The sequence below is a fragment of the Aptenodytes patagonicus genome, chromosome 1 (assembly GCF_965638725.1).
Source record: "Aptenodytes patagonicus chromosome 1, bAptPat1.pri.cur, whole genome shotgun sequence".
In the NCBI taxonomy this organism is placed as follows: domain Eukaryota; kingdom Metazoa; phylum Chordata; class Aves; order Sphenisciformes; family Spheniscidae; genus Aptenodytes; species Aptenodytes patagonicus.
This window is the reverse complement of record NC_134949.1, coordinates 71,988,945-72,112,034: the sequence shown is the minus strand read 5'-3', so window position 1 is coordinate 72,112,034 and position 123,090 is coordinate 71,988,945. Positions and strand designations below refer to the sequence as shown.

Below are 123,090 nucleotides of genomic sequence, written 5' to 3'. Positions count from 1 at the left end.
GTTGGTGAAATGGACACAGCTGTATTAACAGTCTTTGCAAATTGCTTTGAGATCTACCAAAAATACATTAGAAACTATATACCAGTAATAAGTCCAAAAGTATGTCATGAAACATTGATGCTGAGGCATCTAGTCTTTTATTTGGCAGAAGCACTGTGAGATTTATAATTCCTAAAGGATGATATACAGAAAATTACTAGTAGGAGAACTGGAGACTAGAATTTATTTACACCAAAATTACTAATTGTAGCCCAGTTGCAGGGGGTGAAGCGAGTTAGGAAAAGAAGATTGGGAAAGGGTAGAGGCAGTTGGAAATGGGTGGAAAAATTATTAGTAAAATGCATTCCACTTTAAAGATCTAAACAGTGTTAAACACTCCCAAAATTGGCTGACTTGGGTATTGTGAGCGATGCTAATCTAGCACTTAACATTTTATTTTTTTTTTTTAAAGTCATATTACTAAAAAGAGTGAGGATAGAAGTGGCATCTTTATGTGATAAGGAAACATATTGAACCCAAAAACTAAAGGAGCACTTTGATATCAAGATGTTCGTATTGGAAGTGGTAGTCAAGCCAGAATGCTTGCTAGATATGAGGAATACTGTACCACAGAAGAAAATACATTAAAGGAATATAAAGCACTGAAGTGACACAGAGGGTAGTTTGTGAGCTGAAACTATGAAAGAGCTGGTAAAGGAGATCATCTCTCCACTGTTAACCATATTTAATGCTGTAACTTTGGGTTGGGCATTGCAGGAGGGGGAGGAAAACGTAGTAAATACATCAAAGAAGTAGGAAGGAAGGCAGTCAGGAGCTGTTAGTTTGATCTCGCTAGTATTTAAGGTTTGGGGTTTTTTAAAATTAAAAGAGAATATTTAAAGTCATGAGATAAAAGCAAAATTGAATAAAATGCAACACAGATGTATCAAAGGTAGATTTACCAGACTACCTTAATGTCTGTGTGTAATGAGAATTCATTTTCTAAACAAAACATAGTAGAGATGATCTTCCTTGATTTCAGTAAAGCATTTGACCCATGTCCCATGGGAAATAACTTGTGAAGATGGAGATCAGGGTCAGCAGAAGAGCTACAAGGTGGCTGAGGGACCTGTTAAAGCCCAGATGGCAACAGATATTGTAGAAAGGGGAGGTACCCATCTGGAAGCGAGTTTTTTGTGGAACTTGCATCTTCCTTCGTGGTAAAAGAGAACGTGATGCTAGGATGCACTGGTGGAGATGGAATAAGTAAGTATGTCTTCATACAAGTTCATCTGAAATGGTCATCCATGTCAAACGTGCTTTCTGACTAGTGCGGGATGTCATGCCTTGATGGCAGAGCTGAGTGTACAACTCCCTGTTTGCCCTGTAAGAAGTGGTGTGGGGGGAAAAAAAGGCTGCCTGCTTGCCTTGCCCTGGCTCTTGCCCTGCCAGCAAGGGACAGCCTCTTTCTCCAAAAGTGACTGCATAATCTGGGCTGGTGCTGGGCCGGTGAGAGGGAGAGGCAGCGAAAGTCTAAAGGACCTGGTCTCCAAGGGCACCGGAGAGTGAGAGGCAGACTAATTTCGACATATTTGAGTAAATCTGTCCATCCCACCTGACAGTTATTTGCTTGTAAGGTATTATTTTCTAAATGGTATTTGTATTGCAATAAACCCAGCTTTAAGCCACCGAAACTGCTAGTTTCTTTCCATAAAGAAAAAGTGAGAAATTCCTGAATACTTGACTTGACCTTTGTCTTGGCACAGAAAAGCTGCAAAGATGCTGGTTGGAGTCTGCTGACAAGAGGTATGTGGTCGCTGTCAATGCATTTGAGAGTTACACACAAAAGAAGAACTATGTAATAAAAGGGTAAAATCTAAGATTGGAGCCGGTGAGTATAACTGGGCTGGAGACACTTTTAACACTTAATGATAATTATATAATTTTTTTTTTTTTTTAACTGCAAAAATAACAGCAGTTTGGATCTATTTATATCAAGAACAGGAGAACAAGAAACCTAACTTTCTTTTAATATAAAGTGTTTCCTCTGGTGCATGCTCAGGCTGAATGACCTCAAACTTCCTAAGACCTTCCCCGCCCCGCTCCCCCCCCCCCCCCCCCCCCCCCCCCCCCCGAAATCAAAATGTGAGAATAGATGACAGCAGAAAACAAAATGCAGCTATTGCAGTTTAATTGTCTGATGAAGATCATTCTGCAGGAAAAAGAGGATTCGTTAATTCCCTGGACAGGACCTCTCTGTCTTGCAATGATGCAAGAAAGGCTTTCAGCAATGGAGAAGGAAGCAGCTGGGCAGCCTTCATAAAGAGGTACTCTGGAAGACATGGGTTAGAATGGGCTTTGGGAGGAACAATTGACTACTGAAAACTCTCTGCCTTCTTCACATGGACTAGAGGAAGGCTTTTTCTATCAGATTTAGTTAAGAATTTGGACTTTTGAATGGCTGGCAAAAGAAAAGGGGTACTGATTGCTGGATTTTGACTTATTTCAGCTGGTGGTGCAGAGGCAGCTATATGCAAGTCTATCAATCATGCTCGCTGTTATGACAGAGCAATTTAGCAGGTATACCCAACACACAGGGATGCTTCTTGAACTGCAGCATCTGGGACTCCATACGAAGCTGATGAAATCCTTTGTACTTTCAGAGCACTGCCTAAATTTTATAAATCTTGTACCAGCACACAGTGAAATGAGTATAAAGGACTCTGTAGATTCAGTCTTGACTTTGAAAGAAGCTGCTTTTGTGCTGTCTACCAGCTCTGGTTATAACTATTTGAGTAAGTGCTGTGCTCAACGGAGGTCATTACTAACCTTGAATAGCCATATGTATTGCTGATTACTGTTGGTACAGTTTGGGGGGTTTTTTTAAGGGTTAAAAGTGTTTTATACTGTACTCATGTATGCACATGCAAAAAATACAAGTTCCGTCCCAGACAGTTCATTGAGCACCTCAGTTAAGTCTAAATGCATGGGACACCATTTTGAGGGAGGGAGGGTGAAGAAAGCTCACTGGAGAGGATTGAGATCTCCATCTGTTAAGTTTGCACTGATGATAAAACACATGCTCCCAGTTGGAACAAGATGCATTAAAAGAGCAATTTCACTTCTACTGCCTAGCAACAATGTCATTGAGCACCTGCAATAGTTTAAACATTAAGCATAATTGGCTTTGCTTGACATAAATCTGTAGTTTTGTAAATAAGAGCAGTTGAGTTTCCATGTAATAACAATTAGCTATAAGGAATGCTTTGTTTGCTGAAGCCTGCAGCTTTGCAGAGGAAAGAGGGAGTTGTTAAGACTCAGCAGTAGTAGTCAGAAGGTAGAACCCAGATCAGACATTACATAGGCTTTGAGTGTCCTTGTGCAGGTTTATTTAATCTGTTTCAGTCAGGTTCCCTTGGTATGAAAGGAAGAATAACATTCAGAAGTCTTTTTTTTTTTTTTTTTTTTTTGTAAAGAACCCTGAGTGTGTCTGATTAAAATACCTTGGAGGTAATTTTACAGCATTAAACTGAGCTGTCCGGGTCGGTGCTGGATTTCTTTTCCCTTCTTTTAGTTGGAGCTACTATTGCATCTTGAAAGGTCTTGTAAATTTTCTAGAATCACTTGCTTTCTGCCAATGATGGAAGAAAGAGGCATGTGACACACTTGATATGAAAATCAGTCTTGTTCAGCTTCTGTGGGAACTCTGGGTTGGAAAGATGAGGTAGGAGAATGCCTTCCTTGTGGCCCTAGAGCAGAGCTGCAGAGCAGAACTAAAGCTTTTGGACTTCATCTTGGTATCTGTTTGCTGTAACATGCACTAGATTTGCCTTGGCAAGGGCAAATACAGCTACCTTCCAGGGCATGTTTTGAAAGTCTGCTTTTATTTAGTCTTTAAAAAAAAATAAAATCAAAAATTCACAAGTCTCCTCATCATGCGTCTCTTCTGAATAGAATAAAAATGATCTTTTCCTTTTTATCTACCTGGTCTCTAGAAAGTCTCACCATAGAAGTAATATTCTGTTGGTGTAGTACTTTAAATTATTCTAGTTTCAGTCTCTGCCTGTAACCGTAAGTATAGATTTCCTTGATTCAGAGAAGGTTGACATCTGAACCTTATGCAGTCTACTAGTACTGGTGCTGACTCCTTAAAGTTAGTTAATCAGTTCTAATACTCAGTGGTAGTAAGACTGAAAGGAACTGCTCTGACAATGATTTTTCAGTGTTTTGAAGATACTTCATCTCTGCAGAGTACTGGATAATGCACCCTAAGACTACCAAATTGTAGATACCGTCTACACATTTTGTTGGGGGATACATGCTCTCAAAAAGAAAATTAACAGAAACTTATTTTAAAATATTGTATGACCAGTGTCTTTTCCTACTTTTTTGTTTGTTTGTTTGTTTTGCTGGTGGAGTGTTGTTTGTTTGTTTTGTTTTGGGGTTGGTTTTTTGTTAGTTCCCCCCCCCCCCCCCCCCCAAGATTAAATAAAAAATGTGGAGTAGATATATCTACGGTTTGGCTGGGGGGTAGTCCACCACCTTTCCAAACACCAGGATTTTGTGTAGAGCTAAAATATGCTCATTCCAATTATCTAATACACTTCTGAAAAAAAGCACGTCTAGAAAATATTAAAGATATTAACTTTACATTTTGTGGGTTAGGCTTCTTTCCTATTAATATGGGAAACTCCTGTTCAAGTGCTTGCTCTATCACATCTGGAACAGCTTAGCTTAGAACAGAGGTTTTGAAACTGACTCTTGTATACCCAGCAGAGTGTGCTGACCAGATGGAGACTGAATGTAGGTGTGTATATTTTCTGGATACTCCTTTTATTATTTAAATATATATACATAATTTTTCCTTTCAGATCAGAAGAAATGTTTTGAAATCTGAAACACAACCAACAAACAAAAAAACCCAACCACTGGGGGGGGGAACCAACAAAAAAAACCTTAAAGCAGTTGACGTTTATCCTACCTGCTTTGTAGCCTGGTAAAAAGCATCTTTTGAAACCAGATCCTGAATGCTTTCATTGTCATGTCATGTGAACTTCAGAAGCAAGATCGCTGATGAGGTTGGGGATAATAGTAGTTATAGTAGCACTTAGTAAAAAGACACAGCAAGTTCTCTGAGGTGTGTTTTTCAGATGGTCAATGAATACGGTATGAAGATACTGTCTATTTAGCTGGCAGAAAGAGGCAATCTTTGATAGCAAGCAAAACCGTAAATTCAAAACAAATGTTGAATAGTAAACCAAAGGTTGCAAGAGGATGCCGCTTGAAAGCAAATCCAGCATTACGTGCAATTCTTAATTTCTTTACCTTGGCTCATAAAGTTTCCCTATTGTCTTGAAATTGTTCCTTTTTAAAATGTTCAGGTGAAAAACCTGAGAGATTTTAATATCGTGCTGACAGATGATAACCCCCTCAACAAGCTTTGTCACTGTTTGTGAAGAGCTGTCATTTAGTGGAAACGCTCTTTAAGCTTAAGCTGTTTGTAAACTAAACTTTAATAGTGAGAATATTGTGTAAAACCTTAAGCAGCAAAAAGTTCTGCCTTACGTGTTCTCTGAAAAAGAGCTAGGGAATGTCTGTGACTTAAGGGAGAAACTTCATTGCAGAGATCCAAGTACAGAAATTATGCAGGTCTTGCGAAAATAAGCAAATAGTTTCAACGAGAGAGAGCAGCAAACTGTACCAAGAGGGGAGGAAGGTGATTATTACCTATTTGAAAATGGTGTTGCTTCATTATGGAAGAGGTTTCGATTGCTGCTCCTTGCTTCCTTGCTGGGGTGGGAAATTCATGTTTATGAGAATATGTGAGAGTGGATGAAGGTCTCGTCTGTTAGATTGCACAGATGTTAAAAAGACTAAATACAGTGGCAGTGAGGGCACACCTAAAGTACATATTTCCTGTATTTTAAAAAAATTGACCAGGAAGAGGAGGGCAAATACTACTCTTGTAGTTCTGGCTGAAATAATTGAAGGATATAACTTAGTAAATCCAGTTCTTCTTTTCTTTTCAGTTCCAATGTGAATTACCAGTCAATTGATTCTTGCCTTTGCAAAGTTTGTTCATCTGATTAATGGCTAAAGTGGACTATTCTCTGCTCAGTTATTTAAAATCACAGTCCCTGCTGTAGCGAGGGTTAACTAAATCATAGTGATTTTGTTTTTGTTCTCTCCCCCAGTTAGCATTTTCAAGCTACCTTCCTATGCGCTCAGTGATTGTTACGCCTACCTTTCGACATTTTTTTAGAAAATAATATTTTCACTTTCTTCAAGCCTTTTTAAGATGCAGTGAATTCCAAATAATCACTTGCACAGATGCTCATAAATGCTTTTTTTTTTTTGAGATACTTGTGCAGTTCCGACACAGGCTCAGGCATGTAGATCCTTCAGAAATGCTCAGAGAGAGTGGCCCAATTTAAATTATCTATTGAATGCTGAAACACAAATTGCACATGAAATCCCCAAGCTTCAAGGGTCTCTGGCAGGTCACATCCTACCAGTCACTCAAACATTTAGTCAGTGCTACCCCCATGCACCTATGAAACTGAGGCTGTTTGACACCTCTGAGAATATTTCTCATGTTAGATCTGTTGTAAATGAGCACATGGTCCAGAATAATTAATGGTAACACTTCAGTCCTTTTTTGACAGAGTTGTGTTTCTTATGCAGTTTGTGCTGGTCTGTCTATTTAACTGCAATCAGCCATGCCTGAAAGACAGGAAAGAACAAGACGGACAAGTGTGTCAGTGAGTGAACCTCTTTTCTGTAATTAGAAATGCACAGGGAATAAATTATTCTCTAATTCAAGCTGTCCAGCTCACACTAATAATAACAACCCAAGAAGCAATCTGTTTATAAAAATTAAAACTGAATTTGTGAGACTCCTTAGTGCAAGACGGGATTTACTGTGTAGTCTTGTTCTAGTTTATCATGCTTAAAGGGCTCTATCAAGGCATTATGAGTGTTTCAGGCTGGACTACACAGCAATTTCATGCATGCATTTTCTATCACACAAGATTAGCTAAAACTTAATCAGAGATAACTGTAGCAACTCTGGGCCACATTCTTCTCTGTTAAATTAACGGCTGATAAGGAACAAACGCCATAGAATAAAGGTATGAGCAAACCTGGCCTAAGCCATTTTTTTTTCTTCTGTGGGCACCTTTTAATACTTCTCCATTCAATTGTCTTCCAGCTTGCATGGGCAAAACCTTTTCTGTGGAGGCACTGGGGAGGACCCTAGCAATGACTCGATAGTTTTTGTTTTGTTTACCTAAGTATAATTCCTATGAGTCTGGTAATTCTTTGTAAACACTAATGGGAATTAGCTGTATCTCTAATGGCTAAAGATTTAATTTAAATTACTCCATAGTGGGCCTTACAATTTTCAAACCACGATAATATTAAAATTGGAGTAATTGGACTGATTCTGAAGGGTCTATCTTACTATCACAGCCGTAAGACTATAGGCTAAACTCTTCCTTCTCTGGGTTCTAGGGCAAAGAGAGTGGATGGGATCTTGAACCTTTGGGCCCCAAAATGTTTGGCTGAATTGATTTTAACTGTTTCTTGATACTTTTTTTTTCTATTTCTTTTTCCTAAACTTACATAGGCCTTAATTATGGTTAAGTTCTAATTGTAGCACCTGGTTAAGATGCAAAAAGCTGAGTGCTGGAGAGTGCAGAGCACTCTTACTTGACTTCAGCTTGGAGTCAAGTGGAGATGGAATGTCTTGAGAGCGGAGGAGGTGCCAGAGAACTAGCTTTCCAACAACGAGTCTGAAAATGAGAGTGCACAGACTCCATTTTAAACCTGAGAAAGTAATCAGGTCTCAGGATTAGATATGTTACTTATCCTCCTTTAGAGCCAAAAGCTATAAAGAAACTGCTCAGAACTTGAACAGCTGTCATAAAGCATCCCTGACATTTTTAAGCAATCTCGGATCTTTGGATGAAGAGTCATGATAGTAACTTTTATTTTCAGAAGGCTGAAACGTACACAATGAATTCTCTCTGTCAGACAACATGCTGCAGAAGAGAGTGTTGACTACGAGAAATCAGCCTAACAGGTAACCATTTTTTATTATTATTGTGAAATCTCAGCAAATCACTTTATCCATTTTATTCTTCATACAAAACATATGTATTATGGTCAGTTGCTGATCTGAAAGTATAGATGAGATCCGGGGGAGGGAACAAAAGCTATCTAGGTTTTCTGGCACGTTTGTGTATATACATCACTTCAAACCGAGTAGAACAAGCTTGAAGAGTCACTGGCCAGTAATTCAGAGTACCTAATTAATTTAATTGCAAACCATGAAATTCTCAAATTAATTTATTATTCAAATATATTCATGCACTTCCCTCCCCCAGGGCTCTCCCCCTAAAAAAACCCCTGCCTTTTCAGTGCAGCTCTGTTTTGTGAACATCTGAAATCCGAACAAAAGAATATCCACAGTGTGTCAGACCAGTCATCCTTCTAATGGTGTGTGAGGGGGAAAAAATACAGAACGAAACATGAAACCCTTCTGGTAAACCCTTCCAGGCATCCAGGCTGAAGGAGTTATCCTTAGTTCTGTGTTTCTGTTTGTCCCAATAGCTTATGTAACTATCAGAATACTAATAATAACTAAATGTAATACTAATTGCCAGTTTAGCATGTTCTAGTTAAATGTGTGATTTAGGTACTTGTTTTCAGTTTATATTTATTTTTAGTCTCTCTCTGCTAGTGCTTGTGCTCTTGCAGGTTTTTTTATGCCTTGTTTTTTGACGTCCAAGGTGAAGTCAGCCGTGGCCCAGACCCCTCACTGATCAGGCTTTTACAAGTGGTAGGAAGGGGAGAAAGGATGGAGGAGAGACAATAAACTCATAAATCACATTCACAGAGTGCAAACTCTTCAAATATTATTTTGTATGAGCAGCTGCTGCCCTTCCCATAGCTTTGTAGTTCAACATCTAACGTCAGTGAGCTGTGCTAATAAAAGGAGGTGGGGACAGAGGAGGGATCTGGTGCTTTTTGTGGTGTAACCTCTCATTACAAGTGTGAAATAAGTCATGAGCTATCAGAGCTTGAGCTTTCTAAGTCTGCAAAATAGACACATGGTTGATCTGAAATTTGCTTTTGAATCTATTAGTAGGAAATTCCTTCCATTAAAATATAGGATGATCTCTTTCCTTTTTATCATAGTAAGCAAGGCACGCGGTCCTTCCTTGATGGCAGAATGGGGTCTGGCTTTTTGTCACGTGACAAAATAAATAAAAATGAGTTGATGCTAACACCTCGGCTTCCTACACCTTCACGTGAACTTAAACCTCTCATATGACCTGACCTCAAAAGAAGGATGTGTAGAAGCAGTCTTCCTGGTGTATTTTGGGGTTTGTTTTTGTTTTCCTTTTCCTTCTCCAGCTTTCATCCCACCAGCGCCCTCAAAGCTTTGATATGAAGAGCACCCCATGGCGTTACAGATATTCTCTTGTTATCTCGGCTCTTCTGGATGCTTTTGACTGGCAGCTGCTCGGTGGTCTTATGCCGGCATCCATGCTCCTGCTCACCTTTCCTCTCACCTCTTATGGCACGAGGGTCTTTTCCATTTGCTCCATTGCACCCCATGCTCTAATCCAGGCTTCCTGCACATCTCCTCAGAAGTAACTCTGCTTTCCCAGCTCCCTCTGAGGATCTGTCAACCAGCCTGGCTCGGTGTTGCATTATTAAGCATCGAGTAGACACCAAGCAAACTTGGTGGAAAGTGTATTCAAAGAGTGTTTTTCTCAAAGCGTGTGTGATCTGCTGTTCCCCTGCTCTTCAGTTTGCTCCCGTACCTGCAGGCGTGCGTGTGTGTCTGCGTGCGTTGGGGATTTGATTATTGTGGGAAACATCGCTAGCTGTGTCCTTGCACACTCCCTGCTCTTTGTCAGATTGCTGGTTTTGTAACTGCCAGGTAGATGGTGTCTGTGCTGCATTTGAGGAACAGTGGGGACATCCAGTGGTCACATGGGTTATAATTAATTACTCCCGATCCTGTCAGTAAGATCAAATTTCCAAGCTTTCTTGTTTTCTCAGTGTTTGACTTGTTTTTCATCATAGCTCATTATGCTGCAAAGTGCCTGACAGAAGGTTGGGATGACTTCTTTCTCTCGTCTTTTTCTTTTTGTTCCCCCCTATGTGATGTTGTTTCATATCTATCAACAACTGAAATCAGAAAATTGAGTCTCTCTCAGAAGAATATCTGGGGATATCTTTTAATTGCTTTTCAAATGAAGAATTTGGAAGAAAGAGTAAGGAAAATGTTAGCTCTTATTTTGAATGCATAACACTGGGATAACTGGTAAATAAATGTTACTGCTAGAGGTAACAGATTTTTTTTTTTTTTAATTGATGACAAATAATCAGAACTTAAACTTTGTATACAACTTTTTCAAATTACCTCATGCATAATTCACGTGTACCTTGGTTCTTCTGGAGTCTGTAATGAGACTGAGAGGAGCCGCCTCTTTCCCTTTTCTGAATCAGGCGGTGATCAGATTCAGTCACTGCTCATCAGGGGAGCAGAGTCTCCCATTTTTCTGACTGAGTGGGCTTTTCTGGAATAATTCTGAATGGGATAGATTTTAAAATAAACTAATAAAAACAGACCTGTTCTGTGGTTGTCATAATATAAAATAACAACATCAGTGAATTCCAGACCTGTACATCAGAGGATGGAAGATGTTTCTTGCCCTGCCCTGTTTAATGATGGCTTGTTGTATGAACGTGCAGAGGAGTCAACTGTCCTTTGCCCACTTGGTAACTCCAGAAATGGCACTAGCTGATCTTCTAATTAGTAGCATCAGAACAGCAAAATGTCTATCTGCTATGCATCAGTATAGCCAACTTTGCTCCCTAGTTTTGTTCAGAAATATGAAAAAAGAATATGAACCCTCCAGGGATTGAGAGAGCACATAAAAATCTAACTTGATTTCTTTTTTTCTCCTAAAGAAAAAAAAAATTAATTTATGATAATTTATGTAATATTACTGTATTCCTCTTAGTCCATCTGATACTGGAAACACTGCCTCTTTTTTGTTGTTAAACTACTAATTAATTTAAACAGTATGATTGTTCCTCTGCTGTTTTTTGTTTCCACATTGAGATAAAATTTGTGGAAGCCATGGGAGGAATTCTATTAAATGTCACTGGCCTAATCATAAAATGTCTTTAAAATTTTTATAATCCTTTATGGAGTGCTATTGGATAATTCCTCCTGGAAAGGATCTAGCTCTGTAATAAAGCCTTTTGAAGGAACATTGCAAGATTGGTACAGCTCTCAGCAACTCTTTTCCCCAGGTTTGCATGTGGTACCTTGGTGGCAGTGACCAGTAGAAATGCCTTAAACATTTGGAAAAAATATGATGCACAAATGAAGCAAGAGAGAAGTAATGGATTTTAAACATTACCTTGATGAAAGAGTATGACAGTTTCAACACGGAAAATTCTTATAAAGGAAAAACATTTATATATATTTAAATATAAAATGCATTTTTCATCTGAGCAAGTTATACCGAATTATCTCCACTTCATTTGTAAAATGATAACTGGCTTTTTTCAGTGTATCATGGCTGTTACATTTCAACAAATCCTTCATTTTGCCTGGGTGATGGAGATGGTGGGAATGCCAGACTGGAAAAGTTATGATGTTCTCCCATTGTTTTGTTCTTCTTTGGTATTTTCCCATGCAAATTCATCTTCAATCCCTGCTTCAAAAATTTGGATAAACATCATAAGGTAAATAATGGTTGTGACTGAATTTATGTCAGAAGTGAGCATTTACATACTCTAATTCCTAAAAACAAGTTTCTCTTTAGGCCAGCCCTGTGCCTTTTATTGTCTGGTGGAAATCTTCCGAATACTGAATTGTTCTTACTGATACCAAGCTTTGAAACAAACTAATTTCAAAGGGCTGAACAAATGTTATGTACATGGTTTTTACATGTTGCTGACAATGCAGTATTGACCGTTCTTATTTCCTCAAAATAAAACGGAATTCTAGGACATTTGAGGGGGCGCTCAGGAAAACGCAGGGCTGTACATCCTGTGTAGCAGGTCATTAATCAGCTCAGTAGCAGAGCTGAGACTACACGGCAGCTCACCTGTTTCCTCCTCCACTTCTTTCTGGAGGGAGCTGCTGCTTCTACTTAATGTCTCCAAACAACCTACAGTAATACGCATTTGAAGTCCTGCCAAAGGAAAGTGTAACAGCGTTTGACAGTAGTGGATATTGTGAAAGATAGGGGGCTTTTTTTTGTTTGTTTGTTTCTTCGTTTCTTGAGATGAGCCTTTCCGTTTTTGCTTGAAGTTTTGCTTGATTAATGCGTTCATTAAAGAGGAGTGACGGTAATGATTAAACAAAAACATCTTTAAAATGCAGAGTTCATTTCAACCCATTTGGTTTTGTTGCACACAAATTGGATTGGCATTGCATCCTGCACAGCAGGTACTCCACTTGAAATCAAAGACAGATGCTTTTATAGGATTAGAAACGATATCTTGAGGGGCGGAGGAAGAGATTGAGGTTGGGGGGTTTTCTTGCTTTTTCTTGTACTTTTTAGTAATAATGGTAAATGAATAATGATAATACTGCTGTTTTGTCTGCCTTGAGTACTAATAATATTGTTTGCTTACAATTAAAAAGAAATAAAAGCTCCATTGTATCTTGAATTGTTATCAAATCAAGAATACTTAATTGAGATTCTTTCCATCATAAATAGCTAATGGCACCTGAGTCTGTTTGAATTTTAATGCTAGATATCTCTGAATGAAAATATTTGACTGCTGAGTCATGCCAGGCAGCCACATTTTTTTTTTTTTTTTTTTTAATTATCTGGCAGTGTACATGTCTCTTAAGAGCTTCCCAAGTCGCTTAACTTAGTCTCTGCTCAACTAGAAACCTGGTGAGGGAGTTGCAGCTTGCAGGGGATTGTAGTTGGTTATAATAAATGCAATTGAAGCCTGTCTCTTGAATGGGGCAACTCAAAGACCGAGTTGTGTGCAGAACTGCTGAAGGTGCTGATATTCTTCAAATGCACTGCAGCCAGTTGACTAAGGAAGCAAAGAGGGGGACAGGTCTAGGGTCACTTCTATGACTCTGTCAGGACCTTCCAGTTACAATGCCCATTTTGGCTGCCCTCTAAGAGGTGTGATCTACAAGAGTCATGAGCACCCTGTGAAAATCGAGTTTGGGTGAAATATCATCTTGAGCACCCAGATCCCATTTGTCAGCAAACTACAAGCCAGCATTTCCCGCAAAACATTTGGAGATTGTTTGACATGAAAAATGATCATATCATCACATTGGCTTTGGGGGTCCTGAGTTGGAGTATCTTCCTAGTAATCTGCTGTGCCTAATCATCCAGTGTTTCTGCACATTATAGCCTTTCTGATAGTGGCTACTGTAGCTTGCACTGTTCACTACTTTACACGTAACCATTCCATTCCACATTTGTGGCTTTACAAAATATTTCTTATTTAATCTCTTTCTAAAGATGTAATTCAAAGAGCTTCTCCTGCCTCTTGACACTTGAAGCATCAAAAAAATTGGGTTTTCCCACTGAAAATGGGATTTTTTTTTTTTTTTTCAAGTACTGTATTATCTTTAGTCAAATCTTAGCCTGACCTGTACAGAAGAGAGTTGAAGGGAGGAGCAGCTTGCTGAGAATATTCACTTTTTTTTAGTGTCGCTGTTAATTTCCTTACTGTGTCCAAAGATTCAGATTACGTTCGGAGTTCACTTCTCTGTGTATTGTTCAAACACAACAGATGGAGTGTCTCTAACCCCAGGAACTTGTTGGTGCTTTTCAAAACAATGAAGGAAAGAATACTGAGAAACAAGAGAGAAATATCACGTATTCCAAGCAATTAAAATTTTTCTTCACCTAATGTCTTTTGATAACATCGTTTCATGTGGTTTGAGTTTCATCTCAGCTGCTGGTGAATAATATCAGTTCTAGATCATGAGAATCATGACTGCAGTGGACTCTTGTTCAGGGTTTAATACCTGGTTTTGTTTTGCTGCCTGGTTTGACTTAAAGTCTTTTGTGAGGGTCTGAGTGCGCCCAGTATGGTTTGCATGAATGTGTGGCATGACCTATAGGATTTTTCAACCATAAAATCCTAAAATTGCCATAAGGGTTTTGTTTATTGTTATTGGGTTTTTTTTACATTTCCTACATTTTACCTGTAATGTATATGGTTTACAGAAGCTAAGAACTACATTGAGATTTTGATGATCATACCATAGGTTAGGTGTGGCATTTTGTCATTCATTACTTTTACTGCTGCAGAAAAATACTAAAGTCCAGGAATGTGCAAATTATAATTATTGCCCCAGACTCCTACCTGACTTTACTTTCAAAACTGATCTCTACTGCAGATCTAACCACGTATTTTTCTCCTACTTAAAGCCTTTTCAAGGTTTGCCTAGCACTAAATTTCTTTATCTGTGTTCAGTATGAATTCCTAGACTGGTATAGTCAATTCTTGATGGGGTTGTTTTGGTTTGGTTTGGTTTTCAGAATAAAGGATCTTAACCTATACAGTTCACATAGCCTGGACCAAGGGAATAAATCAGTAAGCTTCTGTGGCACATTTTTTTTCTTGTCCTACTTAAGAAATAAACTTTGCCATTTAACTATATGCAGGGCAATAACTCTCTCTTTCATAGTGACTCTCATTCCAGTCTTAAATCAACCTACAGATTCCAGAGGTAGATGCTCATTCCTGAAAATGAACAGACAGCTGGAAAGCAAAAATGTAGGTCAGGATTTGTAGAGGTATTTTTTCTAATCCTAATATTTTTGCGTAAGAGTCATTTTGCTTTTTTCTGCCCCCATTATTAATATATAAGCTCTTTAAATGGCTGAGACTTTCAAGAAGAACTCGGTAATGAATGTTTGCTTTCCATTGAACTTTTGAGAGAGATTTATGATGCATTCTTTTAAATTCACGAACAGAAAAACAGTTTGCTTACTCAAGAACAGTATCCCCATTAAAGAAAGATGTGGTGTTTATCATTCAGCAATCAACTTAATTGCCTTCCATTATGAAATTGGCTTGGATTTTTGGGTTTCTGCCACAACAGTTTTTAATAGCACAAATGAATTTTTCATAGAATGAAAATAAGTTCAAAAATCATGAATTCAAAGATACATTTTTCCACTGTGCATTCTTCTGTACTCCTGCTGGAAATCATTGAGTCATATGTTGTTATTGCTTGTCAGAAGACCCATCCAGATGGGAAGTCCTTCTAGTTTATATTAGCAGAGGCTGTAGGAAGCCAGAAATAGGGAAGCGGAGGCAACCCTGCGATCTTCCAAAATTGAATACAAGAGGCGTGATCAACCTCACACGAGCACTTGAGAAGTTTTACTTCTGCCTGACTTCAGTAGGAGCTCAGGTATCTGTATAGTCATGCTACTGCGAGCCTCGAATTCTCTATCCTGATCCACAAAACTTTTTCATGCTTATTTTCTTCATCGTAGGGGGGGGAGTATACAACAGGTCAGGCAGTTGCCTTCCTCTCATCTTGGGAATGATGGCCACTTCAGATCCACAACTGAGAAATGACACACTGTTTGCGTGTGTGGTTGTAGGAATGCAGGTAGACGGACAGAATTGGGGGAGTTTCTTTCTCAGAAGTGCTTTCCTCCTTTCCCCTCGTTCTTTCTGCTTCCCTCTGCTTGAGAACTGTGTGGTTCCTCTTAGGTTGGTCTGAGCCCTTACTAACTACAAGATTAAATCTGAGAGGGCAGCAGAAGCAGTATGGGGGCTTTCCTAAAGGCACTGCTTAGCGAGGTGTGTCACTAAGTATCTGAAAAAACCCCTTTACTTTTACGAACTTTGAAGGGTTTTTTGAATGCAAAACGTGTAGCTCTTTCAACATGTCTGATAGTAAAGCAGTAGAATCTCTTTCCTCATAGATATCTGCTTGTATAGAGGGTTTTGCACATTGGAAGGAAATCTACATTAGTTTATGCCAATTTAACTGTGACCAGTTGATGTTTGATTGTATCATAGCTATTTCATTTTAAAAAATAATTGAAAAGCACCCCTTAACTTTCTGCACTAGAAAACAAATTTTGGTTAACTGTTGTATTTTGCTATAGGATCTGGTATTCATAAACAGCATTTCACTACATATTTCACATATTGTTTTCTCTTTTCTCAGTCTTTCTCCACTCCTGCGGTCTGAATATTAACAAATCACTAAAGTTAATTTTTAGAGAGATTCAGGAGACTTTCTAAAAAGAAACATTTTGAGGATGATGTAGGGTTAAAAAAAACCCAACACAGTTTTGCAGTGCTGCTTCTGCTTTGTGAGCATTGATTTCCTGGTTGGATTTGTTGATTTGATTTTTTTTTTTTTTTTTTTAACTAGGTAATTTATTGTGCAATTTTTTTAAATACCACTGATTTTCATGGCTATGTTATTGTAAGACTATTGCAGAGGATGTATCTCTCCAGGTATTTAAAAACTATTACTTAATTCTAGGTAAAATTTTAAATTCCTCATATCTCCCATGTAAAATGCAGTAATGAAAGCAAATGTTGCTATTGAATTTCATCTTCTTTATTCCAGAAGAAGAAAAAAAATTGAAATCTTTACTGGGATAAAGTTTTAAGGGTTTTTGCTGGATATTCTCTTTTGGGAGGGGGAAGTTGTCATGAGAAAGAAGAAAATAGATGCAAATATAATTGTATAGAATTTTAAAAAAAAAAAGTTAAAATAGAACTTTGTAGGTTATGCTGAAAATGATCAAAATCTGTATTTGTCTAAATTTCTCTAAAAATTAATTCTGAAGCTAAAGTACTTTAGGAATCTTATAATCTAAGAAAACCAGACTGGTATCCGACACACATTAGTAAATGCTGACTTCTTCCAGTGGTAACTGCTGTGTGTGCTTGTAGCTGTCAGGAGATCATGTGGATGTGTTGTCTGATAATAGCTCTATTTTTTACTTACCTGTCAAATTTGAAAGGATGTATTGATGGTGCGCATGGTTTAAAAGGGATGGATGTGGATGTATGCAGTATGTGTCTGACAAGGAAAGTTGGAAATGTATGAGTTAATTGTATATTGTTTTGTAGTAGGGTAAATTTTTAATCACATTGCATATGTACTTTTTTGGTGAAGGAAGTAATTGATATTTGGGACACAGAGGGATATAAATATTTTATTCAATCTCCTAAAAATAAAAGGAGTCATGTGGGTTCTTTCATGAACTTATATGTTTATAAGGTTTAAGATGAAGGAATTTATTCATGAATGTCGAGAAGCAAAGATACCATCAGCAACAACAGCTGCCTAAATCAGTTGAGACAGTAGCGACTTACATAGTTCTGTTTTAGATCTGCTTTTACTTTTGAGGGAAGGGAGCTTGTAAACACTTGCATGTTTGAAAATAAGTAAAAATCTCTGTAGGTGGTGACACACCTCCTTTCTCTTCATCTACTAAATCCCATCACCAATTCCTGCATTCCCATCCCTCTTTGGCACTGATGGTGTGGTACAGAGTTACCGATATGAGCTGCAAGAAAAGTCTGGATATTTTAGAAGGAACTCATTTTCTGAGACACTAATTGGTCTTTCCTTGACAGAGCAAAAGTGGCTCAAACCAACTGCATCGTACGTGGTGTTCTTTTCCTTAAAACAAAACAACATCCACCGAGGCTTTTCGTAGACTGAAAAACCTTGTTATGCTGAAACCACGAGTGGAGCTTCTGAGCACTAATGTGACAGTAGCGTTATGTACTTAATGTGGCTGTTGGTTGTTCTTAAGGCTTTGTATTCAGGTATTCAAAAACAATAAAACATCAAAATGACACAGTAGTATTTTATTTAGTCATGCAGCTGAGGGATGTGTGCCGAGTTAGATGCAAGTGGTGAGTATTAGTGACGCTGCTGAACATTTTAGGTTCCAAATTCCCCTCGTTTGTATCCCAAATTTTCCTATGAAACTTCCTGTGGCGTTTCCTAAGGCCCCCTTTTTTCTCTTTTTTTTCCTCTTTTCTTTTTTCTCTTTTCTTTTTTTCTCTTTTCTTTTTTCTCTTTTCTTTTTTTCTCTTTTCTTTTTTTCCTCTTTTTTTCTCTTTTCTTTTTCTTCTCTCTTTTCTTTTTCTTCTCTCTTTTCTTTTTCTTCTCTCTTTTCTCTTTTCTTTTTTTTCTCTTTTTTTTTTTATTTTAATGACAACAGAAATATGAAGGGAGTATAGGAATTACAGTATTTGCCTGTGTTCAGACTGACTGTGCAAACCGCGCAGTTAAGCATTACTGTTGCTAGCCCTGCTGTAATGTACCAGATTACCTGGGCAGAGAGCTTTGTACCCACCACCAGGCTCTGATTTGGGACAAATGTGATTAGAGGAAGAAGCTGAAATAGTGTAGCAAAAGAAAAATTTACTGCATTTCCCCCTTTCTTTAAAAATTAGCTATTAATAATCCCCACCTATGCATGTGCAAACACAGTCGGACACAGCCCCGGTCTGTCCCAGGAGCAGGAGTGAGGGCGGGAGAGGAAAGGTAGGACGGGTGCAGATGCGCTGGGGAGGTGTGAGCATCGTATTGAATGTTGTTAGCAAGGGATTGTCAGCCCTGACAGAGCCCGTCCTCTGTCCTCAAATCCTGCCTAGTTAAACAGATGATAAATCAAGAGTTGTTTTGAAAAGCCTACCAAAAGCAAGTCTAATAGGTTCACTAAATCTGTTCAGTGCACTGCATTGTCCCCTCCCTGTTTATCCAACTCTGATAATGCTATCATCAGTCCCTCATGAAAATATTTGGCTTAAAATCTGTGAGGTAGCATCAGTTGTTTGGTTTTGTGGTTGTTTGGGTTTTTCCCCCCTCTCTTTACTGCTTGCTACCATTTGAGCACAGCACATTGTTTAAAAAGCCTCTGAAAATATAGATTGGGTGATCTGTCTCTTTTAGACCATTCAGTGATGAAATTTCTACTGTACTACTTTATTGTGACATTACCTGACTAGATAAAGCCATTTTCTGTCTGAGGAGGGAGAGAAGCTGGCAGTGTCTACATAAATCGTGTTACTCATTTCATGCCGAGACAGGGGTTCCCAAAGGGAGATCCTCTGGGACATGTCCCTCCTCAACAGAAAAACAAACAGAGGCACAGCCTGTTTCTGAATGATGGGGCTGATCAGTTTTATAATGTTGCTGTTATTACAATAAACATTTGTGGTCCAACTATTGCAGTTTAGTTTAACAGATATCCCAATAGCTATTAAAAAGTAAAGCGTATATGAAAGAAATACACCCTCCTCCTGCTCCCTCCTTTCCCCAAAGCACTTGGCATCGCCCTTGGACTCCAATTCCAGGGGGAATGACTGGATATCTTAAAATAATAAAATGTGGGATTGTTCATGCCAAAATTACTACTTTTTCTGGCCCATTTGAATACTATTGTCCAATATTAGTGTGGCAGCTGTCAGATCCATTTGTGAAAGCACCAGTTTTTGCTAGCTCTTTATTTTGTGAGCTGTTCACCCATGTGAGCACTAATGTGCTTCCTAAAAAGAAGGTAAAATTCTTACCCTTGTTTTGCAGATGGAGGACTGCAGTCGTTAGAGATAGATAACTGAATAGGGGAGCTGGACAGGATTTCTGGCAAAAACTATTTTTTGTCAGGAAACGTTGATTCATTAAAGCTCTTTTGCAGAAGCATATGCTTTGTTGAAACTCCTGGCACGAAGTTTTCCTGAAGTCTGGAACAGAATTTAAAGACAGAATTTCTGCGCTGGTAGAAAAGTGAATGCGGACCTTCCTCCATCGCTGTGCGGGGGCCTGGGTCACCCAGCGGGGCTGTTTGTCTCCGGCTGGAGTGGCTACGCCCTCCACAACAGTGCTGAACGGGGCTGGCTCCTCACTGCAGAGCACCCGCCGGACACCAGCGATGCAAAAGCCACTCTTACAAGCGCTTGCTGCTCACTCCAGCAGGGAAACCAGTCTCCGAGCCCCAGTGCCGCGCTTCAGAGCAGAGCTGTGGGCCAGCCTCGCTGAGGCTGCGGTGCTGCCATGCAGTTGTAGGTGCGGTGTTGCCTGGAGTTGCCTTTTGCTGTTCTCTCCAGGTGCTGCGGTCTGAGACCTCTCTGTGCGGCAGGGAGAGGAGAAGGGGCCGATTTTCCAGAGCCTGCTTTGTAAGACCTGTGGTCTGTCCCTCACCTACAGGCTGTCCAGGGCTTGGTCACTAGGCAAATACCTGGAATAACTTTGGGAACAAATGCAAAGCAGTATAAAACAGTGTAAAGCTGTACAGACTGAAGAGCTAGAAGTCAGAAGAATTAGTTTGTACTTGACAGAGAAAACACTTTGTTCTGTCCTATTGGTAGTTACTGGGAAGCAACTACTGACAGCATCCTAGAAATCGATAACTCTGTGTATGCACAGTATTTCTGGTGAGGCCATATGGACATCCTTACTGCTCCTCTGAGCCTCTAGAAAGAGCCTATTACTCTTCTGATGGAGTCCTTGATCTGCAATGAACAGCCACAATTCTAAGAATAATATTCTGCATTTTTTTTAGTACCCGCTACACAACTCAAAACTCCTTTACAGAGCCTGCATGAAACAACCTGATGTGCCTGAGCAGTGGGTAGGATAGTCAGTCTTTTTACAAGTGGGGGAACTGGAGATCTGAAAGACTAGGTGATGTGCCCATGGTCACACGGGAGACTGAGAACAGAAGTCTCGGCTCCTTCACCATGCAGAGCGCACTCACCTGTGCTTAGCATTGCACTTCAGGTCTCCTGATGCTCTGTTCCCTACCTTGCCCACATTACCACATCCCCACCTAGAGGCTCAGTACTCTAGGAAGAAATTAAAATGAAAAAAAAAAAAAAGCTACTTTTTATATCATAGCTGGTTTGGGATTTTTTTAAACACAGACTTTTTTTTTCTTTTTTTTTTGTGTGTGTGTGTGCACCCACTTTGTTTTCCAGCTCTATCCAAAATACCCAGGGCTATGTAGTCAGCTGATTAGTGTCTTCTGGGGTCTTTTCTCCTTTGATAAAATGCTGCTGGCTGTTCTGTACCTGCTACTTTATATCCTTCCCCCTCTCATATATAACTACCTCTATCATATGGAAAGGATCAAACAGTTTTGATTTTTCCCAATGATACTGAGAAATGCAATATTTATCACAGGTTACTCACAGAGAAGAAGAAAGGAGAATCTAAGAGTGTTCCCTTCAGCTGTAGTTCTGTCAAGGCACGGTGTATGTCCCAGTCCACCCGTGTTTTGCTCAGTGTATTAGTTCTGCTCACTACGAGGTGTAATGCAGCAAGACTGATAAAGCTGGTTGCCCACTGGTCATGCGAAGGAGGAAAAACAACCAAAACTGGTTGTTAGTTATCCCCACTAAAGTGCTAAACAAATCTCTCGGCGGCTAAACTCCCTTCCCTTTTTATTACTTACTGTACCTTCTAAATCAAATATTTAATAACCGAAAACAGCTTTGCGCACTGACTGATCTTGCAAACATGGGACAAATTCACTGCAGCTGGCTAGTAGCCAATTGCTTATTCGGGCTGCTAAAGGAAATCAGCCTGGTGGAAAGACAAACTATGTGATGATTTTTCTTCCCCCCCGCCTTACTTCCCAGGAACAAACTGCTAACATCACTACTTTGTCTGCCATATTTACCTTTCATGAAAAGGAACGTGTCTGAATGAGGTCACCGCTACTCTTCAAAAGAGGACTTTATTTTTATCATGCCTGTGTCAAAAACAGAGCTTTAGTGGTTTGAAATTGCAGGAGCAGACACAGATATTGTTTCAATTAGCATATCAGGTCCGTCACCTGGTGAAATGAAAAGATCCTTTAAGTGTCTGCTTCTGTGATTGCCGCCTGATCATCTCTTACCGGCTTCTGGCTTCGTGTTAATCTGTGGGGGTCCTCAACAGTCCGGCTGCAGCAAGCTGAAGCCCTTGGATGTTGAGGGATGACAGGATGCAAAGAACAAAACTAAACTCACACTTGCTTTCTCTTTCTCTGGAAGCGCCGCTGGTAAACTTGAAATATCTTTGCATCATTCGAGGCTTTGCATTTGGTTGCTATAATGAAGGTGATGTGCTGGCCCTTGTCTAATAAATATCCCTGGGGAGCACGGAATGACAGCGCAGCTACACTCATTCACTGAAAGGGAAGCGATAGAACAAGCAGGGATCGCGGGCATTTCAGAGTAACTCTACAAGGAGTTGTTCATGGATACTATTCCCCCCCTGCCCCTGCTAACACCAGAGTCACCTGCTGCAAGCACACACATTGCAACAAATGCACGCAGCAGGCTGGGTATTCTCAGTGAGTCAGTTTTCAGTGACACATTTTGTGTCTGAGGATCCATGCCTCATGTGCCCTGAAGTTTTGCTCAGCGACTCTGCGCTGATGCTCGCGTCAGCTGTGGTTGCACTGATTTCGCTGGATATTACCAAAAGGACTTCAAATCTTATTGATGCGTTGTGTAATTATCTTTGTTCTCTCTCTAGGGCTAATTTAAGGGGGTATACAGCAATACATACCTCACAGCAGCACTTTCACCCAGCCTGAAGCAGCAGCCAGCTCCTGGGTGTGTGTTTTGTTTCCCCCCAGCGTGTGTGGGTTGCTCACTCTCCTCCATCAGGCGCCGGTGGCTTGGTAAGTCCCACAACGCAGCGTCCTGGAGGGCACCGGGGAGCCATCTTGGGCGCTAGCGCTTCTGCTGCACTTTGGGCTTTTTAACTAGTTCTCTGAATCTGTATGTCTATGCAGCAAGTCGTGGTCTCGCGAGTACGGGTTTGCTGGATTGCAGTACGGAGCTCCTCGGTCGGGGGGACCAGGCTGTGCGGTGGGGGCAGCACAGGCAGCAGCAACCTGCTCCGTGGGTCGAGGCCATCTCCATGTCCTTCAGCTGTGAGTGCACTTAGAGCAGGGGGGTTCACCGCCAGAAGAGGACAGGGTCCTTAAAATGTGTTCCTGAAGTTACAGGTGACCGGTTCTTGTCAGGCTAAGCATATTTTTTTTCAAAGGCTAAAAACTGTAATCACATCTGGGTCTTCTGACCCATCCTCTTGTGAATTATTGCTAATATTTTCCTTTTTTCATTTTTATACCTTTAGATAGTTCAGGATGGATATCCTCTGTCTTTAATCACTTTGCCAAGCTGGAAATATTTATATATTAAAAAAATCTACATTTTATATTTGTGACAGGATGCACAAGCATTACTGAGCAAGCAGCAACTGCCAGAACTCACAAATCTCTGTGTTTGTTTTACATCCACCAAGCAGGGACAATATATTTTATAGCATGCATTAACAAGATGGTCATCTGGGACTACTCATTTAGATAACAAAATAGCCACCAAGTTACTGTTGCCTTTTTTTTTTTTTAATTCTTTTTTAATGTGTATTAACTATTGTCTTGAAAGACCCCTGAATACATAGCAAGAGTGGAGTAGGGAAAGGCAAGAAATCTGTAGAAAGCTGCTCACAGTCTGGCTGTAATAGGTGAAACAGAGGCTACTCCATTAAAGGACACTTTAAGATTTATGTAATATTGTTCTGCCCTTTAGCAATTAATGACTTTGTAAAACTATTTGATGCGATACTATCCCTGGCTTCATCACAGGCTTGTCTATCCATGAAAGCTAACTTGACTGATGAAGACATAGATATAAATCACGATAGCTAGTTTGAATTTTCCCATGTACAAATGGTCGTCTTCGCTATGAAGAATATATTCCTACGTAATTTAATCTAGGATACGAGAAAAATTGAAGAACCTCTTTCGCGCCGCAAGCACCCATGCGGAGGACACTGTGTGATTTGGCAAGGAGAGTCGACCTTTTTTGTTAGCTGAATCCTCTGCATGTTTCTCACAACTTCCCAGGCTTCACTTCCAGGTGATCAAGGTCTTTCTGCGTACAGGGTGCTGGCTGGGGGACAGCACACCTGAATCTCAATAGCTTCTTCATCTGAGGGAGCCGTTACAAATACCCACCATTTACTCAGTTACTGGTTAACTGGGACAGGATGGATGCAGCCTACGTCCCGGTTCCTGCCCTATCCGCTGAAGGATGTTTGTCTTGCTGCAGGTGACTGATGAATGAGGATGTGATGGGTGTCGTGTTATTGTGTGCCTTTCCTGGGTGAGAGCTTATTTATTCTTCTCTGCAATTCTGAGGTTTCAGATCTCTTTCCACTCTGTGCCAAGGCATCTGCCAGTGACTGAAAAAAATGTTTTGAGGAAAAACTTGGACTCAAAAGTGAGTCCAGAGTAGTCTTGTGTTTACACCCCTTGGACACTTACCTAGAAGTGCAGTTTCAGATCTTTGTTTGCCTGCTCCAGACTAGATATTTCATTCCAGATACATATTGAAATTGGAGCATTCTTACACAAACTTTTCTGCTTGCCGTGAAGCGGTGCTTTGTAAAAAAAAAAAAAAAAAAAAAAAAAGAAAATAACCAATTCCTTGTATTATATATTGTAATGAATTTCTTGTGTCTGGGAACAGGCCTTGTATACAGCTAAGCCAGGTATCATCTCTAGGTTCAATGCACCGCTCACAGGAATGCTTATTTACTTGCCATATGCTGTTAGTTATTCTGAAATTGCATTTTCTTTTGTAAGTTTTTGGTTTGGTTTTTAATTTGCCTTAAACTGGTCCTGATTTTCCAGATAGTGCTCTCTGACAATAGAAAGCACCAAGTACAGGATCTCTGGGACCCCTTTACTTGTTATTCCTAATGTTTTGGATAGAAGGATTTAGGCTGAAGCAGAGACAGCCTAATTGTTGTAGTTAGGAAGTAACTGTACGCATGAAAAATGAATTGGCCCTTGAGTTTTTTAGTCTCAGCCAATCTTTAGGCATACCACATTATAAGACTACAAGATTTATTCTTTCAAACTTCTTTTTCTCTGAATATATTTATTAAAAGACCAAGCTATGTCCAATTCGCACCTGACCGACCCCAGGGAATTAATCTCATTTGCTGTCTGTAAATATGGGGGTGCAGTTTGCCTGGAGGCTGGGGGAGAGGGGCAGGCAGACGGTGTGATGAGAGGGCTCTTGCTCGTGTAGCACCCCGTAAGTGAGGAGAAACACTTTAGTTGGGTGTCAAAACCAGATCAGAGAAAGCAAGCCTTTCCCACTAATTGGTTTCTAAGCGTTACTCATTCCTCTTGTCACCAGATTCACTCACACCTCTCGGAGCACAGAGCGCTGCAGCGCTCCTGAATATGGCTTCGTCGGGTTTCTTCGCACACTGTCACGGTCTGCAGTGTCTGGCAGCTGCCGTAACCTTCGGAGCACCACACACCCTTAATACAGTTGCAGGAGGATGCATGCCACGTCTGCGAGGGAACCACGGCTCCTGGGGGAGTGGGTGGCTCGGGGGACGCTGAGCCTTGCACCCCTGCAGCAGAGGGTTGTTCAGGAGAGCAGGGAGCCAAGCTGGGTCCTCCCGTCTGCTCCCAGCAGACAGCGCTCTATCAAAGCTTGCCATTTCTGGTACCTTTATTACCAGGAGAGCTGGCCATGGCGACTTGGGCTGTGAGTTCCCGGTCAGTGGCACTGCCACTGCAGTCACGGCGAGCAGGGCTGACCCTGCACCCTACACTGGCACGCTATGTCTCATGTGTGGGAGATGCAGTGGGTGAGGGACCCGATCCAGCTGAAAAACAACTTTGGGACATGGTGGGAAATAGTTGTTTTAAAACCAAACCAGCTCCCCGACCTGGCCAGCTGCGCAGCCACACAGACAGCTATTATGGGTACGGCACGAGGCAGGAGATACAGAGTGACCAGGTAGCAGTCCCGCTCGCTTGCCTCCCTCCCACCGGCACAGCAGGGCTAGCTCAGGAAAAATTCTCGAGCATCGTTCTCTCTGCATTCAGGAGGCAGCCAGGCTGGTGTCCTCCCGGGAGGGGATGGGAGAGGGAGGGGAAGAGTGACAGATCGGCAAAAGGAGCATTATACCTCTGACAGCTTATGGATGTATGGGAAACAAGGTTGGCAAAAGGCAGCGTTAGGTGCTCCCGCTGCCAGCTAATGGTGTCCGGTCATGTGGGTTAGTCTAACAAAGACAGATAGTAATGGATTAGCTGTACCAGAGCAAATGTTTTATTGGCAAGTAACCATTTACAACCTACTGTGCTCTTCCACCCAGAGTTTTCATACTAAATTTCCTGACAAACCACTGTCCTAGCACCACCTAGTGTCCAGCCTTGCAATTCAGACGTCGTTAACGTGGGAACACAGCCAGTGGGGGGGGGGCAGGGAAGGAAAATAAAATTCAGTAGGGTCTTTTTGGTTTTTTAAGCTACCACAGGCTCCTACAGCAGCTTCAGAAAAATTTACAGTTGCAACAGCTCAACGACTGCTTTTATTTCCAAATCCTGCCATCTCCTTAGGAAGATCATCTTCTCTCAGATGTCTGAAATCTCTCAGTGTAGAAATGGGTGGCAAGAAGGAACCGCGCTTTCTTGGTAGGGATGTTGAAATCCTCACTTTCGGTAGGAGTATCTTGGCTGAATGAATGAGGAGCACAGAGGTATATAGAAGAGACTTAATGAAAAATGCATGTTCTTAAATGTCGATGGCAAGGCAAGACAGTAGTTAAAATTCTGCTGCTTAAGAGCGCTGGATTATTTCCAAGAGGTTGAAGCGATGGAGAGCAGAGTGTGCCACAAAGAACAGCAAAATGTGTGTGTGCCTGGCGGTAGGAGCTGGCGTGTAAAGCTACAGAAATTATTGCAAAGTGTCCTATTTCTCATGAAGTCAGACACACAGCAGGAATGTTGGCACTCCCGATTCCAGTCTCCAAGCGGCATGTATCATTATAGCTTATTGCCAAACACCGAGTTTATTAGCATTATAGAGCCAGGAGCGTGCATTTGTGTCCCTTCTGTCACATTACATCTATGGGGTTAAGTCTTGCAGTTTGTAAAGTGGAGCAGACTAATTATCATACATAAGAAATTACTAAAGTCTGAGTGTCATGTGTCTCCTGGGAAGGACAGCGCATGAGATAACAATGAGGGAAAAAATTGCTTTGGGGAAAACTTTCCCAAATTTTCGGTAGTTGTCTATGGTGTGCTTCCCCCTCGCACCTAACATTAGTCCCAGACAGCAGAAATACTTTTGATCGATGCATCTCAAGATCCATTGCATGTGTGTGGCTGTCAACACCAAAGCTGTCTGCTTATGCTCTCAGCTGTGGACAGCCCTAGCTGCTCATACGATGGTTCATCAAAGCCACCAAGACCCTTGGTACGTCCCAGGTCAGTGCTCTGAGGATCGCGCCGTCTTCACTGGAGGACTCCTTGGCAATGTCCACCTTCACTTCTAAAGGGAAGCCCTGCTGGTTGCCAAAACCTATTAATTCATACCAGTTTGCCCAGAGCTCGCCATTCCCCAGCCCCTGTCCTGCAGTGAGAGGGAAACGTGTCGCAGGAGACACCAGCAGGGTTTGCCAAACGCTTGGAGCTCATGTTTTAAACAATTGCCGCTTTAAAATGGAGGAGCAGAATAAATCATTAGAAGAAGCAGAATTAACTTCTGAAAGGACCCTTCTTTGATAATGATATACATTGGAGAGGAAGAGAAAGAGTCACATGAATAACGTGTATGTGCCCCTTACAAAGACATGGGCTTTCTGACGGGGGGTTACCCGAACCCCCAGCAGCTGCTGAGCGCCCCTGTGCTAGCTGACGTGAAGACACTCCATCTGAAGTTTGTCACTTCACAAGCGAGATGATTGTTAAGATTTCGGGTAGGGATTTTTCCTAGCAGATGTTTTTCTTCACTTACCATTTGTTTTAATTATTCCTGATGTTTTGCCTATCAAATTGCAGACTTCTTCAAAGGAAAAGGAATAAGCAGTTGTCATAACAACAAAGCTCTTCATTACCACAGGAGCCTTTGACAGCTTTATTTAAAACATTAAAAAAAAATTAAAAGAAAAATCCAACCAATTATTTTTATCAGTCTGATTCATGTTCTTCTTAAACAGATTACAGTGTGTTCTCTAGCAGTTACACTGTGAAGGGAGTATGGCATGAATATTTATTATAATGTAAACTTCGGGAGAAAAATCAAAAAGTGAGTTTGTTGTCTTTATGAGCTTCCTGTGGCAATAGCTTGCCTTGACTTTTAGTTAGAGTATATGATGTGAAATTTAAAGGTGGAATTTTTCTTTTTTTCTCACATATGTGAAGCAAAATGATCATTGTATGAAATAAAAATACCGAGATAGATAGTCATTCGTATGTTCTAGACGATTGTGTCTTCCATTTTTCAAGCCAAAAAGAGGATATTAGCCTCCTGAAGATAAAGAAGGAGTCATTTGTTTGCTAAGAGGATGAGGCCCTTTGCAAAGTTTAGAACTGACTCCTGGTTTTAATTTTCAGTTCTCTGAAGCTGAAGGAGAAGGGGGAAAGGTGATCAGCTATTGCTGTGCCACCTTACAGAAAAGAAAGCTGCAGGGAGGCGTTGCTTATTGCTTCCCCAGGCTCCCAAGAAGTAACCAGTTAACTGGGAGGTGCGACTTGCTGGGGCAAGAGGAGGCTGATCCGCAGGCAGAGCGCTGCCGGGCCAAAGGAGAGCCAAAGCTTCCGTGTATTTTTTCACACAAAAGAGGTAAATAGCTCCCACTACCTCCTGTTTAACTTGCACACTCAAATTTGAAAGATGCTTTTCTTGATTTCACATTCTAATTTTTAGTATGAAATAAAGGCTAAATGCCTTTCATCTGTTCGAGGCATTTATGGTATCCTTAGCAAAAGGATTTTTTTTACGGCAAAGTGAAGGATAATACTGGAATTGTAAAACTCGTATCCCTTAAAATAAGTTACATTTGTCCTCAGTTTGAGCAGAGATGTTTCTTGCTGGGCGTAATCAACAACTTAATTCTCTCCCTAAGCCAAGGAAAGAATGAATATCTGCAGAGACCTATCATTCTGTCTTCCATCCGTAAAGGAATATAAAAAGCAGCTGTTGCATTTATCTTAAGAAGATGATAGCTGTAAATTGCCTTGTCTCACAGGCATTTCTCCTGCAGATGTCCATAATTCCTCTGTCACGACAATGACCATGAAAAAGCAAGGAAAATCTGAAATATATAAGGCCAGACTCCGTTCCCACAAGAATAGATTACTTAACCTCAGGGATGAGAATACATTACATAAACTCAGAGATGAGTTGGGACCCTAGTATCCAACAGTTTTTGGGCAGAGATGTTTTTATTTACTTTTTGAGAAGGACTAGCCACATACAGAAGAACTTGTTTTATTTCCGAGAGGAGGTGATGGGGTGCTTGGTGTATTAGTTTCCTTATAGTCTACTTCATCTACCCACAAGCTGGGTTTGACGGCTTCACTCTGATGGGAAATATGGCTGAGGCTGTCCTGTTACATGAGATGGTGTAGGGAGTTATTATTTAATTATGACAGCTACACACATACAAGACATTGCATTAGGAAACACACATACACCATCTGCTAGATACCATGATTTAGCTGTAGGCGTACAAGACCAGAGTCTTATGAGCATTAACTTTATTCTAGGAGACTATAAATGCGGGTCTCCTTGCACAGCACTGCCGAGGGAGGCATTCAGGGGAAGAACATTCCTCGACGATATAGTCATTACTGTTTCAGCAAGACGTTAATTTTTACAATAAATAAGCTTAATCCTTTTATGCAGATCGTTTTAGAAAATAAACAGGCCATTTTTATGAGCTACTTAGAACTGGGGCTGGGCTGGGATTTGTGGTAAGATCCTGCATACGCTACAAATTGTAAGCAATTTTTAATTCCTGGGGAACTACTGCAGATCATTATTTGTTGTTGTTTTTTAAATAGCTTATAAATGCAACATTTTTGTGTGTTTCAAAGCATTTAGAAAGCAGAAACATTGCCTGGTGGAACTAAATTGCTGATTACTAAAGAAAGAAGATGACTGTAATCCGTGCGCTGAGCTTGTAGTTTTAACGCACCACCTTTCTTTGATTGCTTCTAGAGAACTTGTATGGAAAACAGGGCATGTGGGAGCTGGCAGGGGAGAGCCTGACCACTGGCCTTGGAAGCATGAACTCCCTTGGGCTTCAGTCTGGTCTCCTCTGCTAGCCACCCTTGTAGCTTCAGCAGAGGTTAGCAAACAGCAGGCAATTCAATTCTGGTACCTTTAACCACCGACCTCACTTGTAGAAAGTAAGTAATAATGCAATTTTGGGCTCCTGAGAATATGGCTATCCTGCCTTACATGGGCTGTGAATAGTAATGTATAATGAATGTATGATTCTGATGTGAACTTCAATTAATGATGTTTGCTGGAGAAATAATGTGGTTGTTATCTTGAGAATAACAGAGATGTTGTCTTTTTGATGAGGTATTAAAGAAAGAAACAATATTACTAGCCATAGTTAGTCATTTAATGTCTTATGAGGAAATCGTGAGAGGGTACTGATTTTGCCTTCTGGCCAGCCCTGAGAAGAATGCATTTACATGACAGTCTCTGTTTTGACACTGGATATGATATCATGTCCTGGCCAGGAGGTTTCACAGGTTTGGTGAGATTCTGTGAAGGAGCTGAACCATTCCAGCCCAAAACAGCTTGGCTTTCAGAAGTGAAATAAGGCCTGTGGTTTGGGCTGCTGCTGTTGACCTTGTGCGACATGGGCTCAGTTCAATGATTTGCCATGCGTTTGCCCGTGAGCCTGGACAAAGCTGTGTAGCCTGAGCCTCCATTCCTCTCTTGTAAACAAGCTGATCTCATTTTCTTAGGAAATCTCATTTTCTCTTTAACTGCGAAAATGATGCTCGGGCACTGTGGAAAAGCGGATCACTTAATTAGGTTAGTTTTGGCTGCATGCAGCCACACGGTTGTGTTGCTCCATCCCAGAAGCATCCTTATTTCAACAGCTACAAGTTTACATAAAATACTTCCATTCCCCGTGGCACAAAAGTTTCAGAAGGATTGCGTTCCTCTTCTCGCTATCCACTGAGCCAAGCAGTTGTGTCTCACAATTACAGAAAGAAAAAAAATAATAGCGAGTCTGGCTTTATTAGTGGAACCTAAGGGACCTGCTGTGGCTTCTGACCCCCACCTTTCCCCTCCAGCTAATACTCCTTCTGCAGGATATGGATCCAGCGTTACATCAGGCAGCAGCCCTGGTTTGCCTGTCTAGCCTAGATACACCACCACCTAACACAAACACAAACATCAGCTAAGGAGCCGTGTTAACAACCCAAGGGCTTGGATAAACTGGCAGCAAACTGAAGCAGTTTGCATGCCTACTGACCCCAGGGACGTACCCGGTACGTGCTGAATGAACAACACTCCCTCCACACCCTTGTGCAGAGTGACCCAGGCTTCTTTAAACTGTGCAATTTTCCAAAACACTTACTTATTTTAAATCATTTGGTTTTCAACAAATCAAATTCTAGGCAAAAGAACAAGCGCGTGAAAACATCAGTAGTTTTGTTTGATAAGGTAGGTAGAGGGGTTTTGTGTTGGTTGTTTTTTTTTTTTAAAGAGCATTTTATAATGTAAATATAACCTGGGTGAGAAAGAGAAAAAATGTTTTCATCATGAACGCGACTGTAATTCCCAATTAAACAATGCCTAATAAATGTTGGTATTGTTCAGTCGCTGTGGAGGCCACCACTAACATCACACAGTGCGTAGGCCCCCAAAGCTCTTGTTTGTTTCTAAAGCGATCAGGTCACACCACTCAGTTCCCCCCAATTTATTTAAAACTGTTACTTTATTTCAAGTGCTAATTATCTCTCACAACAAACAGAGCCTTGTCAGCTGCAATTACTGGCATTACAATAGATTATCAACAGAAAAGTGTGTCTTGAAGCAAGAAGTGTTGCCTTGGTTACCAACCCAAAATGCTCCTGGATTGCATCTGTAACCACAATTTCCTGATTATACCTGAAATACTTCATGAGTGAGGCCCTTCTTTTCCTCCTAAATTAGTACAGGGCATCATGAGCCAAATGTTACCCTACAGAATTGTGATTTAAATCAACAGACGGTGCAAGTTTGGAGCTAGTGGTGGATTCCTAAAGGCGAAAGGAAGGGTTTAAATTTTGCATAAATAGAGGGGGATGTATTTTGCTTTTGGAGTTAGCATATACAGGAATAATCCCTCTGTCTTCACAAGTGTTATGCCTGACTCATAAATGAGAATAGGCTCTTGTCCAGTAAACCGAAGCAGGTGTGTTTCATAAGGCTGTCCTCCTTCCTACCAAACACTCTGAGGCGTACGAAGAGCTGGCACTGGCTAGGGAGCCTTGGACTGGTTGTAAATGTGTTTTCAGGATAGTTGTGAGAGAGGGTTTTGATTTGACTTGGCAGAAGGATAAATGTCAGCCGTGAAGGAAGCGTGAGTTCAGGCGAGAAGTTGGGAGGTTGGATACGTCTCTCATCCTGTGTCACACAGCCAAAAGTTAAATGCCTCCGATTGCCTAAGAAACGTGTGCTTGTCTTTCATTCCTCGTACGATTGCTTAAAATAAGAGGGAATTGAAGCCAGTGGAGATACAGTGCCGAAACTTAGTGACCTTGTCAGTTGAACAAGGTTTCAGGCGTGCTCAGGGAGGTGTATCAGCCTCTAAAAGGGAAGATAGAAAAAGGACCAGGATGCCTAAGTGGTACTGCCATTAAATGTAGTCAAGTATATCCTAAACTGCAGTCCTAAAAAGCATCATTTATTTGGACCCCCAGCTTGTGCCTCATAATCTTTTATGGGCAGTTTTCTCCTTATAGGCTTTCCAAAAACCTCACAATCCACTTTAGTGCACAGAGAGCAGCTTCCTAGTCTTGAAGTGGCTGAACAGCTCGTTGCCTATCGTTATGCCTAAGCCTCATCAAGATCTTCAAACAATATATTCGTACATTTGCTTCTCCCAGAGGAGTCTGAAAATTTTGGGAATGCCTACCAGATTGGGTGAAATGTGGTGGAAGCCTCTGCTTTCATTTAAGTTCTGTCTTAAACTGGAGCTTTTCTGATCCTGTACCGTGGCTTGGTGTTAGGCAGTTTGGTCAGGAAGGACTCGTCCTGGGTCAGTTACCTCCCCTTCTTCTCATCTCCCTTTGTGGGCCCGTATTGCCAGGATGGGGGCTGCATTTTCCAGCCTCCCTGTGGGAGCCGTGCCATGGCGCAGGAGGGACTCAGCAATAATTTGGGCCAGAGGGAGCGAGGGAAACCGTAACCAGCTGTGTGGTTATGGTGTTTAGTTTAAAAGAGGGAGTCCTGAGTTCCGGTCCCAGCTCTTTCTGTATTTTACCTGTGTAAAATCCATGTAATGTAAAATAGATCACTTTCTAGGAGTGTGCAGTGGGACCAAAGACTCTTGCTCTCAGAGGAAAGCTGTCAATAATAATCTGAAGAGCCGTGGTCCCTCTTGCTTAGGCACACTCTTTCTCCTCTCTCTCTGGCGCAATTAGTACTGAAGCTCTTTGGCTTTTCAGAAGAGGACGCAAGTGCAGGCTCCCACCTTCACTCATGGCTGTGTTACGGCACACAGGCATGCACCCGCGCACCCATATAGTCACGGTGTCAGTAGTAGGCTGTTGCCTGGTGGTTAGGGTAGGACGCGTGGATCTGAGTCCTCTTACACGGAGAAAAGACTCACGCCTGGATGTGCTGGATCTCAGTTAAGTGCTGTAACGCTGCAAACCCCACAGGCGGTGGTGGCAAGCGAGGATGAGCCCCCGCTTGCCTCTTTGAGGCATGAAGCAGAGTTAGCAGAGCATGGAGGGCAGTGCACTGCGTGGAGGGCAGTGCTCCCCTGTATTGCTGTCCCTCTGTCACCTAGCTCTTGGTTAGCTGCTTATCTAGGGCACTGCTGGTTTTCTGTGGATGGTACTTTGGTACCTGTCGCTCTCCTGGTCATCTTACAGGGAGGACAGGCATGTAAGTATCAGGGAGTTGGGAATCTGAGTTACACAGCCTACGAGACACTGCGTGCAGCTTCTTGCTCCCACAGTAGCCACACAAGCCAGGGAAATTAGTCCTGTTTTGCTTAAATCCATTTTTGCATATGTACCTTAATTTCTTAACACAGGTCTGGCACTGCCTTACATAGCTGATTTATTCTGTGTTTATAAGTAAGGTCTCACCTGCTGAAATGAGTATTGAAAAATAACGCTTCATGTTTGTACTCCACTTAGTACTGCAGCGCCAACACAATTCAAGGAGAGCGAACGTTGTCCAGGTCCCCCTTGTGTGCCGTCCGCAGAAGCCATTTGGGATGCTCTGGGCGTGTTGCGCTTGGTTGATGGGATTGTGCAGCCATTGCCGGGAGCCGGGATGGCCGGCAGAGCTCTGGTGGTCACACAAACACCCGGGACTGGGACTGGGAAGGCAAAGCTCAGCTGCTGGTCCAAGCCAGGTGAGGAGCCGTCATCATCAAGGGGCTGTTTATTGGCTCTGGCTGACATTACAGAAATTATTTGTGCTATCTGGCACTTCCTTTGGTAACATCAGCAGAAATCAGAGGCTACATAGAGGGCAAGGCTATGCAGCTTCACGAGGCCATCTGGGTCTCCTTTCTCAAACTCCACAGGTTTGGGGGGCTCAGAGAAGGGGTGTGATTTCTCAGGAGGGCCGGATCAGTGGGACTGCTGAGAATAGTAAATCATCATGGAAGGCAATGGAAATATCGCCTTCGAACCAATCAAAAACTACTTTGAGGCACAAGTTTTTATTTCAGCTTTGGAATCACTAGCTAGGAATAAATAACAGGGTTTGGGGGTGTTCTGCAGATCATTGGGGAGCATACTCTGGAGTCCCCTCTTCGTTCATGTTTTTCATCCCCTCGATTTTTACAGCATGAGCACTGATCTGTACTCACGGCGTGAGTAACTGGTTTCTGTTTATCCAAAACCAAATGTAAATATTTCCATAAAGATAAAATTTTAATGTAGGGCTTTATGACAAAGGCTGTTATTTCCAGGCTGCCATTAACAAATCCATGCTGCTGTGGTTTAAATGGAAAATTTTAGAGCTGATTATAAAATGTTGAAATCAGACACAGCTATGAGGACTTGATAATACCTGAACTGGAGAGAGAAGGTCCTGTCAGGGATAAAAAAGCAGAGTGAAGGACTGGAAACCAAATATAAAAGTGCACAGCCAGTGTCCAGCATGGCAGCACCGTCAGAAGAACATCATTATCGGTAGCGTAATAAGGCTCTTCCCCAGCACAAGTTTCTTTGGGTTAGACCAGGAAATGAATGGTACTGTAATATAGCTCCTTCACAGATAAGTTTTGGCTGCTTCAAAACTTAATTAATTAATTCTAAATAAATAGATGTTTACATAAAAACAGACTGCTTTAAGGGGAAGTAACTAGGGCAGAGGGGGAGTGCTGGGGAGGAACAGTAGCACAGAGAGAAATCTGGGCAGCCAGAGGGGGACAGGTTTACGGTTAGTCCATTATGCTCTTACTAAAATTAGATTCTTCCCATTTTTTCCTAACTTGGGCTTTTGCATTGTTTTTGATAACACCCCTCTGATATCCTAAATACGTGCTTGGGAAGTAATATAGATTAATTTCTACCAGCCCTTGGTATTTTCTGTGCCTGGCAGTGCTCCACACCGCAGAGGAGGAGGATAGCTGACCTCTGCATGTGGTTTACAGGACTGCTCGCAGATGAAGTGGGCATAAGCAGGTTTGTGTGATTGTTTAGATGTGGTATTTGAGTGGCCTCTAATGCATTTTGTCTGCGTGTAGCCAGCCCTGGAATATGTCTAAAAGGCTCCCCTACTAGAGTGCAACAGGTTTTGACAACCACTGGTGCTCAAAGGAAGAGCAAATGTGTGATTTAGACCATTGTTAGGGACTTTTTTTTGCAAAGAGAGTTGTCACATTGCAAAATTGTGAAGCTGCATATAATCAGATGCTGACTGCAAAATATGTTAGTCATGCTCTCCTATTATTTAACAATGTAAGTATGGCTATTTACCAATCCTAGATTGCCAAACCACAGAGGAGCAAAACTACATGAAAAACTTAGCATGTCTAAAACAAAAATTTGTTCTATCTGAGGCTATGTTATTATTTTTTAAAATTTTATTAATAAATAAATTTATTGTGCATTGTTTGCCTTAGAGGTGAGTGGTTCTGAAACTCTATTTCTTGTTTCCATGTAACCATGCTTCAGTGAATTTTGAAGTTTTAACAAGAGTTAGGGGTCAGTTTCCTTAGGCAAGTTGAAGAAATTATTTCTGATGATTTTGTTAGTAGCTGCGGTGTGGTCTTCTTGTAATCATACACCTAGCACCTAGAATGAGGTGGGGAAATTAATCTGCGGTGCACCTTTAAAATAAATGGATAAATAAACCCCAAAGAAATGAAAAGAAAACCACACTTCAGACTGATTCTAGAACTGCTTTTGTTTTCTGCCAACAATGGAAGTTTAAATGAAGAAGAGAGCGAGCGAGAGACACCGGAAAAATAAAAATAACCCTATTCCAATGGATAGTTTTCCTGTCATAGACTAAAATTAACAACATAGCACTGTGCAAACACAGAACAAACGGAGCTACTTTGCCCCATAGCCTTTGCAATAGGAAAAATGCAATTAAAAAATGCAGCCAGGTCCTTTAATTTTCTTATTTTATTACCCCTCTCTGAATGTCCTTTATTTGTAATGCTTGCTTCTGCATTCCTTACAACCCCCAAATTCCTCAGCTCCAGGATTTGGGGGCATATGAGAGCTGTCAGATCAGGCCTTCGCTCTACTTCCTACGGAATATGCTTCCCTTCTCAGATGGGGAGCTCCTCCAGAATAGAAATAACTAATGATAGTGTGACTACTTGAAAGCCACATAGAGGGAGGGAGGAAAGAGATGCTATTCACTTCGGCAGTACAAATAAAGCGAGAGCTTTCTTTCTACAGGCATGTGTGGGAAGGGCAACAACAGAGCAATTACATGGTGGGTGGGAAAGGGGATTTTGTCACTCTGGCAGTGCTGACAGACAGAAATAAACTGCTTCTAGGGGGATAGCAGGGTAAGAACTTGCACATCAAGAGCATAAGCAGAATTAAAATGGGCCCTGAAGGGGATTTATTGAGGGCCGTTTTTTTTTCCTTTAAAGTGCCTAAGGCCCCTACTATTTCATTGTGTGCAAGCCAAGAATCAGGAGCGGGGAGAGAGAGTGAGCAAGTTACATCCAAACTAGTAAGAAACAGTTCTGACTGTGAGAATATGATTGCAACCCTTATGCAGCTGTTACAGATTTGGGGCAATGGCACGTTCAGCGAGTAGGGCCGGTAAGGGAAGGAGTTGTGGTCAAGGCAGCAGCATGGAAGAAACCCTCTCCACTTTTCAAACCAATAATGGAGTCCCTTTCCTCTTTTTTGTGCGTAAAACAACGCCACGTATTGGCCATGGTGTCCAGAGACGTATAATACTGCCTTAGGGCACACGACACCTTGCCAGGATGAGGCAGTAAATGATTTGAACTGATCTGAATTTAGACGCATGGGCACTTGAATTCCCTCTATCTGTAACAGACATTTTCAGCGGATGCGATTGTGCTACTCTTACTTTTTCTTGGTTTCCCTGGAATTCCATATTACTCACATGAAGGCAAAAGGCAAAGTCTGTTCCAGTTTGACTGGGAGGGGTGAACAAAGCATAGCGGTTCTGTACCCACAACTGCAGGGTGCTGTTGGCCTTCTGCGGGAAATAAGTAATATTACTAACATGGGTTACAGTAACAATGGATTGTTGATATACACATTCTGGTCATGGAGATGGTTTTGCTTCTTTTTCATGTTTTTTCTCTCAAAAAGAAAACAACTAGTGATGTCCACCAATGTAGATTGACACGGACAGTCGCAATGCAACCGTTCTGAATTGGAAATAGCAGATTGCTGCAAAAGAAATGTAAGACATATGATATATGGAATACATAGGAATATGTTCATGCACCACAGGTTCATTCCACCTATCTCTAGCCCTTATGCCCATCTCAGGGGGAGTCTTCTGATATGGTGAATCCATCAACTTCCCTCTCCCTTTCCTTTCCAGATGAAGTGATGGAGGGGATGTCAACCTTCTCTTCCAGTGCTGAGTGCTGCGAAGGGCTGGGTAGTGGAGTTTCCCTTCACACATAAAACACGTACTGCTATTTCACGGACCCTAGGTTTCACCCGAGATGCCAACAACCAAATTTGAGCGGCTCATCGTTTAGCGGTGCCAAGACGGGGCAATTCATTACACTCATTTGGTGCAACGTTGCTTGTAACAGCAGTCTGTGCTGCCATGCAGTGCGCTCGGCTAAAAGAGAGTAAGCCTGCCTTCAGCAAGACAGCCTAGAGATTTTTCAGATGGCAGATGATTGGTGATGTCACATAAAATTGACAGCTCTTCAGACAAAAGGAAGAAGCTTGACTTAATGAGTGCTATGGGTGGGTGTATAAGCAAAGACTTTTCTTAAGAATTATCATTACCTGGGAAAGGCAATTTTCAGCTGAATTGACATTCCAGTAATTAAGAGCCAACATAGAGAGTCTTGGTCATTATAACTATTTAAATTTCCAAATTGCTTAGTTTGGAATTTCTTATGGTTGAACTGCTACTGACAGCTCCATCACTTTCTATTCTCAGCCAGCTTGATTGGCAAATTGATGAGGTCTGTACTGCGCAGCCACAGTTCCATCTTGGTGCCAAAAATCACTACCTGGAGCAGAATAACGAGTAGCAACTATAGTCAGATCAAATCACAATGAATCCAAGTTTTATGTTCACTTCTTGATAGTGTTAAAGGGGTCACTGGGTGGCAGATTCTTGAAAACCATGGTGTAGGGTGTTGTAGTATTTCAGTTACTTAAATTTACCTTATCAGTGTATGCTTTCTATCAGATTAGTTGGAATCAACATTGCTGGGCTAAAACAATTAATATTTTTCTGGCTTTTTTCCTCTGCGTTGACATTCTTGGTTGGACAATGCTTTTCAAATGGCGAATGCTATTTTGTGGTTCTAGGAACTTTTTTCAGAGAGATAGGTAAAAGAAACATCTGGACCTTCTGAGGAGGTTGCATTATGTCTTGAAGCAACTTCCCTAATTTTGAAAGAAGTGAACCATTATATCTTCTATCTGCCAGTTGTTTTAATTCTCTTGTCATACAGAAGTCAAAGAGACTGGGAGAGAGAAACCATATTTTCATTTTAACAATTTAGAAGACTTCTTGCAGAATAATGCACAAATGAAGGCACTGGCTCTCTGTTACCTTTAGCATGTTGGCCTCCTTTTTCCCCCTGTAAAAATGTATTAGTTTATCATGTACTTTGTTCTACTGACTTAGAGAGAGAATTTTTTTTTTTAGTCCCTCTTCCTCTATACTGTCACTTTTGATTCACAGTTGCTAAGCGTTGCAAAAGCTCACCAGAGGGACACTCTCATAGTGTGATTTGCAAACTTTGAAATAACACCCACCAGCAGAAGCACCATATGCTATGAAGTTGCACAGTAAACTGACAGCAGTATTTCATTTATAATTTGAATTTCCAAAAATGTCAGCATTTTTCACATCAACAAATGCCTCTCAGCTTGCAGTGCATGACTCTTTCCTCTGAGTGGACATGAAATTATGCTAATTCTGCTTAAATTTCTACAGACTTTATTAATGACAGCCACATTAAAATCAATTCATTTTTATTATGGTTACTTGTGGTATTGAGACAAAATAAATCTGTGAATTTTCTGAATGTGTAGCTAAGTCACTGGGCTTATATACTATACAAATGTGTGTGTAGTTTACAGCATGTGGACTTTGTGGCTCTCTGTAACATTGATAATCCAGTGCACCCTTTTTGATAATAAAATGAAGTACCAAGGAATATTTTTTTAATCAATCAAAGGCAAACTTCACATAAAACACAAGCTGTTCCCTTTGTGGTTAATTTTCATCCAGCTGCACTTAAGTACAACAGAGCCAGCAGAGAAAACTACTTGGCAACACTTCCTAATTAGGGGACGTTAATTACAGCTAAATACTATACAATTTCTATGTTATAAGAGTTCATCTAAATCAATGTTATTATGGTACTAAAGGAATTAATAATGATTTCATACTTAGAAGCTGTTGCCAAACTACCCATTAGTTCAGAGTTTAAAATGACTTTACAATGAAATCTCTAAATCTGCATTACATAAAACACTGGAGCATTCACAGACAATCACACATGGCACTTCTATTGTGTATTAATAACTGCGCCTGATGGCATCCCATTTTCATGGTGGAGTGTTGATGGGGTGGGCGAGAGAGGGAAGAAAAGGCCCCGCGAGACAAGGCACACATCCTTACAAACTGTGAAAGTGAGATCTCTCTCCGAGAATGGAGATCCGCTGGGAGATCTGATGCGGATTTCATGGGGCGGGGGACAGGCAGACCCACTAACAAAACCACAGGTACTTTGTACACGAGCAGTTCAGATTCTAATGCCGAAATACCAAACTGGGGGTGTGTAGGGTTGTGCGGTGGGATCACAGCCCCTCGGTTCACTGAGGAACATGGCTGGCTCCCAGGCCACCGTTTCAGACATGCCCCTCCACTTAGGATGGAGAACTTGTTATGGAGCTGATACACGCTAAAATGTCCATCACCACATCTACTCATATTCTTGTTTTAAATACAACACAATGATTAAATCACTTTTTGTTGCATCTTGCATCTCTAGCAGCATCTGCCTTGTTAAAATTATGGCTTGGCATTTCTAAATCAATCCAAATCAGAAAAAAAGGAGGAACATTAACTTACTATGCAGATGAAGAATTTCTCTCAGGTTATTTCTTATTAAATAGGGATCCACAGGTCCCTATTACTGTCATAGCAGCCACTGCTCAGCAGCCTTGTCAGTAAAATGGGAAGAGAGCTCAAGACCAGACTAGATGCACAGAGCAAACAAACACCTGGTCTGTACAGAGGCAGGGAAGCTACTGAGCTACGAGCCTGCAGTGCCTCGGCACAGGCTTTGCAGGGAGGAAGCTTGAATAGCTTAAAGCCCTCTTTGTGCTCACTCGATTTGAGACAACTCCAGTCCCTCCAGTTTCCCTTAGCACAATTTGTACAACTTACAGTACTCTCCCTGTGCTGCAAGAGCTCGTTGATCTTTTCCCCCACCCAGAGTTATTGCTACCCTGGAAAACACTTAGCTGTACCCTTCATTTCCAGTGCCATGGGGAGCTTCTCCCTTAGTGGCCAGCTCCTTTTTATCTCATTCTGCCCCTTTTGTTCAGCGTGGTGGATGAGGTATGGTACGTGCAAAGAGATACCTGCATTCAGGGGTGTGGGGGGTGTGGGGGGGTGTCTGCTTTACAACTTCATTGGTTTATTTCTAAGAAATGGACAGAGAAAGATCAGTGTTGTTGCAGGGAAAAGCTGCTCAATTCATATGTTTTAAAGCAAATCAGGATCAAAGCAGGTTATCGATTTATTAATGACATGTAATTAACTGGCAATCAGTGAACTATACATCCAGGGTCAGTATCAGCAACACAACAGATAAACCACAATACAAGATGCTTACAAAATGTAAATAAACACTTGCAAATTCAAGAAAGGCCTTCCATAAGTAATCCCCAAAAGTTTTAACCCCACACCCTCCCACCACATCCACCCGATGTGAGGGTGAGGAGGGACCCCACAAGGTCACATATGCCTGCCTGTGGTGCAGGTCCCCACGCATTGTGCCCCATACTGTCGGTCCACTCACGGCATCCCTGGGGAGGAGGCACTGCCTAGCCTTGATGGAGGTGGGGATGTGAGTGGGTCTAAGTGAGTGTGGGCCCCCCCAAAAAAGGGTGAAAGAACCTTGCAGGAGTTTAAAGCCCAGCAAAGGAAAAGTCAAGTTTGGCAAACACACACAGAGTTTTATAAGACAGCTCCTGAGCTGCTGGCTTTGAAGAGCCAACCTCCAACCAAGTTATAAAAGTTGTTTTTCTGTGTTGCGCCAGGACGGGAACATCAGAAGGATCAGTAGATAGATGCAAAATTAACCCTTTCTAAGAAGTCAGCTACGGGAACATGTGGAGGAAATATTTTTAGATCAATACAGGTATCCATAATCACCTGAAGCAGACAGGCAACACTGGGAGATGTGTAAGCCTTTAACTGAAATAATCACCCATGCAGACTATGTTTTTTAAAATTTTGTTCCAGCTGTGGATAGAAGCAGTGATGATCAGGCAGGCTTGCTAATCCAAATGTATCCAAACCAGCTGGCCCTGCTGGGTACACGTGCATGGCACCCTGTGTGGGACACCCCAGTGCCACCCCAGAGGAACAAGAGGCACAAGGCCAAGCGCCTGAAGGCATGCCCAAAGTAGAAACCAGGAAGGCAGCAATGCTGCAGGTAGGTTTGTGTCCGTGGCCCAGGGTATCACTGGCTCAGGGCAGGATTAACTGTCATGCCCGTATCTTGGATATACAAGATATCCAGTCTTTCACTCACATCATCACTGCTATTCTTTAGATAGGCGACAGAGTACTCTGCCTGCAAACCACAATCTTTTGCCTTTCATTTTATAGTGAAAGCACTTTTTGTTTAAGAAAACATAGCTATATTAGTACTAAAATTGTATTTTAGTGAAACATTTAGTAATATTTACACCAGAAGTACACTAACAGATAGTGCTGCATCTTTTTACGTATGGAGCAAAGGGTTGACTTGCAACAGACTGCTATTTTGATAAGAATACCTTCTGCTTAGGAACTATTCTTAAGTTTAATTTTCAAGTGTTATTCCAAATCCATGTTATAAAATGTTTATACGTGCACTTAGGAGCATGGTTATGGTATAGCTGTAAAAGAAAAAAAAACACCCGACAACTGGTGTCTTTTCGCATACTTAAAATGTCAGAACGGATTTGCAGTTCTCTCACCCTCGGGCCATGCAAAGCTAGCCCTCACAACAAGGGGGGTGCTGCTAAAGTGCCCGTATGCACCCCACCACCCAGCGCACTCCCATGGTGCTCGCCTCTGCACCACGTGCAGTCGCAGGGTAGCCCAAGAAAGCCGGAGGGAAGCAGAGTGGGTCTGTCACCTTAAGGATGTGAAAGGAGATGTTCCTGTGACAATAAAAGCACTCCTAAGTGCACCTCCAATCATAAATCGTTTTCAAAATTGCTCCTGGCTTTTTAATTTCTTTCATTTAGAGGATTTATAGCATGCTGACGTGCCAGAATGTTTATTCCATGGGCTGCCCGTCACGTGGTGCCCCATTGGCAAGGCACCAGGCTCTGGTCTGCATTAGTCTAAACCTCTGCAACGATCATTGGTGATTTCTAATAAATGACTGATAACTCTGTGTGTAACTCTTGCAGTGATTAAAGTTAACATCGGTACAGAGTGCAGGCTGTTTCAGACGTTTTTTGACAGCTATTTGCCATTCTTCCTTTTTAGTATTGCCATCACTGAAACAAAAAGCTTCTTGTTTGAAAATTATTTATGGAGTGTTGCAGAGCTTTATAAGATTTTCATACGCCACTCTGCAAGCTGGTATCCTTTTGGATTACAGTGTACTCTCAATTTCAGTCCATGGATGAGAACGACTTGATTTCTTTTCATAGTTTGCAGCTCCAGAAAAGTCCATGAATATGTATTGCATCTTTTGACACTCCTTTGTGCCGGCTTTTGGGGAAGGCTGTGCAGAATCAGAGAAGTTAAAGACAGAACGGACCTATTAGACCATCCAGCCCGTCTGCCTCCCCGCTGTATTCGGGTCGGGTCCCAGCTGAGGGGCTTCTGCTGCTTCCCCCATGGGCTGCCAAACAGCCTCGCCTAACTACTTACAGAAAGACTTGTTGGTACTCATCCTAAATTTTCCACTTGTTATTTTTGCCTGGTGCACCTGATATAATCCCAGTATTTTGTATCAAACCATTCTCCTCCATTGTTGGAATTCACATTTACCTCCATCAACATGCTATTGCCTGTTCACATTAGTGACAGGTAAGGGCACTAGCCAGGAAACACAACACGGCGCAGCAAGTGCTGTGCGAAAACAGAACAAAAAAAATCAATCCCTTCCTCAGTGAGTTAATTGCTCAGATGAATTAAATTTACGACACGCATGACAAGAAACAAGGAATAAACACCGAGGTCTGGAGGGCGAAGCATTTCAAAGTTACAAAACGCTAAGTACTAAGGCTGCCCGTGCCACCGTATCTCAACCTTTGCAAATGCTGCTTTCAGTGACAGTGTTGTTCCCTGGTCCGTCTGTCTGTCTCTCTTCCAGCCATTCCCAAAATTAAATTCATGGATGGGAGATTAGGTCTGTGAACCATTTTCTTTTGGTCTCAGTATTCCTCCTCTCCTGATGAGGCGCCGTGTTTCTGGCAGGTTCACTCCCACTCTTCTTGCCCGGATCACCTCGCTCTTGCTGCGCAGCTGCCAGTTCTTGCTTGTGGTCTTCTGAGGCATCTCCCCCCCACGCCTTTCCTTCCACTGTCCCTGCTCACACTGGCACTCCCCGTTGCCTTTATTTCTCTAACCCGTGCCAGCGCCTTTCTCTCCCTCTAGTCTAGCTTTTGCCCGCCGGTGGAATTACACGCCTCCTGCTGGCACCACGTGCCGTACTAACACCACGAAAGGCAGGTGCCGAGGATCGGGACCGTTCTCCCCCTTGCCACAGGTTCATGCTCTGAAATGTGGGAATTTCACAGAGCTCAACTGCCAAAGTTTCTAGGTGTGGGCTGAAAACCCCCAGCCCACTTCATATTTTTATTCAGCTTTATTTTCTGACTCTTTTTTAGAAGAAAGTTCAGCCGAGGAAGACATCTACCTAGAAAATTTCAGTCCAAGCAATTAGCTTGCTAACACCACGATTGGAGCGTAATGGAGAATATAACATTTATGACTCTTATAAGTGTTAGAGACTCTAACTTCTGCCTAGAATAAGCGTAGTTTCTAATGAAGGATTTAAAGCTCTAGTTGTGCTTTGCTCATGCACTTCACTACTCTTCTCTGGAAACATACCCTATTGACCAATTACGCTGTGTTCAAACACACAAGCAGCAATTAACTTACTCATCTGCCTCACCTGTCACACGTGTATTTAAAATTCCGTCTTAGCATCTCGGCATTTCTTAATCTCGTCAGCAAAACCCAAAGCACTGATGGATTCTGCGGCGCTGCACATTTTTTTTTCTCTCCGTGTGTTGCACCAGTTTTACACCCCATTGAGTTCAGGAGAGCTATACAGCAGGAAATTAGGCCCAAAGTACATATACAGGTTTAAATCCATTTCTAAAACACTGTAACACACTGCTCTGCAGCCCTCTAATGGAGAAAATGGCAGACACGTTCAGCAAAATGAAATGGAATTAACGCTCCACAAAGAAATTTCCCCTGGAGGAGGCAGCTCTGAAAACATATACTCAATTAAGAGCAGACAGATATTTTCCTGCAGTTAAAGTGACTTTTATTTATGTGTTTATTTGTTTATTCAGAGCAGAAGGTCATGAGTTTTCTTTTTAGTGAGAAGCACGAGTCGGGGCTGAATGAAATGAGATTAGTGGGAAGAGCGCAGGTGAAACCTCCTGGAGACCTCAGCCTCCCCACCTCCGCTGGAGAAGTCATCGCTACCGGGGACATCCCTGCTTCTCTGCTGTGTCTCTGAGAGACAGTCTGTGGGCAGAGGTGGTGTGTGTCCAGAGAGTGACCATTAATACCTAGCGATCCTCTCTGAAAATGTTACACGTTGCTAATAGCGTCTCATTTGAGTGTAGTCTAACACAACACATTTAACAAGCAGTGTACTCTCCCGTGTTGCTAACATACCCGTTTCACCCCGACTGGCTGCGTGGAGTTGCTTCGGGCGACGTCTGCTCCCTTCCTCTCTGGCAAATCCTAAGCCAGCATAACGCCAAGATGCTCCTGCTCATCAGCAGTTCTCGTGAGGAGGACTCTGCATTGGGATCTCACCTGGCATTTTCAGGACAAGCTTAAGAAAAGTTTCAGAAATTGTGAAACAGCTTTGCCTTCAGTCTGCTGGGGATACCTTTTAGGATGCCTTTTACTTCTGTCTCAGCTGCCTCCTCCTTAGCTTAAGTGTCTTAAAGAAATAGGAGTTGTGGGAATTCGCTCAAGATAATGGTAGGGAAAAGTAAAGATATTTTTCTCAAACACTGTAGGAATATATCCGCTCTGGATCCCATCGAGTTGTTCGAGTACGGTGGACATTCACACTGTAAAGGTAGCCAACAATACCTGTCATTTCTGACTCCTCCTGTAAGCTGAGGCATTAGTCACAGAGCAGTGCCTTTTTTTTTTTTAAACCCGCATCCCACACTCAGGAATAAAGGAGGAAACCATATAAAGATTATTCTCATTTCATTAGCTAATCTGAACATGCCAAACGACCTGTGCTAGCTCTCCAGGAAATGTAGTGGTTCCCAGTCCAGCCTCAGCACATCTTCAAGGTATTTATTTAAAGCTCCTTGAGCTTTAAACAGGTGCGGGGCAGGACACTTTTCAGACCATGAATTGTTAGAAGCCATTCTGAAGCACGTTTAGCAGAAGAGACCTGGGATGACACTGTTTTACAGAGTGGCACCCGTATTTTTGTGAGTACTTGCCATCTGCATGGATGGGTGTGGTCTGGCTGCCATGTGGGGAAAAATATGCGTTTGTGTAGATGTTCCCTGCTCTGCTGTCATCAAACACTGAAATAGCCTGTCTGAAAGTGCTGAAGAAACTAGAATGAAGTCCCTGGTGCCTAGATCTATAGTTAGAGCGGCATTACTGGATGATGTGATCCTACCAGATTGCAGGGTTTATTTTTTTTACAACATTAGAGGACTCATCAACCCTGAAGGGACTAAGGGAGGGAGGATGGAGAGGATGAAACCACCTGCATGTGCAGCACTGCAGGTTTAAAGCTCCAAGTCCCAGGGCTCGGCGCACACAGTGCATCTGTTTAACACCCTTGCTGCTTCTGGGCTTCACCCTGAGAATTGCTCCAGCACCACACGCCACAGAGCATCCCCCCTGCACTCGCATTAGGCTTCTCTTAACATTCAGAGGGAAACAACAAAAGTTCCCCTTTTCCCTTACAGCTCTCTCACTTTCCGCGTAATGAAGGTGGAATATAAAATGTTGAAGGAAAAAGCAGTTTTCCCCCTACAGTAGAATTTCCTTTTCAGTTATTTTTAATCTGACATCTGTTTTAACATGGACTCAGACACTACACTTATTTTAATTTCTTCCCTCCCTTGTGTTTTATTATTTACCTCCTGTTCCAAAGAGATCACAAAAGATTACACTTCTGTGCAGCAATAACAGTGGTGGCGATGATCTCTTACTTCTCACAACTTCTCTTTTTACCCCTCTGTTTTTTCCTTTATCTACATCTTCCTGTCACTGCCCTCCCAGAGGCCTCGTTACAGTCGCTATCAGATGGGGTGATGGCATTCACGGGTTTTTTGGGAATCGGACAGATTTGTGCTAACTAGAACACAAAGCACTTCTTGTTCAGCGCCCAGATAGTCGTTCTTTGCTCTGGTTCAATTCATGCCTTTAAATAAGTTAGAGCAAGAAATCACACTCTGGGTCAGCCGGTGCCTGTACTTTGAAGAAAGCCCAAGACTCCGCTGAAGGCAGCAGAAAGCAGCCAATGCTGAGACGTGCCAGCCAGACTTCTGACATGGTGCCGGCTGAACATTTCATTTCCCCTGGAAATGAAGATAACATCCTTAATCAACTTATGTGTAATTAAATCATGGAGAATACGCATTCTCCAGCTTCTCCTCAGAAGCTGGTTGCTCAGGTCTGAGCGTTAGGGTGGAAAACAAAAACTCTCGATAGACCAGTAATCACTACAGACAGTTTTAGCACCTTCCAGCCCCAGGGCAACCTCTCAGGCAGTAAGAGCACAGGCTGGTTCGTGCAGCCGGCAGGCACGACGGTAAGCCTTGGCAGGCTCCTCCATCAGCCCACTTGCTCTCCAGGTTGCGACAGTGGCCGGGACCCCTAACCCGCGGGATTACCAAACCAGCCTTCTCACTGGCCTCGGCCCAGACGTAGGAAGTGCACTGGTTGGTTGGTTTGCTTGTTCGCCTGTTTGTTACGACTAGTAAACAGGTGAGAACTCACGTAAGACTTTGAACAAAAACAGAGCTTGTGCTATTATTGAAATGGAAAAATCAGCTTATAAAGCTTTCCCTTGTTTTTCTGGGCAAACCATCATCCATTTTGGGGTTTGGTTTTATACGACACTGTACTGTATAGAGATGATGCTAATCTCCACCAGGTGAGCCTGCAAAGCTCCTTCCTCTACTCCTCCCACAGAGAAAGCAAGACTTGAAAAAACAAGTGTAGTCAATTCTAGTATGGCTTCCTCAGTTTGTTAACATTCTTTAAAAAACCCTTTGTTTTCATCTCAGCTAAGGAAGCAATTCTAAATTGATGCTTTTACAATTCAGCGTTTTCAAACACTCCTTGTGATCTCGGAGATCTGAAACTGTCATGCCTCAAGAAAGCATTGCTTCCAGAAGACCATATTTTCTGCGATTTCCAAGCATTAGCAATCCCCACGATGTCCCCAGTGCTCAAAACAGAGCCACTCAAAATCACGAGACTCATTAGGAGTGGCTAGAGCATCTTGTTGGCACTCCTTCATTGCATCAATGCTAAATTTCATTAAAGGATATTAAAACAACTTTGTCACGCTTTCTCTTGGTAAGTGGTTACTGTAGGTCCTCACAGAAGGGGAAGGATCTGTAAATTGACTAGAACAGAGAAAAGGTCTCTACAATATAGCTGGTTGGGACCTGATAGTCACCCATCACTTGCTTACTCTTGCTTTTAGGGAGCGCAAGGACTGCAACCTTTCTTGATGCTTCCTTCTTTCTAAGTCTTACCACCTCTTAAATTTAGCAGAGTTTTGGCTTTCTGGGATTTTAATAAAAATGGTCAATCAGTAATTTTACCTATGGTGTCTTTACATATTAAGAATACTCTTATCCTTGGTTGCCCTATTAAACAAGGACTGACCAGATGGACAATTCTCTGTCTTTCTCTCCTGGGCAGGTTACATCTAATTAAAAGCAGCTCCCTCATTCTACTCCTACTGCACACTATACATATCATCCAGATGTCAGCACTGGTAGTTTCAGCAAAAGCTCACCAAGATTTGGATAAAACTTGCTGCTATTGTTTTGTGGTTTTGTCCCCCCTAGGGGAGGCAGGGAGCCAAAGTTCCAACTGAGCAAAATAAAATTAAAAGTAGATCAGTTTTTTCTGTCTCAGTAGCATGTGCTATGGTATATAATGTATGTTCCCTGCTTCACAAAGGAAATGAAAGAATGAACTTATACAACCGATGAAATAAAGATATCAAAGTATTACTTGCCCCAGCTGATATGTACACTTCACATATAATTACTATTTAATATCTTTGTTTCCTACAAACCAGGAAAAAAGCTTACCCTCTCTCCCAATTCCCTCTTCTTGTAAATAAGCTGATGCAGAATCTTCTAGATTTGCAGTTTCTACTTGACTTTCTTCTTGAATTTATTCTCTTCTTTGCAAAGTAATGTGGTCTACGAAAAGAAGCTATTTAAAATCCTAAATGAATAAGTGTTATAAAAATAATAAATTAGCATACAAGACTGATTTGCACAAAACATATGTTATACTCTGAAACATATTTAGATGGGAGCGCATAATTGCCTGTTCCTTTTCTAATGGCCTGAAGCACAGCGCTAAATCTGAACTTTTCCCAAAGTCTATGCAGCAACGGAGCGCCGCCCCCTCCCTGGCTCCCAACTGAGTTCAGGTCCCCATTGCCTTTCACGTGCTGTCTGCAGGAGTGACAACCAGCTGCAGCAGCCTCAATAAATCTCAGCTGCCCCCTGACGACGGGAAACAAATAGCAGCAAACGGCCGTCAGCAATGGGAAAGATGGAAGAGCGGGCAGTGGAAGTGCCGGTCATGGCAAAGGGCAGCAAGCCTAGGAGACCTCACTGTGAGTGCTTCCAGTTCCCCGTGAGTGGGGGTGTAGGTTCTGCCACACCAGCCTCTGACCTGAGCTCAGAACACCTTGGTCCCTGTATCCCCCATGTTTGGCTCCCTCACAGGCTCAGTGCTGGAATAAGCCCAGCGACGCTTCTGGCCCTGCCCAGCCTCCCCCCACCCACAGCAGGGGCCCAGGAGCTCCACTTCAGCTCAGCCCATGGCCCTCAGCGTCTCCCTGAGCTACGTTGCAGGAGTGCTGGTCTCCAGCCCTGCCTCTGGTATGGACCTCGGACCTGCGCCATTGGTAGCTGTCTCCTGGATGGGCCCCTTGGACATGCCTTGTCATATGTCTCCAGCCTGGTCCCCTGCTGCTCCTGATGGGACCCCCGGCCCAGGTTCATCCCCTCGCATCACCTAGGGCTGTCAACAGACCAATACCTGGGCTGGTACCAGCAGCTTCTGTAGGAGGAGTGAAAGACGAGGCTCTGGGTCACGTTGGGGGTCCACAACCACAGACAATAAGAATACAACTCACCTGAGTCACAGAGAAGTTATCAAAGACAACCAGTCACTCTGTAACACTGAGCCTTCTGCTTATTCCTCGAAAAAAACCCACCCCAAAACCAGAATCATCTTTATTTGAATGTGTTTACAGATTCTGTTATTTTTACATTTTTTCTTTTTTTTTCCCCAAAAAATTACAGGTTTCAACAGAAAAAAATGTTTAAATTACTTTCCAAACCAGCTTCTCCCAAAACACCAGTTGGCTTGGAGTTGCACAGTATTTCACATCGGTGTGTTTGTAATGTTCATGGAAAAGGGAAGCGGCTACCTTTGACTTTTCAGGAAGCCGAACCTCTCCCTCCGCTAAATGGAGCCTGTTCCCTCTGAAGCAAAGTAACCAGCAGCAGCCCATGTGCACATCAAAACGAAGGGGGGCCATCAACAGAAATATAAACAATCCCTCCTGGCAAGCTCATTAATCGACACGTAGCTCCCGTGGAAACAGTGAGGTTGTTCTCAGAGGTACTCGCGTTAAATAGTTAGGTGGCAAAGTTGGACCTTCATTGATTTTAAGGAACTACACAGAGTCTTTCACCTAGAAAAAGGTGAAGCATCTCCAAAAAATAGCTTCTATCTTCGCCCTAAATGTCCAAACGACAACCAACAACAAAAAAGTGTACTTTGCAAGTGAGGTGAATCTTTCTGTGACATAAGTATTGAAATACACTCTAACATTTATACGGCTAAAGCTAAACAGCAGCAAAATCCAGTGTGTGGTTGCTGGGAGCGCGTGGCAGAGGGTCAACCTGGCAAGCACCTGGTGGGAGCTGACTTCATATAACAGGGTCTGTATTTCGGAAAGCTCAGCAGCAGAATTTTCCTCTAAATACACAAACAGGCACTGGATTTCTCCCTCAAGAAACTGGCAGTGAAATCGGAAGGAAAACCCATGGCAAAAAAGGCCACTTTCCAGGAAAACAAATGTGCGAAAATACAGTCACAGCTCAGCCTCATCTTCTGTGTTGAGACCTAAACCAGAAAAAGGCTGAGAGCCTTGGATGAACTACTTCCTGGGAAATTAAGGCCTATTTTTAGTACCGAGCACTGCATATAGGATTTTACTTTCTGGATATGTTGTTTTTCTGATTATTGTTTTTTCCCCTATTCAGCTTTCCTATCCGTCCAAGGTGGTTTGCAGAGCACTAGTGATTCAGGTGGTATAACCAGATAAATAACTGAGTTATTATCTTTATGAGGCACAGATCTCTTTGTAATAAATGTACCTTGTAGCTTGATTTACAGCAAAATCCTCCTCCTCTTACTTCCCTAATGAGACCTACTTAAGTCAGCGAGACTAGTCATGATGATAAGATAATTAAGTTTTTAGTACAACTCTGGTTAGTGAGCAGAATGCAGTTCTGAAATAATGAATTTACTAGCTCCAGTCTGATATTCAAAAGGTGTTGATGATTTCGGTATTATTCTTAATGTGCTCTGAGAAAAGTACTTTTTACATTAAAGCTGTAAACCCCATATAGGACACAATTCAAATCACCTTTTAAATTAAAGAATTGCTTTTAGAATGGCAAAGTTGAAGTTCAGCCAGCATAGCAGTGACACCTGCAAACTGACAGTCAAACCCCCCTACATTAAAATGGAAAGATTTGCATGAATGTGTTTTAAAATGACAGGAGACAGGAATGGGAGATTCTAAGCAAGTTAGACTAAAATTTTAAGAGTGAAATGCCTAAAAATAGGCCCCTGAATGCATAGTTAGGCACCTATATAGAGGCTGCTTGATTTTCAGTTGTTCTGATCACCCAGAGCTCCCATTAACTTCAGGAGCAACTGTGGATACTCAGCTGTTCTAGAAATCAAGCCACCTTTATTCAAGGGTCTAAATATGGATGTCTGTGCCCAAGTTTGGGGGAAAAATAAAAAAAAAAAGGTTTTTTTTGCTACAGAGACATTTTATAAAAGAAAGCAATAGTCAAGTTTCATTTTCTCAGGTTACAATGCTTGAAACTGAATCAACATAACAATTAATAGCGCAACACATCTGTGGCAGAACATTTTGTCTGAGGTGAATGGAAAGCTATTCCAAGATCTGTAGCTCTTAATTAGCAATCTGAAACAGTCCATAGATATTTCATATTCTGCGACTGCAAAGTGTTACCAGGCCACCTAAATCTTTTTCATAGTATTTCAGTGTTGCCATTAATAAGCTTTTCAGGCTGGTCTGAGGAAGACTTTGCAAATCTGTAAGTATTAACTATTTAACTATTTCAGAATTACCATTTTTTCTGCTTTTGGATCAAGTACAACCAGCAGACTTGAGCATATTTTTAAATACTATAAAATATGAAGAAGGGAGAATTAGGCCTTTAATTCTATCTTATGCACTTGGTTGTCAGAAGACTTCTGAATGCTGTTTGCTTAAAGACCTCTTTTGTAAAAGTAATCCTGAGTTGATTTTGTGTCTAAGCCATTGCCAGGTCATGCTGAAGTGCGTAAGAGCCAGTCACATGATAGAAAATCTGCAAGAAAAAATAAAATTTATGATGGAATTATATATGACTATAAATCTGAAAGTGTCAAGGAAATAACAAATTAAAGGCATGCCAGATGAAGATGATGGATATTTGTTTGTGTGTGTGTGTGTGCGCGTAAAATATGATGTAATATACCTTTATATACTTGTTTATAGGATCTGAACTAAGGGCTCTTGCTGCTTTGCTTGGAAAGAAAGAAAGAAAAAAAGCAAAGACTTGTTGCTTTTAACTAAGCTTTCAAAAAGAGACAGGTAGAAGACAATGCTTTACTCTCACTGTAATCCGATTCTGATGATTTCAATATTATTTTGTGATATTCAAAGTATCCAAAATTGCTTATGCTTTTATATGGCTTATTTCAAACTATTCTTTTAACTGTACTGTCTTGGGGGTTGAGGAGTGTTCTCCTCATTTTCTATGTTTGATTGTTTTTTTTAAATACGTGTTTGTTTTATTTAATATAAAGATTGGGACATTTTATCTTACATTTTTTTACATGGCACAGCATAGCAGAGCTTTGGTCATGACTGGGGCATTTGTGCAATCCCTGGCAGATAAAAGGATGCTACCCTTAAGAAATCAGAACAAATCGTGTGACACAATCACTAGCTGTGTTGCAAGACTCAGCAGTGATGGCAGTCCAACAAGAAAGCTCATGCTGCTTTGTCATAACCAGGGACATGATTTTAGGTCAAGAGTGAGGCAGAGGCAGTCTGGCAATGAAGCAAGCCAATATTATTCTCATTGCAGGAGTGAGCCAGGGGTTTTCAACAGTCATGAATATTCACCTGACATCTCTCAGCTGTTCTGTATTTCTTAAGACATGTCAGTATTTCAGTTGCTAGGAAAGGTGAGGAAAGGGAACAGACTGATGCTTTTTTCCTTCCCCAAATCCCCTAAATCTCACGTTCTCCCACCAGCAGCAACAGCACAAGGACTTTCAAACTTTTTTCTTGGTTAAAGCTAATATCACCTCATCTCCTGGGTTTAATGAGCATGGAAGTGAAGTTCAGAAACTCTAACGGTTTAGTAGTTCCTATGACACTACACTGTTCTCAACTATGCTGTATCCTTCAGGGTTGATCCCCTGCGCCAGTGAGGTAGGTTGTGGGTAGATAGGTCAGAACCTTTCTTCCCACCGGGAACTACACATTGCCACTGCACCTCACACAGTATTTGTCTGCCAGAAAACACAGCAGCCAGCCTGCACAAAAATAAAAGCAATTAGAAAAATGAGGCTTTATAGGAGGCAATTGCTTTTCTTCTCCAGGAAATAATCAATATGGAAAAACTTCTCTATCAGCAGTACCATATGCAGGATGAGACGTGACTTTCTCCACAGCATGGAAATATATCGTGAACAGTTGCGGCACAGTGACACAAAGGGTCTGTGAGATATTTTGAGGGTCAGCTGAACTGGCAACAGCTAGGAGTGCAGGGAGCACACCACCGTGCATTTGCAGAAGACTCCGTATGTGTACAAACTGAGCCTCTTTGCTCACTGCACTGCAAACCTGGCCCAGGCAATTGCCAGCTGCTGAAATATCAGAGTCCCAGATGTCTGTAATGACAGGCCAAATTTAAAGAAATACTGGGCTGGAAGTGAACCTGTCGTTAATAATGAATTAGATGTATGTTCTATTTTCTTTTAAACAGCACCAGAAAGCACATTCTGCAAAAACAGTAAGCCAGCACATTTAGAAAGATTACTTTTTCTCTCCACCAAGCTGAAAACAGTTAACAACTAACCTGTTTCTCAATGTCTTCCAGCAAACTACTGGCACCCAGGCGAAAGAGCTTTGGTGTTAGCCATTCCACTCCCAGTTCCTCCTTCACCAGCATAAGCCAAGTAATAGCTTCTTTTGCCGTCCGAATGCCCCCAGCAGGTTTAAATCCAACCTTTAAATAGAAAAAAGAAGTGCAATATGCATTTTCATTCATCAGCAATGCTAGAAGAGCAATCAGCATTTGTACACCTGCAGTCTCAAAGTGCCTGTGGTGTATGTAACAACTCTACTTGGTAAGTATCTGACTGCAAACAGTATAAGCTCTGGACTAGCGCTGACAGCTATCAAGCCTCAGCCATCACTGCGAAAGATAACATTTTCATCCTGAGGGACACAGCTGAGGGAGTAATACTTCTGACCCCAGTGCACTTCCTCAGGAGCTGGGTTTGAGGTCTAATGGGAGTACTTTGCCCATAGCACATACTAAGCCAAGGGATTTAGGCAGGACCTGGGATATCTGCATATCACCTGCTGCCCATGTCACAATCTAATTCCAAATATATAACAACAAATATACATGCAATAACATAACACTAAAGAAGCTGAAATAAAGCACGTGAGGCAGCTGACTCATGTGGAGAGCAGTGAGAGATGGTTGTACTTTATAAAAAGCCTGTGGACCACTGTTATACATGATTGGGCTGTACATTCAAACATATCAGAGGTTTAATTTTCACTAAAATTTTCCAAATGGGAATTAAATTAGGGCTGTCTTTACCAAAAATTGAAAGTTTTGTGCTTCACAGGAACTGCAAAACTTCTCTCCCAACACATTGCTGGATATGCTTTCAGTCACTTGATGTGAGATACGTGTCATATTTGGTCAGGTGAACTGCCATGTATGTAGAGGCACACACGCCAAGAAAAACCTATCTTGAGGTAAAGCACGTCTTCAATCCCATGATCAACCTGCTGTGCAGAGCCAGCACTGAGGTGACTTGGCATGCACCCCTAATGCCAGTCTTTTGGTTACGTGCCATTTAAACGCATCTTATTCTGAGACAGAGCTTGTGACACACAGCTATCAAATCCCTCGTCAAAAATTTTGTCACCTGCATTAGCCAAAATGTTGGCCTGCAGCAGCTTACTAAACTCTTGAAAAACAAGGAGGATTAGGAAGAAGTGTTTCTGCATAAAAAAAAAAAAAATCAAATCTGAGCAATCTGTACAGTAGCACACAGTGATTCTTTCTACATTTCCTTCTGCCATAAACCTTTACCTTGGGTACTCCTTCCTGTCAGCCGCCTCCTGCAAGAATTATCGTCCTGATTTCTGTATATACTTTCCTGAAACCTCACTGCATTGAGAATTTCTTTGTACCTTATGGATATAATAGTAGAATCAAAAAGTATCTGTTTTTAAATGTGTTTTGTAATTTTTTTAATAGTGATTTCAGGACAAACAAACACAGAATAAATCCTTCTCTCACACTGAAGCATCATGATAACAGCGTATTTCCAATAAGATTATGAAGAACAATAACAGGAAAAGCTTGATAAATCCAAAACATGAAGACTGTGTTTTTGTGGGTGGATGGATGGATGGATGGATGGATGGATGGATGGATGGATGAGTGTATGCATACATCTGTTAATACTAGATTTCCAAAAGGAATTTAAACCACAGCAACTGGAAAAGCATTTTCTAGACAATAAATTAAAATAGTGGGAATGTGTTTTCCCTCAGGAAGAGAAATTCTAATGAAATTCAAATTTAGATTTCTTCCTAGAAATATTACAGCTCTTTGAGATAATCTGTGGCAAAAACAAGTAAAATAGAGTTAAGAAGAGAATGAAAAACACCATGCAGAATTCATTCCCTTTTTAGCAAATTCTGGAAGCACTTTTCTTTGCAAAAAAGCTGACAAAGACAAGCCTGTCCTCTTCTCCATTTACCAGCTTTCCAAACGGCACATCTGACTGCCATAAAAAAGCAAAAAGGAAGGGGGGTTGGAATTTAATTCAAGAGCGGTACAAAGTCCAGCTACCACTTTCCTGCTGTTTCACAGCATTTCATTATTTTGCTTAATAAGTTCATCTCCTCAAGAATTTTCTCTTCACCTTATATTATTAAAAGTAATAAGTTTTTCTGGGTTGGGGGTTTTCCCAACAGAAAAACCAATTTATGTATGTCCTTCAGTAATGACAGGAAAAGATTATTTCCCATTATATTGCACACTTTTCATATCACCACCACAGCTTATCATTCAATAAATGTTACTCTGCAACTTGTTCCTTTCCTCGAAGTTTAATTTCTGTATTAACCTGTTTTTCCCAGCCAACGCCTTGCTAGAAAGCATCCCTACAGCAGCAAAATTAGTTTGTTAAAGAAACCATTTAGAAATCTCGTCATTGATAATATTGTCTTCAGTTAATAAAAGCACATAAAGTCAGTTTACATCTAATTCACTGACACACACATGCACACAGACATAAGCACTCATTCTTAATAACACATTTCATGCCATGAATGCATCCTTTTAAAGCAAAAAGTTAATTCAATACTTATATCCAATTATAGGTACAAAGCTGTGTTAATGCAGCAGAGCCCAACCTCTGGCACACAGCTCGTGTCAGCAGCACCGGTGCCGAGGTGAGTCACCCGGCCCCAGGGATCTGCCTCAGGTCAGCAGCAGTGACGATGCTCCCGCAGAAGCAAGACTATTGGAGCTGCTCGAGTCGTTGTGTGGCAGAAAGAGATGCAGGCTGGGAAGGGAGGAGTGAGGACAGCCCAGGGATCCATGCTGGCCTCATCTAGATGACTACAAAGAGCAGACGGACACACGTCTAACCTGCTGTCACGTGCTCCTCAAGCTCCAACAGCCCCTGAAGCCATCTCTGCCCCTATCCCACTGGTCATCCCATGTCCTAACATCATACCTTGAAAGGCCACCTGCAGAAGGGACAGAAGGGTGAGGTGGAGAGGTGACCCAGAAATGGGTAGAGGGTCTTAGGTAGAGGTATGATTTCCTTCCCTGAGGCTGCAGGTGAGGACAAAGCCCACTGCTGAACACCAGCACCAGATCTAACTGGCAGTCCCCACTTGCCTGTGGATAAAGGAGGTGAGAGGTGGCTTAAGCCTTCCTGGATAACCTCGTCCTTTCTCACTGCTTCAGCGCAAGGATGGATGCACAGATAGTCCACCACTGGCTCTGCCGTATGCTCCCCCCTGCTCCTTGCCTCCACTGACCTCACTTGACAGTGACCTGATGGATAAATGTTGTGTACCAGGACATAATGTTCTTCCGGCCCCTGTCCCTCCCTCCCTCCATCCCAGACAACAGGATCCAACTGGATCTGCCTTCTTGTCCCCTTGGAAAGCCCCTCTGGCAAGGGAGGAAAGAGCAGAATTTATCTCTTGGGTTGCCAGAATAAAGTCAGAAAATACAGTTGTGTACACTGGACAGACTCTCAATGGCTATAAATTTGTATAGCTCCACTGAGGTTTATGGGAGTATGCCAATCACTGTCAGTTTGGGATTTGCCCTGTTATTAATGGAGATGACCATTTAAATACCTTAAATGGTGAAACAAAACTCAAATGCAAATGCAGCAAGATTGCATGAGCTTTCAGGGAATGAAGTGACAGTTATTCAAGGGAGGAAAGCCAAAAGTGCTGCCTTTTTTTTTTTTTTTTTTTTTTAAGTATACAAATACTAGCAAATCAAATGAGGAATAAAGAGAGAAGTCCCTTTACCTATTGCTCATTGTCGTGGTTTAATCTCAGTCAGCAATTAAGCACCACGCAGCCGCTCGCTCACTCCCCCCCACCCGGTGGGATGGGGGAGAGAATTGGAAGAGCACAAGTTAGAAAGACTCGTGGGTTGAGATAAAAACAGTTTAATAATTGAAATAAAATGATAATAATAATATGATAATAATAATAATAATAATACACAAAACAAGTGATGCACAGCACAATTGCTCACCACCCGCTGACCGATGCCCAGCCAGTCCCCGAGCAGCGGCCCCCCCGGCCAGCTTTTCCCAGTTTATGTACTGAGCATGACGTCACATGGTATGGAATGTCCCTTTGGCCAGTTTGGCTGTGCCCCCTCCCAGCTTCTTGTGCACCTCCAGCCTCCTCAGTCAGTAGAGCATGGGAAGCTGAAAAGTCCTTGGCTAGTGTAAGCATTACCTAGCAACAACTAAAACACCGGTGTGTTATCAACTTTGTTCTCATCCTAAATCCAAAACACTGTACCAGCTACTAGAAAGGAAATTAACTCTATCCCTGCCGAAACCAGGACAATATCCACCCCTTATTCTATACCATTTGCATCATGCTCAAGTCTCACATTTTCCAGTACATTTTCATTAATCACCACCCCTTTTTATATATATATATACACACATACACAGATATCATTCCCTTCATCTGTGGGCCATCCCTCTAAAATGTTCGGTGAGTTCATTTAGTCCATGACTTCAGGCTCCATCTGTCATAATAATCTTTCAGGGCAGGAAAAATGGAGATGGTATGTGGTGTTGGATTGTTTCAGGTTGAAGTCAGTTCTGGTACCATCATCACTGTGCTTTGCTTGGTTTCACTGAAGTTATTCTTCATTAATCTGGGTGATTCTTATTATAATAACATTAGTATGGCATATAATATTATTAGTATTATTAGTATATCTGTGTATTATTAGTATAACTATTATAACTATAATTAGTACTTAACATCACATAATTCAGATCATTGGCTATTCTCACCCAAAATCAAATCCCCTTGAGGCACACATCGGACTTCCCCATCCTTCCGCATTATCCACCAAGTGCACCCAGGTCCTTGAGCAAAAGCAATCCCACGGATGGGTCTGCCTCTGCCCGAGGCAGGAATAACCCAGACTGTCTTCCCCAGCATATTTTTTATGTGCACTACAGGGACTTTATTCCCATCTACAGTACGTAAAAGTTCTGACTGGGCAGGGCCTGCTCGATTGGCAGATCCCCGAGTGTTGACTAACCAGGTGGCCTTTGCTAAATGTGTATCCCAATGTTTGAACATCCCACCACCCATTGCTCTCAGCGTAGTCTTTAACAGTCCATTGTATCGTTCAATTTTCCCAGAAGCTGGTGCATGATAGGGGATGTGATACACCCACTCAATGCCGTGCTCTTTGGCCCAGGTGTCTATGAGGTTGTTTCGGAAATGAGTCCCATTGTCTGACTCAATTCTTTCTGGGGTGCCATGTCGCCATAGGACTTGCTTTTCAAGGCCCAGGATAGTGTTCCGGGCGGTGGCATGGGGCACGGGATATGTTTCCAGCCATCCGGTGGTTGCCTCCACCATTGTAAGCACGTGGCGCTTGCCTTGGCGGGTTTGTGGGAGTGTGATATAATCGATCTGCCAGGCCTCCCCATATTTATATTTCAACCATCGTCCTCCATACCAAAAAGGCTTTAACCGTTTGGCTTGCTTGATTGCAGCACATGTTTCGCATTCATGGATAACCTGTGCAATAGTGTCCATGGTCAAGTCCACCCCTCGATCACGAGCCCATCTGTATGTTGCATCTCTTCCTTGGTGACCTGAGGTGTCATGGGCCCACCGAGCTAGAAATAATTCACCTTTATGTTGCCAGTCCAGATCCACCTGAGCCACTTCAATCTTAGCAGCCTGATCCACCTGCTGGTTGTTTTGATGTTCTTCAGTGGCCCGACTCTTGGGTACGTGAGCATCTACGTGACGGACTTTTACAACCAGGTTCTCCACCCGGGCAGCAATATCTTGCCACAATGCGGCAGCCCAGATGGGTTTGCCTCTGCGCTGCCAGTTGCTCTGCTTCCATTGCTGCAACCACCCCCACAGGGCATTTGCCACCATCCATGAGTCAGTATAGAGATAGAGCACTGGCCACTTTTCTCGATCAGCAATGTCTAAAGCCAGCTGGATGGCCTTTACTTCTGCAAATTGGCTTGATTCACCTTCTCCTTCAGCCGTTTCTACAACTTGTCGCATAGGACTCCATACAGCAGCTTTCCACCTCCGATGTTTTCCCACAAGACGACAGGACCCATCAGTGAACAGGGCATATTGCTTCTCATTTTCTGGTAGTTCATTATACATTGGGGCCTCCTCAGCACGCGTTACCTCCTCCTCTGGCAATATTCCAAAATCTTTGCCCTCTGGCCAATCCATGATCACTTCCAGAATTCCTGGGCGACTGGGGTTTCCTATTCGAGCCCGTTGTGTGATTAGTGCGACCCACTTACTCCATGTAGCATCAGTTGCATGATGTGTACAGGGGACCCTCCCTCTGAACATCCAGCCCAGCACCGGCAGTCGGGGTGCCAGGAGGAGCTGTGCTTCAGTGCCGATCACTTCTGAAGCAGCTCGAACCCCTTCATATGCTGCTAATATCTCTTTTTCAGTTGGAGTATAGCGGGCCTCGGATCCTCTGTATCCCCGACTCCAAAACCCTAGGGGTCGACCTCGAGTCTCCCCTGGTGCTTTCTGCCAGAGGCTCCAGGTAGGGCCATTCTCCCCGGCTGCGGTATAGAGCACATTTTTTACATCTTGCCCTGCCCGGACTGGCCCCAGGGCTACTGCATGAACTATCTCCCGTTTAATTTGTTCAAAAGCTTGTCGTTGCTCAGGGCCCCATTTGAAATCGTTCTTCTTCCGGGTCACTTGATAGAGAGGGTTTACAATCAGACTGTAATTTGGAATGTGCATTCTCCAAAAACCCACCACGCCTAAGAAAGCTTGTGTTTCTTTTTTGCTAGTTGGTGGAGACATGGCTGTTATTTTGTTGATCACATCTATTGGGATCTGACGACGTCCATCTTGCCATTTTATTCCTAAAAACTGGATCTCCTGTGCAGGTCCCTTGACCTTACTTTGTTTTATGGCAAAACCGGCCTTCAGCAGGATTTGGACTATTTCCTTCCCTTTTTCAAAAACTTCTTCTGCTGTGTTGCCCCACACGATGATATCATCAATGTATTGCAGGTGTTCTGGAGCTCCACCCTGTTCTAATGCAGTCTGGATCAGTCCATGGCAAATGGTAGGGCTGTGTTTCCACCCCTGGGGCAGTCGGTTCCAGGTGTACTGAACGCCCCTCCAAGTGAAAGCAAACTGTGGCCTGCACTCTGCTGCCAAAGGGATTGAGAAAAATGCATTAGCAATATCAATTGTGGCATACCACTTGGCTGCCTTTGATTCCAATTCATATTGAAGTTCTAGCATGTCTGGCACAGCAGCACTCAGCGGTGGCGTGACTTCATTTAGGCCACGATAGTCTACTGTTAGTCTCCACTCTCCATTAGACTTCCGCACTGGCCATATGGGACTGTTAAAGGGTGAGTGGGTCTTGCTGATCACTCCTTGGCTCTCCAGTCGACGAATCAGCTCATGAATGGGAATCAGGGAGTCTCGGTTGGTGCGATATTGCCGCCGGTGCACTGTGGTGGTAGCGATTGGCACTTGTTGGTCTTCGACCTTCAGCAACCCCACAACAGAAGGGTCCTCCGAGAGACCAGGCAAGGTGGACAGCTGCTTAATTTCTTCCGTCTCCAAGGCAGCTATACCAAAAGCCCACCTGTACCCTTTTGGGTCCTTGAAATACCCTCTCCTTCTCTAGGGTCATCTGTCTCGTATACTTCTTCCTCCGGTTCCCTTTTAGAAGAAGCTTCTTCCTCCCTTACTAAACGAGCTGACTTCCGCTTCCAAGATTTCTTCTTGTGTACAGGGGCGACTGATACCGGCACAGGCTCGTTCTTTGGTTCAGCCACAGGGCGTGTTGCTGGGGTTGGAGTGGCCGCAGTGCAAGTGCATGTCACCGGAGTCTGAGTGGCCGCAGGGCCTGTTGCCGGGGTTGGAGTGGCCGCAGTGCATGTCGCTGGGGTTGGAGTGGCCGCAGTGCATGTCGCCGGGGTTGGAGTGGCCGCAGTGCAAGTGCATGTCACCGGAGTCTGAGTGGCCGCAGGGCCTGTTGCCGGGGTTGGAGTGGCCGCAGTGCATGTCGCTGGGGTTGGAGTGGCCGCAGTGCATGTCGCCGGGGTTGGAGTGGCCGCAGGGCCTGTCGCCGGGGTCGGAGTGGCCGCAGGGCCTGTCGCCGGGGTCTGAGTGGCCGCAGAGCCTGTCGCCGGGGTTGGAGTGGCCGCAGTGCATGTCGCCGGGGTTGGAGTGGCCGCAGGGCCTGTCGCCGGGGTTGGAGTGGCCACAGGGCCTGTCGCCGGGGTCTGAGTGGCCGCAGAGCCTGTCGCCGGGGTTGGAGTGGCCGTAGTGCGTGTTGCCCGGGTTTGAGTGGCTGCACGGCCTGTTGCCCGGGTCTGAGTGGCCGCAGTGCGTGTCGTTTTACTGTCAGAGCCAGAGACCTTCTCTTCCCTTTGAGGGTACTGAATGGTGTTGAACAGGGCTCGGTAGGCATGGGCCAGGCCCCAGCACGTTGCAATGAGTTGCATCTCTCTAGAGTTGCCAGGGTGACAGCATACTTTTTCCAAATATTCTACTAACTTTTCAGGATTCTGCACTTGCTCAGGGGTGAAGTTCCAAAACACTGGGGGTGCCCATTGGCCTAGGTACTTGCCCATCTTGTCCCACACACCCTGCCACTCATAATTATTCAGCCTTGGGGCAGATCTCTGGATGATATTCTTAAATTGCTTACCAACTTTAGACAAAACCGAAACAATATTCCCAAGAAGTATTAATAGAAGTATCTTAACTGCCCAAGGATGCTCAAAATACTGAAAAATTACTGTAATGAAGGAGGAAACATCATAGAAGAAGGTAGTGACACTGCCATTCTGTATTTCCTCCGTAAAAAAACTCTCAGAAAAGTTACTGCAATTGCTAGTTGTCTCCACGATATGGTATCCATGGTACAGTAACGGCTTCATTGCGAAGTTTACATACCACAGAAACGTCAAGGTCAATGTTCTAAAAACAAACCTCACAAGCGAGACATTACTATTCACTGCAGACCACAGCAAACTGCAAAACCCAACACCAATCTTTAACATGTACAGCAGGAAAAAGAGCGCGATGCAGATTATACAAATCAATATTGAGAACAGAGAAACCAACATTGTGACCCACAACTATTAACAGATATAAGTTCCTTAATACACTCCGGTTAATCTGTTATTATCTCAAACCCTTCGTGCCCCACGTTGGGCGCCAAAAAGGACTGTCGTGGTTTAATCTCAGTCAGCAATTAAGCACCACGCAGCCGCTCGCTCACTCCCCCCCACCCGGTGGGATGGGGGAGAGAATTGGAAGAGCACAAGTTAGAAAGACTCGTGGGTTGAGATAAAAACAGTTTAATAATTGAAATAAAATGATAATAATAATATGATAATAATAATAATAATAATACACAAAACAAGTGATGCACAGCACAATTGCTCACCACCCGCTGACCGATGCCCAGCCAGTCCCCGAGCAGCGGCCCCCCCGGCCAGCTTTTCCCAGTTTATGTACTGAGCATGACGTCACATGGTATGGAATGTCCCTTTGGCCAGTTTGGCTGTGCCCCCTCCCAGCTTCTTGTGCACCTCCAGCCTCCTCAGTCAGTAGAGCATGGGAAGCTGAAAAGTCCTTGGCTAGTGTAAGCATTACCTAGCAACAACTAAAACACCGGTGTGTTATCAACTTTGTTCTCATCCTAAATCCAAAACACTGTACCAGCTACTAGAAAGGAAATTAACTCTATCCCTGCCGAAACCAGGACACTCATATAGCCACGGAAGCTAACGTACGTGCATTTATATGTTCTACATTTTGAAACTATTACAGTCTTATTTCCTTCCGAGTGAGCCTGTTTGCTTAATTTTTATAAAGGTAGCAAGAATTACCTTGTTGCCAGTTTGCCAGTAGAATTCTCTAATGGCTCGCATCATGACTACTCCAACTGGAAAGGTCGCATTTTCCACCTCCTTTCCTGTAGACGTCTTTATAAAATCGGAACCTGGAAGGAAGTAAAAAGCTTTATGGTAGTTTTAGAACAAGAGCCACTCTGCACATACATAGTTCACACCCTCCAAAGATGTCCTCATGCTTCACAGCAATTATGAAGCATTTCTCTACATGTACATCCCTGTGGTGTTGGTGCTAACCTTGGTCTAGTCGAGGCTAGAGCAGGAGGATGATATCCATCCGGTTTCAGAGCAAATCAGACATCCCAGCGGCTAAATGAACATCCCAGCTCTTAATTCTTTGCTCTAGCTATCAGATCAACAATCTCTTCAGGGCAGTCCAATATAATATATGTTCCTGTACGGACACTCAATATATGTGTATATATACATTAATAGGAATGTCTCTGACTAACCACAACAATGGAAATTATTTCCTCCGAACAAATTTTGCATATAAATCAACATTTATTACTTCCACAAGGATCTTTCTGAATAGAAACAATTTTCATCAGTTTTTTTACTTTAACTTTGCATCTATTTAGTCTCACATTTCACAGTCTAGTATTGTATCTCCCGCAGCTGTCTGAAGTGAAAGGGAAGAAATCCCACATGTATTTACGAAACCAGCTGTGTGATACTGTAAACAGGGGAAAAAACTCCCTTCTTATGCATTTTGCAGTTGTAACATTGCAAATTACTATACTTAAAGCCATGGTCTGATATAATGCAGTAACAAGGTCAAAACATCTCTGTTGTTTAAAGAAGGAGAGTTAGCCTTGGCTTATTTTTTTCTGTTTTCTCACATGTGAACAATATTCTCCACTGCCTGTCCTGAATACTTGTGTAGTGTTCTTGTGTATTCTTGATGTCCTGGGTTGGCTTAAAACGAATCCTGCAGCACGATATAACAAAAAGCTAAGACACTAACCAAAAAATTTGCCTTGCAGTGTATGATCCTGCATTGACACAATACAACGACAAAACTTCTTTAATTGCATTAGGGCACACTTCATCCCTAGGAACCTACTTCTCAGAAAAGGTGTACTGCGGGATCATTAATTATCAAAAGTAATCGGGAGAAGAAGAGGGATAATTCAAACATCGCACAGTAGTGCATCATCCACTTAAGTCAAGTGGAACTGCATCTGCTTCCACTTCAAATTTGGCTTAGGGTCCATTTTGTCTTTTATTTGAATGATGATGCCTCTACAACATCCCCTAGAGTAAGCAAGGAAAGTTTCACTAGTGGCTCAAACTAAAGGGCTGCCTCGATTGCATTTTGACTGTGTGCTGCGGCACACTCCAGAGACCCGTCTTCCTGATGACACAGCTGATTGGCACACAGCTAGGTCTCAGCCTGATGGGAAGTTAAGACAAAGCCAGGCATGTTTCTGCATCCTGTGATTTAAACATAATCGAACGGTATCACTAACATTGTGTCTTGTAAGACCACGGTTTTCTCTGTAGGCTTCCTGTGTAGGCACTAACTCAGCCCATTGGTGATTAAATTGCATCCTCCTATGACAATTCCCATTCTAAAGAGAAACAGTTATTTGCAAAAAAAGTTCCAACTCCAGAAAAAGTGCAATGTGCAAAAGAGGCAATTAATAGTTGATTGAGCTTTGCGAAGAACGGAGCACACAGGAGAGACAATTGAGTTACATATTTCAGAGCTACTCCCTTCCAGAGAGACACTGTGGACATCTGATAGTCACATTAAAACAAGTAACAGTGGAAGTGAAACTTCATCGCCAAATTGTATTTTTAATTTCCCTTTCGAAAGGTAGCACTTAAAGTCCTTCAGTGCAATACTTTCCATTTTTTCTAGTATAAGGTAAGTCAAAGCTTTTATAAGTCTTATAATTACAAGTCTCTATGGTACAGTTTCATTAAAAACTTTCATTAAACAACAGCTGCCCTTGTATATGGTCTTCTAATCAATTTGGTCAAACAGAATGACTTCTAATCAGCTGTTGATAAAAATAGAAGATGAAATTTTAATTCTAATAGATTAACCACAAACTCAAGATAGTCTTCAAAATCCATCTAGTTCTATTCTCCAGTGGATTTAACGACTATTCAGCAACTCATTACTAAATAGAACAAGATGAACATTTTCCAGTTCATTAAAGAAATGTACTATGTATTTTTGCATTGTCCTCATGATTCGTTACAGGGAGTCTTAATTACAAGATAATGGATAATGGTTATTAAATGCAGACTCCAGTAATGAACCTCTATTCATTTGTGAGCCTCAGAGACTGCAAAGAGGGGAAAATAAAATTAGTAGCTTCAAAAGATTAACGGATCAAATTATTATTCAATTTTGAAAATCTCATTCAGACTTCATAGAAACAAGAAGAGATTAAAAACTAGTATTAGTACAAAAGTAGTGCATTTATATATTTATTTTTAAATAATATCTTAAGGCTATTACCAGAATAATCAGCTTTAGATGTGATTATTAGACAAACATACAGCCAATTTAGTAGCATCCTCTAACAATGAAAACAACACATTTTTATTTCCTGAACAAATTCTATTTATGACACAAGAGCTTGCTAGCAGGATTGCATGCAGCCTCTTGCAGAAGACAGAAGATGCACGCTAGCAGAGCGCCACAATGGAAGGTGCTGTTAACATTGAGATTTCAGGAATGAAAAGGGGGATTTAAAAGTCAGCCACTGCTGTAAAAAGCACCTCATTAAGTAGACTTTATGCCAACCTCGTAATCCTAAGGAGTTTCACCAAGTCTCCTTCTTATTCAAGTTTTCAAAAACAAGTCTAAGAAATGACGTTCAGCAGGAGTTTCATCTGGAAATTTAGGTGACAATTTAGAAACTGAGTTTTATCACCCATCTTCTCATCTTCCTATGAATGTATACACTCCAAAAATCAAAGCTAATGTTAAAATACATGCTGGATGGCTTTCCCTTTCCTTCGAGTAGGTTACATGATTCAATGAAACATTAAATCAAAGACTTAAAAAAAAAAGAGTTCTTCAGGGTAGATTTCTAGGCCTGGTGAGCCTGGAAAAGGCCACACTTTCTACTCTTTTCCAATGTGTAACCACAACGGTACAAGGCAGCAAGTCACATAAGACTCACTGAATCAGCAGAGAGTGGAGACATCAAAGCCTTTTTGAAACACAGCAGCATTACACGCCTGTTTCAGGTGGGCGTGCTGCTGACCTAGTAACCCACCTGCGTGCGACACACTACAGCACAACAGCCTGGCAAGCACAAACTGCATCAGCTTACTTTAACCAGAGATGGAAATCTGAATAAACCTTAAGAAATGTGAACAGTGCCACAGCCTCTGTTTGAGAGGCTCTCGTTGGTCGAGAGCAACCGAGCTATCAGAGCCGTTGGGCACCAGACCACTTGGGCTGCAGTCACACGTCTTGTGAAATCAGGTAGAGTATTTTAAGATATTAAATCCCCTCTTCCCTTGCTCTCTCACCCTCCATACACACGCAACTCTCGGCCACTGCACTCCACCAAAGTCCACTCAAAATAAGCCAGCTGAATGTGCACACGCTAAAAAGAAAATCAGTGTCTTCATATGATGTTGCCTGAGTCCATACCTAGAGGTCAAGATGAAGTCCGTTATATTACTTCTATTCTAGATGCTCACACAGCCTTATTTATGGTAGCACCTGAGCAGAGTTGTAGAGCTGAGGTATACAGAAGCTGAGTGACTTGCCCAAGGCCTCTCAGCAAGCGTTTGGCAGGGCAGGGATTGAATGCCATGGTCTCCCGAAGGCCAGAAAATCTGCCATGACTGGCCTGCCCTACTGCTATCCCCTACATCATCTCAAAATGCTACAAAGCTTCCCAGTCCACGAAACGTTGAAGCAGAGCGTGAGAACCAGAGAATCTTATTTAGATGACAGCATCAAGGAAACGCACTCTGGTTCCAAAATTAAGCAATAAGGAATAATAAGCAGTATAGCAATCGTGGAGTAATCACAACCTTTTGGTTGTGAAGTGCTTCAAATACCCTTGGGGAATGATTATCTCCCGATAACTACAGACTCTGTGTTGTTGCCTTACTCTTAATAAAGAACAAAGATGCGTCTGGCAGTTTTAAACAATAGTTTAAAGAGAGATGCTTGCAGAGGGACAATTATGCCATGCTACTTTGTAAGTATTTGCAACGAGCACAAATATATCTTGGTTGCTGCAACTCAGATATAACAATATGCAGTGACATAGGGTGAACACATACCCCTCCAAGACTTCTAGGACTGGTGGCAAAAAGAGGCATGCTGCTGAGGGGACCTGCAAAAGCTCCTGCTGTTTGTGCTGACAAGGTAGCAATGATAAAATAGTACATTATCAAATGTGCATAAAGTCCCATTAGCAAGTCATCTTTCTATTTTATGAGTACCTAAAATAAGGGTCTTAAGATTCACACACAATTAGCCTGACTAGGGGTGACCAGGTTATCAATCCTCTGAAAATAAGAAGCAGGGCAAGATATAAAAGGCTAATGTAGTAGCTAATTCTTGTCAGTTGAGTCATCGTAACTGGTCACTTACATGTCCTTATCCTACTCCAGTGGCAAGATAAAATACATACCCTGCTAGCTTAACTTTGCTGTTGAGGAGAAGAAGAGAATATGAAGCTGACAACTCACTTTAGCAGTAGCTCACCAAGAAGCTTTAACTCCCACACATGGCTACACTGCCAGACCACTTGGTTAGGTGCCTATGCATGTTTTCACACGCCTGTGTCTAAGCTACCATTTTGAAAAATGCTAGGTTATAACTTGGTCTTTTGTGAACTGCCTATTTTTTGCAATTCTTTTTGGAAAAGTGCCTGCTTGGAGGGGGGGAAAAAAATCACGTCATAGGGCTCCATGTTTAATGTCCCTTTACAAATAAGACAACCTTACTAATGACCCATCCTATCACCTCAGCTTGGTTTTCAAGACACGGAATGAATGCTTCCTCTCTTGCACACCACCTCCGGTAATAGGCGTTCTGCAAGCCAAATCATGCCCTTAGGAACACTTATTCATGCACATGAAGGGACAAATTATTAAGCCCATACTTATGCAAAATTCCCTGTACATGATGTCTGAAAGAATTCAGCATTGATGAATTATGCATAGCTCACTAATGCACTATTATAGTGTCTACCACAGGTCTCCATAGAATACTATTACTTAATTAGTATTAGTTTCTTGTGTGTTCATTTAAAATGTGTTTCTTTAGAAGGTTCAACAGAAAGATCCATACCACTTTCTATTGCTCAGCTATATAGCATGGGCTCTTGCTATTTTTAGAGCATTCCTTCCAATCCAATCCCTATTTGGTACGGTGAAAGAGAAGATAAATAAGTGACATGTGCTCCAGGCTCAAAGGCCACAGCTGGAATCCCTGTCAATGGTGGCTCTTGGCTTTCGGCTTCAAACCACACTAAAGCGCAGGAGGCACGCTCCCAGTCCCCTCCCATATTGCCAGGCAGAAGCAGTGTTGGGAGATGCCAGGGTGCAGGAGCAGTTCAGGCAATTACGTGCTGCTGGAACAGCCATTCCTCTTCCTCTCCAAAGAGGAAGCAGCAGGATATCTCCCAAGAGTGACTAGTGGGACCACAAGGAAGCTTAAGGAATTGTTATCTGCTTGCTAAATTTCATGTTTCTTTACCGAGATCTCATTTTTCTTCTTTAAAACTGTGTACCATGTATTACATTCAAGGGCTTTACAGTGTATGACCTATATTAACCTTATTTCATTTTGCAGATGGCATTACTGGAACTGGTTAAGCAGTTTGCCTAATGACACATGACGAGCCAAAGGTAGAAAGAGGAAATAAATCAATGCATCCCAACACCTAATCGTAAACTTACTATAATCACTGAGAAAAAATACACCTTTTCTCTCAGCTTATCCACTCACAATGCCGATTTGCTTTACAGACTATTCTGTGGGCTATTTTTTGCCACACCGCTTCTGACTTTGAGCAAGACACAAAATACAAGAGACATCAGTGCAAATCTCCTCTCTACTCTAGCAGAGGCTCATGACCTCCTCCGGCACGATAATACCCATGACAAAACAGAAGTAGGCTGCTGTGGCACATTTTATCCAGTGGAAAGAAGAGTGAACAGGGCCAAAGGAGTAGCAGAAGTGGTACGTGGAGATAGAATCGTGTTGGTTACCGTTAGCTTTAAGATGTGGCTGTTCCATCAGCTACCAAAATACCTGAAGAGTAAGGGGGAAGGGAGTAGAAGAACCACAAACAGCTGAAAAAAACATGGATAGTGTGCTAGCGGTGAGAGTAGCTGCAGCACTTGCATAAAATCTAGCGGAAGTGCTCTGCAGCATGCATGGAGGCACAGAGCAACAGACCTGTCCCTCTCATTGCCACCACCACCATCATCTCCACAATTACACAGTGGCTACCTACAAAAAAGGCAGTCACATCTTTTCAACACCTCGTTCTGACTCTTTGCTGCAAAGATAGTGATGGCTGAATTCTGCAGATTGCCCTAATGTCCAAAAGCCGTCATTTGCATTAAAAAAGCTAAAGGTTATAAAATAACACATTGTCTCTGTACAGGGATATGGATGTGGCCAGGGGCTAAGAGGAGAATAGTGACTTTCCCTGCTTTGGCAGAGTGTTAGTGTCCCACATACAGCAGCTAAAGGGATGCTGGGCGTTTGAGAAGGAACCACGACATTCATTCTCATCACTTTACCAGTAACACACAGGTTGCTGCTAAAACAAGTTGTTGCTCCTTTATGAAGCAACATAAAGGTTGGCCTCTCCTTTCAGATAAGACGCAGGCACTCAGGTTCTCAGCACTGAGCCACGTGCTCCTGCTGGGCTGGGTGAAAAAGCACAACGTTGTGTGAGAAACTAGACTTGATTTGAAAATCTCACCCATTAAGCTTCCTTTACAAACACTGAATTGCATTGCATCATTTACTTGTTCACACTTAAGCTAATCTAAACAATGATAAACTATCCTAAACTGTGATATAATTAAAACAGCACTGATCTAGGTCAGGCTTTTTCCCTCCTGGCATTCTTGGTTTTGGATCAATACATCTCAGTCTCTCAGAATGTTGTCCAGTACATGACATATTACAGACTGAGGCTAAAATCCTGATATATCTACCAGTAATAGCACTGCAATTTGGAAGAAAATAATAAATATGCATGACTGCTTAGAATCACAGCACTACATGGCATATTGCATACCAAGTTTTAGCAACCACATTTAGCTTTGTGCTTTTTAATGTTGATAGCAACTTTGAAACAAATATGTTAACATTAAAACTCAGGTATGCTTACGTATCATCTATTAGCTTGTAACAAAATCACTCAAATTGAAGAAATAGGTGTTTAAAATCCATTTGGAAATACTCCACACTGCACAAAGCAAGTAGAAAATCAGTGTACTTTATCAAGAAGGTGCTATGAATTTTAAAGATTTAAAAAAAACCCCAAAACCATAATACAGCCAAAATCATGACACTTCAATGTCATTTTGAGTGTTTTTCAACACCTCATGATAAAAGCAGTTTAAAATTCTGTTCTGACTCTAACCCAGAGAAAGGCAGGATTGATTTTTGAGATTTAAAAGTCATGTCTTAATGCCACAGCCAGAATCTGTCCAGCATCCAGCCTCTTTGTCATGCAGAGGACTAACAGTCAGCATCGGCCCCTCTTCCACACTGCTCCCTACACACAAGGCAGCAACTGGCACAGGTGGAGGCTTCAGCACCGGGGGATTTCCAGTATCAAAGGCATTTCCCAAGAGCACTTCGTGGCCAATGTCAAGCTTTTGGCTTTGCCTGAAAAAAAAATAGAAGGTGCCAGATCTCACTAGGCTCATCTGTGATGTGTTTGTGTCCTCCTGGCTTTAACAAATCAGGTAGAATAGGTTACTTAGGGGCTTGCACAGGGGGATGAATATTCCATTTCCAGTAATTATGCGATTACTAGGAAAATGTTAGGCACTTTTAGTTTAATTTTTATGATACTTGAAAGCCTTCAGTACAAACAACTTACAAACACATAGATTCTATCATGGACTTTCTGGGCGCAGGTGTTGGGCATTCTCCTGATGCAACAAATATCCAAAAGGTAACACCCTGGAAGGCCCTACCTACACATAAGGCAGCATAGTAAGATGGCAAGCTATGGTTGTTTTTAAAAGGTACCGTTCTTACTCGCAGCTCCTGCTTCCCAGAAGTTCTTGCCCCTCAGAGTGTTTCCTTCTTCTTTCCCCACCTTGATAATTTGACATTTGGCAAAACTGCAAAAGCCCATGTGTGCAGGCTGCAGTGTGGGTGAGAACTTCCAGGTACTGACAGATGTTTTCACCTCTGTCAGTAGGGTTGTTTTACAAGGTTCCTAGCTCTTCAGGTAGCCTGAATACCAAAAAGCCTGCCAGTTCCCTTCAATAAAAAAAACAACCAAAACCTGTGCAGCCACACACCAAGCAGGAGGCACCTCTCTGCTGGGGGTCAGGGAAAGACACACTTCTGGTTTTTTTAGAAATCTCCCCCCCCGTATTATTAATGATGCTTACATGGCAAAACTACCAATTTTATTTCAAAGGGATGCTTTACGAAGGCGTGTTGCTGATAAATTCAGTCAAACTTTTCTGGCATAACAATCTACTGAGCACTACTTTAAAAAATGAAGGAAATCAAAAAGACCCTTAAGCGCCGTCAGAAATAGGCAGCAGCTCATAAAAAGGTATTTAATATGCTGGGGCATTGTTTCTCCACCTCCATTTGTCAACAGCCTGTGTGCTGATCTGGTCATGTACTGCAATCACGGTGAGCATCTCAAACCAAAAGTACCAACAATCTGATTAAACAACTGCCTAGCTTTTGGTTAAAAATAATTGAAACCGATATAGAAATTCACATTTTGTTAGTCCACTGGCAAAATGAAGATGATATTTCAATCTTCAAATCTACATTTTATATATAGGTTTTATATTTTTAAAAACCGACACTAAATAGATATTATCATTTTGTACTTTGGCATTCCACTCGTTTTACTGAAATACTGTGAATGAAAGAAATTGAGTATCAAACTCTCTTTGTGTTAGACGTATATATATCCTCATAGGTATTTAGTGGCAAGTTATTAAATGTCACTATTCATTGAGACAGTACATTTTATGTCTTTCTTACAGAAAAAAAAAATCTATCTAAAGTTTGTAGCTTTGCATGGCAATATTTCAGAGCCTCACTTTGGTATCAATGGCTTCTTCATCCACACTTACATGCTCAGAAATAGAAGTGGAGAAGCAAAACATCACCTGTGTTTTACCAAGCTGTCACTTGCCAAACTGCAGTGGTAGTGATGGTGTCACCATCACACCAGGAAGCATGACTGCCTGGTCTATACCTTTCCTTCTGTAATCCAAAGCTTCTGACATAAATAGCAAAAAGTTGTGGTACTGTCTCTCCATTTGAGCTTGGTCCTAAGCATGCTCTGTTTAGGTCATACGGAGCATAACAGTAAGCAAAGCTACCCAGGCTGCACCCCAAAGAAACAGATGTTTGATGTGAACAGACAGACCCTAACCCGATAAAAGTAAAGCCTTGCAAGGCCCATGCTTTTAATTATGACTTCTAACAATATCTAAATTGGTATTAACATTTTGTGTAGTGAGTCCAATTATTCAGTGTCCGGAGTGGGATCATGAGACATACTACTATGTTTTGTCTTTTATACATAATCTGAAAGAAAACTATGAAAGTTTAAACACGATCTGTGGTTTGTTTTTTTTTTAATAGCAGTCCCTTTTAATTAAGTAAATCTTGATCATGCCATGAGACTAAAAATCAGGAAGTTTAAAAACCTGTCAACTTGGCTCTTCTCTCTCATCCCAATAGCGATGCATACATTTCAATAAAGCAGCTGTTTTTCACAGATACTGAATCACAGCTGAAATTACAAGGAATTACGTGTTCAGCATTTCTCTACATCAAATCACATACAAAGGTATTTAATAAGTATCTACACTGGAAAATACTGGTCTGAAGTGGAGTATAGCAGTGTTGCATATCCCTCATCTATCAACTAAGCACAGTATTCACTTTGCTAGGCATCTTCTGTAGAGTGCTTTAAGGCCCCCAGACATTAGCCCAAAGCAAAAACGTATTGTCTCCATTTAATTGTCTATCTTTTCAAACTTACTGTGATCAAAATGACTGAGTTAAACAAAATGGTTACTAATAACAGGAGACTGTGGTTAACCAGCAAGCTAAGGTGGGTGTATGTGCATGGAGTTCAGAAGAAAAAGATGTGCTGCATGCTGTTTGCTTCTCCAATGTGAATTTATAAAGGGGAGTGAAAGTGCAATATCAAGTGAATTAGCAAGAATTGAAAGGATTAAAATCCCAGGAACCAATGAAGTCAAAGAGAAATAGAAAATGGATTCAGCCCTAAAAAGATAAAACTATTTAACAACTTATTAAAACAGTCCATCATTGTAATTAAAATCCAAGTACCTAGGAAAAAAAATGGCACAAGAAAGGTAATTATTTATAAGGAGACTTTAAAAAGCCATTTATTGTGAATTTGGGAGAGAATCAGCCTGAAAGAGTTGGTAATAAAAAGAAATTGTTTGTTTATTCATAAAACTTATTTTGGTCTAGCATACCACTAAGAATCCGTAACATCTGCTCAATGGCAGCTGTAAGTAACATTAGGAACACTCAGCCGATTTATATCTTTCCTTTTTATTAAAAAATAAACAGGTCTTTTTAAATTATTCACTAGTAAATTAACATAAAAATCAGTGCTGTAGCAACTCACATTTTGTGGAAAGGCATCTGCAAGCTTTGTATGATCATGATGATCTAAACCTTTCTACGTTTCACTGACTACTTTACTCTTTATGTGATGTCCCACCTAATTTAGCAAACGAAAACGTAGAAAACCTACAAGCCATACCAGAGTCACGGCCGTGAATAATACAGAATACACCACTGATACCTCAAATGCCATATTAGTTACCTCCTTCCAATTTGAACGGATTCTGTTCTTACCTTCCCTTTGCCTTCCGCCATTTAAAAATTCCACTCAAATAATCTCAGATCCTCTCCTGCTTCATTAGACAATAACCTCAACTGACAGAACCCTTCTCTGAATTATTTCTGAGTAACAAAATGCAGCGGTGTTACTAATTAATAATTATTTGTTCTGATCTGCAGCATTTTCATACAGAGATTGCAAAGTGCTCTGCACATTCCTGTGTTTCACAGCAAAATTGTGTTCTTAAGACAGTAAAGAAGGCACAGGAACCCTTCAAACCTAAAAGCTTCTCTTTACCCCTGACTAACACTCTTTTTTTTTCACTTAATCTCTTTCAGCAGAAAAATATATTACTTTCTTCCTAGGTTTCTGTCCTGCCTTCACAGTTCTTACTTCCTAATACAAGCAAGTCCCTGCAAATGAACTCACCAAGAAGTTGTTCAAAAGCACAGAGTAGCTCTGTTTATTTTATTAGGATTTTTTTTGTTTACTTCTAAGCAACAAACCAGCATTTCTGCAGTACACTCTGGAGACAGTTAGTTTAAAGCTAAGTGAGCTGTAATTCTAACCCAGGCGCTGGAAATCGCTGTAAATGCCATCGTTACAACAGCACAGGGTCCATCCATCTGAAGTTCCCACAGAAGCCTGCCTCGAAGCTGTAACCGTGCTGCAACTGGCAACCAAGCAAAGTGCTGTGAAGCTAAATTTGCTTACATCCAGAGTAGCTGCAAACACAGTACCTGATTACATCATAAACGTAACCAGTTAGCTATCAACAGCATGTATATGGTATCTCGTTATCAGAGCACCACCTGAAAATGCTACCCCTCCTCTTACCGAGGACTAGAAGTCATGAGAAACATGGCACCCCCTTCCATCACACCCCACCAAACTGCTTTCTCATCCTGGGGCTCGGGTTTGTTTCAAAGCTCCATTTATGCGTAAGGCTTTGTGTTTTCTTTGAGCTCTCTACACGTCCATTTTCCAGGACCAGTGGGAAGGAGGCTTTTGAAGATATATGATACATAATTTTGTATTGCATAATTTAAGTTTAATGTGCTGCACAGAATATGGAACATCGTCATCTGTTTCCTTTTTGGTCCATTAGAGATGAATTAACAAATCTTCTTGATAAACAAGACCTCACCTCTGTGATGTTTGGGATAGGCTGGTAAGTTGGACATTGGATTGGCAGTGTAACTGCAAAGGTGATGGAAGGACGACTTTTTGCTTAAGAAAAAGTCCTGGCGTCATCAAGGAGGAATCTTTTCTACATCTTAGATTTAGGAAGAACTCAACTTGAGAAGTCAGCTGCAGTTGTACACTGTAGGGAAATCACTTTACAGCACAAATGCTAGAGCGGAAGAAACATCAAAGGTGCAAATGACAATCAGATGTCAGACCCCTGTTGACTTGCCATGAAGACTATGGACTTTGCTGTCATCTTTGTCTTTGAAAAAATTCTCTCAAAAGCAGGACTATTACAGACAGCTCTGGGAAAGCTATTGTCTCTGGTAACTATAAAGTAAGCATAGTCAGAAACTAGAAATTGTCTTTATCTGAGAGATGCTGAAATTAAAAACTACCATTTCAGAAAAGGAATTAAAAAAACATAAATCAGGAACATTTCCCAGGGGATGAAATTCCACAGTATAGTATCAAAGAAGGGAATATCTTCCGTTCTTTTCCACATCTTCCCAACACGGTTTGCACTTTGGCAACATGAATCAAAGGAGCAGAGAAAGCCTGGGAGATAGGCTCCAAGTAACCCAGGTACCTACCAAGGAAGTTCAAGTCCCTTGTGCAACTCACCAAAAATGCTGCAAGCAACCACAGAGGCAAGCTGGAAAAAGCCATGGAGCTGTCTTTCCAAACACCACTGAAATGAGCACATTCCTGAAGAATATTGCTATAGCCTATGGTCATATTCTGACAGAAATATTTTCCTTTGAGAAAAGACTGGCAAAGTCTATTAAGAAGACCTTTTAAATTCCGGTTAAAAACTTAGGTTTATAAGGAAGGGAAAATGTTAAATAGAAGCATAAACGTTTGCATTTAAATAGGCAGTCCTGTTTAGCTCAGCGAGGAATGTGTTTGTAGCATCATGAACCCAACAGTTAGCTTGTGTATCCAGCCTGTTTCTCTGCACTTAATGAAGTAATACTTTGAAATACAGCATCAGCACCATCAGGATATTAGCTGTTAAAAGCTAGTGAATATCTTTATATTGATCTCTGTGTGTTTTAAGATGCAGTTTATCTGTAAGGAAACTATCCATAACCTCCTTATGACTAACTTCTTGTTTCATATGACTAATTTTTGTCCCACTTTCATGTCTCAATATGTATTTCACTTATGTTTGTGTCCATCTCGTTATGCTTCTTTGTTTTCCACTGCATTCCTGTTCCTTATGATTAAATGGGTTTCTTCAAAGGAGCATCCATAGTGTTTTAAAATAACCTATTGATGTTCAAGATCACATATTCCATTTTTTCCATTCAACATCTTTCTCTTTAGAAGTCTGATTTCACATTTCTGATGTCATGAGCATATACCTTCAAACTAGATAGGCACGATCACTAGGCCTTGCCACCTTAAAAAGCAACAAAAAAATCCCAGGACCTACAACCCTAAAATCATGCTTAGTTTATTTCCACATCTGTATTAAGTTTCTGTTAAGGGACTGGATTTTCTAACTAGTGTTCCTACTTGCAATCTCTTAAAAGATACTTTAATATTTCATAAGCCAATTTTGTATAATTGATAGATACAGTAAATTAAATATTTATTTCTATTTTTCACTGGTTTAGTAGAATTTAACACCTGCTGCTAACACAATAAAAAAACCAACCTGAAGTATCAGAGAAACAAATAGTACCCTGTACATCTATTGATTTTACATAATATTTCCATGGTTTAAAATTGCATTCTCTCAAACCATTACTTTCAATACCGGAACTTCACAGATGCAAAGTTTTTTGCTAGGAAGCCGTGTTATTTTGATGGCAAGTTTGACTAGAACTATTCGCTGTGCAACGATTTCTGAGTCTGAGGTGATATGAAACTTCTGAAGTTTCAACTCAAATTCTAACAAATTATTTAACATAGAAACAAGGTTTCATTCATGGGGAAAATTAATGCAACAGGGGTGCTTTCTCACCTCTCTGCATCAGTTGTTATAAATTGAAAGTATACCGTTTAGATATTAATTAACATGCTTTGCAAAGATCTTGAATATCAGCAAAAGAAAAATGCTATTCAGGCATTTATGATAGTTTGTTAATAGAAGGTTGAGCCCTCCCAACAGTGTGTTATACTGTCAGTACATGCCCACCCACCGTAACCTATTTCACAACGAGTTTCAAAGGTTGAAGCATAAAGAATAGCCACTTTCTTACAGGTCAAGAAGCAGAAATCTGCAGATCAGGGTTCAAACCCTTCTCTGAGATCCAGTGACAAGTCCTGGGATTTCTGGGGAGTTACCACACTCCTGCTCCTCTACAATTTCTTGTAGGGGCATACTGCTCATTCCATTTTGCTCAGTGCAGGGAGAACACCAAAGCACAGCAAAACAGGCGTATGGGAGGCACGGCAGAACTCTTTCATTTAAAATAACATTTTGGGTGGAGTGCTGTGAAAACAGCTGAAGGGAGGTGACCTCCCTGCTGCTACAGGCAGTACTGGTCAAGCGTGCAGTGCACGATACCATCAGCCTAGAGCACCACGGCAAGCTGTGCCAGCTCCCACCTCCACTGTCGATCCCAGAGTTGGTTGTACCAGTAAATCAGAGTCAGCAGCTCCCACCAGAAAATTTCCAGACTTTCTCTTGCTCCATCTCCCAATTTCAATCGTGACCAAGGATATTCCATCTTCATGCACAGGCAGGGAAAATTTCTGCCTTCTAATGAGAGGAACATATTTCTGCTTATGTCTTAATTTACTAGACCTCACAGAGGTCCTATAAAATGTGCAATGTTGATTTTACATACAAAACAGAGAAGCTAACAGAGTTGTCAAAGGTGATGATAAGTTAGGAGTCATTCTGCTACCTCAAACAATCCTACCCATCTTCTGGCTTCCTGTCTTAACTTGGTATTCTTCTGGTGAGAAGTGCTTGGAAATAGCACTGTTTCTATTAGTAAATGGGGATGGTGGAGGGAGAAGTCAAGCAGTGTTGTGGATAACACAAAATCAAACAAACAGGTACAGAGCTGACAAATGTCATTTGTTTTACACTGGTATTTCTTCTTTGACTTGAGCAGAGGGTGTATATTGCTATTTTCTGATTACAGCAGAATACCAATAATAGAATAGACCTTTCACAAAATTAGCAAACTGAGTTGCCAGGCATCCTGGTATGACAAATATGAATGGCCCCAGATAACTATCTCCCCTCAGGTATGGCTGTATAGGCTACCACACAGTTCAGCAAGAACATAAATAAATGCATAACAAAACATGGCATTGCATGCACATCTGGGTTTCTAGCTTAACAAACTGCAAACAAATGAGGTTTTACTGCATGCACTCTAACTCTGTTCTCCCTTCACAGACTCTTTGTATCTTTCTTTTCCCCAACTTCTCTGTTTCCCTTACGTATTACTCCTGTCCTCTACTTACTCATACAGGGTTCTGTTGCTCTTTTGACTCTGCTGAAAAGACTTTTCATTAGAGCTTGCCCTAGTGTTTCTCAACCACTTCCCGTTCCTTCACTTCTGATTCCCTATACATAAATTATTGAGTTCCAGACAGATTTTTAAGTCTCATCTTGCATTCCTTCAAGGTCTGCTTTACTCAAGCCCAACGTTTTTTTTTTGTGTTACTGCTCTTTGCATGGACTCTCATCAGTAATTCAAACCTGAGGCTATTGTGATTACATTGTTAGAACTTTTCAACTCCAAGCTTATCTATCACGCCTACATTATTTCTAGTGATTAGCCGCAGTATTACTGTTAAGCTTGTAGGCAATTACACCATTTAAGGGAGCAGCCTTGTACTGCCTTACTGAATATGCAGCTATTTGCATTTTTATACCACTGGCTTTTTTATTTCCCCCCACTCTGTACCAGAATAAATGAAGTCAGTTGTTCCTGCAGAGACCTCTTTTAGACCGATTGTATTTAAAGACCATGCATCTTTTGATCTAACTCCTAATTCAAAAACTTTTTTAGTCCATAATATCATTAAAAATTTTGAGACAGACTGTGTCACTCTGACCCGCTCTGTATCTTTGTATTCCACAGCACATTTTGTGCTCGTTCTTGCACTCAACTTTCAGTGATGTTAACCAGAGCTCTGAACATGCAGAACAACCGCAGACTATGCAGAATGCAGCACATCTGCTGCAGCAGACAGGAAAGTTATCAACTACTAATATGATTCCATAGCGTTAATTACTGTCCTGATGAGCCTCTTACAGCAGCCAACTGCAACCACTTCTACGTATTCAAGACAGTAACCAAGGCTATGTTCCTAAAATGACATACAGCACTGCATCTGCATGATGCAAAGTGCTGAAGTAGTACAAACTCTGCAAGTTCAAATTTATCTAAAATTCTGAAGGAATGGGCAGATCATTGGACAAATGAGGTATTGTCTGCATGCATGCAGACAGAAGAGAGCTGACATAAACATCATTTTATGCGCTCTCAGTAAACTGACAGAAATTCAGAAATGTGCTCATGCCCACACTAGATCTAATCTGTACTGCCAGAAGATCACAGCCAAAGAAAATTGGGATTCTTCTCTACCATTTGACAACACAAGTGGGAGAACTCTCTCTCTGCACTGCGCTTTGTTCTCTGGCGACAAGCAATCAGATGCAAGAATACGCTGCGTTTCAACATCTACCTTCCTCTGCCAGTGAGTGCAGCTCAGCCAAGCTGGAACAGCAAGCAATCCCCGTCACACCATAGACTCACTTTGACTCCTGCTTGGTTGGAGGGAGAGAGGAAATGGCCACCAGACTGTGACTGAGAAAGCCTTAGTCACCAGTCAGGCAGTAAGTCCTCTTCCTCTACATTCTGAAGAGTAAGGACTTACTAGTTTGTCCCCAGCCCTAAACTGGACCTCCAGACCAGAGCTTAACACCATCTGTCACCCTGGAAAGCACTCGGAGACAGTTGACATCTGTAGAAAGGAGCTACCAATTTTGACCCGGTCTGCTTTTAGAAGGTGACAGCCACACATCACCCCTGACTTCTGAGGGACCTTTTACAGGGTAAAGTGTACCCTTTACAGATAAACTGTAAACTCAGTACAGTTGGTTTTATTTCAGACGCGTAAAACAAGACACAAATTGAAATCTTGTTTTATATGTTACCGAGCCTCCTCCCTTGGTTTGCCTTTCATCTGGAAATGGTCTGGGCTCTAATAACTGACTGACTTCGTATCAAATTACAGCTGAAGTTATAGACACATAATTAAATCAAACTTTTCTTTAAACTTAATACAACTCACATGCTATTGAGGGGACCCTCAACTTCTCGTTTGAGTGTGGGATTTAAAGCCAGGAACTCACAACTGATCTCAGCCTGACTTTTGACTTGTCTGTTATTATCTTCATCTCGTACTTCAGAGTGCAATTGTAAGATTTATTCTGCTAATGTCAGTATGAGCTTTGAAGATGTAAAGTGCCAAGTATTATTACTTATTCAGTAGTCTTGTTTCCTACGTAAGTCACATTTGCGCAAAGCATGCCTAGCTTTTCAGTCAAATTTTGCTAGTTTGGTTTCCTTTTTTCTCTTTCATTTTTCATGAAACATTTGCTTGGTAGAAGTTTTGGATTGTGGCGGTCCACATCCAGCAGTAGGAAAGTCATCCCTTGCACCTAGATAGCATGTTTACAGCCATACCACCTAACCCTGGTCAAAACAAATCTTTGCAAGACAGTGCTCAAAACAACAACAGCTATTGGTACCTTAGAATTTGTCTTCCCATTATTCATACTAAAAATGGACCTGCACCAATATTAATGACAGTATAAAAACCTTACTTAGAGCTGGGGTGAAAGCTTTGCATAGCCAGGCATTATCCTGTGATGTTCCAAACGACATTTCTTGGACTCTCTCTTCTTATAATCATTAAACTGTTATATCTTTTCTTAATTCAGGACTAGGCTTTTGTGCAGTGAGATGTTCCTGTCTCCAGGATTTTTGAGGAAACCTCTTCATGCAGTACTCCCATGTCCTGAGGTTTTTTTTGTGGGAACCTTGTGGCACTGCTCTCTGCTTTTAGAGACAAGGACTGGATACTACAGCCCTCGGCCAGTCTCCCTCTGGATCCAGCACAAGGCCAGCCTATTTGTGCCTTTAAGTTTTGGTAAGGTTTGCTGTGAAAATGGTGAGTGTGTATTAACTAGAACCACTCCTGTGAATCAGGATGAAGGATTGATAGTGGGCTCTCCTGAGAACTGCAAGACACAGCTTTTCTTCACCGTTTGGCTATATTATTTCTGTTCACTTTGGAATGAACAGTATCAAAGCATCTAAAAAAATTTCTGCTCACACATTTAATATGTTTTAATTTTCTTCTTCTAGACTATCAGCATCAGACACCTTATTGCCTCAGCCACCTTCTGCTAATTTTGCAGGGGTTTTTTGTGCTAGAGACTTTAGAAGTTAGTTTGTTTTAGCACTAACTCATTCCCTTTCTAAATTCAATTTTTACATTAGTCAGTATCTCAACTTACAATTTATTTGACTAACTGCTTAATGACCTATGAAAAAATTGTTTTAAACCCGTACGTTTAGTAGAGCTGCAGAAGAACATACATCACTCCTTCGTGATCTTTCCACAGGTACTTGTTTAGTTATATATAATGAAAACAAGTATCTTTCACACGTCACTGCTGTGTTTCCCTTAGCTTCCCAAAGAGTGACATAAAAGGAGCTGTACAATCAAGACCAGCTTTCACAGTCAAAATTACACAGATGAAGTTTTCACTTTTAAAGTATAGTACATTTACTTAATCACTTCCTCCACCTCTCCCCCCGTCTTCATATCTTAATTAATATGAATTGTTACACAGAACAATAAAGATTTTGTAATTGGGTAATATGGTTAAAATGTGATTTTCCAAAATAAAAACCTCATATATGACTGAAATATGCAGTTCAGTCAATCACGCCTTTACTGAAGAGTTCTCTTCCTTGTCTTGGCAGTTTCTGATGTCTGTGTCAAAAAATAAAAGTTAAAAAATGGCCTCTCATAAGAGAACTGTGTACAAGAACCTGTTTTTTTTTTTAAAGACATCATGATGAAGAAACATAGAACAGTTCCCACTGGTATGGGGAGTCCGGCACTCCCATTTGTGTTCCTTAGGACTGTTTATTCCAAGAGGCTACAAAGACACAGATTTGAGTGTCTCCTGTAGAAATGGATGTGACTCACACAAGTATACACCAGACAGTGAAAACCACTAATTAGTCTGCTCTACTCATTGTCTGGAAGCTGTTTGGTAGAGTCAAAGATGAAGTCAGTTTCCCTTGAGAAGCTCATGTATTCAAACCACCACCAAGACTTCAAGAAGCTCAAGAAATGGCAGTGGACGTTATAAACCAATGACCAAAAATTCCTTGATTCAATGCTGAGATTTTCACCCAGTCAGCTTTCTGAAAACAATGTGCTCCTTCAGTAGTGACACAGAGCCACGGATGTGCAATCCTACCTGCCATTATGTCCTCCTTAGCACTGCAAGGATTATTCTTGCTAGGTGAGTCACTGTCCTTAGAGGGCTGTCAGCCTCTTTCACTCAGAAATAGGTTCTTAAATATTCCAGAAGAATTTTTAGTGTGTCAGTCAAGTCTGTAAAGGTGTGGTTAGAATAATTTAAGAGAACTGGGTGCCTGCTCCCATTCTGATGTCTTTCTCCTTATGTACTGTGATAGAGAAGGAAGAAAAAGTAGTCATGGTACTTTGGAGGTACTATGAAAAAGTAGTCATGGTACTTTGGAGGTACTGTTTCAGACACGGGAGGAGCCAAGAGCCAATGCTTCAAATAAAGGCAAATTATTATCACACCTCACTGTGAAGCCACTTTTTCCCAAGTTCTTGCAGATGCAAGCATTAACATCTTGTACACAGGCATGTTGTACAAAGCACCGTTTCTACAACTGGCCTCCGCCTCCAGTGCACTGCTGGGATCTGCACGTCTCACTGGGCTCAACCTCACTCACTGGTGTGTAGCAAATGGCTTCCGCTGAGTCCTGCAAGGGCTGTGATTCAGAGTACAGATGTTTGCCTACAGAAATAGCCTATGCAAACTGCTTTGAATATAAAAGCGTATGGGCACACCACCCCAGCCTAAGCTGGGGTTAAAAGCATTCTTTTAAAATCCCAGCCAATGCAGAGGTGCCCATTTTCTGGCCTTTTACCATCCCTTTTCAAGTCTGTGCAGCTGGCCTCACGTCCAGTGGCTGAACCCCCACCTCCTCGCTGATTCAGACTAAATGTAACACGCTGTGGTTCCCAGCATACACCAATAATTCCTCAAGCCAGCACAAGGAGGCTGTATAGACATTTTGGAAAGTTATTTGAGAGAGGAGACAACTGGGTTGTATTCCCTGCTCAGTTAATTGCTTTGTGCAAAGCAGAGCAACTTTATCAGGAGGGACTGAGATCCTTAATAGCAAATACACTGTAAAATCAACCCTTGTGTGGGAGAACCACCTCAGTCAGAGAGACCAAGTCCCAGACATCCCAGGCAAGCTTTTTAACCATGGAGCTAGTGATAAATCAGCATGGTGTTACTCTCTCAGCCTTCTGAGTCTCACAAATGAGACACATGGGAAATACATATATTTTATATATATGTTACAACACAGCTTGTGGCTCTGTGCTTCAGAATCTAGGTGAATGTGTGCATGCTCAGCAATGGCAATGTAAACATCTGTAAGGCTAGGATTTTGTGCTTCCTACATGATAGGCTTACATCATGCACTGTGAAATGCAAACAGTCTAAGGACTGCAGCCATGTCCTCAGTTGCACTGATACAGCTGCATGCAAGGCAAGGCTGTAAACCAGATTGTTGAGGCGGTGACCATTTAAAAAAAAAAAAAAACCAACACTGCCAACAAATAATAAAAAAAAAAACCCACAACAAACTAGTTACCCATTTCCAGAGTAATTTTCAACTGTGTTACTTTGAAAGCTCAGTTTACAACACAGCATGACAAGCACTTCTAATGGCACGGCTGAAGGAGCAGCAAATTCTGGTGTCAAGGACAGGAGCAATTGGCCAGCAGCAGCAAAGACTTCTAAAGCCAGTTTTGCAGTTGAATCCACTACACTGTGTAACTCATGTCCCCACATAAAACTAATCACTGGAGTCAAGTTTATCAGAGGTGTTGCTTTTTTATCTTCAGACAAAAGTTGCCAGGGCCTGCCATATCCACAAGATCACCTCTTGGGGTTTTTTTTTTTTTTTCTTTCTTTCTTTTAAATCATGGCACCAGTTGAAAAAATAAATGGATACTAAAGCTAGAATTTAAACATAACATGCCAAATTACTTTCTCCCCAAAATGCTACAAATATGCAGATCAAACAAAAGTCAACTGGAATTCGAGTTTCTAAGCAGTTCTGACAAGTCAGTCTGAAAACCTGGCCTTCAATACATGTACATCGGGCACCAATTAATTCTTATTTTTACACCTATCCACAAAGAAAAAGCAAGAGACTGAAGTAAGAAAATTACTGCACATATTTAGATGGATAAGTATCTTGTAAAATGAATAACTATGCAAGGAAAATCATTAACAATAGAGCCATCTGCTGTATTTCAAAAAAACTACACCAGCAAAAAATCTGAAAATGTTAAAATGCTTTTACAATTTTTCACTATTCCATGGTATAAAAAGTAATCATAATGATTAGTACATCAGTTTGAAGGACAGGAAATGTGTATTTCTTACACCTCTTCTAATTAAAAACAATATGTACTGGCATAATACTAATCCTCTGTATCTAATGATACTAACTGACGTTGTAGCTGAGCATGTGAAAAGGTTGAAATGCTTCCCATTCCATTTGAAGTAGATAAGCATGGTGGTATATAAGGAGACAATGAGGTCAGCAGCAAGTTGAATATTTATTTAAATACTGACAAGACACTTGGATGATTCCTTCTTGCTCTAAAATAAGAAGAAATTCCAGGTCTGAAGAGCTTACACTAGGAAAAAAAAAAATCAACAAAAAAATTAGAGAAAGTTTAGAAGACAAACCCAAGTGGTTCTTAGTATATCTTTACGCTTCTCTCTATCAATATACTTGAAGAGCCCTCTTTCAAGCACGGTGGAAGAAGGAGGTGTCTAGAACAGAGTTCAAAGAATATCGCTTTATCAGCCAATTCCCGGTTTTGCATCTGAAAGATGGCATTAAAACACAGTCCTAAAATCCTGGTTAAACTAGGGAAAATTATACCAGAACAGGCCCAAAGCTGCAGAGAGAATATACTGCTGTAAATCTGGGCTCAAATGGTTGCTTCGCTACATTCAGTCTGCAATGGCTGTAGCTATGCAAAAAAGTAACACCTACAAACTATACGCAGCCCCTAAAAGTTCTATACTGCTCATGGGAATGTGTTTCTGAGCTGAAAGGTTCAGGCTAAAAGACAGACAGACTCCTAAACATCAGGTCAGATGTAATCGAGTTTTCAAAGACAGGGAAGACCGAACACCTTTTGAAGCGCCAATTAATTGCCGGTAGTGAGTGCTACTGCTTTTGAGTGTGCCAGATAAAACCAGTTATAACCGAGTCCATCCCAGCACCTGCTGGAGCGCGTGGTATTCTTCCCCTCATTGCACGTCCAGTACAGTTGGTTTCCCGAATCGCACTCGTATAGAGGTGGTTAGAAGAAGTGATCGCAAACCAGAAACGAGAGCTGTCAGCACGAATCTTCACAGGGAAGTTCCCCCTGCATTTAAAATAAGCTTACGAGCCATCTACCTACACCACATCTGTAGCTCACCACAATTGCCTGGATAATATGCATATCTGCCCCAAATGTATATATCCTTATTAAATATACCAAGGATCAGACATTTGACAACAAATATTTGTTCCTACAAGTTTTGTCATTTAGCAGTTTTAAGTGTTATTTAACATTTCATGCAGTTTTTTAGGTTATACAAAACAAGCGACACTTCATTACTACACCTGCAACTTCAGTAATTGCTGAATAACAGTTTTTGCCTATTATCGGCAAAACAACTTTTGCAACTAGAATTTTTTAAGCTTCATAAATAACATAGCAAAGACATTCTTAGCTTAAAAAGAAAAACACATATATTTACCTGCCATCATAGCTATCATACTGGCTTTGTAGACATTAGCAAGGGACCCCAGTTCACCTGTTGCCAAGATTGTTTTCATATGAGCTTCTCCACAGGCCTCACGACACTGACGGATCTCCTCATAGAGACCTGTGGATAAAAGCATGTGAAAATGATCAAAGTTGTCTGAGAGACATTTTCAAGTATGGCTGTAATTTCCACTTCTGGATTAACTTCCAATCTTATAATTAGTCATAGCAATCAAGAACTTAAGTTTTGTAAGTTCAATAAATTACACGACTGGAGGTAATTAACAATGCCACACAGTTTCAGACTTAACTTAATAGCTATCAGTGTTGGTTCTCCCAAAACTAAGAATGTGCGCAGTATGCCAAACACTCATGAATACATCAGGAGTAAAAACTGCTATGATAGTCAAGATTGATTTTAAAACAGTGTTTTCAGCAATAAGTATGGTAGTACATTTAATCAGTACTCAGGGACAGTTATGTTTTCCTGTCCACATCACGTCATCACCCTCTCTGTCCCCTTCAGCCACATTTGCCAAACAGCTTAGCCTAAAAGACACCAAAGGTGTGACCAGGTTGTCTAATTACAAATATTAGTGCCACCTGAGATGCCATGACATATCCCCCTTGGCTTCCAGCTGCCACTCCTGGAGGCTCCACATCTCCCTTCGGTCTCCTACTGTTTTCCCTAGTACCATGGGACCATCTCGGGAATTCTGATTATAAAGCTAGATGCCTGTGTTTAGGCATCTGAATCCCACTTTAAGCTTCTTGAAACTAAGGTTTTCCTGAAAAAATCAATGCGGTCTGCTAATATCCCTGGTGAGGAGAAACGGAGGCCTGGGATCACACCCTAAGGACCAGCAAATCCACATGGATCTGTGTTTACGAACCACCTCAAGTAGTTGCATTGCCCACAAGGTTACCGAGAACTTGGACCATCCTGTGCCATGACCTCAGACGGCCCCAGCAAGGGTGAAGGAGGCAACGCGGCAGGAGGGCCAGCAGGACATCATCTGCCTAGCATGCTGTGGAGCTACAGCTCCAAGGGCAGAGCTGGACCCTCGCTTCTGATGCCCACGCTTGCTGAGGCAGCCGGCTGGAGATCAGGAAGGAGGTTTGTCACGAGCCACTGTTATACAGACAAGCACCGCCACTCGCACTGACACAGCCAGCAGGACTGACTTATATCAAGGCTTTCAGATCAGAGATAAAGCAGACCACTGTATCTTCACACCACTTGAAAAACAAAAAGCAAACCCTGCCCTGGAGTTGCCCCTCCCTCCCCACAGAGAGCTCCACCGCCTCTGGAGGGCCTCTGGCTATCAGTCTGTCTTCTGACCTTCAGCTCTCCTTAGCTCTCATCTCCAAGCAGTCAGCACGCCCCTAAGACAAACCAGCACGCATCCCACCTGCTCACCGCTTCTTGGTGAACTGCCACTCAACCAGCCGGCCACCGGCTGCAGCCAGGGAGAAGCAGGGACAGGGAGGACAGGCCAGCATTTGGCTGCTCACAGACGTTGTCCAGAGCAGACCACCCCCTCACAAACTACTGCTTTCGGATCTACAAAGTGTCATGGCCAGAGGCATGCTTAACTTTCTAACAGTTTTATATTTTCACAGACTCAGTAAGGACTGGAATAAATTTGGACATAACCAACTGCATTTTTTAAAAAAAGGCTAGAACTTGCAGATCCGGTCAGGTAATGCAACACAGGGAGCACAGGGAAACCCTCCCACCCTTTTTTTGGCAAAATTCAGCAGTGCTCCCACAAAATTTTAAACATAGGGAGCTTAAAATAGCTAGAAATTATCAAAACATAGCTGTTAGAAGCTGGCCACTTGGGGATGATTAAGACTCATCCAGTGTTAATGGTGGGGAGAAAAGCAGCACTTACAGTGTACAGTCACCATTTCTGGTATTTGAATTAAAAAAAAAAAAAAAAAGACACAAAATAAGCAAACAGGATCCTCTGCAAGAGAGTCCTTTTCACGAATTGTATTCAATCTTCAAACACATAATTGAAAAGTTTGTTTATGGAAGGCTAAAATACAGCTTTTAACAAATCTTTCTTGCTAAAAAAGTCCAGGATATGGCTATGGAGACTAAATTTTTTCAGCAATACTAGCTTTCTTTTCTCCTCAGTCCTCAAGCAAGACCTGGAAACACACAGTAGGGTTTGCCAGCTGCCGTACGGCTGGACCTCCCCTCCACCCATGATGCTGCCGCATCCTACTGATGCCATCAGCACACCAGGTAGACGGGGCTAGGATTGCTGGGGTGGTGCTCTGAGACGTACTACACACATTAGTAGACAACTGGCTAATGCACTTAGCAAGTCACTTTATAGACACCAGGCTTCACCTTGTTTCTTACTGTGTACCAAAGGTGTGAATTAATCAGTACTAGCATGCAGCCTAACGTTTTATTGATCAATTGATGATACTCCAGAAACCTACATCAAATCGAGACTCAAAAAGGAAATACAAAGAACCTGTGCTATTTTCTTGTGCATTTGGTAACACTGCTCATGTTAGATCCAAATGCAGTCTCTTTTTGTGGAGTGACTCTTTCCTAAAGCTTTTGGAAAGCCAGAGAAAGCAGCTTTCATGTTCTTCTAGTTTCAATAACAAGAAGAAAAGACTCGAGTTTTCTCTACCTTTAAGATACGCCACCAAAAATGTCAAAATAAAATCAACAAAATGTACATTTAGGTTGGATTCCATGAAAAGAAATTATATCCTCATAGCTACTGTTCGCTGGAGTTAGTACCGCAGCTACAGCATCTTCCCTATTGTTGGAAGGTACTTTTAGATACAGTTAGTACCAAGATCATTTGAACAGTCTCACTATCTGACAGCACGCATCAACCCACAGACAGGAACAACTGAGGATCTTCAATCATCCGTGTCTATCAGGTTAGCTGAGGTGGTGGAAAAGTGGGCATACTTTAATGGGGCAGGTGTGTAGGTAATAAATACGGCCCTTTTTTCAGAGACCAATTATTGCAGACAATAGCTGGCATTCATAGGACATTCTCAGCCCGACAGTAGAAGCATAAATAGAAATGCAACTACCTCTGGGGCAGAGAAAATTAACCAGAGCACCCCAGTCCCAGTACAAGCAGGGACTGCTTTGATACGGAACAAGCGCAAAAACTCCTTTCAAAAATAAAAAAGAGGTTTCAGTACTCAGTCAGGTTTAAATCAACACACAAGTAACTTGATTATCCTGAAACTTCCTGGAAAACATCTAAAGTATGGGTGGAGTTAATCACACTTGAAAATGCACTCAGTGTTTCAAGGGGTCCAGGGCTTCTTCTGGGACAGTCTGCGCTACCAAAAAGTCCATCACTAAACTACTTGGTTCTGTCAAGCTGATCAGTAGCAGAAGCAGAGCTGGACACTGTGGTTCTGGGAATATCTGCAACCTGTGCAGAACACCAGTAATTGACACAGCAGATAGAGCTTCTCTGGTTAGCAGTAGTGGCAGAAAGCTTTTGGGAAAAACCTCTATCACAGAAAACCCCACAGGCATATTTTCATATTTCACAGGACCACCATGAAGAGGTTGCAAGAGATTCTCCTTCTGACTGCTAAAAACAGGGAAAAGACAATCAAGAGTTCTCAAAGCAAATGGCCAATACTGTGTAGCATCTTGAACACAGCACCAACACACCAACACTATCCATTCTAAAAGAAGTCTAAGCCTTAAGCCAGGAAAAACAAGGAAACAAACAAACAAAAAAAACAAAACCCAAAGCAAGCCAACTTACCTAGAATATATTTGGAGCCAGATGCTCACTGATGTAGTCTGTAGTGGCTCTACTGACTTAGCTGTTAAAATGGATGTCACATAAGAACTCTTCTACTTTGCCCCCACTTAAGATACCTTGCTGCTTTCCTGAACGTTAGATCTGCTTTTATTGGATGCATTTATTAAAGTAAGAAAAATTCAGATTTTATAGGAATGAAAACAATGCTTTCATAGCTGTGGTTTTAATTCCACTGTTATGAAAGATAAGTATTGGAAGGTGGCTTTTTTGTAGTTTTCCTAAAAGTCTAACTATTCAGTACAAACATTACATTGATTTTTTGCAGCTATTAAATGCACCACAGAAAACGTGCCTCCCCCTAACACATCTCTCAGGCAAACCTCCCTGACAATTACTGCTGGCTATAATCTGCCCTAGATTGTCTAGATGGCCTTTTGCTTTGGTCTAATACATTTGTCCTAAAAATCACATAATAAAGGGGATAAACCATATCTCCTACACAGGAAATGAAAATATTAAGGGGAAAAAAACACAGCTTAAGTTTTCATGAAACAACTTTTCTCCAAAAATGCAGTGATAAAAAACACTTTTTTTTTTTTAAATTCAGCTTATTTGCTGTTTTTATCTAGTCAGTCACATTGACTGATGTTAAGGGTAGAAACTGAGACGAGGAGGGAAGATGTTTCAATTTCTGTTAAGACCAAAAGATCAAGGTAATCACGATGGGAAACTGGAAAATGAGCTGGAATCCCTTCTGTCTTGCACATCAATGGCAGGTTTGTTAACAAAATGACAAGCACAAGGCTATCGGCACAACACGACTCTTTCAGTTCTGCTCTCAGCCACATATGTGCAACTCCAGGCTCCAGTGATTCACATGAAACTGAAAACAGAGTTTGGCTTCAGGAGTCTGAGCTGCTGCTGACAATATAAGAAAGAAATTGTGCAATTAGATTTTGCGGTCCCAAGTCAGCTTGCACATCTAGAAAACGGTAAATCCAACTATAATATTTCTGAACAACATGTGGAGTCTTTTCCAAGTCTTTCGAGCGCGGAGTGTGTTTTCCCTGCCCTGTTTATAAGGTATGTAGCACAAAAGGGGGCCCCAATCCCTGAACAAAGCCTCTAAACGCACAGTTGAATAATTATTAAGAAGAACTGAAAGGCAGCTTTCGTAACGAGGTTATACCTAATGTATTTCATGGATGCAGCTGTGTTAAAACTTCTTAGAGTATACTTCTTTTTTTCTCTTTTCTTGTAGGAAACTTCAACTGACACAGAGCAAAGGATAGGTTATCAAGACCTCTGAAGCTGCTGACACTGTGGTATGTCCAGGTGTTTGCTAAAAGCTGTGGAACTAGAAGTAACATTACGGTACCCCAGGCAGCTTCAGAAGGTACAGCAACTCCAACACACTCATTGATAACTGACAATTTGTTGGTCAACTTCATCACTCTTTACAAACAGGCTCCACGTTCTGGGCTTATAGACACTAAATTGTGATTTTTAAGCTTAATACATACTTTGTCAAGTGATACAAGACAATGGTTGAGTAAACTGTAGTAAAGTAATATTGCTCTAAAAGCTAAGATGTTGTAAAAGGTATACAAGTTCATAAACTTAAATCATTTAATGTTATTTTCCAAGCTAAGTTAACTGTCCAATAAAGCTGCTTTCATGTTCAGCACTATTAAAAAGCTCTTAACAATTACTTTGTAAAGATGTAGCAAATACATTCTGAGTGTCATAAAGAGTTCCAACAATATTTAAGAACTGCTTTAAAATAACGTGACATAACTGGACATACACTAAAATATTTAATAACCAAACAAGCCTTTGAAACAAATCACAAAGCAACACTATTCTATAATGGTGACCCCAATTATTGCACAGGCTAGAAGAAAAGCTAAAAATATATGAACAGTAAGATAAAGCACTCTACCACATACGCATTTCTGTCAATAACTCCTGAAGTTGTGAAGACAGGCAGCATGAGAAAATAACGATAAAAATATACTAGAGTTATAAGCATAAGCAGAGGTTCTGTCATAATTGCAAGGCGGCTCTAGTTGATGAAGTACCTTGAACACAGGCATAGTTACCGCACTAGACTTTTTCAATTTTATGTAGGAATCCAGCCTAAAAAAGACTTCTTCATCCCTTCTAGCTTCCTTAAACGTACTTTATACATTGTTATGTATCATATCTAATCATCAGAGGTGGAAAGCTGCATGTTCACACAGGTAACATATCTCTATTGAAAGCTAAACATGAAGTCAGAACACTAGATTTTCACCAAAATATTCAGACCACCTGCTGAAGTAATTTTTTTAGATGGGCAAGTTTAATATTAGAATTTTTCACCCTGTAGCATCATTATCTGGATGGCAAGTAAATTCTGTTTCAGAGGTAGCTTTTTTCAAGACCATGTAAGTATGTGCCATACACAGATTCACATTCATAAACAAACTTTCAGAAAACATTTGGAAATAATTGCAATTCTGCCCTCAGTAAAAGAAATGTAAACTAACCACTGCTGAAAAAAGGATGGCTTTAAACCTTGTCATGACTTCAGCTGTGGATAAAAGAATATGCATACCAAATCAAAAGTCATCCCTAATTTACTTATTTAGCAAACTGACAGCTTTATACTACATCCATCATTGCTATGTCTATGTACTCCTCCACTGTAATTTATGACCACAGAAGACAATTTGTTTCCCATATAGAAAAACCTAGAAATGTATGTCTGGTTCATCTCAATCACTGATACAAACTTTCTCTCTTAATCTAGCCCTGTATTTCTCCTCTGAGTTCTTCTTCGCGTAATCCTGGGCAATATAACCTCGAGTCTGCATTTGCAACTGCCTGCATGCACTAACTTTTTGATCTCTGCTCTATACAACCTGCACTTAACAGTGGTTTGTACCACAAAGTCTGAAGCATGGTAACCACGATTATGTCAGAAATTGCTGCAAGACAGACTTTTTCAGACACAATTGCAAGTTGCTGCTCAAGTCCAGTTTAGTGGTCTTTTTTTAGTCTTGGTGACAGATCACTGACTGTCACAAATGACAGATCATTTTGTATCCAAGACCTATACGTGTTCCCAGCGGAGCACAGCTCCTGGAGGGGGTACCTGCTTTGTAGACCATACCATAGAACCTAACAAAGATACAGCATAGGAAGGTGTGTATATAGTCTTGCTGCCAGCTGGTACAGAATTTGACCATCATTCTGTCTTATTTAAAACTGCTCAATCACACAGTCTCCATGTTCTAGCAATTTCTGGGGCCATAACTCAACTTAAAATAGCCAGTCTGAAAGAAACAAATGTCTGCAACAATGCCCATCCTCAAGAAGTCAAACATTTGTAAAGCTGCATATATTTAAGAGCAAAAGAATGGAGATGGTAAATACTACAAAAGAGGCCAAGATGTTAGAGCAAGTGGAAACCAGGATATCAGTCCTGAAGACACAGATGCAGAAACCTGGTTTTTGGTTCAATTCTAACTGCTAATTGAAGGAAGACCAAAATCAGAAAATATGATCTGTTACCACGATGATTGCATTTCCTTAACCAAACTCAGGTACCAGGGGTCCTTTATAAACTCTTCCAAGCAAACAGGCTATTACGGCAATGCATTATACAACTAAATGGAAAATTCATTCCAAGACAATGATGTGTTTACCTTCACATGGAGATTAGTTATAGGAGCATTGTCAGCACTTAAGGCAAACCATTCACAGTACATTAAGGAGGCAATTAGAGCAAAAACCATCTTCAGCATTATTGTTCTTATAATTAGTAGTAGTCTACAGGCACAAGAACATCAATAATAATATGAACAGTCAATTTGTACCTTCAACTTCCAGGGAAAAGAAAACAGCTAAAATACATATTTTTGTCAAGAATTGAAACATGTATTTAACAAGGTATCATCTACATTAGCAGCCCCTTGGGGGTTTTAACAGAACTGTTCAAATAATTAGACCATAGGCATTCACTTCCATTCCACTTGCTATTTTTTCAATCCTGTACACAAAATCCTCTAAAGGCACAGAAGGAATAGACCCAAATTTTCGAAAACACAAAGTCATTCTGAATACCCAACCTGACAGAACTTGTAACAGCATTCTTTTAAAAAAATCCAACCATTAGTCATAAATTAGCGAAATAGTTGTTATTTAGTTCAGTGCCCCAGGTTATCAGTCACTCTTAGGGGAGGGACCAAATTCTTCAAGGACTGATGTGGAGACTGGGGAAGAGACAAAGACAGAGCTTGCACGTGCACGTGCACGTACACAGGCTTAGGTTCCTTGCCGAAGGGTGGGTACTTACCTTCCCACTGGCCAGTCAACACCAGACTCCTGCTAATGACAATGTCAATCTCTCTGGCACCATATTCCACAGCTAGCTTTATTTCAGCCAGTTTGGTTTCTAGAGGAGTTTGTCCAGATGGAAACCCAGCAGCCACTAGCAAGAAAGAGGATGCAGGCAGAGGGAAGAAAACATTTTATAAATTGACCATAAAATTGCAAATACCTCTAATACACCAAAGAGTTTGAAAGTTATTCCTTTTTTTAACCCTACCACAATTCAAAAAAATCTAAAGGCACCTCATCCTACTTTCTCTTCATCCACAAGAAGCATTTGCTCTTCCCTCAAGAACCAACGCCCAACAAGATACTAAGTGCATCTTGCAAAAAGGACTCTTTCACATGCCTTAAATTTCTCCAAAGCAGCCTACATAAGAAAGCACAATATCTATTGCCTCCAGCAGAATTGAGCAAACAAGGAGTGAACTCATATATGAAGCAATACACACATTTTTCATTCCCCCCAATTCTTTTAAGTAGTATTTCAAGTTAAATCCCAGTAATATGTTTAACAGCTAAATCACAATACAGCAAAAATTGTTTTCAATGAGGTCTACTTAAGATTACCTTTATGATGTTTAAGTACAAAACCCAAAGGTAACTTTGGAAATGGAAGAAATAATGACAAAGAGGATCTCTGACAAAGATCCTCTTTCTCTCTGGCATATAAATGCATTTAGCATGTATTTTTCCCTACACAACAATGAAACAACAACAAAACCCCCAAAACCAGAAAACATGGATCTTAGCATTAAACACCTGACCTAACTTCAAAGTTAGCCCCTGCTTTGAGCAGGAGGTTGGACCAGATGACATCCAGAGCTCTCTTCCAACCTGCATAATTCTTTGATACTACTTCTTGCTTATTGTAGATTCAGGACTTGTCTGTTGTGTGTGGTGACTGGAGAAAAGCTGCCACTATTAGATTTGCAAGTACAAGTCCTAAACCTGTGGGCTGCTCAGCAGGCAATAACCCTTGCCTCTGCACACAGCTTCATCGAATTCAGCTTGTAGGATTATACTTAAAAGCCAAACAATTGATAAGGAAAGAAACTTGTACTAGAACTCCTAAAATCTCATATTGCAGTTTTATTATCTACTTAGTGTCTACTGATACCTTCTCCTGCACACTATTGCAATTTCTTCTATTTGGGTGAGGGAAATACTGATAGATCTCAAGGACCTCTTTGAAGAGCTTCCAGCAAAACAGACTTGGCATTGCTGATAAGCTTGAAGTTGAAAGAAAACAAAAGATTATACCAGAAGCAAATCCTCCCCTCCATTCCCTTCCTTCCACCTGCTACCTTTTTACCTTACTCTCTGCAACAAAAGCAAGTCCAAACTTCTGGATTTTTCTACATATTTTACAGCATCAAAATATTTAGTTGGATATTTCAGAATAAAACATACCTGAAGCTACTGGTATGTTACAGCCAGCAGCCTTTAGGGCATTAACAGCATCGGTGACTCTTGCGGGATATACACAAACTGCTCCGACAGTAATACCTGCAAAAGCCACAGTTCACTTTTTCGTATGTATAGATTTCCACCTTCTCCGGTGCAATCCGTATTATGAGCATGTGTGCATTGTTTGCACCTCCCACTTCTGCATTCTCACAAGGATTTTAAGCACCTACAGCAGGGATATCTCTTTTATTGTTCAAGCAGTTCAGGTGATTCTCCATATTGTTACCTCCCTCATGTTCTTTCAGCTGACCCTGGGAGCAAGTTTGCATTAGCAGGAATTAAAACGCCAAGATTTTTATCGACAGATTCACTGTTTAATGCCACCATGTACAGTTAAGACATGCTTAGTCAGCAAATTACTGTGAGAGAAACCGCACTGCCAAGCTCTGTCCTTACTTGTTGAGCCAGACTGAGCCCAGCAGCAACTGAGCAGTCTTTATGTTAATGCAGTCCTACTGCATTTCTAGTTAAAATGCTATTCTCTCAAAGTCTCAGATAATTGACCTCATATTTAATACTTCAACCGTTTGAAGAGTCCATAAATCCAAGTTTTAAAAAAAGACTAATCTTTGATATTTTATGTGTATGGCTTAAAACCAGAGGTCTGATTCCTCTTTGGTTTTACCTCACATGACTTCAATTGGTGGACCAATGCCCATGTAAAACTGAAATATTTCAATAGTAAAAGCATGCCCCAAATGTCCCTGCTTTTGTTTTTGATAGATCATCATAAGGCCAACATGACAGGACAAAAGTCAAATGCTATTCACTGACACATCAGTGATTACATCTGGAAAAATTCAGAAGAGCTGCTCAGGTATAAAGAGGTTTTATTGATAGTTACATTGACAGTCTCAATTTGCTCTGAAGTTGAATCGTGTTCAGTCTTGGGTGTAACATTGGGAATTCAGATGGAGCCTGCTTGAGTAATATCAATGAAAGTTTTACCACTAGTTCTTAAGGGCTGTCTTCTGCCCCTTCAACTCTGCTGACTTAGCTGGGAAGTGTGTGTAAGTGTGTGTGTGTACGCGCATGAGTGTGTACATACGTGATACGCACACAACCACATACACTCACTGCAGGACTGATTCCTTAAAGTAGACTGGGCTGCAAAGATGTCTCCTATCTTAACTACTGAAACAAGCAGGTCACAGGTAATGTTTTCTGAAGCAAAAATAACATGCTTAGGACTGTGGAATGCATCTTTTCTGACGGGCAAAGCGGCAGGCTCGGTAGTTACATACAGCAACAGCAGCTAAGTATGAAATCCAAAGGAGTCACACTCCCCACTTCTCCAACTTAGTAAGGACATCAGCAGATTAACAGAATACTCAATTAGTTTCACCTTTGTGCACTGTTATTAAAAGACATTCACTGAGGTTACACACTTGTGGCTTCCGTATCAAATTTGCTCATCAGGTATCATAACTTACAGTGTCGCCCTGAGTCCATGCTTCACTTTGATTGCCAAACTGAGAATGGACTTTTTTCTCCCTGTATTCTTATATTAACTCAAAGGAATAGATATTTTGCAGTTAGAACTTAAGACAGTTGCTTTGAATAAGGCCATACAGGACCTAGTTTGTTCTCTCAGGACTATTAGCTCTGCAGCGCTGCCTACCATAACTGCTTCCGTTATAGAAAGAGGAGGCCGTTTTTACATGTATCTGAAAATTGAAAAAATACTGAGGAAATGCAGACATTTTCTCTACACAACACACACAACAAAACCAATCGTACCTTTATCGTGCATATCCAAGGCTTTCAGCAGGTCCTCTCTGATGGGATGCTTTGCTTTAAAACACAGTCTGTGAACATTTGAAGGAGTATCATCGCCTGAAAGAGTGGTAAGGTCTATGCAGGTGACAGCTTTCAGCAGCCAAGCAGCCTACACAGGGAGTGAAGCGAGGAATACAATATTTCAGTTTACACTTCCAAAACCAAACTGATTTAGAAGATGCAGGAATCAGAAGCCTGGCTCTCACTCTAAGAATAAGGAAACGTATGGGATATAACATGGAGGATATGTAAAGAATGGTTTATGACAGACAGGGATGGCAGATATTTGTTTATGTCTTGAGCAGTATCTAATGGCACAGAAAGGATTTGGAATCAAAAGTCAGCTCTCTCAAAGGATCGAATTCCAATTTTTGGTGTGAAAGCTAACTACCAAATGGGACTCTAAGAATCAGACAAACATTTTTACCTGGACAAAAAGCATCTTGTTTCAAATTCAATTCTATAAGACAAAGATAAAAACATCACCTATGTGAGGAACCTCACTGTTATAATATGCTCCGTTCTATATAGTATGTCTGTATCTTCAAAGCTTGCATGCACAAAAAATTGTACACGTGCTTCAAGAGGAGCACAGGTTTGCAATTGCCAATAACGAGATGACTGTACACATCAGCAATTTGCACACTTGCATGTTTGCATGCTTCTCCTGCTGTGAGAGTGAAACGTGGAATCAGTGGGGGGTAAGAACCCAGACTTCTTAAAACTTAGGGTCTAGACTCTAGATGTTTCCACTTTCTTTTGTGTGAATCAGGAATAAAAAAATGTGTAATTATTTGGTGCAAAAACCAAAAGCAAGAGCTAAGTGACAGGGCTAAAGCACTCTTTAGATGAAAATGCTATGGAATTTTAAAAGACTAATTGGAGAATGGAATGGAACAGAAGCACAACTAAATATTTTTTGAGATTTTTTGCTGAACAAAAATTGAGCTTAAGACATTATTTTGAAATATTTGTTGAAGATCTTCCAGCAAATTCTCATTTACAGTGATGGCTTCACTGAAAGCTGACATCTCTTAGTGGGCACTTGTTCAACAAGGAGAGAGTTTGCAACAGCAAAGTCCACTTGAGTCCGTGAAGTCCCTCCCTGACTGCTCTGCTCTGTGACAGGATTTGTCAGTATAGGCAGCAAAATTTGCTGTTCCTTCATAGAGGTATTACTCTGCAAATCTGAAGATGCTGGCCAGCCTACAAACCTTTCACACTTCGCTGATGGGAGTCTCCTTTCTGAACTTGCAGTAAATGTTACACTGAAAGCTACTTTGGTGTGACTAAACACAGAATGAACCGTTACTGGCCTCTGTTAGTCTAAGCTTGACTGCTTCTTTCTAACTGGTTTCTACTTTCACCCTATAATACTTCAGAAAGGTTTTTCACTTTAAATGGTTTTAAGTTTCTTTTACTTGGATTTTTATATCCTTCACTTGAGGGAATTTTTGTCTCATCTCTTATAACATGAATCATAAAGTCATCAAGACAGATGTAGTCACGGAGTTCCAAGAACTGGTATGAACTTCATTTTCTTTAAAAGGGTTTTTCAAATGAGTATTTTGGGAAATGGGCTTCAAAATTTAAATCTGTGGTGCTACTTACATTCAAACATGTAAAGGTTCAGAATCATCTCTGTGAAATAAATAGCACATGACTATCATGACTGCAATGACAGTGTTCAAACACAGGAGAGATGCTTCTGAAAATAATCTCTTGGCATTCTTCAAAGTAAAACCTCACTCGAGTAGCTCAGTACCAGTGTTACTACACAGGAGAGTGAAGAAGTGTTAGTAATAATTAAACATTTGTCCTACAGCCATGTTGAGGGAGTGACACAAAATCCCTTTCTTCCCAATGATTCTTTGTAATCAAAGCCTGTGGCTCTCTATTCCTTTGTTCTTTATATAGTAACTTCTGTCAAATCAGAAGACTTACTTTTTAGATTACTGCACCTGCAGTATCTGAAGATAGCCAAGGTTATGGAATACCCTCTGGATTTTCTCACTGACACTATTTCCCCACCCAGAGCCACTGGACTGCTAGACTTGGTATCATAGAATAGAATCATAGAATAGTTTGGGTTGGAAGGGACCTCTAAAGATCATCTAGTCCAACCCCCCTGCTGTGGGCAGGGACATCTTCAACTAGATCAAGTGACTTTTTATGTGTAAGAAACTCTTGGGAAATGCTGAGCTAATGTCTAACTTTCCTCAGTTTATGTCCATTTTTTATGTAATCATAACATTCAAAGCACAGACTTTCAGGTTCATGTAGCAGGCAGGAAGTTGTTTTCTATCACCTTCCAGTAGGATCTCGCACAGCTACATCAAATTATCCCCAAACTGTCATCCACAAAATCCGTGCTCATTGCGAACGCAGCTTCAGCCACCCCAGAATGGCTGCCCAACATGCTAAGCTCAGGATACCAACTATTTTGAACAGTTTTTTGAAGAATTAAGTATAATTAAATGATTCTTGCTTTGTTCTACTACGTTGGACTGTTAAGATTGATCCTTGAGTGTCTCCTTCCTCCTGCTTCCACGTTAACAGTTACTGTTGCAAGTGAACAATTTGTTTAGCATGCAGAGGGGAGGAATCACACACATTTGCTTGCAGAACAGGTGTTTGGTGAACGAAGAATCAACTTGTCCTTTGGACACCGGTTACAGCCCCATGGCTGAGAGCTCGCTGGGAGCTCTGGGTCTGCTCCACGGCATTTCTCAGACCTTGCCCTTGGCTAAACGCTGTCGAAGTACTTACAGCATCCTGCAGCCAGCTCTGCCTGCCGTTCCCCTCTCAGCGCTTCCCGTTCTGCCACTGAGGCAGCAGAAACCAGCACATGGCTGTGCCTCACCCGCCCTGCTTTGCAGAAGGTATTAGCTTACACTGCTGACCCAATGCCTTTGCATTACGATTCTGATGTGCAAACTGGAGAAACCAAAATGCACACCAGGCCAGTATCTGCCAGTTCTGCCAGGGGGGCAGTAAACAGCAGAGGCTGACTAACTGCTAACACGTTAAGCGTGTGTGTTCAATGAATACAAGACAGCCTTGAAGAAAAGCTCATTTTCACCACTGGCTTTAGCAGTGGCTTACATGAACCTATTTTATACTAAGATGGACAATAACTGATCTTTTACCTTATCTCAGGAGTTAAGAAAGCCCCCTTAACATTAGTAGCCTCTTTTTTTTCCTTTCTTCTTTTTTTTTTTTTTTTTTCCTTTCTCCCCCCCAGTGCCATAGCCAGTCAGTATTTTTGAGTTTTAGGTAAGAACTAGTTAAGCAAAGAAATCACACATGTTGGGGATGTTTAAGTAAAGAAAAATCATCCAGGTAGGTCAAACTTGACAGGGACCACGATCATTTCTTACAGCTTTAAAATTAAAAAATAAGAAGGCAGCGTGCAGAGAAGTCTGTCTGGGAAACAGAATAAATGTGGTGGGATAGTAATATACAATTTAATCCAGTCATGAATAAAGATGACTTAAATTCATTTGTGGTTTTGCCACTCATGAGTTACAAGGTTTTTAACTTGTTTGGATAAATGCGTCACCTTATTCCATCCCATCATCATCAAATACAAATTATTAAAATAAGACATGGACAAGCACATCTTTTAAGGTTACATGCATCTTGAAAAAAATTCAATATTGCAGCCTGGAGAGGGAGAGTGACTGCTTTAAAAACACAGGAATAGAATGCATAAAAAGAGCACTTACTTGCCAATTACCTTTCACAGTTCTCCATTTTTTAATTCGTTCTGCATGCCTCACAACTGCAGGTCGATTCACATGCACTTTTGAGATCCAGCCAAGTTCTGGGTTGGGAAAAAAAAGAAGAAAAAAAAGTCTCATCTATTTGTGTGTTCTTTTAACATACGGTGTGGCACTTCAGAAGAAAGTTGTAGCTTGGTTTGGGACCTCTGAAGAGCACGTTGTGCTTTTCTGTCCTTTTAAGGGCTTGCGTATTTATCACCAGTCCAAAATACCATAATAGTATTAACTTCTGTTAGGGTATGATCTGTGAACTGGATGTTTCACACAGCGTGTTTTGTTTGCCATTACAACTTACTGCTGATGAGAGACACTATGTTGCCAGTCCTGGACTATGAAGTTTATTATACATGTAGCATACAAAAAAACCCCGCAAAACAGCCTTCTGCCATTGCTTGCCGATTTACTTCTTGATTCCAGAATATGGTAACATTCATTCAGTCCTTCGCTTGTCTGCTGGCACCCAGGATACAACAGCATTTTTTGCGTGCGTTAATCTTTGCTTACAGGAACCGTATCCCACAGAGTCACCAAAACCTCTGGACAGACCCTTGCGTAACAAAGCATTTGAGTTGTTATTGTCTAGAGCTAATTTTACTGAATTTGCTACTAGGGCCTGACTAACTGCAAGTTTCCAAAAGCACTGAATTCCTGGGCAACATATCTGCCTGGAAGCTGCCGAGATGCATGCCGGCCTGAGAAGCGCTCACCTTGCCAAGCACTGTGGAGGACTCAGGGCAACATCTTCATCGTTTGAATTCCTTCACATGCCCACTGCAGACAGCCTGGCTCACAATTTCAGTGAGTTTCACTATCCATAAACAATAACCAGACCAAAAGAGAAGCAGATACTCAACGTTTACTAAAATAATGTAACTGCCTAAAAATAGAAGCACCAAAAATTGGACACTGCTTAATGAAGGGTAACTGACTGATAAAGGAGAACTGACGGTTCAGGCCCTTGAATCTTAGAATTTCTGCTTAGTATGATAAACCAAAAGCGTAATTTTGAATGTTAATAAACACAAACTGCTCACAGAAGTACACAGGAAAAAGAAATGAGATCATCTTTAAAATCTCTCATGACCAAAACATAAATAATTCTTCTAAACACTAATCATATAAGCATCCATTGAAATACTCTGAAGACATCATCAACAATCATTAACCACCAATCATCAGCAAATCACCACCATCAATCATCAAACACCATCATCAGTTAAGGTCAGTATATGGATATGGGCTCAGATACTAAGAGTAATTAATTCTGGGTGACTTAATTTATTAAGAGCATCTCATCTCTACAAGTCTTCTTCACTACTGTATTAAACTTGCATTTCCCTCGAGCACATTGATGAAAAAAGGTTTAAAACTTTAAAAAAAGCAAATAGCCAAAATCATTAATTTTGTACAGAAATCTTATCCTCAATTTTTTTCCTTCCTACTTTATAGTTTTAATAGCCAAAAAAAGTGCAGAACTAATATACTAGCTAAAGTATGTGTAAATAGAAGCTTGTTTTCCTAATTAGACTTAAAAAAAGCTCTGAAGAAACCAATTTAGGGTAAAGATGACTCAGTGGAAATGCAGGACAAAGGCATGAAACACAGCTAAATGAAATCTTGTTCTGACCACAGTAAGACACCTTGCTACCACTTTCCTATTACCACATACAAGCAAGGTCAAAATGTTGGCCAAAAGCAAGAAAAGTTAAACCAAAGAAGGAATTTCAAAGGAATCCTAAGGAATTTAAGGATTTCTTTAAGACTTTAGCATCAGTCTCACTGTATGGCAAAAATGAAAAGGAGGAGCTTGCAAAGTTGCAAACCAGTCAAACCACAAACCCTCATTACTTCCCTCCACTTTCAAAGCCACAGGCTTATTCATTCTGCCCCAAAAGCAAGAAGCTCAACTGACATGTAGAAAGTAGGCGAGAAAAGCTATTGCTACTAAACCCATGGCTAGAACTTTCCTTCTTTTTGAATATCAAGAAATGCAAAACATATAAACAAAGACAGCTGAAATATAAGCTAGTGAAACCTCTGCATCCTCCGCAGTGGCTTTAAGGTTGAGGCTCCTGTGTGATCAGTAGACAGCACACATCACTTCCCATGGGGCCATTATAGGCAATATTTGACACAGTCCACGGGGGAGGAAAACACAAATAAATAAACAAGCAAACAAATCACAAACTTGGTGTTGTGATTCTCCTACTATATGCCAAGTGCTCAGGTGGAATCCTTTAATCATAATCCCATTCACAAAGATAACTTTTGAGCATGGTGACCTTTCAGCCCCTTTGGAAAACGTGATAAAATCAAAGCAAGCAGTTTAGATGAGGTACTCAGCTTCTTGCTCTCTAATACAGATCCAGAAGCTTCAGTTACTCTACCCTAACCTATTCTTTCTACATTATGAAAAACAACCAAGAAATCCAACTAAATAATTAATTTATAAAAACTATAGAAGAGTTAGGAAGACTATGGAGACAGCATCCAGTTTGTTAAACATGGAAGATTTTCATCTTCTTGGTTCTTTGGGGCATAAGCGTGAATTTAAGTGAAAGAACCAAAATTTCCCCCATGAGCAGGTTAACCCTTCACTACTTATTATTTGGAGCAGATTCAGTCTGATTCATCTTGTGCTGGACTTTGGCAGAAACATACTGTTAATTGTATCTGCCCCTACCTGACTTTTCAGCATAGCTTCTCAGAAGGCCTGAGTAATCTCTGCAGGAAACGGAGCGCTGCACACTAGATGAGCTTAAAAGAAATAGTCAAGTGTAAATACCCTTTGCAAGGGGGGGCGGGGGGGAGGAGTGTTGGGGAAGTAATGTTTAAGAAATTCACAATCAATGGGAGAAACGAGGGGGAAGAATAGTGGAAGTGAAAAAAAGCTACTTTTGCTAACTCATCTTTGCCCAAAGTCACCTGTGAAAGTTACCATGTATCAGCTGATCAGCAATAGCTGATTGCCTGTTCTTAGTTCTTTGCAAATATGATTAAATTCATTGGCTTAAGCCCTTTTCACTGTGTAACACATTTTACCTTCTGTTTTTAATAACTCCAGACTAATCATGAAGGTAGCTGACACATAGCAACTCAATAAGGTGCAATATCTAATTTTTGTGCCTGACACGCAAGTTTCCTTGAAAGACCATAGAATTTGGATCTCCAAGTATGTTTTTGAATGTGGGATATTGAACCACTGTGCACAGCAGAGGCAGAAAACTTAAAGAAAAAAACTTAAATAATTAAAAGGAAATCAGAACTCCATCCTGTCTGTACAACTTAATGTGAGACATTATGCAGCTTACCAAAGGAAATAAAAAGGTGTAATAAAAAAATGCACGGCAAGGAAGGACAAAGGTTCTAGTGATACGCAGCAGCAGATGGAGACTTCTGTCTAACACAGACCTTTTATTCAAGCCCCCTTCTCCATTAATTAAAGCAGTGGGCAAGTGAAAACAAATATGTCTCAGCATAATTGTCTCTAAATAGACTTTCAGTTTGCCATGTGAGGTCTCACCAAATCTTTAAATGTAAGTGTCCCTATTCAGAAAAATCACTCACAATTCCAACTCTTTTTTTTTTTTTTTTTTTTGCATTGAATATCAGAATAAAACCATTATTTGAAGTAGAACTGACTGCCTTTGGATTCTCCCCCTCCCCCACTCCCCCAAGCTTTATGATTTAGTATCTGGCTAAGGAAAACTATATTTAATTAGGCTCATTAACCTTGCAGTGTGAACACGTCTTTTTTTTTTTTTTTTAAATAAGTCATCTGCTAGTCATCTGCACAGTCATGTGGCTTCAGGGATAAAAGTAATTAAAGCAGTTACACTATAGCTAATTAGCCAATATTCTGTAATCACTCTTCAAGTTTACTTTTTCCTCTGAAGACATTTGAAAAAATCATATTCAAAATCTTAACAGGAAATTCATCTCCTCTCTTTGAAGAACATGAATCCAAAAATACCAAGCATTTCCTCAGAAAACAATAAATAAAACCACTTCATTAGTATAATTACATAAATATCTAAGATACCTAACACATTCCTCATAAAATAGGCTAAGCTTTTCAGAAGCTTTAAAAAAACCATGTAGATGGCATCCCTTCAGATGGTGAAACAGAAAGCTCAAGAATGCCTGAGGCTGTAGTTTCACAAGCATTTTAAGGCAGCACTGTCCCCAAAAGAAGCTGCCTCCCCAACTGGTTATTTCCTCCCCTGTGCCAGAAACAGCATGTGTGCTCCTGCTCTTACCATGAACACATGATAAAATGGGTAAGGGAAGCGATGAAAGCTGTTATTTCTGGAGAAGCGAGTGAAACTGTGTCCTGAACCTTTAATGGAGAAATGAGGTGTTCCGCTGGACACAGGCTGACCCCAGCTGGCCATGCATAGCCGAGCAAAGCCACTGAAGAGAGAGAAAAGGCTTCAGGATCAGGTCTTGTTACAGTAATCTTACCACGTAAGCTGTTTAGAGGTTTGGGGGTTATTCAGTTTCTTCAAGACAGAAGCTGTAGTTATTTTTCCATAGTGACACTTGCTGTGGACCTATTTTATTTTCAGATGGGCCCTCCTTATATGAGAGAAGTTCAGCCTCCAAGTCATCAGCATTCAGATACTCAAAGCAGGATACCAAGGCACGAGCCCTGAACTAGAAATCAGCTCTACTATCTTGTGACATTAGTGAAATCACACAATGTTGACAGCGGATCACATGAAATGGATCACGGTATCCTCCAAAGCACCTTGAAAACCGCTGACAAGCCTTTCCTCAGAAAGCGAGCTGCAGAACAATGGGAGCTGGGTTTCCTGCAGGTCCAAGTCCTCTGCTGCTCCCTCTCTTCTTCCCTGGCTCCAGAGACCTCTCCTCAGCCCAATAACCCAGCCGTCCTGTTATGGTCCTTACAACCATGGAGTAAAACAGGACGTTGTTACTTGCATAAAGCCCCCCAAAAAAAGATGTAATGAAAAGTCATGTAATTGCTGAAGTGTGCCTGCCTTTCCCTCAACAGAGGGACTAATTTGGTCACTCCACTCGGTGACTTACTTATTTCTGAGACATCTATCTGTCCTTCAAATTTGATTAAAATTGTCCAGCAGATTCAAAAGGTGTTAGAAAGGAACAGTGAAGAAACAGAGCCACAGTACAGGCTAAAACCAGTTATTAATATATTAGAACAGAATTACGCTGTCTTGAAAAGGGATGCAACACTTCATTATCTAAATGCCACTTACCAACAAGCTAGCTCTCACATGTAAATGGCTCAGAAATACCAACTATAATTAAAAATATCAATTGAAACATAATGAATGTATTTCTGGCCCTTCAACTAGAGGGGCTGAGCAACACAGATAGATTTTTTTTTTTCCTTTAGAATCCAAGAACATACTTTGCAAAACAACTGTAACTAATTATCCATTACTCAGAGTACATATGTATATATATTTATATACACACATACATAGAGACACACACAGAGGTAAAAAACCATAGAATCATAGAATAATTTGGCTTGGAAGATCTCTGAAGGTCACTTGTCCAACCTCCTGTGCAAAGCAGGGTCAGCTCTGAGCTCAGACCAGGCTGCTGAGGGCTTTATTCGGTTGGGTTTTGAGACTCCTCAAGGATGGACACTGCACAGTCTCTCTGGGCAACCTGCCCCACCACCTGACTGTCCTGCATGAAGAAGTTTTTCCTTATATCCAGTATGAACTCTGTCTCAAGACAAGCCTGCTGTCTCGCTTCATCCCATCATGCAATGCTATGAAGAGCCTGGCTCTGCTTTCTTGATACACTCCCCGTAGGCATGAGCAGTCTCCTGTTAGGACCCCCGAAGTCATTGCTTCCCCAGGCTGAACCAGCCCAGCTCCTTCAGCATCTTCCAGGTCACTGAAAAAAACCATTAAACAGGATGGGTCCCAGGCTAGACCCCTGTATTACTCTAGTTGGTACCAGCCTCAAAGCAGAGTATGACCTATTGACCATCACCTTCTCAGCCCAACCATCCGACCAGGTTTTTAACCGTTTCGGTATCCACCCATCCAAATGTCCCAACTTGGATACGAAATATTGCAAAAGACAGTGTCAAAAGCCTTCCTAAAGTTGAAGTAAGTGACATCCACTGCTCTCCCTTTGTCAACATATCCAGCCATTTTACTATGGAAGGCAATCAGGTTGGTCAGGCACAATTTACCCTTTTACCAATACAATAAATGATAAAGCTATGTGACTGGCAATCAACTCTGTTTTTGTTTTGCCACATGACCTTGTGTTATCATTCAGGCCATTCCCCCTTCCAATCTCCCTGCTGAGTGGCCTGAAGAGAGATTTGTATCTAGGCACAAGTTCAGGCTCCACACAAACAAGCTGTGTTATCTGCTTCACTTTAAACATCCTACTTGCCATTTTCTGCTTCTACCAAAGGTTACTGAATGTCTGTCTGTCTCCACCACTTCTGAAGTTGTTGCATCAAAATTCCATCTGCAGGGAACAGAAAACCTATGTGGCAGATGCATCCCCATGGTTAAACCAAAGGAGTATGCTACTATCTTACACTACAAAACAGATGCTCATTGATGTGTTTCACTATTTTGTTGTGAAGTGGTATTAAAAAGTTGCATCTGATGCTTTTCTAAAACATGACAAAACATGAAGCATATGGTCCATGATACTCCAGCATCCTTGGGAGCAGAGCAAGAGAGGCAGACTCCTTTCAGCCCCTGCAGGCATCGTGGTGAACCCGAGTACCCAAGAATGACTCCGCAAACAGTCCCTGCAGAATGACAAACTTGTAAAATTCCTTATCCACCTTCTTTACACGACCCTCTGACGGTAAATGTATCAGTGTATTAGACTAGTGACCCTCTGACTAGTTCATGCAAATCTGTCTTTTTATCTGTGTTACATGTACGTGTTCTTTATTCCAAGTAAACACCTTGTTCTTCTACTAAGGAACAGTGATAACAAGAAAGAAAGAAAGGATAAATTAAGGGCTTTTACAAAAATGTATTTATTTTACCAAAAAAAAAGTCACATGGGAAAGCATTATATGCCACGATTTGAGAAGAGTTTGGCTTGTCATTGATAAACAAATAGATGCTCTCTAATGGCAGCATCAGAAATTTGCTGCTTAAATAATGACGTTAGGTAGCAAGTACAGAAATAGCAGACAGAGAAAAGGACTCAAATAATATATTTTTAAGTAAAAGATAATTTTACCACTAGGTGTCCCTGTTAGAAAACTATAATCCTACAGAATGTTCTGTGAGATACAGGGCAAATCATTTAAATTACTGTTAAAACTGCTGGCACAAGCTGGCAAAACCTTCAAAAGCCGAAGTGCCTAAGTCACAGAAGCAGCATGTATTGTTAGCGACCATGAAAGATAAAGGCAAGGGTTTAACACGTCCTTTTTGAGTACTGCTAGCAGCTAAGATACAGCACTAAGAAAGATACAGCAACTTACTGAAATACAGCACTTAACGTATTTCAGATGCGTATTTAGTGGGAGAGCGAATGGCAGGGAGATTCAGTTCTCCCTTTAAAGCAGCCAGCACAAGGGAGCTGTTAGAAACAGTCACAGCGAGTATGCTGCCACTTAACACAAAGGCGGTCGTGGCCATGCCATTCCCCTACTATGCCTGTCCTGCACATCTAACCCAGCTCATTTTGACCACAACTGATTTAAACGAAGATCACTGGAAAGGCATGGCAACAAGTACCTGCAGATAAGCTGAGGGCAGTGGCCTTTCCAGGTAAATCAGTTGCCGCTGGAAGAGGCAACATGGTGCAGCCCTGAAGACATCCATCCCTCTGTGCTCTCCGTTAATAATCTTGAGCATTAGTTGACTCTGCCTCTTGGGCAGGGGAGGACTACTTACAGGAGAAAAGAGAGTTACAGAAAATATTTGGAACATACTCAAAGATTATTTTAGTGGGTGGAAAAAAAAAAACCAACGATTACATTGTGCTGGTCAGCTGCACATTGAATACTTTTCCCTTGACTATGGTTGTACAGCAAGATCCAGCCAAATGTTAGTGAGGTTGCCCGTCTCTTCCAGTAATTTCCCACTCGGCAGCACAGTCTTCCTTATATGCCTGTCTGTTGGAGGATGACTGATAAGAACTGAACTGACTTCACATTCAAGTTTCCGGACTCCTCACACATACCGACAATTAATTGTAAGATTAAATTTACAGTAAGAAAAAGCACAACGTGCACCTAGTTTAAAGTAACTGGAGTGCATTTGGAAACTTCCATGCTAGCTTTTTTCCTAACAGACGCTGAAGTTTTGCCACTGCGTTACTAACGTTTGTTTCAGCAAAAAGATGCTGTTCAGATGGCTACAGTTGAAACTTACCTGCCCCTGCAAGCAGACCCCGAATAAGCACATCAGAGAGCAACTCGACAGCTCACTTTTAGGAGTTACAACATGTCAATGATTTTGGTGAATGAAAACGCAGTCAACTCTCAGTTGTCCACAGGCTAATCATTTAAACTGCATGCTAGCTCTAATGCCTGCTAGTAAAAATGCCTGTGCTTGTGCTAGAGACAGTAGCGTAGCCACGTGACACCGTGCAGCATGGCCTCCTGAACTCTGCTCCTGCTAACTTTGAGATCTCCCCGTTCCATGCCAGTTGTCCTTTGCTTCCCATCTTCCATGATGCCACCCCTGTATCTCCTCCAGTTAATTGTCCATCTACTCATATTGACCAAATTATCGTACCTTAAAGGCAGACTGTAGGAAGGCTAATCACCTTAATTCATTCCACCACTGCAGCTGGGTTTTGCTGGGTGGAGAAGTCAGAAAGCTGTAGCCCTTTCTCCTTCCCCACCCCCAGCAATCAGCAGAAGAGGAGCTCCAGACGGGAAATGGCAGAGAAACCCTTTCTTGGCTGCTCTTCGCCTTACCTGAGGCACAGCCACCTTTTGGGCCTGGAGACCACCTGCAAACACCCGGAAAATCCTTATCAGTCTTCAGAGAGCAAGCAACAAGAACGATAAGGAGAGATAAAGTCCTGAGTCTGCAAATCAGAATCCAACTCATAAGAAGTGTTTTGAACCTCTTGAGGAGAGAGGAGGGAGGGAGGGAGGGAGGTTTATTCAGTGAGAACCAGAAGGGTGCGCGAGAGAGGACCAGGCCCAGCTTTGTGACAGGACTAGGGCTGCCGAGTCCCGCAGCGCCGGCTGTCCTACAACCCGGCGTCCTGCTCGGAGCCTCTCAAGCCGAGGCCGTACGTGATGGGCAAACCTCAACTTCTGTTCAACCTGGAGTACCAAAGGGAAAATAAGCCTCCTACAAGCCTCCCGGTTATATGTCACGAGCATATTTAAAGGATCTAAAGGAATCGTAAGTCTATTTCTATTTTGGCTTTTCAGAAAAACAAGGTTTTGCAGCAGCCTGGCTCGTACACACAGAGGTGGGTCAGCCGGGGGGGAGAGGCGCGGGCGGCAGGCCGGCCCCACAGCCGGGAGCCACCCGGCGCCTCACCCGCCCGGGCGCTCACCGGCACTTTTCCGCCCGCTCCCAGGGCGGGCGGCCCTGCCCGAGCAGCGCTCCCCGGTTTGCCGCCTCGGGAACGGCTCACGCCACGGCTCCGCGGCTAACAGCTCTTCCCGGAGGAGCAGGGACTGGGCCCGCCTCCACGGCCCCGCGCCGCAGCAGGCGGGCGCCCCGGCCCTCCGCGTAGGCCGCCGCCCCTTACCCAGCTCGGTGCCCGGGTTTCGGCCCGCCATGGCCCGCGCTGCCGGTGGCTCTGCGCCCCCGCTGGCGGACCCGGGCGGGGCGGGCAGACTTCGGCCTCGCCGGTCCCGCCCCGCGCGGGCAGGAAGCGACGGCGGCGGGCGGGCTCGCTCGGCGCGTCTGCTTCAGCCCCCGGGGCACGGCGTTCCCCCGCCGCCATCGCGTTATTACCGAGCCCTCTGCACCGGAGCTGTCGGTAACGAGGCAGCCAAGGCCTACCCCTCAACCTCCACGGGGCGAGACCACTGCCCTTCCGTGACGGGAGTTGCTAGGATATTCTGTTCCTTCAGTGATAAGTAACACCTAACTTGCCGTCTTGATGGTAATGAGTCCAGGCAACTTCCGATTTCTTCGAGCTGAAGACACAATGGTCTCTATAAACTTACCAACCTTATAAAACTTTCTAGCAACACCTGCAAAATGAAAGTCCGGTAACAAAGCCACTGACAACTTCACAGCCTTTACTTTTTTCCAGTTGTAATGACACAAACTCACATGAAAAAAAGTATTGAACATTGTTAGTATTCTCATTTCGATGAAACATCTTGTAACTTCAGCCCTCTTTGCTCAATGCCAGTGAAGAAACCACCAAGTCAACATCACGTAACGCAGCAAAGGGTCACAGCTCTGAAATCTGAGGACGCTATTCCAGAGACCTCTATAAAACTCTATGCAGCCTACTTGAAATATGGCACAAAGACCACAGCCTGCAAGAAGTTTCACCATGGGGCAAGGTGTACGAGTTTCTTGTTTTAAACACATCCTTCAGCTTGTAAAATAAACAGCTTCTAGGCTGAAGTACTAGATTTGGAGCCCTCATAAGCCTTAATGGAATCAGTAACAAGGCTGAAACAGCTGTAAATCAGAGGGTTGCAAGTTGCTTGTTTTTAGAGTAAAATTCAAATAGATAACTGCAAAGCTAATTTTGGAATAAAGTCTGTGAAATACCATATCCTTAACACTACTATTGCACTAAGAAACCATGATTCATGGTATCACTCTCTTTTCCTTCTCACTTCCCCCACCCCAACAGCTGAAGCTGGAAGGGCACCTCTGTCAACCACACAAGTCCAACCACTTGGCTCAAGCAGGCTCAGCTACATGTGGCCCATGGCTCCCTAGGGCCACATCCAGCTGGGTTTTGAGTATCTTCAAGAATGAAGACTTCACAACCTTTCCAGGCAACCTGTTCCAGTGTTAGACTGCCCTTCACAATGGAAAAGTATTTTCTTGTGTTCAGACAGAATTGCCGATGTTTCCATGTATACCCCAGTTTTCAAATGTTAAGCTTCAGTTTTCGAAGAGGATAGCATTACTGTACTCTTGGGAAAAAATCCAAAAGAACAGTAAGGACAAGTATGAATATGAAAAAAATTAAAAGATGTATGAATAAATATACCTCTGTTTAACTTTTCTCCTTTCCATATAGAATGCATTATGTAAACCTTTCAGCATAACATTAAAGGAAGTGACAAGTGGAAGAATGGCAATATTTTCTTTAATGAAGAAAATATGATTTGTAACCTTGAAAGAGTAACTTTTTTATCCAGTCTGAAGGACTAAACCCAAGCTTTATACAGATTCATAGCCAACCTCTCAGATTTTTCATGTACAACCAAATATTTCAGGCAGCACGTTTAATGTAGGAGTTTTCACTGGTTTTGATTTTAGAGACTCACGTTTACATTCAAACTTTAAAGAATAAAAAGACCCAAAGCTTACAGATCAAGGAACTTGCTACCCTCTGTACCAACAATGAAACACTCTTACTGCTTTCCCTCTGTATAGTACAAAACCAAGATGCTAGAAAGGATTACGTAATTAACTTGGTTGCTTTTCCATTCCATGAACCCAACGCTCAACAGCAAGATACGAGTTTTGAGAGGCATTTTATTTAGACAACTGAAAACAGTTAAACGTTCAGAAGCAGCATACAATGAAACAAAACCCAAACCAAATACTTTTAGTACATAATCCCTTCTTTTCAACTAAAGCCAAATTTTCCAACTTTCAAGAAAAAAAAAAATGGGTAAAAGCCATTGTATCTCTTCTCCATAATAAAGAAAACACACTACAATGAGTCTAATGGAAATTGGAGAGACTGGATCTTGGCTTGCACGTCTTTGAACAGACAGTAGGCAGTTATGCTAAAAAGATAGCAAAACTCTACTTGTCTTTTTTTTTTTTGGATACTCAGTTCTCTTACAGACAACACCCAGCCAGTTCCACCGCATTCTCATCAATTACTGCCCATCTTTGCCTTATGCAGAGAGCGCACTCTGGAAGGCTGCTGTTTATCACTGTTCACTTGATGTAGTCTTGTATGTCCATATGCTGCGTAACAGTCGCGATAATCAGGCCTTAACTTCAGGAGTTGAGCTGTACACTGAATCTGAGTTTTCAGAGGCAAGATCTTCTGCAATTAAGTAAGAAGGGTATTATTTAACTTCAACTTAGATATATAAACCAAAGAAATGTTGCAGGGATTGCTTAAAGACCAGTTCAGTTTGTTTTTCCATTTAACCTGATCCAGTTATTCTGCCTCATCTGTTCAGTCTGCACAGCTCTAGTCACTAGTCTGACACTTACCACGGTCATTTTCAGGAAAATGCACTCAAAGATCTTTTGAGAAGAGTGAAAAATGCCAGAAGGCACTTAGGGAAAACTACCTCTTCCGTACTAAAGAATGCTACCATTTTGACTGATCTTTTAACACTTAGCCGAGTTGAAGCTGGCAGTTCAGTGCATTACCTATTTCCTCCTCTGCAGTTCCTGGAAGGGTGGTCCTTGCTTTTGCTGCTTCTGCATTCTCCTCTTCTGTAGAGAGGAGGGAGAAAAGACAGTCAATACCTTCAGTTCCACCCCCCACCTTAATGAAGAAAAAAAAAATTCCATTTAATTTAGTGTTGAAGAGGAAGAGTTGGGTAAGCAATCCATTGCAAACTCACTTGCAGTTTTCTAGACATTGCTCCCGCCCCAGGTTTAGAGAACCAAAGTACAATATAAAATAAAACTATCATCCGCACTTCTTTCTAGAGATTCTTATATCTTTAAGATTTATAAAAGTAGTATTTCTTATTTCTTGCTCCGTAACATAAACATAAATCAGACTACTTGCTTAACTATCCACAAAGTATCTATATTCAGCTTACAGGTTTGAAGTTAATTGCTTAAATGACAGCTACAAAAGTAAATCCTTAAATCTAACAGACTTGAGTGGATAGAGACCCTCAGAAGACAGTACAGTTACTGTATGAAATTCAGATGACGTTTACCACTTATGATAGATATTACTTAAAAAGTGCACCCAAAGCAGCCAAGTTTCACCAGGAACAAGCACACACTTACCAGGAACTACACACTTCCAAAGACCATAGGTTTTCCCTACTGTTGTCTGCCACAGCCTTAGTGTACCATCCTCAGAGCCACTTGCATATAACTCTCCATCAGGGCTAAATCTCACACAGTGAATTGGACCAAAGTGTCCTTTGTAAGATTCTGTAAGAGAACATATCAAGACCATTAATTTCAAATTTCCGTCAACAAACTGAAATTAATTAGTAAAAACTGATCAGAAGAGGGGGAAAAAAAAAAAAACTGATGGGAGGCACTTTCTCAGTATTTAACTTCTGACACAAAACGAAACTTCTATTAATTGGTATCTCAGCCATCTCTAACTTCGGTAACATATTAAATGTTTTATTAACTGCAAGAAAATAGGCACTTAATTATTCTAGGCAAAACTACAAAGCAAGCCAGTAGCATGGAGTACACATGCTCTGTTCCTTCAGCCATGCCCTCTACATACCTAAGTTTAAAACAAGGACAGGATCAACTGACAAAATTAGAAATACACTTTTTTGAAATATATTTGGCCAACGTTAACAAGAACACAAACATGTAACAATTTTCATAAAAGCAAGTAGCTGCAACTCATTAGACATTTAATGAATCCTATAGTATGACACTTAAGTTAACATATAGCTTGGTATTGCAGCAATACAGAATGAATTAATTTTTTTTTTAAATAGGTACAAAGAGCTGTTTAATGGAGAATTTAATTAGTTCCAGAAGAATAACATTAGGTATACTGAAATAAATGCTTAACTGATAACATACCTTTTTATCCTCTTGCACAGCATGCTGTGCTAAGACCTTATTTGAGTACAACAGTTTCATTTATTAGTCATTATGTCACTAATCTAATACCCATTTCAGAACTCATTTTTTATTATAGAAGACAAACATACCTAATTCTTCTCCTGTATTATAGTCATATTTATAGAGTTTAAAATCTTCACCACCTGCAACCAAACATTCTTTCGCAGGGTGAAGTGATGCCGAATTGATTGTAGCAGGTGCTTCAAATGATTTAATCTGCTCTAGGCTGCGGGAGAAAAGTTTGTTAACAAAGTTCATTAAAAAAAATCCTGAGAGCAAAGAAACTGTGATTCTACAAATCACAACTGCTTTTAAGAAAAACAGAAGACACCCATGCACAGTTGCTGAAACGAGTTTTAATACTTGCAAATCACGCTCATCAGGTTAGAAACGAGTTCAGGATAAACAAAACAAAAGGCTCACACATTCAGAACAACTTTCTGGAATATGCGTAAGCGTGTAACTTGCTTTCTTAAGATATCATATAGATGTATAAATAACTAGTTCTCTGAAAAGCACTGAACTGAACCCTGGCTGAAACTTATTGAACCACAATCACAATCAGTGTGAAATACAAAAATGGTACCGAACCTTTACAGTCTAGCATCTTACAGACAGTTAGGGTTCACTATTTTAGAAAAGGGTAGTTGCTTCACACTCTGCCTCTGACAAGATGGCAAGCGAAGATGTCTACTGACACCAGTTCCGACAACTTGGTGATTTTGGCCTCGTAGTCAGTTTTTACCCACGACCAAGCCCATTACTCAACCTGTGAAAATTCTGTGTTTTGGACTTACGTTTCTGCACTATGAAAAGCAATAGTCTTCCCATAGGTTATCACAAGTATCTGTCCTTCTGGAACATACTCCATGCTGCTCACTGACATTGCAACATTTAGTGCCTTCACTTCGGTCATGGTACTCCGGTCCCAGAGGCTTAAGGGGGGCGGGGGGAGGAAAAGACGACTCTCAGATTACTTCAGCAAATCAAACAATTTTCACCTCCCATCCATGGCAAGATTTGGATCAAAAAAGCCACCTAACAAAGAATGTGGTTTGATTCTACAGGTACTTCAGATTTTCAGCAGCATCCTGATCTTAAAACTTTGCCTAGGTGAGAATGAAGACATGCTTACTTTAAAATACTGCTACTTTTGAAGCTTAATGCAACAACATTAAATGGTACACAGACCATTTAACTACTCAAGGATTCTCGTAGAGATTAAAAACTTTGTTATAAGTCTCCTGAGCAACAGAGCTTTCTAGAAGCAAGGCTTGAAGATTTCATTCTGCCTTTATACCTCACAAGGCAAAGAGGTACTAATGCCAATTTATCTTAAATGAATCTCTATTCTTTGTATAATCTATTTTTCTATCTAGGGGTGCAAGAGCTATCTAAACAGGAAAGAAATGAAATTGTTTTGCTAAGACAAGTAAGAACCTTTGTTCATTAGCTGACTACTGCATTTCTATCTCTACAATTCAGAGAAAAATAAACAAGACCAGGCTCTTGCCTATCTTGAACACCAAGAAACTGAAAAGAACTGTAGCTGAAAAGGAAACTACAGGGAAATTGCACCAGTGACTTCACCCTCCCATCCTTCCTTCCACAAAGCAGAAAAGACCATTCTATTTCTCTCTCCTTTGTGCCATAAATATAAGAATGGCGAGACCGCTAGGCATGAGATGACACTGGTCGTATCAGCCAGGAAGCTGAGGAAGCAGTAAGGCACATCACCCATCTTTTCTGGACAGGGTAGTTTGAGGAAGGGTCTTTGTCAATTCATCTCCCCAGCAGCCAGGTTTGTCTGGGTTTCAGCACATCTCCTACCAATTGGGCATAAAGTAAACAAAACACTTAACTGTAACTGGATGAGCCACCTTATAAAAACAGTAAAGCCTACTCAACTTATCAGCATGGCAGAGAAAGAGGGCTATGTCTATCAACAGTGCACTGTTTCCAGATACTCTTCCTAGTCATTTATCCCAGTCCCTGGCTAGTCCGTGCCTTGTGCATCTTTCAAGGCTGGACTGCAGAAGAAAAGGCAGCAATACCTCAGCACAATGTGTATGCACAAGACCTCATCCATAAATTCACCTTCTCTAGGATTATGAAAGGCATAAACTTATTCTGCTATGCAGTTCTCAAAGAGCACCTCTTCTTATCAGGGAGGACACATTTATGGGGTAAATTAGAATTATTACAAAAGCTATGTCTCTAACAGCAGAAGAGAACTGTATTATGCATGCAGCTATAATAATCTAGGATCAAATAACCTTTGTTACTTATATCCTTTACCAAAAACCATAACTATCTTCTCACATAGATTATGACAATAAATAAAAGCAAGCTTCTTAGGAAACTGAAAGTTACTTTTTCTTACCGGACAGTTTTATCATCAGCTGAAAGAATCTGTTTGTCATCACTGCTCCATAAAGCCTTTTTAATGCCAGAAGTATGTCCACTGACAACGTCAGGTTCTTAAAATAAAGCCAAATATTTTAATATATGTAAGAAAATGAAATAATGCCACGTAGCAGTTTGGGAGCTTTCTTAAACTATATGGATTTCCGTTTACCAGAAACTGTAAAATTACTTCAAGCACTTATGACTTTATTTGTAGATCTTACTCCAGAAACAGGATAAATATAAACTGAGTATCTGATTGCCTAAATTTAAAAAGCTTCACTAGTTTAACATCAAGGTTCTCTAGCTTCACATCAGTCATCAGCAGTTCAGTATCAACATGAATTTAAACACACTTAAATATGTGGAGTCTTTTTTCTTTCAGATGACTTTTAATTAATTAAGACCTATTTCTAATGAGTCTGCGTTGAACTGAAACATGCTCTCCTTGAAGTCCATTATAGATAAACTCTAATTCACTTGTAAAAGCATAAACTTAAAACATACAGATTATCTTACTCTAGCAAAAGGTTATAGACACTACATTTGTATAACAATCCTCAACTTTGTCTTTTGTGATTCATAAAAGTTCTGAAATTAAGAGCTACTTTCTGTTATTTAACTCCAAAAAACAAAAATCAGTTCTAAAAGTAGACTCACCTGCTTCTGGCTTGCTCAAGTCGTAGATACGCAACAGCTTATCTTGTCCACCTGTTAACAGATAATTGCTATCCTGAAACAGAAGTTATAAAGGGTCAACTCTATTTTGAATCAAAATACCAGCCTTCATCCGTGAGTCTTAAAAAAACCCGGTTCTTTCTCTCAGACAGCCTCTAACGCACTTATTACATTTAAGTTACAATCTTAAAAGCTAGAATTGGTATGCTAGATTATTTGCCTGTTAAGATACACGCGTAAAAAGTAGAAAAGTAACTAATACCAAAACATACTCAAGAGCTTACTTCCCTGGTGAATCAGGTATAAAGGTGTCTCATACCTGTGTAAAATCCACACTTTTGACAATGTGTTTGTGAGCCAATGTGATCAGTTCATCGCCTGACACAGCATCCCACACTTTGCTAAATGTCAAGAGAAAACATTTATATTTTAGTACACCAGGACAAATCAACCTGAACAGTCAGATTAGGTTGCAAGCAATCTTTCTGGACGCCATCATAACATTTTATCACAAATGCTACGTTCCTGTAAGTTATAACCTGGTTAGTCAATGAGAATACTTTACATGCTTTTACTAAAGCTTTTTTTTTTTTGTATTATCCCACCATTTTCCTTTAGCCTCTTCTTCAGGATAACGCGGACTAATTAGCATTTTAGTTTTAAGACAAACGCAGTTCTTCTCAGCAACTTAATATTGAGATTGCCCTCTACTAACAGGATTCAACCTGCCAAATATGAATATATGCTGCAAACACCACAAACAACAAAAAACATCAAAGAAATAATTCACTAAAATTTTCACAAGAGTTTTCTCGTAATAAAAAGAGGATAACTGGTAGAAGCAAAATAAAAATCACTCTTTCAACTCTGCTATACCTACAGTGACAGAGATTAGAGCCGCACAGAAATGTTATTACCGGTATGGTAATTAAGTGTATTTATCAAGAAGCAATCCTAGCTGTTCATCTTGACGGAATTAACTGTAGCTGCTTTCAAGAACCTAAAAGTCTAGGTTTGAATTCGGCTGGCCATAAATAAGCTAACAATTACTAAAGAAAAACAAATGAATCAGTAATTTACTGCAGCTGTATGTCACCAAAGAGCACTACAGACTTAAAGCAAAATGCAGACTTCAAAGACAGTTAATCACTTACGCTGTAAAATCTGCCGCTGCTGTAGCTGCTTTAGTGGCATCCGTGTTCAAAGTGGCACCCCAAACAGCGCCTTTATGACCTAGAAATGTGCCAATCCAGTCTCCCGTGTCGCCCTGACGCAGCATAGGCTTACCATCTTCACAAAAACAAAACCAATATTCAGGTAACATGATTAAAAAAAGGAAGCTGTTTTTAAAAAAAAAAAAAGATTTCCTTGCACTAGCATGTGGAAATACCACATACTTTATGAAGCTTTTTTTGTAAAAGAGTTTAGCTGAAGAGCTTAAATACGCAGCTGTACTTGCTGGGTGCATCTAAAACTGTACAGACATTAAAATACCACTCCAAATGAGATAAAAGTTTTCTTCGGGTTTGTATCAAGGTAGAAGGGCAATAGAAAGGAGCACGTCGTTTAGGTTTTATTTTTACTCAAATTTTCTTCAGGCAGAACAGGTTTGCTTTTTTTACTTTGGAACAATATTGTCAGACTAACAGTACCCCAAAATAAGTCTTGCGTTTGTAATCAGTTACGTTTAAAACACATACAGACATGTTGTAAAAATGAAACAGCCTTTCCTGTGATTATGTTTTCTGGGAGGCTGTCAAAAAGCTGTTCACACAAGAAGCTGTGGAGCTGAACTGGAGGCACGCCACGGCAGAAAGGAATGCCTTTTTAAACTTACGAACACATAAGACTAACATATACACGTATGAAGGGGAAATGCTATTCACATAACGAGAAGAGCATTCTCATGGGAAAGGAGGCGGACGTCATCATTCTATGTCCAGCAAGGCAGCTGCTCTGGCTAAACGGGAGCCCACTTCAAAACCTACAGCACACGTGCGCAGACGGTGGAAACGGGCAGTTTTAGAAACCTTTTCCAGGCTTCCTCCCCCGCCCCCAGCTGGGATGCAAACTGAAGGAGTGCGGCCTACGACACCCCCCAGGCTAAGCCGGTAGCTGAGCACCATCAACAATCAGCTGCCCGCTCCCTTTTCCATTCGGTAACACCGCGAGCGGGTATTCCCCCGCAAGCACCGGCCTTTCGCTGGACGAACGGGGCGCCCCGGCACGACCGCCCCGCCGAGCGCCGGCCGCTCGGCCCCCTCCCGCCGCCTCCTCCCGCGCTCCCGCCCGCTCGCCACGGCAACACCCCCCTCAGGAAGGCGATGCGCGGCCTGCGAGCAGCAGGGCGGAGGCGCGGCGCGGCGCGTCCCACCCCCCGGGGGCGAGGGCATCCCCGCCGGGCAGGCTAAAACAAGGGGGCCGGCGACACGGGCGCCGCCGCCCCCCGTCCCCGCTCACCCTTGCAGGCGCTGATGAGGAAGTAGCCGTAGGGGGTGACGCCGCTGAAGGCCAGGTCCACCACGGGCCGCGTGTGCCCGGAGCACGTCAGCGGGGTCTGCCTCATGGCCATGGCGGCGGGGGGGTGGGGGGGGGAGGGGGCGCGGGGCGGCTGCGGGGCGCGCGCGCACGGAGCCTGGGAAGGGACACGAGTCCCCTCCGGCCGGGCAGGAAACGGCGATCGCGGCGGCGGGGGAGGAAATGACGGCACGGAAACGCTTCGGAGCGGAAGCGGCGTCAGCCGGCGGGTGCGCCGCCGGAAGCGCTGGCAGGCGCAGGCGCGCGGCCGGGGGAGGGGTGCCGCGTCAGGGAGCGGGGCCGGGGCGGGGCGGGGCGGGGCGGGGCGGGGCGGGGCTCTGCGCTCCCGCAGCGCCCCCCCTGTGCC

At 41.6% G+C, this 123,090-nt stretch overlaps 2 protein-coding genes across 3 annotated transcripts; both read right to left on the bottom strand.

Moving 5' to 3' along the window:
- Positions 1-50,623: 50,623 nt before the first annotated feature.
- DERA (deoxyribose-phosphate aldolase) lies at positions 50,624-113,004 on the bottom strand. 2 transcript variants are annotated; one of them, XM_076342151.1, is made up of 9 exons: positions 112,924-113,004; positions 103,156-103,253; positions 99,389-99,536; positions 97,592-97,687; positions 96,144-96,278; positions 88,018-88,146; positions 64,645-64,757; positions 54,804-54,953; positions 50,624-53,039 (listed from the first exon to the last, which is right to left on the bottom strand). In XM_076342151.1, the coding sequence occupies exons 1-9, from the start codon at positions 112,952-112,954 to the stop codon at positions 52,983-52,985; spliced, it is 957 nt and encodes a 318-aa protein (XP_076198266.1). In that variant the 5' UTR covers positions 112,955-113,004; the 3' UTR covers positions 50,624-52,982. The 2 variants fall into 2 exon arrangements, with proteins under 2 accessions (XP_076198266.1, XP_076198255.1); XM_076342140.1 differs by lacking the exon at positions 112,924-113,004 and adding an exon at positions 110,940-111,059.
- A 1,827-nt stretch (positions 113,005-114,831) lies between these two features.
- On the bottom strand, positions 114,832-122,778 carry STRAP (serine/threonine kinase receptor associated protein). Its single transcript, XM_076342125.1, has 10 exons — positions 122,667-122,778; positions 121,361-121,496; positions 120,526-120,607; positions 120,189-120,261; positions 119,506-119,602; positions 117,920-118,057; positions 117,212-117,348; positions 116,310-116,459; positions 115,713-115,778; positions 114,832-115,377 (listed from the first exon to the last, which is right to left on the bottom strand). The coding sequence occupies exons 1-10, from the start codon at positions 122,776-122,778 to the stop codon at positions 115,316-115,318; spliced, it is 1,053 nt and encodes a 350-aa protein (XP_076198240.1). The 3' UTR covers positions 114,832-115,315.
- Between the last annotated feature and the right edge of the window lie 312 nt (positions 122,779-123,090).

Excerpts from the sequence above, each read along its gene's own strand:
- STRAP (XM_076342125.1), bottom strand. The coding sequence starts at position 122,778 with ATGGCCATGAGGCAGACCCCGCTGACGTGCTCCGGGCACACGCGGCCC. Across the intron at positions 119,603-120,188 it reads CTTGAGCAAGCCAGAAGCAG|AACCTGACGTTGTCAGTGGA; the intron begins GTGAGTCTACTT and ends CTTTATTTTAAG. Across the intron at positions 118,058-119,505 it reads GCTGATGATAAAACTGTCCG|CCTCTGGGACCGGAGTACCA; the intron begins GTAAGAAAAAGT and ends GCCCCCCTTAAG.
- DERA (XM_076342140.1), bottom strand. The coding sequence starts at position 111,003 with ATGTTGCCTCTTCCAGCGGCAACTGATTTACCTGGAAAGGCCACTGCC. Across the intron at positions 97,688-99,388 it reads CTTGGATATGCACGATAAAG|GTATTACTGTCGGAGCAGTT; the intron begins GTACGATTGGTT and ends TGGCTTTTGCAG. Across the intron at positions 53,040-54,803 it reads TGGAAGACATTGAGAAACAG|ATTTTCTATCATGTGACTGG; the intron begins GTTAGTTGTTAA and ends TTTTTCTTGCAG.